We start from the raw sequence: 144,179 nt of genomic DNA, 5'->3' as shown, positions 1-144,179 counted from the left end.
GCTGGTGCTGGCAGTGTGTGGGAGCAGCAGTGGCAGCAGGAGTGGAGCTGCCTGCAGACAGGGGACCCGGGGCTACGGCAGGAGGAGCCAGGCAGGGGTGTGGAGGATGGGCCAAGATCCACCCCTGTGCCTACTGCAGCCTCACGGCCCACAGTTCCTTTCAAGGTGCACAAATTCATGCACTGGGCCCTTGGTCAATAGATATAAAAGCTGTCGAACATTTATACAATGGAATACTATGCAAGGGTGAAAAGGTAGGGGCCTTTTGTGACAGCATGGATGGACCTGGAGATTATAATGCTAAATGAGATAAGTCAGTCAGAGAAAGACAAATACCATATGATCTCACTTACATATGGAATCTAATGAACAAAATAGACTGATGAACAAAATAGAACCAGAGACATGAATACATGGAACAGATTGACTGATGTGAGAAGGGGCTGATAGGATGAAAGAAGGTGTAGGAATTAGCCCAAGAACATGTATGCATAGCCTACGGACACAGACAATAATGTAGTGAGGGCCAGAGGGAAGGGAGGATAGGATCTGGGTGAAGGGAGATAAAGGGAGACAATGAGGGAGATATGTAATAATGTCAAAAAATACAAATAAAAAAGAAATCATATTATAGATTATCCAAAAACTAGAAGTTCTATGTGGCAAAATAAAATAAAGTCATGAAAACTCAAGTGAAAGATGGATAAACATTGCAATGTTTTTAGTAAAGCAAAGATTAATACCCAGACTACTGCTCCTATTTTCTCTCTGATTAAAAAAAAAGGACCAACAACCCAATAGAAAAAGAATAGAGAATCTAAGTAAATCACAAGAAAGGAAGTAAAATGGCTAATAATCTTATGAAAGGACATTTAACCTCAAATTGTTATCAACTAAATATAAATTTAGATAATGAGATTCCCCAATATATTGGTAAAAATGTATGAGACTAATAGACAGCTTTGATGAGGGGGTTAGAAATAACTGTTTTCAAAGTGGCTGGGGGTAATGTAAATTGATATCACCTCTTTGAACCAGTTCTCATTTGAATCTCATGAGAAAACTAAGTGTTGTTATTAATAGCAACATTTTGGAAATAACATAATGGCCATTAATAGATGGTTAAATAAACTATGAAAGTCCAAATTAAAAAATATGCTATGAAGTTTTAAAAAGAATGAAGAAGAATCTACTTCTTAATTTTAAAGGACCTCTAAGAAATGTTGTTAACTAATAAAAGGAAGTTGCAAAATAATACTGTAAATATATACAGACATGTATTAATATGCATACTAGAGGCCCAACCTGCACTCTCTCCAATCTGGGAACCCTTGAGGGATGTCCGACTGCCAGTTTAGGCCAAATTCCTGCGGACATCTCTCTTACAATCTAGTATTGCAGGTTCCTAACCACTCACCTGCTGGGCTGCCTGATTAACCCTAACCACTATGCATGCCAGCCTGATAGCTCCCTAACTTCTCCCCTGCCAGCCCGATCACCCCCAACTGCCCTCCCCTGACAGCCTGATCACCCCCCAACTGCCCTCCCCTGCTGGCCATCTTGTGATGACGTGGGGGCTGCCATCTTGTGACAATGTGGGAGTGGCCATCTTTTGACCTGAGGATATTTGCATATTACCTCTTTATTATATAGGATCTACCTCTATTTATGCATATGTACATATTTAAAGGCACAGAAGAATACACACATCACTGATAATATTCATTAGTTTTGGGAGGAGAATAGGGGATCAGATGGGGGACTTAAACGTTGACTTTTGCTTTGAATTCATCATTCTTCAGTGTTGCTTGTTTTAATTAAATGTGTCACTGCATTGCTGATGTGATTTAAAACACTGCACTGTAGTAAGTCAACTTGGTTATTCTGTGATAGTCCTATAACAAGGTCCTTATGGACCAGCAGCATAACTCTAGTTGAAAAAACAAGTGGGCCCTAGCTGGTTTGGCTCAGTGGGTAGAACATTGGCTTGTAGACCGAAGGGTCCTGGTTTTGATTCTAGTTAAAGACATATACTTTGGTTGCATGTTTCTCCCTGGCCTGGGCTCTGGTCGAGGTTCCTGCAGAAGGCAACCAATGGATGTGTTTGTCTCACATCAATGTTTCTCTGTCTTTCCCTCTCTCTTCCACTCTTTCTAAAAATCAATGAAAAAATATCTTCGAGTGAGGATTTAAAAAAACAAGAAAAAAAAAGTGAAATTTTAGAACAACCACATGGGAGAAAAAAATAGGATTTTTCAAGAAATCCTTCCTTTTTGTACGGCACAAACTCTGGTTTTCCATGTTTAGTGCAGAACTTCTTAGTGAAAGATATAAAGAAATATGGACTAAATTCAAGAGCTCAAAAATGATATAGGAGTCAGGAATTAAGATATTAAGAGAAGACTACAGTAATTCCAGGGACTGAGGTGGCAGTGTGCATAGAGAGGAGATGACAGACGCTGGTGACCTGGGAAGGAAGGCATCACAAAACAGTTGCTAGGAGGAATACTCTCCAGGGGTTCTCCCAGTGTGGTCCCCAGGCCAGTGGCATTATCATCACCAGAGAGCCTGATAGGTATGCACATTAACCTACCTACTAAGTCAGAAACTCTGGAAGTGGGGGGCCCTCAATGTCTTAACAAGTTCCCCTGAGAATTCTGATATGGGCTAACGTTTGACAACCACTGCTTTAGACCAGAGCTTCTCAAACTTTAAAATATATACGCATCATCTGGACAGCTTGCTAAGCAGCCCATTCAGACTCAGTAGGAATAAAGTGGGCCTGAGACTCTGTATTTCTCAAAAGCTGCCAGATGAGGCAGATGCTGCTGTTTCTCAGACAACACAGAGTGACTAGAGGGAAGAGTAAGTATTCATTGGTAGGCGGGCTTCATCAGGAAACACTCAGGGAGAACACAACTTCTGCCAGCTTCGCTTTACTCCCGTTGGCATTGTCAAGGCTAGTGGCAAGAAGAACTGCGCTCTCTTTGCCCTGCTGGTTGCCTGGGGCACTACGGATGCTCTCACGCACAGGGCTGTATTTGCACACCTACAGCATGCTGCCCGGAAGCTCTACACATTCACTGCTTTCCTGATATTTTGTTAACAGTTCCTCTTTCCAGATGGAGAAGCTGAGGCTGGCCCACAGAGCTGTTTTTGTTCCAAGGTCACAGAGACCTGGGCAGACGGGGCTGGCTGGCTGGGCTCTTCCACAGGCGCCTTGAGCCTCTCCTGCTAGCCAGTGGGAAGTGGTGGGGGCTCAGGGGATTAGCACCACAGCAGCTCCGCGGTGAAACCCAGGCCAGCCCACTCTCCAGGCTCTCTGGTGAATAACAGGATCTTTATCATCCTTTCCGTCAGAAAGCATTTATTTAAAACCCCTTGGCTAACTCACAGGGTGAGCTGGCCTGTCACACACCATCACATGGCATGGAAACTGGCAATTAAATTTAGCAACCCACCTCAGCAAATCCAGACTGAGATGTTTACAGACAGCCAGAGAGGAGCCTGGTATTTTCTCTCCTAAATCAAGAGGTTTGCAGAGAAAGTGAACTAAGCCTCGGGTGGGTTGTGCTGAATTCTGAGCACCTGTGCCCATCAATAACTTGGGGTCCTCAAAATGGGACAGCAGAACTCAGAGGACCACGTGGGTACCCACTGCGTGCAGCCTGATGGAGGGCTAGTGGCCTCATCACTGATCTGTGACTCAGAATGGAGAGATGCTGAGAGGAAGATGTTTGCTGTAAGAACCACTCATTTGTTTAGCGACTCTGGGGGTGGAGAGAAACATGTTAACTGAAGAATAAATGTCCCTGCACACTCCAGACAGAGCGCAGCAATTGCAGGGCTGAGCACGTTAAGTGAATTTCCACCGCGGCAAACACCCAGGTGGGCACAAGGAGCAGTGAACGTCACTGGTGCTCAAGGTACAATCAGAGTTACCGTCGGGAGTGCTTGCTGCAGCCCTGCCTATGGCCCAGGAAGCTGCTCTGTAATAAAGCTCTGCTTTCTAGAAAACCCCTTGGATTGAAAATGAGCAAGAGTGAAATTTGTGTGTGGAAACCCTCACACAAATTCCACTTTCTGGATCTGGTGGTACGTGTTGAGATGTCTAAACCAGAAGAGAAGATAATTCTCATTTTTGCAAAGGACTCAGCCAGAATCCCATGCTTTCGTGGGGCTGGGAGCGTGACTGTCAGAGTCGGTGAGAATGTAAGGCCTTGTACAAACTAGACTCTGCAGTCGCATTTTCCCCAACATCTGCCCAACTTCTGGTAGGGCCTGTCTTGGCGAGAGAGCCCAGATCTGCTGTGGACGGGAAGAAGCGGACCCTTGCAACCCTACAGAAAGGTGACACACCACGAGAAAGCTTTCCCTGCTCAGGTGCAGGTAAGCACGCCTGAGCAGCAGCACACCCACTGAGTATCGGTCCTCCTACTACACACAGGAGCACCTTTGCAGAAAAGGGAACAAGACTTCAGGGGTTGGAAACTGAGCCCCAGGGGAGGAAAACAGCTGCTGATAATGGGAGCTGCCTTAGTTGGAAATAAGGGGAGTGGCTCTTTATCACCCCAGTGAGTTTCCAGTGAGGCGAGGGATGATGGGAGGTAGCCTTTTAAGGCTGGTCAAATCCCTTGCAAAGCTGGCTTCTCTCACAGAAGAAGGGCAGCGGTGTGACAATCTCTAAGCACTGTGTTCCTGTCTATCGTGCCCAGCACTGGGCCTTTCTCTCTCTCCTCTTGTTCCTTTGCTCCCTTGCCTTTTCATTTCCCCCTTCTCCCCTTTCTTGACTGAGTGGGTAAAGAGCGTCACCCTACAGATGTTTCTTAACTGTACTTGGGTGTAGGAGGTGACTGATCCTCCTTGGTTTATTAGGAGCAGGTCAGGACTGACACTCATGTGGCTCTGAATCCAATGCCATTGTACTGGGCATTGTGTATTTTCAGTGCCTGGGTTTCTCTCTCTGGAAGATGGGGGTAAAAGTCGCTTCCCTCCCTTTCCAAGGAGGGTTTCCACAACAGATGGGGTCATAGAAAAGCACACACCCAGAAGGAGGAAATGCTGTGAGTGCTGGGCAAGGCATCGCTGTGCAGCCACCTTTCAGAGTCCCACGCTGACACCCTTGCTCATGTCTCCCGTCTTGTAAAGAAGGTTGTACCCTAAGAAGGTGTTTGGCTCAAGTTCACACAAGGTTGGGTGCCTCAGCTAAACTAAATTAAGAGCAATTGAGTGCCTGCTCTATGCTCAGCCCTCTGGACCGCAGTGACCTCTGCTCTGACCCTGGAAGGGCAGCCCTGGCAGAGAAAATAATGTGGTTGCTTCTCCCAGGAGGTGTGGAAACCTGTTACACTGCTTCCTCTTCCCCGAGTGTGGCTTGAATCCAGTCACATGTCACACCTGCTGGCACAGCCTGCTCCTTTCATGGGACCAAGGTATCAGTCAGGGGGATGCTCAGTCTGGCCAGAGGGGCACTAGAGGACACGCACTCTCTTTGGGGGTTTAGAAGTGATGGGTTGGCCTGGCAAGTGTAAGCATCCCAGCCAAATTAAAATGTTTCCATTCTGTCTAACTTTTAATTCAGTTCCTTTGTATATTGGGCATCTAAAACAGAGATGCCAGGCCCTCGCTGCTTTGGCTCAGTGGATAGAGTGTCAGTCTGCAGACGGAAGGGTCCTGGGTTCAATCCTGGTCAAGGGTACATACCTCAGTTGTAGGTTTGATCCTCGACCCTGATCTGAGGACATGGGGTGGAAACCAATCTATGTGTCTCTCTCAAATTGATGTTTCTCTCTCTGTGTCTCTCCCCCTCCCTTAAATCAATGGAAAATGACATGACTATTGGGAGAGGATAAACAAAAAAATGAACTAACCGCCTCCCAAGCAAACAGATAATGCCAAACAACCTTCCCCCACCCCCAAACAAACAGATAGATAATGTCAGGACAAAACACAAAAGGGGAAAACCCCCGTGGAGGTTGGGACAATGGCAGCACCATGGCTGGACCTGCTGGGTATTTGCCTGGAGTGCCCTGACCTCTTTGGAATGCAGCAGTGTGTCTCCTGCAAACTACCTCTCCAGGCCCCTGGCCGCCTGGCTTCTCACTGGCTTCAGCCCAGGAGTCAATGAGGACAAACTGGAGGGCCGGGTGAAGGGGAACACCAGGCTGTCCCATACCATCTGGCTCTGAGGGGGCAGGGTCTCTAACAGCGATCATGTGGAGGTGTGAGAATGCTGGACAGCCCCTCCACAGCCCCAGCTCCAGCAGACCACCCAGGGTTCAGGTGCTGGTAGCATCCCCTTCCCAAATCTGGGGTGCAATAAGATCCTGCTGCTACTTCTGTCTGGGATTGGCATCTGGGCTCTCCCAGCACCATTGTAACCAGCTCCCACATCGCAGTCCCTGCTGGGGACTGCTCTCCTAACTAGTAAGGACAGGAAACCTGGAGGGCACCTGGTCCACTTCGCAGACCTGAAACTCAGGGACTCATGGGAGCTGCCTGTAGGAAGAGGGTCAGAGGAGACTGGAGCCCACGGTGCTCAGTGTCAGGAGAGACGCCTGTGGTTGAGCCTCCTCATACAGGGGGCACATAAGATCTGAGGCTCAGAGTGGCCACATCTGGGTAAGGAGGAACCCAGAAATAAAGCTGAGATTGCTAATGGATGTGCAGAAATTGCCCAAATACTCTTAGTCAGAAAGGCCCTTCAACTTAAAAAAGGGAAAAAAAGACAAAAGATAAAAAGAGCAACTTGGGTGTCAAGGTATTAAGGAAAGAGGCAGACTGTCTTATTCTCCTATCTACCTCTAGATTTTGCGGAGGAGCTGGGCTGGGAAACGGACTTCTTCCAAAGGGAAACTGGGTCCCTCATCCCTTCTCTGGGAGGACTGAGGCTGCTGGGGGTCCATGGCTTCATCCAGAGCTTCTTGCAATGACTTCTTGGGGTGTATTGAGAAGCCTGACCCTTGTCACAGCCAAGCCCCAGATCCTGGCCTACATATAGGCCTTGGTGCCACCAGCCCTGTCCATGTCAGACTCCAGCCCAGCGCTAGCCCTCCCAAACCACCCCCAAAGGGCACTCCATGGTCAGCAGGCCCGCAGGACCCGGGAGGGGCCCATCCTGGCCACCACCCTTTGACGTGGATATTATTCAGAAGTCCCTGAGCCAGGCTGCCTGCCGCTTGCACAGTTCATGGAAAGGTTTGGCACAGGCATATCCAAAGGGATATATGATATGAGAAACTTAACACTTTATTTTTAACTGTAAAATACGCAACATAAAATTTACGATCTTAACCACTTTTAAGCATACAGCCAGTGGCATTAGTATAGTCTCATTGTTGTGTAACCATCACTACCATTCGCCCACGGAATTTTTTCATCTTCCCAAATTGACATAAAACATTAACCCCATTCCCTCCCCCAAATTTGACTGCTGTAAGAACTTTATGTATGTGGAATCATGCATTTTTGTGACTGGCCTATTTCATTTAGCATAATGTCTTTGAGGTTCATCCATGTGTCAGAGTTTCTTTTATTTTTAAGGCTGAATAATGTTCTATTGTAGCTATATACCACATTTTGTTAATGCATTCATCTGCCTTTTAGCTATTGTGAACAATGCTGCTATGAACATGGAGAAACAAATATCTGTTTGAGTCCCTGCTTTCAATTCTTTTGGATATACCCAGATGGGTCATATGATATTTCTACTTTTAATTTTTTGAGGAACTGCCATATGGTTTCCCATAGCTGCACCATTTTACATTCCCACCAGCTGTGCACAAGGTTCCCTTTTCTCCAAACCCTTGCCGACACTTAAAAAAAAAAATAAAAAATAGCTATCTTAATGGTATGAAGTGTTTTTCTTTCTTTTTTTTTTTTTTTTTACTTTTTAGTTTAATATTTAAAAATGTATTGTAAATGTGGAATAAAAATTTCAACATGAGTAAGTATGTCTGCAATGAAACATACGTTTTTCTCTCCCCTGACCCTAGCTTCCCTATTTCTAGAGGCAAACATTGTTTCCACCCTCAGGATGCTTCTGCACATGGTCTGTGCATAGATAACCTTGTGTATGCACCTTTTAAAAACAAATAGAAGCATATAATACACTTTATTTTACATGTTGCTTAAAAAAACCTAAACATGCCATTTTCACTTAATATAACATTATAAGGCTAGAGGCCTCATGCACAAAATTCGTGTATGGGTGTGTGTGTGTGTGTGTGTGTGTGTCCCTGTGCTCTCTCTAATCTGGGACCCCTCACGGGATGTCTGACTACCCATTTAGGTCTGATCCCACTGCACAGTCAGGCATCCCTCTCACAATCCAGGACTGCTGGCTCCCAACTACTCACTTGTCTGCTACCCTGATCACATCCTAACCACTCCCCTGTCAGCCTGATCAACACCTAACTGCTCCCTTCTGGCCCAATTGCCCCTAACTGCCCTCCCCTGCCAGCCTTGTCACTCCTAACTTCCCTCCCTTGCAAGCCTGGTCCCCACCAACTGCCCTTCCCTGCAGGCCTGGTACCCTGCAACTGCTCTCCCTTGCAGGCCTATGTCCCTCCCAATGGTCTGCCCCTGCAGGCCTGATCTCCCCCCCAACTGCCCTCCCCTACAGGCCTGGTCTTCTCCAGCTGCCCTCCCCTGCTGGCCTGGTTCCCCCAAATGCCCTCCCCTGTAGGCCTGTTCCCCCCAAACTATCCTCCCCTGCAGGTCTTGTTCCCCCCACTGCCCTTCTCTCCCAGCCTGATCACCCCTAACTTCCCTCCCTTGCCAGCCTGGTCATCCTTAACTGCCCTCCCCTGCAAGTCTGGCTCCCCCCAACTTCCCTCCTCTTCTGGCCCAGTCACCCCTGACTGCCCTCTCCTGCAGGTCTGATTGCCCACAACTCCCCTCCCCTGATGGCCATCTTGTTGCGGCTATCTTGTGTTTACATGGAGGTGGCCATCTTTGACCACATTGGGGCAACCATCTTGTGTGTTGGAGTGATGGCCAATTGCATATTACTCTTTTATTATATAGGATTATATAGTATTCCATAACTGTATCCAAAACTGAAAATAGCTTAAATCTGCATAGGACATTGAATCTATAATTTAGAGTCCTCATTCTTCCAACCTATACAAAAAGTTTGGACTTTAGGGAGGGACTACATTTGCAGCAGGGACCGAAGCAGACCTTGTCATCAAACACATTATTATTTCTGCACAGAAACCTAAAAATAAGTTACACTAAGTGGGATAAACATTCTAAATAGCTACTCATTGGTTGCAATCAGGTTTTGCCACCAAATGAGTTTAGAAATATTTTCATTTTTAGAGTTTTTTAGATTTCAGAATTACAGAAAAAGCAATTACAGGCTTATAATATTTAGGGAGTGCCAGGTCATAGACGGGAGCTTTTCACATTTATTTGATACTCACAATAACCTCATGAGGTAGAATTTTATAAGTTCACTGACAGAAAGTAATTTGCTCAAGGAAGTGCCCAAACTAGACCTTGAACCAAGGTCTTCCTGATTCCCAAGTCTGGGCTCTTTCCCTGTCTCACATGTCACTACATGCCACTGTCTCCTGCAACTATCAACAGTGCCCCCTCACTCTAAAAACTGGGTTTTGGAATGTATATTTTATGTCATGTCAACCATATCATGATATATCTTGGTGGTTGGCCTAGCCCTTGACTTCCATAGATATCATTAGAGTTTGAGACAGTCTTTACACTTTGCTGGCCTTGGTGCTCCATTTAGCCTGCACTTCACAACTTATTGTGTGGACAGCCACACAAGCTTTACTTCTCCCATGCAGCCTTCCCTGAATTCTGCAACCACACAGGATCTCATTTATTTTTTTAAACCTGTGGTAAAAGACACATAATATAATGTTGACAATGTTAGCCATTTTGAAGTATACAGTTCAGTATGTTAAGTACATTTACATGGTTGTGCAACCATCAACATGATCCATTTCCAGATTTTTTCCATCTTCCCAAAGTGAAACTCTGTTCCCATTAAACACTAATTCCTCAAGGAAGAAGTAAAACTCATTATTTGAAAGATATGGAGAAGCCTAAAGATTCCACCAGAAAACTACCAGAACTGATAAATAAATTCAGCAAAGTAGCAGGATACAAAATAAATATCCAGAAATTAGTGGCATTTTTATACACCAATAATGAACTATCAGAAAGGGAAACTAAGAAAACATCTCAGTTACAATTTCATAAAAAATATCCAAGAATAAGTTTAAACAAGAATGTACTAATAAAAGACCTACACTTAGAAAATTATAAGACACTGAAGAAAGAAATTGAAGAAGATACAAATAAGAAGAAGCATATGCCATGTTTACAGATAGGAAGAATTAACATCATTAAAAGGTCCATACTAACCCAAAAGGTCCATACTAACCCAAAGCTATCTATCAAGATATCAAAGACATATTTCACAGAACTAAAACAAATATTCCAAAAATTTATATGGAACCACATAAGACCTCGAGTAGCCATAGCAATCTTGAGAAAGAAGAACAAAGTTGGAGGAATCATGCTACCTGAATGAAACTATACTATAAGGCCATAATAATCAAAACAGTGTGATACTGGCATAAAATCAGACATATAGATCAATGGAACAGAATAGAGAGGCCAGGAATAAATTCACACCTTTATGGTCAATTACTATCTGAAAAAGGAGGCAAGAACATACAATGGGGTAAAGACAGTTTATTCAATAATGGTATTGGGAAAATTAGACAGTGTAAAAAAATGAAACTAGACCACCTTTTTACACCATCCACAAAAATAAACTCAAAATAGATGAAAGACTTAAATGTAAGACTCAAAACCATAAAAATCCTTGAAGAAAACATATACAATAAGGTCTCAGACATTTCTCGTAGCAATATTTTTTTCTGACATATCTTCTTGGACAAATGAAACAGAAGAAAAAATAAATGGAGCAACATCAAACTAAAAAGTTTTCACACAGTAAAGAAAACCATCAATAAAATGAAAAGACAACTTATTGAATGGGACAACATATTCACCAATGATATATCTGGTAAGAGATTAATATTCAAACTTTATAAAGAGCTTATACAACTCAACATAAAAACAAAAACAAAAAAAACAATCCCATTAAAAAATGGGCCAAGGACTTAAATAGACATTTCTCCCAAAAGACTATTCAGATGGCTAACACACAGATGAAAAGATGCTCAAGTCATTAATCATCAGAGAAATGTAAATTAAAACCACAATGAGATACCACTTCACACCTGTAAGAATGGCTATCATCAATAAGTCAACAGTTCCCACCCACTGGATGGCTCAGTTGGTTGGAGTGTTGTCTTTATACCAAAAATGTTTGGGGTTTGATTCCCTGTCTGCACACCTGCCTTGGTTGTAGGTTCCATCCCCAGTCAGGGCACTTATGGGAGACAGCCGATTAATGTTTCTCTTTCACATAGATGTTTCTCTTCTCTAAAATCAATAAACATACTCTCAGATGGGCATTAAAACTAACTAACTAACTAACTAACTAACTAACAACAAATGCTGGTGAGGGTGTGGAGAAAGGAAAACCCTTGGGTACTGTGGGCGGGAATGCAGATTGGTGCAGCCACTGTGGAAAGCAATACAGAGTCTCCTCAAAAAATTAAAAATGGAAGTGCCTTATGACCCAGCTATTACACTTCTGGGGATATATCCAAAGAAACCTGAAATACATATTTGAAAGAATATGCACCCCCATGTTCATTGCAGCAGTATTTACAATAACCAAGATTTGGAAGAAGCTGAAAGTGCCAATCAGCAGATGAGTGAATGAAAAAAGAAAGCTGTGGTGCATTTACACAATGGAATACTAAATGGTTGTAAAAAAGAAGGAAATCTTACCCTTTGTGACAGCATGGATGGACCCGGAGAGCATTATGCTAAGTGAAATAAGCAGTCAGAGAAAGATAAATACCATATGATTTTACTTATATGTGGAATCTAATGAACAAAATAAACTAACAAAAAATAAACACAGAGTCATAAAAACAGACTGATAGCCATCCTAGGAAAGGGGTGTTTGGAGGCTGGGTGAAAAAAGGGCAGTGATTAAGCAAAAAACAACAACCCACAAAAATCATAGACATAGAAAACAATATGGTGATGCAGAGGGAAAGGGGATGGGGCGGTGAAAGAGAGCAAAGGGGGGATAAATGATGTGGGAGGAGACTTGCTTTGGGTGATGAACATACAATATAATATACAAGATGGTACATTATAGAATTGTATACCTAAAACATATTTAATTTTTATTAACCAATGTCTCCCCAATAAATTTGATAAAACTTAAAAAAAGATTTCTTGTACACCTGAAACTAATATTATGTTACATGTCAATTACACATAAATTTAAAATAAATAAATAATGACGTTAAAAACAAACAAAGAAAAACCCCCATTAATTCCCCAGTCCCTCATCCCTCAGCCACTGACACTCACCTTTTTAAGCCCTAACTCAGCCATAGTGGTTCTAAATGGAAAAGGAGAAAAAGCTTTGAGTTTCTTTCCCTCACTTTTTTTGTGTGAAGGTGAGTCCTCTTCCAAGGAGGACAGGAAGGAGGGTGCTGGATCTGGGTGTGTGAGGTCTTCGTTCCTTTAGGCCAAAGGAGTCCTCATCTCCAGGACTGATGCTGACCAGTGTCTCTCGTGTGGCAGCCACTGTCCTATGTGCCTGCAGCAAACATCCAGGTGAGGGCTCGCCTCATCCTCTTGACTGTTCTAGAAATGAGGAGAGAGGTCAATGATGTGCACGTGGTCACACAACTGATTCAATAGAGTGGTCTGGCTTTGTGGATGAGGCTTGTTGAGGACCCCACGTAGGATTACAGTTCGACTACGAAGCCTCGGAGGTATCAAGGTCTGTTTGGCTCAAATTGCATCTGGACACGAGTGACTAGCTGTGAAGCATCTGCCCCATTGGAAGCCAAGGGAAGCCCAGGTCTGACATTTTGCCCTGCACATCTTCAGACAGCGCCTGGTCTGGCTGCACCCACTTTGCCCTCCTACCCTATTCAGCTCAGTGGCAGGTAAGTGCCTGCAGGAGGCTGCAGGTGGGCCTGCCTGGTCTAGATCTGTAGGGTCTCAGCCTGGCAGGGCTGGGGACTGACATGCCGGAGAGTGCTCAGAGGTGGCCCTGGAGTTCCACTGCGACTGGTGACCCTGAAACTGTCACCTAGTGCAGGTCCCAACATTCAGATGCTGCTGCAGCCTCTCAGAGGCCACAGCTATGGTCAACACCAGAATACTTGCCCGTACCTTGCCTGCAGGAATGGGATCAATATCATGGGGTGGAGGAGGGGAAGGTGGTGTCAGCCACCAGGTTCAGCATCCAGGCACAGTTCCCTTCCTGTTACTTGAGCTCTTGTGAGTTACTGACAACCAATGGGTAGCACGAAGAGTTTGAACAAGCAAAACAAACAAAACCCCAGGCTAGGGCACTGCCACCTCCAAGTCACTGCGTGCTAAGCCGTGCATGGCACCTGGGAGTTGCGTGGCACAGCAGGACTACAGAAAGGGTTCCCGGGGGAAATGCATCTGGGCTTGGACCAACCACTCCTAACGCAGTCAGAGGGCCTGAGGTTAGAACTAGAAGAGAGAGAGAGAGAGAGAGAGAGAGAGAGTGTGTGTGTGTGTTCAGGGCAGGAAGTGTAAGTTCTAACATTTCCTGAGATGTTGGGAAGGAGACCAGCCTGCCTAGATCTGCTCCCACTCACAGATCCTGAGGGTAGGACAGGGCGGAGGAAACAGGCGGCCTCTGGCTGTCAGGACTGGAGTTTCTGTGCCCATAAAGGAGCCCTGTGCCTGCCGCCCGGGCAGCCCTGAGATGGAGGAGGAAGCCTGGGGACTGGTGGGAGGGTGGGCAGAGGCCTCAGAGGATGAGAGGGCCCGGGGGGTGGGGTTGTCCTGAGGATGGGGCTCAGGCAAATGGTCTGTTCGAGTCACAAAAATGGCCTGTTCAGTCAGAATCTGGGCTCCTTTTGAACCCTGCACAGCACAAAATGGATCCCGGACAAGCAGAGAGTCTGTCTTACCCTCCGATAGTGTGTTCTAGTAAAATCTGTGGGGCACATTTATGTTCAAACACTGGTGCAGGAAGCTGTGGTTCTCCCCATGCTTCGCCAGCGGTGGAAGGTCAGCTGGGGCCGGGCTCGTTCACGCAATCGCAGGCTGAGTGTGGGCAGAAGTCAGGAGCCTGTGGCACACTGTCCTGTCCCTGCTTCCAGAAGTTCCCAGGTGGTGGCTGTGCGGGCGCTCTCTCTCAGAGCACCTGAGGCTGCCTCTGCTCAGGCTCCCACCTGAGGGCGGGCGGGGAGCCCAGCCAGGTGGGCTGACAGCCGAGCTTGGCCAGGGGTGGAAGGCCACGTGGAGGCTGCTCGGCCTGTGGGGACTGTGGGTCTCCAGAGTCGCTTGCACAATGCTTCCTGCGAGCGTTTTCACCACAGTTCCAGCAACTGTCATGTCAGCATCTGACCTTTAAAACTGTTGAAAAGGAGCCACTGCTGGGAATGTGCTCGCGGAGCAGACCCTCCTGCCCCATCCGCCTGCCTGGGCAGGGAGCCCACGCTGTGGAGTGAGCCAGCCACGGAGCCCACTGGCTCGCTCACTTGGCGTGTCGTCTTACTGTACTTGATTACTTTTCACCCCTTTGTCGTATGCACAGCTGTTAGAGAATGTGGCATCTCTTCATCTCCCGAAAGACCTAATCTGTACCCTATTTCTCCCTCTTACACAGTGCACCTCCAGGGTCAGTCTGTTCTCTGGCAACTACTCCCTCCGCCCCGGAAATGCAGGTACCCTGTTATTTTCTGATCCTCCGTGAGGCTCGCTGAGCCACCTTCTCCCAGCATCATCTGTCTTCCAGAGGATTCAGGGGAAAGGGTAGACTGGGAATCGCTGGGGGATCCTGGCAAAGGAGGTGGGGGAGGAGCCTGCGTGGGGATGGGGAGGATGGGAGGGAGAGAAAGTTCGAAGAGTGCCACTCAGTTTCTCTAGGACATCTATGGGAGGACTCCCTACACTCAAGCAGGCCCAGATCCATCCAGGGAGACCCTTCCTATCTCACAGTATCAGCTGCTCTTCCCTGGACCAGTGCACAGCTTTGCACCGATTCCTGGGATGTTTCAAACATTTTCTCCCAGGTCAGCCTCCATCCACACTGGGGTGTAGGCGCTGGCTGCTCCTGGTCTCCAGGTGCCCTAGTGCCCACTGGGGTCCTCTTCCCCTCTCTTCCTTTGTCAAAGCAGATTCCTCACCTGTTATGTGGGCTCTGCCTCTTAAGCATTTTCTCAGCACATTCAAGGGAGAATAGCCCTGCTCCTTCATTTGCATACTCCCTCAGACTGCTTTCTGCCTGCAGTGGCAGAGTTAAATGCACCCTGATATTTACTATCTGGCCCTTTACAGGAAACATGTGCTAGTCCTGCCCTTGTCCTCTTTCAATGGTTATTGAACCGCTTTACCAACCGTAACCTCATTTGGACTCCCCTCCATGCACACACCCTGGCTTTTCTAAAGTAAAAGTCTGACTGTGGTGCTCCCCTGACTCCCCGTGCTCTCTGGGTGGAATTCTAAACAACTTATGGTTTGCTGGGCTCTTCCTCTGACTCCAGTCCTTTGGCCACTGTGCCACATTCAGCCACATGGAAGGACCTTCTCTTGTCTCCTTACGTGGCCTGCTGTGACTCAGTCTCCAGTTCTCAGGAGAGCCTCCTCACTTCCAAGGCTGGGTGAGGAGCCTTTTCTATGTGCTTGCATAGCATCCCAGAATTCTCACTTGACAGGATGTATCATGTTATATTGAAATTGTTCTATTCATTCATCCATTCTATGTGTCAGCCACTAATCTAAGAGCTCTTGGTAAAAACAGAAAAATCCAAAGCTCCTGGCTGCTCTCTTACATGCTAGTGGGGAAAACAGAAAATAAGCAAGGTTACAAAGTAGGATAGAGAATATTAGAGAGCAGGATGTGCTAAAGAGGAAACATAAATCAGGGAGGAGGATATGAAATATACTGGAATGGTTGACATTTTAGAAAGGGAGGCCTCACTGAGAAGGTGATTTTTTAGTAAAGGCTTGAAAAAGGAGAGACAGGGAGCCATGTCAATATCGGGGGGAGAGCTTTTAGACAGCAATGGGATAGCAGGAACACACCCATCTGGTGAGTTTGAAAATGAGGCCAGGGTGGCTGGAGGGGAGAGGATGAAGATGGGAGGAGGATATTAGGTGGGAAATGTGGGGAGGGTAGACCGTGTGGGGCCGTGGGGGATGTGGGAAGGACCCAGGCCTTAACTCTGAGGGGCATGGGAGCCACTGCGGAGTATTGAACAGAGGAGTGGTGTGACCTGACTTGCATTTTAATAGGGTCAAACTGGTTGTGACATTACTCCCCGTGAGACAAACTGCTTGAGAGCAGGCAGTGTGTCTTGTTGACCTTTATTCACAGGACATGGCATTCTGGCTCGTGGAAAGCCTCAAACCATGTTTTACCCATGAACACTGAGTGAGTGAATGTGAGAACGAAGGTTATCTCCCACAGCCAGGTCCTGGCTCCTGAGGGTTTGGGAAGTCTTCTCACTGTTGAAGGAAAGCTCTGGCAACAGATGCTGCCAACAGCCCAGTCCCTGGGGCTCTTAGCTGCCTGATTTGACGTCGCTATGGCAGCAACACACATCTAAACCAGTTTTCCTTGTTGCCACAGAAAGGGCTGCTTAATGGATCAATGTCACCTGGAGGGAGGATTTCAGGAGTGTAGCACACTGCATTGGCCTTGGCCTTGCTCTGTGCAATGATCTGTTCAGTGGCATAAATGAAGGTACAGAGAGAGTTGTTGCCAAAATTGCCGATGGAGGTAGGAGGGATAGATGATTTGTTGATTGATAGACTTAGGGTTTTTGTAAGTTCAAGCCAAGAGGCCCTACACATAGGAAAAGGTAAAATAGAAAGCTTTTTATGGCTCTATGTCAAAGCCAGAAAATCAACTGAGGAAAAAATGAATTGGAGATATATAGCTTTAGTAGATGGAAAAGACTATCTGAGTTAAAAGTGTGGAGCAATTGTTAAAAATCCTAAAGCAATCTGAGAAGCCCTTCTAGAAGTATGTAAGTGGACACCTATTATCTGAGAGTTGTAATCCTCTCCTGGCTGTGCAAGGCCACATCCAGGACTTCATGTCCAATGCTGGGTAAGACACCTGAAGAGTGCTGTGAGCACACTGAAAGGATGAAAGAAGAGGTATATTTGCTAGCACAGAGGGTGATTGGAAACAGTCTGGGGGTGGGGATTCAAATATCTGAATTATTAGGGCAGAAAGGCTTAGATTTGAGAATTATTCTGAACGGCTTTAATGGGTTAAAATTGGTGCAAATGAATGTTAGTTTAACTGATAGAAACATTGACTAAACATGAGGTGGGGTTGCTTCAGGCCTCTTTTATGAAGAGGGAGAGGGACATAAATGCTTAAGCATTAGATCAGCACTTTACTAGAAAAAATTAAAATTCCTTTTCACCTTGGTATGCAATGCATATATACTTCTCTATTACTGAGTGTCGTAGGATCTGCTAGTTATTCCTTAGTATCCATTTTTCACTTCTTCCTTGGGGGGGAGGGGAGAGAAAAACAACTCAATAATTTTAGCATGCTTTTATAGAACAAGGTCTATTTTCCCCAACCTTCTTTGGAACTAGGTGTGGCTAGGGAGTAAAATTGTGACCAATGAACAAAAAGTACAAGTATCATGTTCAACTTTTGCAAAATAGTAGTAACGATAGGGGATATACCCCTACTTCTCTTTCCTCCTTGCTCTAGGCAGGAATGTGGATGTGGTGGCTGGAGCTCAGTAGCCATTTTGGGCTATGAGGTAGAAGCTCTATGTTGATAAGAAGTCTGGGCTCCTGATGATTGTTGTGGACATTAATATAAGAATAGATTGCTTACCATTATTCTTCATTTATGTTAGAGAAATATAAACTTGTATTTGTAACAACTCATAGTTATTTTATTTATTTTTTAATATATTTTATTGATTTTTTACAGAGAGGAAGAGAGTTAGAAACATCAACAAGAGAGAAACATCGATCAGCTGCCTCCTGCACACTCCTTACTGGGGATGTGCCTGCAACCAAGGTACATGCCCTTGACCGGAATTGAACCTGGGACCTTTCAGTCCGCAAGCTGACGCTCTATCCACTGAGCCAAATCAGTTTAGGCAAGCCATAGTTATTTGAGGTTTTCTGAAATAAAGATGAGCACATTCATAACTAATATGCCATGAAAAATACACACATGCATGCACACATGAAAGAACAGCACTGAAATGAAGGACATGGAGTCTCCAGTTATATTGTTTTGCTTCAAATTCCAGTTCTACTAATTGCTGGCTATGTGCCCTTGGACAAATTTCTTAACCCCTCTGCGCCTCAGTTTCCAAACTTATAATAATAGTAACAACTGGCTCCACCATTGAGATGAGTGCATTTGCTGCTCCTTCACCATGACGTACCACAGACTTTCAGGATCAAGAGGTTCCTGGCCAAAAAACCAAAGTAGAATCGGCCCATTCCCCAATGGATTTGGATGAAAACTGGTAATGAAATCAGGTACAACTTGAAGAGCAGACATTGGAGAACCAAACTGGGTCTATGAGGAATCACACATGAGATTTATGCTGTATCTAGGTTGCCTGCACCTTTAAATGATTGAAAAGATCAACTGTCTGAACAGTTGGGGCATTTTAATTGGAAAATTATTGGACTAATGATTTTGCTCTGTTGATTTTTTTTCTCCTGCAGTAGTAGGTTGGTTCAGTAATAAGTGTGAAGGACCTTTAAAAAAGTAAATAAAAAATTGTAGCAACTGGGCAACTTTCCTTTGTTTTTGGATTAAAGGAGAGAATAAACTTAAGAACATGGAACAGTGCTTAGTTCACATGTTTGCTTGCTTGTGCTTTGACTCTCCATACACTGAGGCAGCTATAGAGTTGTACTACTGGGTCCTCCTTTACTTGTTCATTTGATGACTTCTATTAATGCCCTAAATAGAAATGAAATCAGCATCAGAATAATCAAAATGTAGTTTATACACACCTACTCAAGACTTTTCTTAATCTGCTTTGAGGAATGAGATTATAGAGTGAGTTGCATATAAAAGTGGGTCGTTGGGATTTGCTGTGTGTTCTCAATCCCTTCATTGTTCTGGTTATTAATTTTTAAATTGTATACAAATGTAGGGTTCATCATGACTAACAGTAATTGGTGCCTGGAGAAAGAGCTCACTTCTTTGTGAGGGGTTGTCTCCTTGAGTTTCTTAAGAAACCTAAGTTTGAACACCATTTATTCTCTTGTTTATTTATTCTTGGGAATACAGGGTCAAATAAGGAGGGATCCACAACCTTCAGATGCCCCCAGATCCAAGAGAAGGCAGCCATCTTCCTGTGGCTCTTCCATGCCTCTTCTTATGCCTGGCCCTATAAGCCGTGGGTGTCAGAAGGTGAGTAAGAGTTTTCCAGGAAGAAAAGGCGGGGCAGCATTTCTGGGAATTTCACCCCCAGAGGCGCTTGCACATGTATGCGAAGATATACATATAGTTATTCATGGCAGCATCTCTTGTGGTGACAGAGGTTTGGAACCCACGTGTCTATCTATAGAGGGCTGGATAATCCAGGGACGTGCCAAAGTGGAATGCTATACAGCTGGAAAGAGAAAGGGGATGAAGTCTGCTAACTGATAGGACAAGCTTTTCGGAATGTATTGTTAAACAAACAAACAAACAAACAAACAAAAAACAAGGAGCAGTGAGTATATATAGTTGGCTGTGTTATGTGTAAGAAGATGGGTCAGGGAGATAGTGTATATATATCCATATTTACTTGCATTTGCAGCAAAGATAAACAGAAACTATGAAAATGATCATCTTCAGTAGGCTGTGGAGTGAGGAGTGGGCAAGGAAAAGATCCATCAGGGCAGGAGCAGACATCTCCTCTTTCCTCAGTTTCCTGAACCAGGCATCATTCCATCTCTCTTCAAGAAAGCAAAAAGGTATGACTGGCTGACCAAAGAGAAATTATACGTTTAACTTAAAATACATAGCTCTGGATAAAATTACACACCAATGTAAATCTACATGCATCCATACATAAGAATGTATATAAGATTATACTTATACATCACACAGAGACCTACACAAATACACCATAGATATGTCATATTTCACCTATTAAATAAGGTCTATGTGAGTGGGTTTTCTAGAATAGTAGTTTTCAAAAATTTTAGCTTGTATATCTCCTAAAGGAATTTTGAACCCCCCCAACATTTATAATTCAACATACAACATTTTTTTTTCCATAAATTTAAATAGTTGTCAAGTATGTAAATTTTGGCATATTGTAAAATGTTGACATTTAAAAATATGACTTTAAAATATGGGCCCAATGAAATGTAAATGCTCTAATTATTTGACACTTATTTGAAATAACATGAACAGTTCTTGGCATTCAGACATTTTCATCTTCTCTTTTTTTTTTTTCTTGAATTCCTATTTCTATTCCATTTCTCCACAAATTTTTGCCTTATATATTTTTATTGATATTTTTAGAGACAGAGGAGGGGGAGAGAGAGAGAGAGAGAGAAAGAGAGAGAGAGAGAGAGAGAGAGAGAGAGAGAGAGAGAGAGAGGTGAGAGAGAGAAATGTGAGAGAGAAATATCGATTAGTTGCCTCTTGCATGCACCCTGACCAGGGAACAAATCTACAACTAAGCATGTGTCCTGACTGGGAATCAAACCAACAATATTTTGGTGCAGGGTATAATGCTCAACCAATTGAGCCACATTGGCCAGAGACTAATGTAATTTATATTTATGCTTGAAAGTTTTGATTGGTTTCATAATTATCTCTATCAAATCTGTGTGTATAAATTGCAATGTTATTTTTATTTTATTTCCTGTGACAAGTTGTTAAATGTTTAAAAAATTTTTTTTTCCTCTCCCCATTCTGGTTTGATTGAGTCTGCAGTTGTCTGAGTGGTTCTTTAATTCTAGAAGGACTCAGCTGATTAGGGTAGGCTGGCTCACCTGTCTGTAGCCAGCCATTTGGTTAGCCAGGATGCATTGTGTCTGCTGCACGGGGTTTCTCACTCTGCAGTGGGCTAGCCAGGGCTTCTTCATGGGCAGGGTCCCATAAGAGTGAGTGTGACCAAGCAAAGTCTTTTGTGCACAGAGTTTCAAGACTAACTCATTGTCACTTCTGTCACGTACCATTGGCCATAGCGAGCTATAAGGCTAGCCCAGACGCAGGGTTTAGGGAAATAGATTCATCTCTTGATGTAAGTAAGGAGCTTCAAAGCTAGGGAACTATTTTGTTAGATTTATACAAATATTTCAGTTTTTGGGTTGCTAATATTAATGTTAGCGACATTTGTGTTGTTTTAATTTCAAATCCCACTTGTTCATTGATGTCATATAGGACTTTTGTATATTTACATTGTATCCTGCAACCTTGCTATTGAATATAATTACTTATTTGTGAGGAGATTTTTGCTTGTTTTGTTGGTGCTTTTTGTTAATTCTTATGGATTTTTAGACATATTTTATTTATTCCTTCCTAATCTGGACACTTTTTATTTCATTTTCTTGCCTTGTTGAATTAGTGAAGACTTCTAGTATGATGTTGAAAAGGAGTGGAGAGGGGACATCCTTCCTCTGTACCTGATCTTAGAGGAAAAGCTTCAGGTTTCACACCATTAAGTATGATGTTACCTGTAGAGTTTTTTGTAGATATTGTTTATCAAGTTAAAGAAATTCTCTATTCCTAGTTTACTGAGAGTTTTTATCATGATCGGATGTTGACTTTTGTCAAATGTGTATTCTGTATCTATTGATATGACCTTGTGATTTTTCTTTTTTACTCTGTTGATGATTACATGAATTTATTTTCAAATGTTGAACCAGTCTTGCATACCTGGAAGTATAATTTTTTTGTACATCACTGGATTTGATTTGCTAATATTTTGTTGAGGATTTTTGCATCTATGTTCATGAGAGATATTGGTCTCCAGTTTTCTTATAATGTCCTTTTTTTTTGTATTAGGTTAATGCTGCCCTTAATCATAATAAAATTGATTAAAAAATACATTATAAACTATTTTATTAAGTGACACACCAAACCTGAAAGTAACTACATGAAACTTTAATCTCAGGTCTTTACCTATTGTATCTTGAAATATTTAGAAATTGTTTAAAGCATTTCAGTTACAGTTAAAATTATCAGCGTGATCAAAACTATAAAACTCCAATAGCTATATGGCTTTAGCTATTTGAATATACTTTTCTTCTCAACTAATGACACCTTCTGTTGATGAACTTTAAAAATAACTGCAAAGAATTTCTTATATTTAAATATGTAAGGAAAATTATTTTTTACATTAAATAACTTTTACAGACATTCTCTGATTTGCTGTCATTGGACTAACCTCAAGCACAGTGATTTTTCTCTTTCTCCCCACACCTTCCCTGTTATTCTCTCTCTTTCTTTGATAGAGGTGAAAAAAAAGGATAAGGTGATTTTTTTTTTTTAATGAAGCTATATTTATTCCCATTTCCTCAATGTACCATTTAACTGAATTCAGATATGCTGACACCGACCAAATATCCAGTGTGAGTAAAGGGCTTTCCTATAACAAGCAAATGTAGAAACCAGGGGAATCCCGAAAGCCCTGTGAGTTGACAGGACCTTGTATTACTCATCATAGGAAGCTTCCCTTTTCTTGGCTGGCCTGGAGTTTTCCCACCACAGTACAATGAGCCATGGTGAGATGTAGGAGGGGTATGCCTTTCTTTTCTAAAGTGGGAGGAAGGCTACTGCAGCCACCTTCAGCATCCCCTCTGTCCAACCTCTTTAGGAAAGAGCGTACATGGAGAATAAAAATCTAGAAGTTGCCGGCACTGGTTTGGTTCATGGATAGAGCGTCGGCCTGAGGACTGAAAGGTCCCAGGTTCGATTACGGGCAAGGGCATGTACCTTGGTTGCGGGCACATCCCCAGTGGGGGGTGTGCAAGAGGCAGCTGATCGATGATTCTCTCTCATCAATGTTTCTAACTCTCTATCCCTCTCTCTTCCTCTCTGTGAAAAATAAATAGAAAATATTTTTTTAAAAATCTAGAAGTTGATTCTCTTAAGGCTATCCAAGCTGTACCCCCTGAAAGTCTTTGTGTACACCAAAGCTAGAGGGTGGTCAGTAAGTTAGGAGCCCTTCCAGGTTATCAGAGGAAAGTAGGACTGTGCAGAGGGCAGAGAGAGAACATCATTCATCCTGTCCTGGGAATGCATGTGGAGAACTCGGGACAGCTCCTCCCAGCCACTCTGAGAAAGTTCCTTCGAATTGTATACTGAGGGGCCAGAGAAACTGCTTTCCTAAGGAGATTGTAAGCATTCTGAGTGCAGTTGTATATTCTTTTTTAATATTCCCAGAGAGCTATGATTGTGCTGTACATATGGTAGACCTGCACAAACACACAGTAAGCGTCATGAAAGACACGAAGAGACCTTTAGAATTCTTCAGTTCATTCCCTCATGCATCTGGTGAAATGAATTTCAAAGTTTCAAAGACAGTGGAGAATTCATCTGAATTTTAAAAAGTAAGAGGATGATTCCCATAATATCACTATTGACCCATTTCAGGGTCTAATGGCCTAGAGAGCACAAGAAATGTTTCCTTAGATGTAACTTAATTACCTATATTTGCTTTCCATCATGGACTGAGGATAGCTGGTCTCATCCCACGACATTAATCTTTATACTTCAATTACATCTTCATCCCACCTTCTCTTCCTTGGGCTGGGAAATCTGAGTTCCTTTTATGTCTCAGAGGTGTAGCAAGCATATTTTGGAAGATGTGCTCATTTGCTTCTCTTATGTTGAGCTAGAGAGAATTTAAGTCTAAAAGGACAAAGAATGTTATAGTTACTTTCCTAACTCATGAAAATCTGTGATGTTCATGGGAAGCGCTCTGCATTTGCTCTTTCTTAATTTCCTTTCCCTCTCAGAGTGCTTGCTGTTCACTCTGACACCAGTTCCCCCTCAGTTACCGATGCTCCTGTTGGTGGCTGGCCTCTGGGCCGCCCAAGCTGGCCACTGGGCTGCCCAAATAAAGACCACACTCCCCAACCTCCCTTGCAGCTAGCTGATTGTGGCAAAAAGACATAAACAGCAGTGTTGCCTGGAAGCTATGTAAAGTTCCAGCAAAGAATGCTGCAAGTGATTTTTGACTGCTCTTTGCCTCTCCCACTTACTGTTCTTTCAGTTTTCTATTGCTGTGGACCAGTACTCTCCAATTGGTGGCTAAAATTACTATGATTTATTATTTTTTGTGATTCTATGGGTTGGCAACCTGGTGGTTTCTTCTGCTGGTCTCACCGACGTCCATCTAGGCCAAAGGATCTAAGATGACCTTGTTGCCATGTCTTGCATCTGGGCTCCTAAGTTCTCTATGAGGTGTCTCATTCTCCCATAGGCAATTGGGTTTTATCATAAGGTGATCTCAGGGTTTCAATAGGGACAGAGAGGAAGCTTCAAGACCCCGTAAGGCCTAACCTCTGAGATTCATGCCATATAACTTCTGCCTAATGGTATTGGTCAATTTGGATTCAAGGATGAAGAAATGGACTCCATGTCTTGATAGGAGGAGAGGCAGTGTCCTTGATATGCAGAGATGTGTAGACACAGGAAATGTGATTCACTGGGGACCATGTTAGAAATAACTTATCTCATTTGGCTGGAATGTGGATGTGATGTCTATAACTCAGCCATCTTGGTCAAGGTATGCAGACCACGTGCTGAGATTGGAGCCTTAAGATGGGAAGATCCTGAGTCCCTGCCAATTTTGTGAAGACTCTCTATAAGCCATCGACTATCTACCCCACAGTGGTTTTATGGGAGAGATGGATAAACTACATTGTTTGAGCCACTGTCATTTTGGATTTTCTGTCACTTGTAGCCAAATCTTTAAATACTCTCTAATGTAAAACCTCTCTTAAATCTCTAGCTCTACTTACCAGCCTAGGTTACCACTACTTGGAGTTTTCTGTAGTTTCAGGGTTGGAAAGGAAGGGAAAACTTAACACTTTGGAGATGCCACCATGATATTTTGATGTAATTTCTGGTCCCACTTGACAAGCTTGGAGAAAATAAACAAGAGAGGCAGGCAGGAGGAATGCTACCAGGAAATATTAGGAATTGTCAGGAGCCTAAAACATTGCCGGATTCTCAGTTGATTAACGTCATTTCAATGACTAGCCCAGGGAGATCCCAGGCACCACAGTGGCAGGTCCAGGAACATTCCAGGCGAGCTGCGAAAGCCAGCCCTGACCATGCATTGACTTGTGGATCAGAGGTTCATTTGAATGTGGTCAGAAGTGGGTCTGCTCCTTGATATAATGATAAGCTACGTATCTCAGATCCCATCTGGAAACCATTCTTAGGTTTACATTATGAAGAGATGATTTTGAGTTGGGTCTCTTTTAGCTCATCTGTTTTGCATGTGTGCAAGGGTGGGTTTTAGAGATGAACAACAGCTTTTCTCCTCCCCATTTTTTTCCCTGAGTTTTATGGTTTGGTTTGGGCTTTATTTATAACATGTCACATGTAGAAATATAGCAGGCGCTATCCAGGGGCCACGTAGCATCATATCAGTTTACATATTCCCCACTCATAATTAGTTTAGGCTGTTTTAAGTTTTCATTTCCCCCCCTATAATGATATAGTAGACACAAAGTGTTAACTAGAAACAGAAATATTCCCCTCTACCTTTGACCCACCCTTCAACCACCCCCCTTTACGCCACCTCCCTTTACCCCTCCCTCCCATCAATCCAAGGTTCATTCACCACCAGTGAAAAACAGATTGATCTGGAGCTCCAGCCACTCTTAAAGACCAAAGGACCTTGGACCCTTATCTCTATCTCTCTCCTCCTAACAGAGTGACACAAAAACAAGCCTGGACAGACAGAAGGCATCTTCCGACTTCTAAAAAAGTTTCATGGACCCAGCTGATTCTGTGATCTTGCTTTATTATTCATTGCTGAGTTTAAAGACCTCACTATTAGGGACCAAGAATTTCTGAGACCTCCAACAGTTCATGGTCTTTTGGTCACTCATACTCTGTCATGGACTTCAGATGCAGCATCTTGCAGATATTTTAATTGCCTTTAGCTCTCTATGAAGGACACACTGGCAAGGCCACATATGGGAAAACTGTGACATATGACAGAATTGTAGTCTACTTTAAAAAGGAAATATGCCCTGATTCCTGTTTTTCAGTGGTTAGAGCATCAGCCCACATACTGAAGGGTCAAGGTTCAATTCCCGGTCAAGGACATGTAGCTGGGTTGTGCTCTCTCTTCTTCTGCCACCCCCATGATACAAATGTTGGTAGCTTAAAGTTGTCCCAGAAGTTCCCTTCACTATCCTCATTTTTTGGATTCTTTATTCTTTTTGCTATTCTGATTTGGTGTTTTTTTCTTCCTTATATTTCAAATTGTTGATTTGATTCTCAGTGTCATTTACTTTGCTATTGATTCCCTGTGAATTACTCTTCATTCCAGTAATTCTTCCTGATTCTTTTTAGTGGTTTACATGCCCCTTTTGATGCTATTGAAGTTTTCATTCTTCTCCTAAATTCATTGAGCAACTTTTATGACCAGTGTTTTGAACTCTGCATCTAGTCTTCATTTTAAGATCCTTTTCTGGAGTTTGTTATGTTCTTTCATTTGGGACATGTTTCTTTGTCTCCTCATTTTGGCAGCTTCCCTGTGTTTATTTCTATGTATTAGATAGAACTGCTACATCGCCTGGGCTTGGTAGAGTGGCCTAATGTAGTAGGTGTCTTGTAGGGTTGTAACACAGCCTCCCTGTTAAACTGAGCTGGGTACTCCAGGTAATCCTGCCCCTCCCACCCCAGAATGTTGTATACACCCTCCTATTGTAGTTGACTAAAAATGTTAGGAATTGTTATTCTTGACTGTTGTTGGCATGTCAATGGGAGGGATTTACCCCAAGGCCAATTGGCTGCAAGAACTGGTTGTAACCACCATATGAAACCAGCTTTGCAGAGGCCCACCCCACAGAGTAGGACTTATTTCAGCGAGACTCTTGTGTCCACTGAGTCCACACCTTGAATGTCTCACTTGTGAAGGTGGTCGGGTGGTGCTTTGATGTGGTCTGTCTAAAGCTGTCCACCAGGTACTCTGGCTCTGGGGCCTCCCAGCTGGTGCAGGTCAAGGTCAGCCGTTGCCTGTGTTTTGCCCAGAGCTACTTGACATGAGTTATGAAGCGATCTGCAGACGGCTGCTATCTGTGTTGGGCAAGTGAGGCCAAACTTTGAATCAAGGTTGACTTCTGCTAGTGTTGGGCCTGGGGCCACTTAGCTAGAGGTATAGGATTCTCTGAGGCTAGATGCTGCTTATTTGAGAGATTTTAGCAAAGTCTAAAGCATAGGCCATTTGTGGAAAAACCACTGAAACCAGCTTGGGTGGACCTTAAATTGGTGGGGTAGGGTCTCAGGGAATTACCAGGGCAGGGCAAAGAGTGGGAGCCAGGTTGATCGAGTCTCAGATATGGCAGGCTCTGTGGAGAGAGGGCTCATTAAAGGAACAATGGCTTCTGCCAGCATTGCTATCTGAGAGAAAGCTGCCTTACAGCTCTTACACTGATGCTGGATAATTTAGTTCCTATCCATTTGTCCCTGGTGCCTTTTGAGCTGCTACACCAGCACTGGAGCTCTGAGGAAGTGAGTCTAAATAAGTCCATGTACAGGCCTTTAAGCTGAACAGTCTAGGACTCCAGCAGTCCTCAGTCTCAGCCACAATCCCTGCTGGTTTTTATAGCCAGAAGTTATGGGAACTTACCTTCCTGGCACTAGAATCCTGAGTTTAGTTGTATTTTTTGGTGTAAGTGCAACATCTGGAAGCCAAGACATTCTGACTTTGCCTTCAGATGCTAAAATATTAAGGTACTCATTTAAGATCAGCCTATCAACTAATTTTTCCTTTTCAAAGATGAAAGTCACTAACTTGGCAGTAGATATGCACATATTTAGAATTTACTGCCGTACCATAATTAATTATATTTAAACAATATATGCTGCATATTGATTAGCCATAAACATATTTTCCATAAATAGAGTTAATTAGTATAACTTTTCTATAGTCAAATCTTATCTTTAGTTATTATTTTCTAACTTTTTTACTTGGAGGTATAACATTGTCAACTTCTGAGTTCTTTGATACCCTTTCTGTTAAACCATCACAACACCATTTCACTTCAACCGGTAGATAGTCCTATATTTTAGAGGATAGGTAAGTGCACTTCCCTGGGAGAGCAGAAACTTGGATATAAACAAACATATGTTTAAGTTCTGGTTCATCTGGGCTTAGAGTTGTATAATCTCAAAGAAGTTATTTAATTCCTGTACCCACTGACATTGCTGAATAACAAACTATCCCAAAGCTTACTGGTTTGAAACAAATAAACATGCATTATACTCATGATTCTGATTGTGTTTTTTTTTTTTTTTTTTTTTTAATTTCTTTTTCTTTTTCTTTTGCTCTGTCTTTGTTTTCTGGTCTTGCCTTGGCTTACTTAAGTTATTTCATTCAAAAACCAAACTACAGTCTTGTTTTTTCTCCATGTAATCTTGCTATGAAGGCAGCTTGGACTTCTTCACAGAATGGTAGCCTTAGGGTTCCAAGAGGGAGAAAGCAGAAGCTGCGCAGATTCAAAGGGGGAGAAATTGACCCCCATCTCTTGATGGGAGAAGCTGCAGGCACATCAGGGATGAGAGGCATTTTTGGAGCCATATTTTCAGGCAACCTACCATACCCACCCTGAATCTTAATTTCTCCATTTGTAAAAAAGGGAAAATGCCCATGATGCTAGGTTATTGTGAAAACTCAATGAAATAATATATATGAAACTGCTAAATGAGCCAGAAAGATGAAATAGCTGCTCGATAAATGGCATTCATTCTTCTTCCCCTTTCCTTGGCTCTGCAAAAATATGCCTACCTACCAAGCACCTATCATGTGTAATCTCTACTCTGCTCCCTATGAACTTACATCTTTGAAACTTTGTTGAGATCTCAAGTGTTTAATGATTGGGATGGATAACAAAAGATTTGAGTATCAAATCTAGAGATTAAGGACATGCTTTGGAATGTCGGAAAATGGGGCAGATATTGGGATGGTATAGAGGAAGAGATCAAGAATAGGGTTTAGGCCAGGACCGGTTTGGCTCAATGGATAGAGCATCAGCTTGGGGACTGAAGGGTCCTGGGTTCGATTCCGGTCAAGGGCATGTACCTTGGTTGCGGGCATATCCTCAGTAGGAGGTGTGCAAGAGGCAGCTGATCGATGATTCTCTCTCATCGATGTCTCTAACTATCTCTCTCCCTTCCTCTCTGTACAAAATCAATAAAATATATATATATATATAAAGAATAGGGTTTAGGAACAGGGTGTGGAGAAGTGTATGACAGAAAGGGCAAGCAGAATGGTGCCCAAGCTCTCTATCCCACAAGTCACACAGAGCTCCTCCCTCAGTGGGAGCTCCTGTGTGTCCCTGGGAGCATAACTCCACCACTCTCTTCGAATATTGGGAATGAGGTGGAGCTTACATTTCTTCTGGTCACTTTTTTTGGGTCAGATTTATTGAGATATAATTCACATAATACAAAATTCAGTGATTTAAAGTATACAATTCAATCATTTTAACATATTTTCACAGTTGTACAGCCATCACAATTCACTTTAGAATATTTTTATCATGTCCCTCCCCTCAAACCCCATGTGCATTAGCAGTCCCTACCTTCCCCTTAATTACTTCCTCAACCATTAATTACTTTCTGTCTCTAGATTTGCCTGTTCTGGACATTTCATATAAATGAAATCATACAATCATACAAGATGTACTCTAATTCTTATCATACAATATGTGACTGGTTCTTTCCATTTAACAATGTTTTCAAGGTTCATCCATGTTGTAGTATGTATTATAAGCACTTCATTCCTTTTTTTTGCCAAATAGTCCATTATATGAATATAGTACACTTTATTTTTCTGTTCATCAGTGGATAGACATTGAATTTTTCCACTTTTTGGCCATTATGAATAAAATTGCTACGGACATTTGTATATGTTTTTATGCGGAGGCAAGTTTTCATTTATTTTGGACAGACCTAGGAGTTGAATTGTTGAATCCTATATGTTTAAAGGAATAGCCAGACTGATTTCTAAAGCAACTGCACCATTTCATATTCCTACCAGCAACATATGAGGGTTGTGATTTTTCCACATCTCCTCCAACACTGGGCATTATGTCTTTTTGATAGTAGTCATGTTAGTACTTCTGGTTAGTTCTTGCTCCATTAAAAAAAAAAAACTCTGCTCAGCTCTTCACCTTACATGTTACCTCCTGTGTCCCTTCAGTCTTTTCTCTTTCCATCAACCTCACAGGGTCCTTTTTCTTGCTTCAAAAAAATTTAATGTAGTGGAGTTTGACAGGTGATATGGGGCTGACAGTGGGGGTGGGTTGGGAGAGGCATCACTGCACAGCACACGAAACAACTATGAGCAACTGTTAGTTTCTTTAGAGCTCCTCAGCCTTTGGAGGTGTGAGGACTTTCCCACCAGCCCAGTGTCTTCTTTAGGAGCCATGGCCTCCTGCCCTGTGCTGGTTCCCTCTTCCTCTCCATTGCCATTCATTTCTGGGCTATCACCCACACTCTAGGGTTTAAAATTGTTCTCATCTATCACAATTTAAGTCCAACAATTTAACTTCCAAATCTCCCCCCCCCCCCCTCACCTACACCAGCCTTGCCCTGGAACAATCTGACCACAACTAATACCCCATACGTTGCTAAACTGGATAGTTTCTCTGAGAGAGATTTGCCTCTGGATTTTTTCCCCTTAAAAAAAAAAATCCTACACAATTGCAAAAACAAAAATAAAAAAATCCCACAAAACAAAAGCAAAACAAAAACAAACAAAAGCCCCACAACTGACTCAAATCCCACCATTAACAATGTTATAGGATGAAGAAAAAAAGTTTCTCTCACCTCACCCCAGTCTATCCCCTAACAGCAGCCATGCATAATCATCTGTGGGCATTTTCTAGAATATACATGTGCACAGCATAAGTCATGCTAGACATGATCTGCAACTGGGACCCTGAAAGAGGTATCCAGGAATCAAGGGTGTGGCAGTAAGTATGGCCTTGCCATTCCTCTGGTGACTCACTAGGGGATTTGTGCTTCCTTTCCCTGCAATTGTAGGCTCCCTACAGTGTTGGAGGGCCCAGTGATGCTAAGGAAACTTTAAGTTGTGGCTGCACCAGGACATCTTGGACAGTGAATGACAAGAGCCATCACCCTGGCAGGGGTTAGTGACCTTGAGCAGTGCAGGAAGAAGGGCTCCTTTTACACATTTGAGTGAAATGCAGGGGATCCCCTTGGGCACCTCTTGTTACCTTCTGCCCCACAGGAACCATGAATAGGCTCCCCAGCAACCCTAGACTGAGAGTAGATCAGTGCCCTCCAGGAGTGAGGTTTGGGTATCATGCCCAGGTAAGCCATCAAGTTCTACTGAGATGAGAGATATAAGTAAAGGGAAATCAGATTGGATAGTGGAGGAGGGAGGGGATGGATCTGAATTTGGCCTGAGTTCAACTGTATCTATGGGGACTTGGTCCCACTAACTTCCTTCTGGAGTTTCCTCTGAAGAAGAAAGAGGCCTGGGGGCCATGAAATGTCTGCTACCTGAAACTGTGGGGAGAAGCAAATATGTGGCATGTTATGATTGAATTGTGTTTCACCCAAAACTCATATACTGAGTTTCAACCCCAGTACCTTAGAATGTGACTGTATTTGGAGATAGGGCCTTTACAGAGGTAATTAAGATGAGGTAATTGGGGGGGGGGGGGGCTTAATTCAATAGGACTGGTGTCCTAGTCCTAATAAGAAATGAGATTAGGACAGGACACACAGGGAGGAAGGCCATGTCAGGGCACAGGGAGAGGCTGGCCATCTACAAGCCAAGGAGAGCAGCCTCAGAGGAACCAACTCTGCCAGCATTTTGATCTCTGACTTCCAGCCTCCAGACCTGTGAGACAATATATTTCTGTTGTTTAAACCATTCGGTGGTATTTGATGCATCAACCTGAGCAAATGAATACTTGGCAGAAATGGTGGCCCATGGATCCCCCCCAAAATGCCTGCCACATCACCGACCCCAGAGGGTGTGACTGCCCTTCCCTTGCTCTGTAGCTCTGTGACCTACCCCGGAGCTCTGGGAGGCCTGTTTCCCACAGACAGGAGGGCGGCTTTGGCTTGAGGGTTCTCTGTCAGCTTGGCTGAAAGTGCACTGCAGTGTCCCAAGTGCCCTCCCCAAGCTTCGTTCCAGACAGTGTCAGGCCTGCCTTGTGGTCTGCCTGCTGATTCCCAGCCTCCTCTGGTTCCCATTCCATTTTATTTCTTCCAAATGTTTACCCTAGAAACTGCTCTTGTTCACACAATCCTTACTTAGTGTCTGCTTATTAGAATATATGTGCTATTAAGTTTGAGCTCCCTCTGTCTCCACCCATTTCACAAGTGAAGAGATTGAGGCCCACATTCAAGAACTCTATCTGAGCCACATCTTTTGGCCTATTTGCACCTGCCATGTGTCAGCACTTTTGTAGGTAGGTTTTGTTTATTCAAACTGTATTTCATAATTCATATTGTGATAAAGGTATCTTTTAACTTTTCTTTGAGAATTTCCTTTTAGATAACACCTTCATATCCCCCTTCCCGGGTTCATTATCTCCTGCTCACTCATTGCTATCTAACTTCCTATAATATTTTGCTTATTTTTCTTTCTTATTATTGCCTGACACACAACTACTGTATGAATAAGTAAATCACCTCAAACTTTACTATCCCCATTGCTTCCAAAGTTGGACAGCAGAAGTCTGTTAACATTTTTGCCAACTTGGCATCTATCTTGCTGCATCTTTGTGCTTTGAACTTGTCTGTAATCTTTTCTTCATTGAAAGTCCCATGAGGGCAGCTTAGAAGCAGGGAATGAGTGAGTGAGTGAGTGAGCTGTACTCCTCCGTCCATCCTGCTGTTTGGGTGGGTGGGTGGGACTAGGAAAGTCTTGTGCTCCTAATAGCTCATCTGGGAGAGATGGTAACAGCTGTTCAGATGGGAAGAGTTTGGATTGCTTTTAGTGATTGAGGCAGCAGGTAATCAAGGCTGAGTTCAAAGTACAATGTAATGAGTGTAAGTCAGAACCAGGTAGGGCACATGGCTGCAGTGGGGCACTCTTGTAGCTCAGCCACCAGGACAGGATCAGAATATAGTGAAAGAAAGAAAGACAAAGGGAGAGAGGGAGAGAGGGGTCCCAGAAGGCCTCACCAGCACAGCCCCGCCCAGGGGAACAGCACATGAAGCCTAGTTGGTGACTTAAACAGCACGGCCTTGTGCTGACGGAGCAGACCTGGAGGTTGGGAGCTGGGAGTGAGGCAAAGCTGGAAGCGGGGAGGCCAGTTCACGCTCAGGGAGCTCTCAGGCTTCTCAAGGAGCCCTGCTCAGACTTGTGGCCTCAGGTGCCTCAGTAAGAAGGGGAGCCCTAGCTGAAGATGACATTGGTGAGGCAGCTGGGGCAGAGGCCAGCACTGACCAGGACTGGACCCTGTCAGCTTGCCACAGGCAGGTGCCATAGATGAGACCAAGCACCCTTGAATTGTGGGTGTGAGTGAGCCCAGGCTGGGGGAATCCCTTCCCAAACATGTCCCCCTCCTCTCAGATAAAGGAGTAGGCTGGTTTAGCGCCTGATGGAGTTCAGGCCTCTGTTCTGAGCATTACTGAGTAACTTGGTTCTGGCTGGATGTGGGTGTTTGGTGACACATTTACTTTTGAAGTAAAAGTGTGACAAGTGTGAAGTACTGCTTTCAGTGAGCTCACACAGAACCAAGGCTATGTGGACATTCCTGCCAAATTAAACCCATATACCTTCTCCAATGCTTAAAAAAAAGGCTTACTTTCAGCCGAAACTGGTTTGGCTCAGTGGATAGAGTATCAGTCTGCAGACTGAAAGGTCCCAGGTTCGATTCCCATCAAGGGCATGTACATTGGTTATGGGCACATCCCCAGTAGGGGGTGTGCGGGAGGCAGCTGGTTGATGTTTCTAGCTCTCCATCCCTCTCCCTTCTTCTCTGTAAAAAATCAATAAAATATATATTTTTAAAAAGGCTTACTTTCAGACTTCAAAAAATTTCATGTTAGTGTTTAAATTATATTTTCAAATAGGATGCTTTACATAGCATAAAAGTAAATTAGAAATACCTCTCTCCCTCCTTCCTTCCCTCCCTCCCTCTCTTCCTCCCTCCCTTTCTTCCCTTCTTCCTTCATTGTATTGAGTACCTGCTAGGTAGGGTGTCCAGAGAGATGTAAAGCTAGTGGTCTGCCTTCAAAGAAGAAACTATTAAAAGAGCAGCCAAATGAAAGAACTTGTCAAATATTCTTAGAGCTGTCAAGTGCTTGGTTAGATCTACCAAGCACAATCCCACAGGGTCTCAGCGCTTGAACTGGGGTGTGCTGTGATGGTAACACACACACTGGATTCTGATGCTTTGTCATAGAGAGCATAATATCTCATTAATAGCCGAAACCGGTTTGGCTCAGTGGTAGAGCGTCGGTCTGCGGACTGAAGGGTCCCAGGTTCGATTCCGGTCAAGGGCATGTACATTGGTTGCGGGCACATCCCCAATAGGGGGTGTGCAGGAGGCAGCTGGTTGATGTTTCTCTCTCATCGACATTTCTAGCTCTCTATCCCTCTCTCCTCCCAGGAGGCAGCTGGTTGATGTTTCTCTCTCATCGACATTTCTAGCTCTCTATCCCTCTCTCCTCCTCTCTGTAAAAAAATCAATAAAATATATTTAAAAAATCTCATTAATAATCTTAAATATGATTATATTCTCACATGATAATATTTTTGTTATACTGGGCTAAATTAATTATATTACTAAATGAATTTCATTTGTTTGTTTCTACTTTATTTTAATGTGACTACTAGAAACTTTAGAATCACTTAGATAAGTTATATTATACTTTTATTGGGTGGGTTAGCCCCTCAGAGCTCTTTTTCTTCTCTTACTTTCTGTGGAAACATGAAGATATAAACTCTTTGTATATTTAATATAGGTATAATATATATTTTACATAGCTATACAAAGGGAGCCTTGTATAGCTATGTAAAGCTGGGATCCCCCATCCTAAGGGTAAAACTTTAGGTAACAATAGGATATATACACTGAGTGGCCAGATTATTATGATCTCTGAATGTATAATAATCTGGCCACTCAGAGAGAGAGAGAGAGAGAGAGAGAGAGAGAGAGAGAGAGAGAGAGAGAGAGAGAGAGAGAGAGAGAGGCCTGGTGCATGAATTCATTCATGGGTGGGGTCCAGCCAGCCTGGCCAGGGGGAGAGGACATGGGTGGTTGGCTGGCCTGCCTTCTGGTCGAACTCCTGGTTGAGGGGACAATTTCATATTAGCCTTTTATTATATAGGACATACACTGAGTGGCCAGATTATTATGCTTTCAGAGATCATAATAATCTGGCCACTCAGTGCATATAAGGAACTGAGGTCATGAGGGGAGGATAGAGGGGGGGAGGGGAGAAAGGGGGAGGGACAGTGGGTGTGTGGAGAAAGGCCTTGCACTACACCAGGAAATATGAGTTTTAGTGTTCCTTCTGCCACTTAGAGGAAGAGCTGAGAAAGAGCACCTCTTGTTAAAAATGCAGTGTCTACAACATGAAGGCTTGGGGACTGAATGAGCTCCAAGCCCTGGAAGTGCAGGGTAGATGAGAGCATTTTCATTCTACTTTTATAAGAAAAACTAGAGGCCTGGTGCATGAAAATTTGTGCACTCAGGGGTATCCCTCAACCTGGCCTGCACCCTCTCACAATCTGGGACCCCTTGGGTAGGGTCTCTAGGCTTGGCCTGAGATCAGGGCCTATTGGGGCTTTCCTTCCCAGGCTGCAGGCAGCTGGCCCCGCCCCAGCTGCTGCCACTGCTTGCCATCTGTGCAGCGCTGCCACCCCTCCCCTGCCACTAGTGGCCTCCCTCTGTAGGTGACAGGCTGGGGTGCAATGGCTTGGCTGGCCTGGGCCTCCCTCTTTCTTTGCTGGGAGGCAGGGCCAGCCCTGGGAGGGGCTGTCTGCCTACCTGATCTCCCCAAACTGCTGGTTTGCCTTCCTGATCACTCCTAACCACTCTTCCTGCCTGCCTGATTGCCCCTAACTGCTTGCTTGGGGTCAGAGCCAGCCTGGCAAGGGGCTGTGATGGTCTGATCTCTGGTCATTTTGGTCATGACACTTCTGGCCTTTTATTATATAGGATAGAATTCCCTGAATACAGTGTTCCTAAACTCCTTGGGACAAGTAGCTCACCAGGTTTAGGACAGGTATTAAAAAGTAAAACTAAGACAAACCCACTAGAGCTTGTTGTTGTAGCCAAGAACCCCACAAGGCTGACCAGGAACAGGCATCACTGCCAATCAGTCCTGGCGTCTCCCCCAGGAGCCTGGGGTGAAATAGACCTGCGGGGTGCTTAAGCAACATGATTAGCAGGAGCACACAGGATTATGTTTATGTGTGTCTGGAGGATTCCTAAACTGAGTGTTAGGACAACCTAGGGAAAAAATAGGTTCTCTCTTACTTAAGTCTCATTTTGGAGACATTATCCACAGTATTATTTAACTGCATTAGATGGTCATTTGGGTCTGATTTGAGATCTACAGAAATGAGAAAGGAAACACTAGGGATGTGAATGTAAGCTACTGCTTTCATTCTGAATATCATTCAAGGGTTTTTCTCTCCAGAAGAGTTTGCGTTAGTATCTTCCCCAGTGCTGGTGTGTGTGTGTGTGTGTGTGTGTGTGTGTGTGTGTGTGTGTAGAATTTAAGCCAGATTGTTGCTTTTTCTTGAGTGGCACTGGCTATAAATACTTAAAGTATTTTCATTTTCAATTCATTTCATGCAGTAATTTCATTTTCACCGTGCATACCATCCAGCAAGGAGGATTTTGGTCACCGTGTCTTCCTGCCCAGCACTGAAAGGCCGCTCACACTGAACCATTCCAGGTCTCCCTGTTTCTGTTCCCACATATCTCCTGTTTTGCTTGTGCGGCAGTATAGTCATTTCAGTTAATTCATGATAGGTGCTTGTCTATTACACTTCATAAGTAAAAAGCAGATAAAGGGTTTAGACATTGTTTACTGTATATTTTGAGAACACTACTCAGGGCCCTGGATGCAGTGAGGTGGGTCAACACCAGAAATGAAAGAGACTTAAAATTAAAAAAAAAAAAAAAATGATTTCAGAGAGAAAGGGAGAGGGAACCAGAGACAGAAACATCAATGATGAGAGAGATACATTGATTGGTTGCCTCCTGCACTCCTCACACTGGGGATGGAGCCCGCAATCCAGGCATGTGTCCTGACTGGGAATTGAACTGTGACCTCCTGGCTCGTAGGTCCATGCTCAACCACTGAGCCACCCAGGCTGGGAGAGAGACATTTTTTAATCTGGGGGAATTCTAACCTTAAATGGAGACATTTTAGGTAAACACAAAGCAGAGAGGGACCCGTGGGCACTTTCTGTCTTCTTTTGCCACAGCTACTTTTAATCCGCATTCGTCAAGAAACCAAGGCACTCCTGAGACCCCCGAAGCCAGGAGCAGCTGCATGTCCGCCCTTCCTATTGTGGTGAATATTTGGAGGTTTGGGGTATTTATTTCTTGACATTTGCTCTAGTTACCAACTCATAATAGGTCCTAGTCATCCCATGGACATTTCCTCCCTGGCATTTCTCTTAGTCCATGCTCTGGAGCCGGTGGCCGGGTGCAAGTCTCACTGGTGAGCTATGAGAGCTGGTCAAGTTCTCCCCTCTTTCTCAGCCTCATCTGTTAGATAAGCAAAATAAAGGCACCAGCTCACAGGGCAAGGGGAGGATTAGAGAGATTAGTCACATAATGCCCTCAGCCCTGAGTCTGGCACTCAGTAACTCGTGGCTATATTTATTCTGTCTCCCCTGCCAACCTAGTCCTGGCTGCACGTAGAGCAGGGCACCCTCCAAGACTGCTCGGCGAGTCTCAGCAGCCCCTGGAGCCTGGGAGAAAGACACACTTTCAACCACGCAGTCCGGACAGAGCTGGCCATCCTTGCGGACTGGCTTCCTGGGGGCCTTGCCTGTGCAGCCAATCTGAGAGGCACCTCTCTGGAGAGCCAGGGGTGTGATTCTGCACCCTGCCACCTTGCCCTCCCGCCCTGCCCCACCTCACTCGCTGCAGGTGTGGGAAGAAGCTGAGGTGGGTTCTGGGAAAGGGCTGTTGACTCAGTACTTCCGGATGGATAGGCAAAGGGTGTGGAGGGTGTTGGCCCATCCCTGCCTCAAGACCAGCCAGCAGAGAGGGGGACGGAAGGACACCTCTGAGTATGCTCTTCAGGAAGCTGGGACAATTAGGCAGGCCTGCTGGGGGAGGCAGCTCAGCTCCCGAGGCAGATTTGCCAGCCAGGTGCCCCTGGAGGCTCTGTCCAGCTGGGTCAGCATCTTTCCCCCTTCTCCCTCCTTCCCATCCGCCCTGGGGGAGAGTGCTCAGCAGAGTCCAGTTGCTGTGCCTGGGTCCCCTCAAGCCTCTCTGGATGGTATTCCTGCACCCCAACCCCCCACCCCAGCCAACCTCAGCCCTTGGCAGCACCCATTTGTGTTTTAGTTTTATTTGCATATTTGTCCCATCTGGGAAGTTGTAAGGTCCCTCCAGCCAGATTTTATTCATCCCTCAATCACCATATACCAGGCTTTTTCTGGGGGTGGGAGGTACAGCTGAGAACAAAAAGCACAGCCAGCCAGCACCCCCAGTCCAGGCGATATCATCCAACAAGATCCCCAGGGTTTCCTTGCTCTGTCCATTCCTCACACATCTTGCACTTAAAAGCACAAATCACTTCACCTCCCTGCTTAAATCCTCTAATGGCTTCTGTCACGTTTCAAAAAGAGTCTGTGCTCCTTTCCAGGCCTCTGAGGCTCATCCGAAGAGCCTTAGGCAGCTCTCTGCTCTCACCTTCTCCCCACTCTTCCCACCACCTCCAAACCTGTTCCTGCTGCAAACTTTCCCCCTTCCTCTTCCTGGAATGTTCTTCCCCAGGCTCACAGGGCTTACTCCTTCCTTCTCATCATCTGAGCACTCCTTGTATGTGAACCCACTCACCTCATAGTGCATCTTTCCCATTCTGGTTTCATTTTCTTCATAGCGTTTATCATTGCCTATTCTATTACTATTTAGTACATGGGCATATTTTACTTGTTTCTCTCACTTTCCTCTAGAAATCCCCTGGAGTTAGAAATTTAACTGGCCCATTCATTATTCTGTCCCTGTGTAGTGCCTAGCCTCTGGCTGGCACCTAAGAAGTACTCAATAAATATTTTTAAGTGAATGAATCAATGGACAAATGATTGGATTTGGAGTTTATAGAATCATTAGATTCTGAGTTTGGTGTCAATCTTTTCCCCCTTCCTCCCTCGGAAGACAGAGAGGCTTTGGAAGTGTCCAGCAGGCTGCACATGTGGTTCCCAATCCTGAAGGTTCATTAGGTTGTCCTCCGGTGAACCCCGATGATGCTTGCTGGCCCCCACAGAAGTCTTTCAGGATGTCAGTTACAAATAGCTTTAAGGGAAATTTGCTATTGACTATTATTAGCTTGAGGATAATAAACATTCACTGGTGTTTTTCTTATGGTACAGATGCTACTTTAAGGGGTTTTGAAATATTCTTTAGAATCCAGACAGAAACACATCATGGGTTTGTCTCAGGTTATTTGTCAGAACGTACCAAGTCTGGGCAGGTGAGTTTTCCAGAATAACAAACCACGAACCACTTAATCCTAAAATGAAAATGCAATTACGAAAATCTTTGATAGAAGGCTTTCTCGTGGAGCAAAACCTTTATCTGCACCTACATTGCATGTTAACTCTCCTAGGGTATGGCCTATAGAGAGAGGAAGGGTCTCTGTCTAAAGTTAGAACCAGGAAAATAGTTCCCAAGACTTATGTCTTAGGTCTTTCTCTTTCCCTTTTCCTCTTTCTTTCTTCCTTCTTTCCTTACTTGTAATATGGAAATTTAAAAAGTTCATTCTCAGCTTGTTGCTTTAGGGTCTCCAAGGAAAAGTAAAGAAAATTCACTCCTACTAGCAGAGTCTGTGTCTGATGGATGTTCACTTGAACCATCAGATATATGCAGACCTGCAGGACATCCCCTTGGGAGGGGCCAACAAGGAACTGACTTCCCTGCTCCCAACCCAGCACCGTTCTTCCTGATTTTTAAAGAACTTTTTATGCATGAGCAATATAAACCAGATTTTTACAGCATATCATTTTAACACGTTGTCAAATAACAACACACCCAAGGAAGCAAGGAGATAGAATTGGTAGATCATTAGGCGGAGACTGGTTTGGCTCAATGGATAGAGTGTCAGCTTGGGGACTGAGGGGTCACGGGTTCGATTCTGGTCAAGGGCATGTACCTTGGTTGCAGGCATATCCCCGGTAGGGGGTGTGCAAGAGGCAGCTGATCGATGACTCTCTCTCATCGATGTTTCTAACTCTCTATCTCTCTCCCTTCCTCTCTGTACAATATATCTATATCTATATCTATATCTATATCTATATCTATATCTATATCTATATCTATATCTATATCTATATCTATATCTATCTATATAAAGAATTGGTAGATCATTGGAAGAGTGTTTCATTGGCCTAGCAAAGAAACAACTTCCTTTGCCATTTGAGAAGTTTACAAAAGAATTCTCCATATTTACTCAAGTTGCCAGTGGCCTGCATGCCTCATGAGGACATCTTCAGAAAACTATCAGCGATAATTCTTTCAGTTGCAAGTGACAAGAAACTTGATCTGAACAGGATTAAGCAACAAACAGAACATGCTGGCCAGTGTACCCAAGCAGTACAGGGAAGATGTGGAGGCGGGCCGGGGTGGCCTCAGGTAAGCCTATATTCAAGCCTCAAATCATACAACCCAGGCCCAGCTGTCTCTTTTTCTCAAGTCTGCCTTCTACACAGTAAGCTTCCCCTTTGCAAGATGGTTGCCAACAGGTCTCAAGGTAAGGAGCTTCTGGGTTCAAATACAGAAGGAAAAAGAGATCTTTGGCTTGGAACTCCCAGGCAAAGTCTCACTGCATCTCATAGTCTCTGATTGGACCAAGAGCTTGCCCCTGAACCAATCATATGGCCAGTGTTGTATGATATGCTAATTGGCTTAGACCCAAATCATGTAATCTACTCAGGAGCCAGTTAATTCTACACAAAGCCAATGGGCCGAGAATGGGGGACTGGATAATTTGGGGAGTACCTGGAAACAGTTACCAGGAAAAAAGGAGGAGCAGCTGGACAGTCAAAGCAGCATATCTTTGCTACCCTCTAGTTGCATTTTCATAGATAAGAGGCACAAAGAGGAGGTGGTGAAACATATATAATTTCTATGGAATCTTACAAATATGACTATTCTTTGGGAGCAGGTTTAGCCAGAAGTAAAAGTTTCCCAATTGGCATATCATTTGATTCACTGGGCATTTGGATTCAATAAGTTTTGGGTGGGACCCTTTGAGTATGATAAATCTGACAAATCTGATTGTTTTAAAGATAACCCTCAGTGATTTGGAAGATCAAATGGAGCTATACAACCCCTCTCCCCACACCCCTGTTCTTAGTGCCAGCTAAGGGTAAAGTAGGACAGTTTGTGTCTGAATGTGTCCCTGTTGTCTCAGGGCCAAGTCCAGACCTCCCAGCCTCCTAAGTCTGGACTCATGCCACCTTGCCATTTCAGTTCTTACCCGTATTTTCCGGCGTGTAAGACGACCTTTGAAACGAAAAAAAGTCAACCGAAAATCAGGGGCAAAAGACCAAAATTGCACAAAAATTACCTGCAGATCTTGACCACAAAGTAAGTCTTTTCTTTGAAGTGGGGGGTAGTCTTATACAGTGAATATAGGCCTAAACCTATGTTTTAACTGTAAAATTAGGGGGTCATCTTATACGCCGTAAAATACGGTAATGTTTTTCCGCATGTACTTCTTGTTTTTCAGATGGGAAAGTTGATTACACCTAAATAGTCTATTCTATTCCCACTTTCCTATACTTGCATGTAAAATTTTCTTCTGAAAGTCCCCACCTGCTACCTATTAAAATCCTAACATTGAAAATTCTCTCTCTTTAACATCTTCCCTGGTCACGCATTCAGATTGAACTTCCTTCTCTACCCTTGGTCCAGACCTTGCATATTCTGCCTTATACTGCAGTGTTTCTCTGAGCTTCACTTCCCCTTTCAGAACCTGGGGGTCAGGGATCATGCTGCCCTTTGAGTCTTGAATCTTCACACCCTACTATCATATCTGATGCACAGGGGACTCTCAATGGATTTCTTTTGTTCTGCTCAAAGTCTGTTTTCTTCCTCCTTCTCTTTGAGGCATCTTATCTTTCCCAAGAGCCTGTTCTTGGGAAGCTCTAATGAGCTCCAGCTTGATTTGCTGACAAGGCCTTGAGGTGACAAGGCCTGCAGAGGTAATATGGCAGGGTTGCCTACATTTTAAGAGGAGGTTGTTGGGAAACAAGAAATTATAAAGCAAACTGTGAACAGAAGCAGAAGAAAAGACCTGGGGTACAGAATTCAAGGTGTGTCTCCTTTCTGAGAGTTACTGTGTTTCCTGAATTAGTTCTACTACAAAGGGAGAAGAGAAGTACACAACAATAAAAATAGTAGGAAAGCCCTGGCCCGTGTCACTCTGTTGGTTGACTGTCTCAGGCACTGAAAAGTTGTGGTGTGCATATGTGAGACAATCGATCAATGTTTCTCTCTTAGATTAATGCTTCTCTCTCTTCCTCTCCCCTCTCCTCTCTCTCTCTCTCTCTCTCTCTCTCTCTCTCTCTCTCTCTCTCTCAAAAAATAAATAAATAAATAAAATAAAAAATAAAAACATATATATTTTTTAAAAATAGTAGTAGGATAAAGTTTAGGACAGGTAGAGATTCCTTCTTAAATAAGATAGGAAATCCAGAAATCATTCAAAGAACAAAGGATGTATAGATTTGTCTTGATCATTAATAATAATAATGTATCAATATTAGTTCATTCATTGTAACAAATGTTCCATACTAATGTGAGATGTTAATAATAGGGGAAACTGGGTGTCAGGTATATGGGAACTCTCTGTATCATCCTCTCCAATTTTCTGTAAATCTGAAAGTGTTATAAAAATTAAAGTCTATCAGTCTTCTATAAAATTGCAATCATGATTTAAAAAAATTTTTAAAAAAAAAATATATTTCACCGATTTTTCACAGAGAGGAGGAGAGAGGGACAGAGAGCCAGAAACGTCGATGAGAGAAACACTGACCAGCTGCCTCCCTCACACCCCCCACTGGGGATGTGCCTGCAACCAAGGCACATGCCCCCGACCAGAATCGAACCCAGGACTCCCCAGTCCGCAGACTGAAGCTCCACCACTGAGCCACACCGGTCTTGGCCAATCATGATTTTTAAACCCGATTTTGTTCACAGAAAATGTAGCTATGAGTTTTATACACATGTACCACAGAGAGACAGCTTTAGTATTTGGAAAGAGGTGTCTGGGGCTGGCTCTTCCTACGCCCTCAGGCAGTGGGTCAGGCTGGGCTTCCTGAGCTGCAGAACAAGATGGGCTTTCAGGGCACAAGGGACCTCAAAACAACCCCTGGGAGCCTTCCTCAGACCCGCCACCTTCCTTAACGGGCTCCTTTGCTTTCAAGACGTTGAGAATTTTCTGACAAGGAAAGGTGCACCCAGGCCTTCTGGAATGGATATTTACTAGTCGGGCACAGACTGCCCCATATTTGGGTAGAGACAGTTACCTGGGAACGTGTAAAGTTCCATCCCAAGTTTGTTATTTTAGAGCTGGCCGTTGAACATTAAAAAATTCCATTGACTTCGGGTAAAATTATTTTCTATCTCCCAGGAAAAACTGTCAATGATTTACATTGTGCAGCTTTGGGTTATCTAGTAACTCTGGATTTTCTGCTCTGAGGAAGGAGAGTAGGAAAGTGACGTGGGGGTGGCAGAGGTGGCTCTGCCTGGGCTGGGGGGGGGGGGGGGGGCGGGCACCGTCCTGAGGACTAGGTAGAAAGCGGGAGGAGGGGTGTGTGGGAGAGCTGGCCTGCAGAGCCGAGATGCGGAGTCCTCCCTCCTGCGAGGGGATTACTGCCTCACAGATGACCAGGTAAAGTGAGGCTAGACACCCTGACAGCCATGGGGCAGGACTCTCCACCCACACTGGCAGGCTTGTTGTTTTTTGTTTTGTTTTGCTTTAAGATTGTGCTTGTTTGCCTTTAAAAAGGAAAGGAAATGCTTGGAGCATTGTGGGTAATTCATACCAGCCTGGTATATTTGTAAATATCTTCCCTTGAAGAGATTTAAACAGGAAGCCTGGAAAGTCTGTTTCCCCAATACATTGCACTCATGTTTGAATTCTGCTTCTGAGGAAAAGCAAAAGATACGCTGATTTTCAATCTTCCTGAGGTGCTCCCCCAAACCATGCAAGCTGCCCAGGAAGGAGGCGCCAAGCGAGGCCCTACTCACCCTGCCCTGTGGAATGACAGGAGCAGAGTTCTCGCCCTTGGGAGGGAGACCACCTCCTCTGGGTGCCCCCCCTCCTTAACCTTAACATCTGCTCTCAGACCATCCCATAATGCTCGGACCACTTTGAAACCCGGGGCTGCTTCGGGCAGCTTTGTCACTGCCTTAGTGAAAAGTGCCGGGGAACAAAGCCACAACTGAATGCCCCCAAAGGAGCTACGGAGCCTTGTTCTAGTTTCTCATTTTTCATTTAAGACTTGCCTTGTTAGCCTGCTTTGTGTATACTGTACATGTGATATTCGTATCGTACTTCTCCCTCTTCCTGATTCCTTAATACATAAACCTCTGAATTCAAGCAGGTGGTAGGTGAGTCAGACCTGCCATTTGTGGAGCTGACTGGAGGGGTGGGGAGGCGGTGGGCTGGGTCTGGGAGGACTGGTGTGTAGACTCCTCAGGGTTAGTGGGGACAGGGGATGGCAGGGTGGGTGGGAAGGCAGACCCGGGCAGACAACCAGTAAGGGATGAACTGGTCGCAAAGGCTTCTCTTTCTCACCTGCCTTTTCCCAAGTGCGAACGTGTTTCATAGGATGCTGAGCACTGGGCAAAGTGGTGGTTTCTCCTCATGGCTTGTGTGATTTCCAGACATGACGGTCCTTCTGGCAGGCTGAGCTATTTTCCCTCGTTGATTCTTGGACTGAATCAATTTCTATGTTTAAAAAGAATTTTAACAGAAAGAGGAAAAAAAGAAACTTGTGAAAAAAATCTGCATGTGGAGATGATGCTCATCTGGGGGAATGCTTTGTTTCCATATGAAGTTTAATCGAAGAATCTGAGGGCAAGCAAGGACAGGACAGCTTCCCTCTTCTTTCCCCTCCTCTTCCCTCCCCTCCCCTCCCCTCCCCTCTTCTCCCCTCCTCTCCTCTCCCCTCCTCTTCTCTTCATTTGAAAGAACTGGATAATTGCCCATCCAGACAAAGCTGGCTTAGGGAAGAAAAGCTCAGGGAGGAAGCAGTGTGAGGAGACTGGAAATAGCAAGAATCTGACACACTTTGGTTTCCAGCCCTTAATTTGGGAGAGGAAGAAACCGTTTTCCTGCTCCTGGCTCAGAGCTGGGTGGAAGGGAGTGCCGTTCGCCCCTCTGGCTCTTGGGTGGCCTGGACAGGAGTCCGTGAGCTGTCTTGCCATATGGCAGCTGGCACGGCCTGCGCCCCTCTGCAGGAACAGAGGCCCATACAGTTAAGGATTAGGTGGAACACATGCATGTAAGATGCTTCTGACTTTTTCCAGACACAGGGCCACTTTCCAGCCTGAGGAGCCGCTCAGAGGAACCGGAGGAACTGGGGTAATTAGATAGAGCATCGTGCTGGGAGGGACAGAGAGCTAAATGCCCAGCTGAGCCTGAATGCTTTAATCGCCTTCCCTTCTGCTGCCTTCCCTCTTCTCACCCTTTTTTCTCCCTCTCCTTCCTATTCACCGTTTTCTTTCTTTATTTGTTCTCATCTTCTTTTCCTTGTTCCCCATTTCCTTTTGTTCTACTCTTTGCTCTCCTCTCGTCCCTTTTTTTTCTCCCTACTTTCTTTTACTTGCATCATGACCCTCTTCATGCTTCTTCATGTTTATCACAATTTCTTTTTCTTGACTCACTTGCCAGCTGCAATGAATTTCGATTCTCATGGAGACAAAATGCGAGCTGTATCACTGAAAACCAGGCATGCCTTCATATGGCTGCAAAGAGGCGGGGTGTGAGGACACAGTGGTACTGAGTGCCTCCCTTGAGAACTGCTCTGAATTTTTCTAACAGTCGAGCCGAGCAGCGTGAGGGCTTCTGCTTTCCAGATGGGAGACGGGCCTGGACAGCCCTCTTGCACAGCATGCTGGAGTGCAGGGTTCAACTCAATTCTGCCTAATTCTGAGTGTCCCTTGCTTTATACAGTCTTTAGGACAGTGCATAAAGTGGCCACAAACTTTGGATGGCAGACGTGTTTGTGGTTCAATTCAAACGCTGAAAGCAACATTCTCCAACTTTGCATGTGCCAGGGTCACCTGCTGTTTTCAATTCAAATGGGGGCAGGGCCTGAGAACCTTACTCCAAGAATCACTAGGCTAAAAGGCAGAACTCAATCTCAGGTGACAGGAAACACTTTCTAGACCCTGATGTGAGTGCGGGGGACCTGTCTCATTGCACAAAGGATTTGAGTTTGCCTTGTGAAAGTTCTTAGAATATAAAAATGATATATAAAAAAAAGAGTTAAAGTCAAGTGAAAGATAGGAGGTTAGTACTGAGGAGACGGAGGAAAGCCAGATAGGCAGGGACTGGGACCATGAGTGTAGGGAGGTGGGGAGGAGAGGAGGAAGTGAAACTGGGAACCCAGCTAGGAGGACTTACTAAGGCACCCCAACTGGGCAAGGAAAGAAGTGCATGCACAAAAGACATGAGCTTTAAAAAATGTGTGAATGTTGCTAAGACAGGCAGATAAACAATCACAAGGTATATAAACAAATCCCAAGAATGTTAGTAAGGAAAATTCTTTGAAGGAACCAACCAGGAACTAACAAGCATATAAACAGAACGTGCGAGGTTCCCTTTTCTCTCCTGTGCACCAGATTTCTGGGCTAATGGTAGGAGATGTGCTTCCCTGTGCCCATGGGGCTTGTGGCCTCATGGGCCTCCACACATGGACGATTAGACTTTAACTGGCTTGGGGACTGAACTGCTCCCGACTGCGCCAAGGAAAGGAGCTCCGGACCCTGGCCTGCTCCTGGGACCCCAGCTGCACCTTTCCCTGAACTGGCTTCCCTCAGTGAACTCGCTTCTGTTAACCATTTTTTGTCCACAACTTCATTCTTCAATTTCTTGAGACAACAAACAAGTTTCAGTATCAATAGTTAGGATCCAGTAAGAATCATTTCCTCTTTGTTGAAAGAGTTATATGGCCTTCTCTTCATTTTCTTGGTTGATTGTGTCCTGTTTTCATTTGAGAAGAGGACCCTTCAATTTTACCCATTGAATAAAAGTCTCCTTTTCCTAAACTGCCTTGCAGAGAATGTCTCCTTACTCAGACAAGTTAGAAGGCATGAGCTGATTGATTGTTATATTTTTATAACCTGTAAAAATGGGCAAAATGGCTATTGTGTAAGATGTATTAATTGAGCAACTGCATTTATTGAATATCTCTGGCTTGTCAGAGAAATGAAACCTAAGAAATATAACAGATACAAACAGGAAAGCTGAAGTAGGATTCTTATCCAAGCCACTTACAAATCAGTTTGGGGAAACAAAGATGTAACTATAAAACACTGAGGAAATAATTATGTCCTTTAACAGAATTCAAAGATTCTAAATACAGTAGTTCATAGAAAGGAAAGGTCAGAGTAAGTTAATATAAGCACAAAAAATAGATTTAAATTTGACAGTTAAAGAGGAGAGAAAGAGTTGAGAACATTTTGAAGAGTTTTTCCATAATTTAGATGTAGAAGTTATTAGACCTTTGTATAAACAAAACACCCCAACAGCTATTTGAACCATAAACATCTGTGCATGATGGAAAGAGAACCATGTTTGCCATCAGAAATGCATGGTTATAGATTTGCCACTTATTATTGTGTGACCTTGAGCCAGTTATTGGACCTCTTATTTTTAAATATATATTCTAGAGGCCCAGTGCACAAAATTCACGCATAGGGGGTGTGTCCCTCATCCCAGCCTGCACCTTCTCCAATATGGGACCCTTCAAGAGATGTCCGACTGCCTGATACTGGTAGGATTGAGTCTAAATGGGCAGTTGTCATCCCTCTCACAATCCAGGATTGCTGGCTCTCAACTGCTCATCTGTCTGCCTTCCTGATTGTCCCTAACTGCTTCTGCCTGCCAGCCTAATCACCCCTTAACCACTCCCCTGCCAGCCTGTTTTCCCTCCCCTGCAGGCCTGGTCACCCCTAACTGCCCTTCCCTGCAGGCCTGGTTCCCCCGCAATTGCCCCCCTCTGCAGGCTTGATTGCCCCTAACTGCCCTCCCTTGCTGGCCATCTTGTGGCAGCCATCTTTGACCACATGGGGGAAACCATCTTGTGTGTTAGAGTGATGGTCAATTTGCATATTACTCTTTTATTAGAGAGGATATTTTTATTTATTTCAGAGAGGAAGGGAGAGAGATATAAACATCAATGATGAGGGAGAATCATTGATTGGCTGCCTCCTGTACACCTCCTACTGGGGATCTAGCCCACAACCCAGGCATGTGACCTGACCAGAATGGAACCCGGGACCCTTCAGTCTGCAGGCCAGTGTTCTATCCAGTGAGCCAATCCAGATAGGGCTCATTTGACCCCTTTAAGTCTTGGTTTCTGCAAAAATAAAATGGAGATTTTCAGTATCTATCTGTATCAACTGAGCTTCAGTCAGGAAAACGGAAACCAATATCTGAAGCAAAAAGAAGGTATTTAAGCTGGGAATTAGTTGCTTAAAAACTAGGAAAGACTGGGAGAACAAAGATTTCTGATTGCTGGAGCATCTGTGAGAGCGAGGAAGCTGCTGCTTCTACCCAGAAGCAGGGCTGGCTGGCAGGGCCATCCGGGTCCTCTGGCTTTAGCAAGCATGCACATTTATCAGAGCCCGCGTGTGGCTGCTGCTATCACGGGAGGAAGAGCACTTTCCGTCTCCCTCTGCCTCCAGATCTAACAAACGCATCATATTGTAGAAATGAAACTGGGCCCCTGGAGGCAAGGTAGTTGAGGAAATGCAGTTCCCAGGCTTCTAGCCCTGAGAATTCAGGAAAGGCCTAGAAGGGGGAAGAAATGAGAATAAATGCCAACTGAGCATATTCAGCCCACTGACTGGAGGGTAATTGAAAGCTGTGGTTTGCAAACCACTAGTGAGTTGTAAAGCAATTTAGAAGGTTGTGACCAGCATTAAAAACAATCAAATGGATGAAATAGTAAACAACGCAACGCATTGTACAGAGTGGTATTTGAGCATGTGTGGGCATGCCTGTGATACCCATACTGGGCTATGATGTATAAAGGTCAAAAAGGTTTGGAAACCACAGAATAAAGAATCGATGCAATGAGACGGTTTGCACACTTTGTAAATTGTGAAGTTCAAAGCAAACTTTATGAAAATCGCATTTGCCATTCCTGAGGCCCAACCTCAGAGGGTCACCTGCAGTGTTGGCACCAGCTGACTGCCCAGGCACATACATTCAGAGTTCCCCCACATTCGTGGGTACCCCAAAAATTACACCAACGGGGACAGAAAAATGCGGATTAGTAAGTCAAAGGGAGGAACAAAAGAAGACAAACTGGCCTGGATGTTGATTTCTTTAAGGCCAGCCTCACTTTCCTGGCATGCTTAGTCAGCAGAAAGGCCTGCTGGTGTTCAGCTGGGGGGAAAGAAGCTGAATGATATGTGAAATAGCTTTGAAAGGACACGATGATCGCCTTACTCACAATAACAGAGTCTATTTCCAGGTTGAATGAAGTCCTCACTCAAACAATAGGACCCTCCAGTACCCTCATTGCCAACCTGGGGAGCTAAGCACACTGCAGGTTTGGACATTTTTTTTTTTTTTTAAGTGAAAGCCATCCTGGCCTCTTTCCTCACAGACTACATTATTTCAAGGATTTTAGTATCTTTGGGAATGGGTTGAATTTCATTTGTTGAGGGTAAATGAAAGTTTAAACGGGGTACAAATTTAATCTTTTTGTTGTTGTTGTTTAGAAATACCTCCTTATCTCTCCTTCCCTGTACTGCCCCCTTATTTAATTGCTAGTAAGAGGCAGTCCATGATAGAACAACTGGTTTTCCTGGAATAGCAAATACATAATAAAAAGAGCAGCATTCACTCCTAACAACTTACTGGTTGTTCTCTGAGTCCCCTGGGAGGTGGCTGAATGCGGTGACGCTTCTCTTTATAGTAGAGGATGGATGATAGGATCCAGGTCAACGCCAAGAGGGAATTCAAAACCTAGCCGCGTTTACTCTGCAGAGAACAGTACTTTCTGCCTCCCTGGGACCCCGCTTCAGGGGAACAGAGAGCCGCTATCAAGCCGGCTGTGCTTATCAACATGCACCTGTGCTGTGCTATGCCGTTTGTCCCAGGGCAGCGGGGCAGCAGGAAATGAGACCTCTCTCTGCCACCCAGGAGAACGGAAGGTTATAAGGGAAGGTGTGGAGGGGGAGTGCTGGGTGATAGCAGGGGGACTATTTGGAGATAGTAAGGGGTATTGAGATGTGTACAAATAGTTGGGAGCACTGAGAAAAAATGCATTCAGGAAGCATGAAGACTAACTAACGAAGTCAGAAAACTTCTCCAGAATATTTGTGTGCGATTAGATTATGGGCCAGGAAAGGGAGATTCTGATCAAAATAGGTTTGATCAGAATGTCTTGTGCCCTGAGTGATTTCAGGGGTTATCTGAGGAAGGATTTAAAATTTCTGGGGACTAGAGGAAAATGACTCTAAGTTTAGAGTGCCCCAAAGAGCTGTCTTTTGAAATGCTAGTAAAAGGAAATAAAGGAAGAAAGTTGCCACTGTTGACAACATTTTAGAGACTATTCTAGATGTTTAGTCCTTCCTTCCTTCCTTCCTTCCTTCCTTCCTTCCTTCCTTCCTTCCTTCCTTCCTTCCTCCCTCCCTCCCTCCCTCCCTCCCTCCCTCCCTTCCTCCCTCCTTCCCTCCCTCGCTCCCTCCCTCCCTTCCTCTCTCCCTCTTTCCCTCTCTTCCTTCTTTCCTTCTTTCTTCACTCCATTTCTTAAAAAAAAAACCCTCACTATTAAATGGTGATGGAAAAATTAAAATAAAAAAAATCTCACTTTACTTCTCCCAACAATGTTACCATTGTTTCTACTTTAGAAATGAAATTTGAGGGTTCCAAGAAATTAAGTAGCTTGCCCACGTTTATATAACTAAATGAATAAGGAAGATTCAAATTGAGCTTCCCCTAACTCCCAAACCTATGTTCTTTCCAAAACATTACACCACTTTTCTTCCAGAAAATGGAATGGAAACTGTCTGTGGAAACCCAATTACTGTTCCAAGTTCTATCACATAGTGTCACTGCTTATAGTTATCTTCATGCATGCAGTCTGTGCCCAACATTTCCATAACATTTATGTGGCTGATTATATGTTCCTGGGAGAGGACTTTGTGGAGCTGCAGCCTTGCAGGAGAGGTGAGAAGGGAAGGCTGTGTGACCTGAAATTCCTTGGCCACAATCTTTGCTAATGCCAACAAGTCCTATGGTTCAATGACGGTATTTTAGTTTCTTTTGCGTTTTGTGTAGATGTATGCCGTGTGATTTAGGCTGGAGCTAACTGGGACCAGTTATATAATTTGCAGAGCCCAGTGCAAAATAAAAATGAGGGGCTCCTTTCTAAGAAGTATTAAGGGTTACAAGAGGGTAAAGGAACAGTATTAAGAACAAATGCAGAGACCACTGAGAGTGTGGGGACTGTGTGGTTGCACAGGGCGTGTGCCCATGAAGCTGACTCTGAAGGTAACTGCTAGGGATTGGTCCAACAAAGATATCCAGTGAAGGCCCACTGTCCTTTGTGCTTTAGGCCAAGGTTACCAACAGAAAAACATTTGATGACCTGGAGAAGAGATTTTGTTAAAAAGCAAGTTGAAACAGCAGCTGTCATATTCTCACCAATTTGTTCATTCATTCCCGATATCATTAATTTAAAAAGTATTTATTGACCCCTTTCTGTATGCAAGGCCCTGTGCTAGATGCTGGGGACATGACCGCTCCACACATAAACATGACCTGAATGTTCTTGCTGCTTCCAGAGGAGCTGTGGCCCTGGAGACAGCGGGCTGGGACACTGGGCATGAGCACGAATGGTTGCACAATGCTTTGGCCCAGAAGTCTGTTCACAGAGAGGGATCTCTACATTCCCCAGGGGGGATAAATATTAATTTGGGGGGCGGGAAGATATTTATTGCAAAGATATGGGGAGCTCATTGAATTGAAGAAAATGAGGGGGGCCAGGAGAGCAAGTCTGAGGAGGGACAGAAACTCAGATTTAGGCAATCTCAGTTCAAGGAAGTAAAAGTCCCATTTGAATGCTGCCAAAACAAAACAAAACACAAAACTACCTCAGATAGATGCAGATATTAGAGTTAAGCTTTTCTTAGTTCATGGCACCTGCCTCCATGGAGAGGTGAGGGACTTCTTTTGTTTTATTTTATTCTAGAGACTCAGTGCACTAAATTCATGCATGGAGGAGGAGTCCCCTAAGTCAAGCCTGCACCCTCTCCAATCTGGGATCCCTCAGGACATGTCCTACTGCCGGTTTAGCGGGATCGGGCCTAAACCAGCAGTCGGAAATCCCTCTCACAATCCTGGACCACTGGCTCCTGATCGCTCACCTGCCTGCCTTCCTGCTCGCCCCCAACTGCCCCCTTCCTGCCAGCCTGGTCACTCCTAACTGTCTCCCCCCATCCCCGGCAGCCTGATTGCCCCTAATTGCTCCCTCACCAGCCTAGTCACCCCTTACCGCCCCCCTGCTGGTCTGGTCTCCCCAAACAGTCTGCTTGTTCAGTTGTTTGGTTTTCCCTCACTAACGCCCCTGCTGGCCTGGTAGTAGGCAGCCATCTTGTGAAGGTGTGATGGTCAATTTGCATATTACCTCTTTATTATACAAGATATTTTTCTTTTTTTTTTTTTCATTAGTACATCATGTTTTATTTTCAGCACACTTGATACAGTAGCAATGAATATGCATGAGAACATTCGTAATTAAACAGCTGAGTTATTGGAAAGTGACAAGTTTTAAACATTTTTAAAACATTTAATATAAGTGTTATTAACTTAAATTTTAAATTTAAATTAGTTTTTTTTAAATCAATCTTTATTATTCATATTATTACAAAGGTTCCTCATTTCTTCCCCCTTCCACCAGGTTCCCACCCCATCCTCCGCCCCCTCCCCATCCCCCATTGTCCTCATCCATAGGTGCACAGTTTATGTTCAGTCTCTTCCTCCCTCCCTTTCCCTGAGAACAGTCAGTCCACTCCCCTCCCATATCACCGACTCTACTACAATGAACCGCTGTTATTGTTCATCAGGTTTTTCAATCTCCTTTTGTTGTTGTTGTTGTTGTTTTTTTTGTTTGTTTTGTTTTTAATTAATAAACTTTTACACTTCTAAGAATAAATTTTAAAATCTAATCATTTTGCCGGGACCGGTTTGGCTCAGTGGATAGAGCGTCGGCCTGCGGACTGAAAGGTCCCGGGTTCGATTCCGGGCAAGGGCATGTACTTTGGTTGTGGGCACATCCCCAGTAGGGGGTGTGCAAGAGGCAGCTGATCGATGATTCTCTCTCATCGATGTTTCTAACTCTCTATCCCTCTCTCTTCCTCTCTGTGAAAAATCAATAAAATATATTAAAAAAAAAAATAAAATCTAATCATTTTAAACCTTGTTTTTTTTTTCTGCCCTGGGAATTGAGAGCAAACTTGTTTACATGTAAACTTGCCCTTAGACTATCAAAAGGTATAGCCATTCAAGTGGAAATGGACACATTGTTTAAACATAACTGCTGGTTGGAATTGGATTACCTGTTCTGGGTGGGAAGGGCTTGTCATTCCCTTTCTCCATTAAAATTAAGGTGTTAGCTTTAAAACCTCTTTTTGGCAAGAGACCTTAAACTTTCAGAACTTTAAATTTTTCAGATAGTAAATCAGTTACTTAGCATTTTCTCAAATCAATAATACCTCCACATGCCCAGGGATACACTTCACACAAAAGACATTTCCAAATAGATCAACCAACCTCATCCAGGCCCCACACAAGGCACTCACAGATCAACACCCCAGCGCTATATTAACTCAACACATCCAGATCTAAGCCTTCCTCATTTGATTCAGCAGACCCTCAAGTTCCCCCAAAAGTTTTCAGCCATATCTGAGAGGCAGCCTTGGGGCGGAGGCAGGCGAGGAGCGAGCTGTTCCGGGCCTGGCTGCTCTGGGCCTGGCCTCTGTTGCTCTGGTCCATTCCTCAACCAGCTGCTCCGGGTCTGGTCACTGCTGCTCCTGACCTGGCTGCTCCGGGTGTGGCAGCTGCTGCTCCGGGCCTGGCCGCACCCAACCCGGCTGCTCTGGGCCCAGCCGCTCCGGGCCTGGATGCTCCCGACCTGGCTGCTCCAAGCATGGTTGCTGCTGCTCTGTGCCTGGCTTCTCCCAACCCGGCTGCTCTGGGCCCGGCTGCCCCGGGCCTGGCCGCTCCGAGCCTGGAAGCTCCCGGCCTGGATGCTTCGGGCTTGGCTGCTGATGTTCTGGGTCTGGCTGCTCCCGACCCGGCTGCTCTGGGCCCGGCTTCTCCGGGCCTGGGTGTTCCTGGACTGGCCACCCTGGGCTTGGCCGCCTCCGCCTCAGGCCTGGCTGCCACTGCCCCAGGTCTGGCTGCTCCAGGCCTGGCTGTTGCTGCTCTGGTTCTGACTGCTGCTGCTCTGGGGTCTGGCTGTTGCTGCTCCGGGCCCGGCTGCCACTGCCTTGTGCCTGGCCACTCTAGGCCTGGCTGCCACAGTTCCAACATTCTGTCCTTTCTTCTTCTTCTTCTTTTTTTTTTTTTAAACGCATTTATGTTGCAATGTTGGCTGCTAAGTTGAGTTCTGACTTAGTCTTCGATTTTTTAAGATCTTCTTTGTATTCTTTCTTAAGTAATTTTACTATCTTTTGCTCTCACTTGATTTCTTCACATTGAAAACTTCTTCAGTTTCTTCCTCCTTGGCCTGAAAGCTCCGCAGGTTGGCCTGTGGCACCCCTTTGTTCTCCGCGGGCTCCTGCGAGGCTTCAGCCTGTTGCCGGGGTCAGTGCCGCCCAGTAAGCAGCCCCCGGCCTCGGCTCCGTGGCCCGCGCTCAGTGGTCGAAGGCTCGGGGGCACCCCGCCCCCCCCCCCCCCCCGGAGGCCCCATAGCCCGGCTCCTTGCTGGCACCTGGCTGACCAGTGTTCGGCAGGGGCTCCTGCTCCTGGTTGCGTTCCTCCAATCTGGAGCTTTTTTTCTCCTTCCCGCTAGGGGCATCTAGCATCAGAATCAACAGACTGTCCTCTGTGCGCAATGTGCGGGACTCCAGGGGCTCCCTTTTCGCTGCTCCCCTGGGATTCCGCCTCACAGCCCGTCTCCCCCTGCCTCTGCCTGGGTCCACAGGGTCTGGCCTAGAACTGGGGTTCAGAGCAGTCTAAACTGGTGCCCAGCACGGCCTGAACTCCTGTTTCCTTCCCTCCAGGGCAATCCCGCATCAGAGTCAACATTCCTTTCCTTGAGCACAATGTGCGAGACTCCGGGGGCTCGGCCTTTCACTGCTCTCCCAGGACTCCACCTCATAGCCCTGTCTCCCTCTGCTTGAGCCTGGGTCCCCAGGGATTGGCCTAGAACTGGGGTTCAGAGCAGTCGGGAGTGGGGCTCAGCATCGCCGGAGGTTTTGTTTCTTCCCTCCAGGGCAATCCAGCATCAGAGTCAACATTCCCTCCTCTGTGCGCAATGTGCGCGACTCCGACTCCAGGGGCTCTGCTTTTCACCGCTCCCCTGGGATTTCGCCTCACAGCCCCGTCTCCCCCTGCCCGAGCCTGGGTCCCCAGGGTCTGGCCCATAACTGGGGATCAGCGCTGCCGGTTCTGGGGTTCAGCCCAGGCCGGGGTTTTTATTTTCTTCCTGCTAGAGAATGCCAGGAAGGCACCCAGCCTTCTCCTCCTCTCCGGCTGTGTCCTCTCCGTGCATGTGCGCGTGTGTGCGTGCAGCATGTCTCCGTACCTTAGGATTTTTCAGCTCCTCTGATTTTCCTTCTGGTTTTCTCTTTCCTTCTTGTAGAATTTTCAGTCAGTCGACTACCTGTAGCTCTGGGCAATGTCCACTCTACATTTTAGTTGTATTCCATTGAAATTGTTGTGTGCTGCTGCGGTTAGGTGTCTACCTGAGCAGCCATCTTGGATCCTCTTTTCTATACAAGATATTTTTCTTATTTGATCCATGATTCCCCTCTCTGCATTAACAACAACCACTACTTTAAATATGCTGTCTTTCCATGCTTGATCTCTAGGTATATACATGCATATAAAATGTAAGTGTCTTTAGTATTGTGTGCGTGTTTAAAATGTACATAATAGGTTTTGTACTGTAAATTTTGTTCTGATGCTTTCCTTTTTTGCTCAATAAAAATGCACACTTAGTTCAGGGGTTCCACGTTGCATGTTATTTCATAGAATTATCTTCCATATTTATCAATCCATTTCCCTGGTGGTGGTCACCTTGCTTAGTCTCCTGTTTCCCATTGCACAGCTCACTGTGATAAGCTGTCTCAGGTATGTCCCCTGTTGCCCCAGGGTGAGAATTTTTCAAGGACAGAAGTCTTGCCTGGTTATAGGAATCACTTTGTAGGGAGAGAGGGAGGGGTATTACTTATTAACATGCCGACTCTCAGGCCCCTTTGCTGGAGATTCTGACTCAGCAGATCTGAAGGGGGCCCTGGATGCTTAGGTTTCACAGGTGCCCCAGGTGAACTTATTGCCAGGTGCATTGGGGAAAACTGGGTACAACAAGCCTGGGATGGTATTGCTGGCCAAAGACGCTCCTTCATTTCACTCTTCTCCAGAGAGACTGGTCCATTCGTCTCCTTGCCTCATCTACTGACTGTGTTTTTAAGACCCAGTATCTCCAATTAGTTCTCAGTTGTGACTGCTTGCTTTACATTACCAAGTACTTGAAGTAGAGCACGATGCTTTTTTGTACGATCTTCTCCCTGGGTCACGACTGTGCATTCATGTGGCATCTATTTTCTTTGACCACAATCACACTTTTCTGTGGTTATTTTTCTCTTTCAGGCATTATCTTCCCAGAATATTGGGTTCCTTGGCTGGTGGTGTGAGGTCTTTAGCTCAGGCCCTAGATTGTGTCACTCTTTGTCAGGTTTAGGGAGAGAAAATGTGTGTACTTATGACTTGAGAGAGTGGTGGTAGGTGTGGGGTTAGAAAGAGAGAGAAAGAGAACACTTGGATGCTAATTTAGGTTTATCCTTATTATACTTCTTCTACCTCTCTATACTCCTGCCTGGGAGGCCTGGTTTCTAAGCACTATCACTGTCTCTCTTGGTGGTAACTATCTAATGCTTGAAATGTGATAGGAGGAGTGGAAAGAAGCATGCACAAGGACCTAGGATCTGTTTGTCCCTATTGATTTTCTGATGTGATTTCTGGAATCCTCAGAGGGTCCCAGCTCTGCCCTGACGCCTCTCTGTTGTCTGCAGCCAGTCCTGGGTTAGCTGCGCTTTTCTCTCCAGGAATGGTGGGATGGCAGGTGAGGGGTGGAAGGAAGCACAGATAAATGTTTCCCTTCTGTGCACCCAGCCATCTTCTGCCTACTCAGCTCTTTCCTGGTTTAAGACCCAACCAAGGGTATCTCACAGGTTTCACATCAGCTTCTCAGAGCTTTCATGTTCCCTGTGGCTTCTCTGGGGCAGAGCTCCAAAGAGGAAGGTAGCAGCCATATTAGGGGAACTTTTTTGAAAGAGTAGACTATAGTCTATTCTGAATAATTGATGCTTGACATCAATCCAGTGCCAAAAGCCCTGAGTCCCTTAGAAGCTGTGTTTTGTGGTGATTTTGCTTTGCCTGGCCTTGCTTACATTTATGAAAAGCTTATCTCCAAAGGCACTGTCGCACAAGTCTGAACAACAGTGTCTCAGTGTGGCAGTTAAAAGAAGGGAGCTCACAGTTAAGTATCTCTGTTGTCTGGAGTTGTATAGTGATTTGAGAAGACCCCAGTTAAATGTTTCCAATTTTGAAATGTCAAGTGTTCTAAGCATGGTATCTAACAAAGATGAAGCCGACACAAATCTTCAACAAGTGTGACAATTGCAAGCAGTGCAGTGCTGTAGTTAAGGCCACACACTTTAGGGTCAGGCGTTCTGGGTGTGCAAGTCAAGGTTCCATCAGCATATATTGTTTGTGTTACCCTGGACAAGTCACTTAGCCTCTCGGTACTCAGTAAATCTATATTAAATCACACATTTAGGGTACTGAGGCATTACATGCATGCAGAGTATTTAATTTTTGCTAACTTGCTAATATTTGATACACCCATTATACAACTAAAAATAAAAAGAAACTTGAAGTTGTTTTTTCTGCTGTCATTATCTTTAAAATGTCAATACCGTTTTATTGTTTTGTTTTGACCACTTGAGAAAAGTTGTATAATCCTAATGCACTTATTCCAGGAAAATAAAAAGAGCCTGAGCCTTGAACTTCCCTGGGACTACCTGAGTTCTCCTTCTTGCTCCCCTCTCCCCTTAAAAATGGCAGTTACAGCTAGCCCACTCCATCATCTGTTCCAGGGGAAAGTTTACACGATGTGCAAAAATGTAAAATGGGCAACAGCAATGCATGAAAGATGCAGAATGTTGGAACCTAATTTGAAAACCTTTATAGCATAAGGCAACCAATTAAATAAAAAGTTGCATTCATTATAAGATACACACACATTCATACATAGATACATATGTATTACATGAACCTCATAAAGTACTATGGTGCATGTCGATGTTTGTCTTAGTGAATTATTGTAGTTCAATAGAGTTAGCCTAGAGAACCCTCTTTCCTTTGTTTAATAACTTCAGGCAGTTGCTTGAAGGCCTTTTCAATTCCTTTTCTGACTTGAAAGCACCTCTTGCTCCTCACATGATGTAGCCCTGGGATCCCATCTGGTGGCTTCTCAGAGGCTCCGCTTTCATTATTCTGGGTTATAGAGACACAGGAGTTGGGAACAAGCACAGTGGATGTGATGGAAGGTGGATTTAGTCCCCATGATGTCTCTGTCTCATTCAATAACAGTTTTAGCAGAAGCAGAAACTGTTGTGGTCCAGTCTTTGGACCTCAGCTATTTTCCAATGCTCCAGGCTGCCCAGCTTCACTATCGACCCCGGTCTGAGGCTTTTTCTGGAATCGGAGAATCCCACTCTGCTCCCATGCTTGAGGCAGGTTGGGAATGCCTTAGAATTAACACCACTGAGGAACAGCCTTCAGCCAAGAATCCTTGGTAGTTGACTTGAACCTGAGCTTCCTTACGCCTCACGTGGAGTAACTTAAAAGTGTAGTTTGCCTTGTTTCCCAGAATTCCCTTCCAGAGCCATCCACTGTGGTAGCTGTATTGATGAGTCATCCTTATTGGTGTCTTTCCTCTCCCAGCATCACTTTCCCATTTCCTGATTGGTGCTGCTTTCACCTTCCAAATTACTTAATTGCTCTGTAATCCTTATCTTGGGGCAACATCTAGGGGAATACAAGCAAGCAAGATGCCCTTCTTAGCTCCACCTCCCTTTCTACACCTCCTTCCATTCACCAGCCTTTGCAACTTTAAGATTGGGCTCTTGATAACCATGTCTGGGCAACAGGACTGGTCTTCCTGGCCACAGCTGATTGGACCAGGGAGAGAGAACAGCTGGACCAAAGTCCCTTCCCTAGGAGTTTGGAGATTGGTAGGGACGAGTGGGGGTTAGGGAATGGGGGAGAAGAGAGATAAAAGAGAGAGACAGAGAATAAAAGGCAAAGATTGATTGAGTGAATCTTTCCCCAGGTGGGGACCGGAGCACGTACATTTGGGAGCTAGGAACACATTCTGCATAATATCCTGGGGAGCTGAGCCAGCTCAGTGGTCTGCAGAGAGAAAAGCGCAGCAGGTGTGCCATGGAGAGCATAGGTGAGGGACACAAAAATACCGCTGTGGTTTTGGCAACATTCCAGTCCTGTTTTCAATCCTTTCAGAGTCCTGGCCCCATTTCTGCTTTGACAAGGTATTCTTTTCTTAAGAAAAAATACATTTTTTGTTTTGTTTTGTTTAAGCTATAATTAGTTGATTTCTTTTGCTTCAAGCCATAATATCAGCAAATGTACATTTTACATCATAAGTAATTATTCTTGTTTTAATCTTCACCCAAGGAGTGAGGATATTTTTTCATTGATTTTTAAAAAGACAGTGGAAGGGAGGAGATGGAGTGTTGGGGGCAGGGAGGAGGTGAAGAGAGAAAGAGAGAGAGAAAGGGGGAGAGAGAGAGAGAGAGAGAGAGAGAGAGAGAGAGAGAGAGAGAGAGAGAGAGAGGAGAGAGAAACATTGATTGGTTGTCTCCCACACATGCCTCAACTGGAGATGGGGATTGAACCTGCCACCCAAGTATGTGCCCTTGATCGGGGGATTGAACCCTTGACTCTCCACTACACAGGCAGACATTCTAACCACTGAGACATGACAGCCAGGGTATAAGTGATTCTTATTTAAAACTGGAGGCTCCTGCATTGAACACCTGCCCCCTGGTGGTCAGTGCGCATCATAGTGACTGGTCATTTTGCTGTTTGGTTGATTTGCATATTAACCTTTTATTATATAGAAAGTTGTGTTTTAAGGGCCGTTGCCATCTCAGCTCTGGAACGGAGATATTTAATTTTATATTTGTTCATCCCCTTCCGTAGGAGGCAGCAAAAGGAAGAAGTAATTTCCTCTTTCCCACAGGGAAAAACAAAAGGATCATTTTGTGGAGTTCTTGTGTTCTCTGCTGTCTTGGTACCTGAACACAATCTCCTCTCACACCCTAGAAATTGCAGGATCAAGAAGGTAGATTCCCACAAGAGGTGTGCGCTGTGTGGGAGAGGCCGGGGGATTGAGGGTCAGGGGGCTGTGGATACACCAGGGAAGAGGACTGCGGGATTCATAGCTCACTAGGCTAGGGCACTCCCGGACAGCACTTCTGGGGACCTAGGGTAAATGTGACTGTGAGGTTGGCCACCAGGCCCTGTGGCCTTGGGAACACTGGTAAAGGAGAGGAAAGCTCAGGATGGCAGGGCATGGCAGATGGGGAGAATCAGCCCCTAGGACTGGCATTAAGCAGCAAAGAAGAAGCAGTGACTGTTTATACAGAAGGAGAGGTTCTCCATTTCTCAGAAGCAGGAGAGTTACTGCGTGCGGCAGGGTAGAGGGGCATGAATGTTTAACATTGGCTATTCTAACCAACCTTGGCAAGGGCGTGTCTCAGTCAATTTGGGCTGTTAAAACAGAAATACCATATATTGATGCTCAAACAGCAGGCATTTATTTCTCACAGTTCTGGAGGCTGGAAGTCAAGATGAAGGCACCAGCAGAACTGGTGCTGCTTACAGCCTTGTCCTTGCTTGTAGACAGCTACCTTCTTGCTGTGTCCTCGCCTGTGGGGGTGGGGGAAGGGGGAGAGACAGGGACAGGTAGCACTTCTTATGAGAGCACTAATCCACCCTGAGGGCTCCACCCTCCTGACCTGATGACCCTCCCTTCCTCCCCCCAAGAGACCCCACTACCAAACGCCATCACATTGTGGGGTAGGGGTTTCAACATATACGTTTTCTGGGTGTGGCAAAAACATTCAGTCCATTGCATGGGGGCTGGACCTGGGATGTAATTTAATTAAAATTTTTGAATGAGACATTTTTCATAACATTGCAGGTGTGGTGGAAGAATTCATACCTGCTACATTTGTACATTGGATACTTGTTATGATAAAGGGCAATCATTCTTTATGGCTATACCCCTCCCCCCCCCAATAAAATTTCTTTTAGGTGGAAATATATAATCTCTTTCTTAATCTATTACAAAGGTTAGAAAGGAGTGCAAAGAAAATAGAGTTATTGAAAGAATGGCAGGTTGATGTGGGATCTGTCAGAGCGCTAGATTAACAAGGGAAACTGACTCTAGGAAAGGGATTCAGGGGAGTATGTCAGGAGGTGACTGAGCAGACAGACAGACGAGAGAACAAGGCTAAGAACGTAGCTGGCCACCAAAAGAAGATGGGCGACCAGAACCTAGCCATGATCCTGCCTCAGGTTCAGGAACTCGGCTGCCAGCCACGGCCACCTCCTGTCATCACAGGACACGATGGCATTGCCCGGGCTGGAATCTAGCCTTGCTGTCCTTGCTTTGGCACCACTGGTTATCGGCTCAGTGTCCTGTGGGGAGCCTCAGGTTGGCCAGGCACCTGCTGTTTGCTCAGTTTCAGCCACCAGGGCTCAGGGACAGGGAGCTGCTGCAGTCAAGGTGTGACTCCCACCAGGACGGGGCCGCTTCATCGCAAAGGGCAGCTGAATAACCTCCTACATGAAGTCACTGTGATATGTTTGTGTCCACAATGAAAAGCAGCCAACACGTAGGTCCCCATGGGGGGCTGGCAGCTGACTCTGCCTCCTCACGTGGCACAGTCTCCCTTCCTTACCTGTCCACGTCCATGGTGGCGGTCTCACCGCTATGCCCCCACATCTGAAATCATTAGCTTAGTTGCTATCTCTCACCTCTTGTCTGAGTTTCAGACTGATATATCCAAGTGACTACTCCTCATAGCATCTTAGATGTCCTCAAATGCAACTGAATTCCTTATCTTTCAGAAAGGCTATATGGGGAGAGGGTAAGGTTGTGGACCTGACCCTGGAGCCAGACAGCCTGAGGTCAAATCCTAACTCCCCCATATCCCAGCTATATAACCTTGAAAAAATTACAGATTTGTGGATTGCTTTTATCAATTATAAAATGAGACTAATAACCATCTCACAATTTATGATGATCAAAAAACTGGATACAAATAACGCTTAGTCTCTCCAAGCTCACTGCCAGTTCCTTGCTTTTGGCCACCATCACCCCCTGCTTGGATGATTGAAACATTCCTCTAACTGGCTTCTTAGCCTCCAGTTAATTCCAAATTAAAGAAGACATATAATTATCTCACATGATAGTAACAACTAACATTTCAGAGTCTGTACTGTTAACTGGGAAATAGTGAGTTCATTTAATTGCCCCAGCCACCTCCTGAGTAGGTACTCTTATTAAGTCCCTTTGCAGGTGGCACAGAGTACTTAGGAGACTTGTCCAGGGTCACCCAGGTGGGATTTGTATCAAAATATGACCTTTAAAGCACTTTGTTAGAAAATGCTAGACCAATATTTCAAAAAGAATGATTGTTCAATCATAATAGTATTACTGCTCAGTACTATTAATAGGACTGTATTTATAATTGTTATCTGCCATGTAGAATGTTTAAATTTGCAAAATGCTTATTCTTACTAGCTTTCTGGAATAGAAATTATTGTTCTAATGAAATGTTTGCTTCTTGCTCTTTATTTCTTTTCTCACTTTCATATCTGTATTTATATTATCTATACCTACATCTACATCTCTCTATTTCTGCGTGTATGTATGTATGTATGCATGAAGGTGTTTATATGGTCTTGTTTCTAATAGGCCAAATTTTTTCCCTTCAACTTTTCAATTCTTTTTCACTTTCTTTAAAATCTTTTTGTAAAAATTAGATTTATCTGCCTTTGCACTTTTCATTGTTCCCTAAGCCTGTGCCAATGGGTTCCTGTCTATGGCATGCCTCTTAGCCTGACTCCACCCCCCACTTTCCTATCTGGTCTCACTGGGGTGCTGGTTTCAGACTCCTTTTCTCCTCTGCTTCTATTCCTCCTCTTCCCCATTACTCCATACCTCCAGAAAACAATCAGTTCTCTAGGGGGTATCCTGGGGAATAGAGAGCCACAGAGCAGTAGGGGGCCCATTTGCTCTCACTTCCATGGTTAGAGCAGAGATAGACCCTGAGGGAAATGATGGGGCGCCCAGGCTCCCAGGATGACTTACAGGGCAGGACTGGGGGTGTAGAGAGTAGGGGCTCCCCCACAGGGGCATCTGGATCTGGCTGTTCTGAGCTCAGTGCACTCCCTGGTCCTCTGCTGGGAGCTCATAGATGTCTACAGGGAGTGTCATAGAAAAACTGAAATTGTTAGTTGTGTATGTGGGTCCAAAGCTGTCTTGGGCATTTGGTGGACACTTGGATTTTTCAATATAGGGCCTGCGCTTCACACATCTCAGTGGAGCTGATCTCCGAGTGGATGAAAATGGAGATGTGGAGGCACCAGTTACAATACTGTTTGTTACAGGGCAGAAATCAGTGTACCTTAGGCCAGCCCTGGCTCTGTGCCAAAGGATTTTATTTCCTGAATCACCCCAAACCTTTCTCCTTGAAGGCTGCCCCGTGGTCCCAACCTCAGCACAGAAGGGCTCCAAGGCCATTGCCCTTTTGGCCACACTTGCCAGCACAGCCCTGACGCAGTCAGGGCCTCCTAGGGGCCTCCTGCGCCTGCTGCAGGTCATTTCTAACTGCCCAGGGTCACCTTTCTCGGCACTGGCCTGAGGTGCCACATCAGCAAGTGTGCAGTGCCTGGACTGGCTGCCAGGGTGTTGTCTGCACACATGTGGTGCAAGGGCTCAGCCATCTAGAGTAGAAACTGTATTTTGGGGGACACTGTGAGAAGACAGGGTGCCCCAGAGCCACAGTAGGTGGTGTGTCCTTTGGGATTTGCCCCAAACAGTCTCAGGGGCACACACCATCTGATTCCTTGGCCTCTGCACCCTGGAGTTGGTAATTCGAGTCCCTGCAGGGCTGGTAGCTGCAGCCACTAAGCCAGGGCTGCTCTGCTTTTTCTCAGTGGTTAACATGTCCCAGCTCTTCTTCAATGTCAAAATGTTTTCCCATGAACCCGGCGGTGGTGGGGGGGGAGCATTTCCCCGCCTTATCAGCCCTAGCAACCAGAAGCCCGGTTTCCAGGAAAGCAGCCACTTGATCCAACCGGTGAGACCCACTCCCCGGCCAGCATTGGCCTGGCATTGCAGCCCCAGCACGGCACCCAGCACGCAGCAGCCCGTGTTTTTTTTAGCTGTGGCCACATGACATCATTTCCAATTGGCCAGCCTTCCTCCTCCTTCCTCGCCCAGCCTCCCCACCCCTGCCTTTCTCCTCTCTACAGCCCAGGGTGGTAGTTTGTGAAGTGGTGGGAATGCTTTGGGCTTTTGTGGGGGCTAATTCCCTTTGTTTCTCAAAATATCCCGGGTCTGGCTACTGGAATCCCTTCCCTGGGCAGAGACAGGCTAGCTCAGGCCCAAGACAGCTCAGCTGGCTCACTTGGGGTGGCTGGACGGATGGCCCGAGTAAGACCCTCCCCTTCAGCGGGGTCCCTCCCTCCCTCCCTCCCTCCTGTGAAGTAAAATGCATTTTCTCTGAACCCCACATCCTGTGAGGCGCTTGGGGAAAAATAACTGATGCCCACATGCGATCGTTTGTACTTCCCTTCCCGAGCCTGACCGCTGCCTTTGAGTGAGTTTGGTGGTGCTTGTTGAGCCACGAAAAAGCAGGTCTGTGTCTTGTGATATGGAGAAGTTCTTTTCCTAACCATATATGTCTTCCCAAGAGAACCAATAAATAATGTGGTCACTCTGGCCGGGTTGTCTTTCCCTAGCTGCCCCAGGAGCCCTCTGGCCGCGCAGCTGCTTCTCCTGTTTCAGTTTCCATGTCCTCTCCGCTTTGTAACTCAAGGAGCTCCCCGGCTTAGGGACAGCTGACGACCCAGCCAGGTCCCTGCAGAGGCACCTGGGAGAGGGGCAGTGGGCATGGCCTGGCAGGCGTGCTTTGGGGCACTGCGTCCTGGCGGCGGCCATGAATCGCTGGAATGGGAGCGAGGGTGTGAGCTCCAGTACCAAACCCAGAAGACCTGGTGAGGCCATGTGACAGAGAGATGTGAAGAGCATTCTCACAGGAGCTCACAGACAGCCCTCCCACCACCACCTCACCTTCCGCCTCTGTCCCCCAGAAAGGGGCCGACTGCTCACTTGGGAGCACACACTGCCGAATGGAGCTCAGAGGATCTTTGTGAACCCATCAGGCTCCAGCCCTGTGCTTTTCAGATGAAGAAACTAAAGCCCAGAGGTGACATAATGTCCCAAGTCAGGGTAGAATCCGGCTGGAACCCAGCCTCCTCTCAGAGCCCTTACTCCACACACCCTGCTCTGCCCAGCCAAGCCCAGCTCAGCCCAGCCCAGCCCTGGCCCAGCCCAGCCCTGGCCCAGCCCTGACCCGGGTGCTTTTATGCTGCACCCAGGGTGCTGAGCACACTCAGCCAGGAGGCAAGGGTCAGCTGGAAGGTGAAAGGCGATGGAAAACGTGGATTCCGTCCCTCCCGGCACTCCTGCACTCCTAGCTCTGCTGGCCCCTCCCGCTGCACCCCCTTGACCCCTTCCAAAGTGATGGCTTTTCCTTCTGGGTCAGGCCAAATCCTCAACCCCCTCTCCCTGGAGGAGGGACAGGCGGAGCTCCAGGTTAGGGTGACTGTTCCTTGTCTCCAGCTGTGCTTTTATTATTGAGGCCTGGAGGGAAGGAAGCCAGAGAGCCATGGGGGCAAAGCATGTCATGTGGGGAGTGGCTGGCCATGTGGGGCTGGTGGCTGAGCGTACAGAGGCAGCCAAGTCCTCAGGCTCTGCTCTGTCCTATCGCTAAGTGCTGGAGTGGAAACTTCTGAGAAGGCCCTGAAAGGTGACATCCCGGACAGAGCTGCGGGCCTGGGCTTTGTGGGGCTTCTTCCCTCAGAGCTCTGGAATGCCACGCATTTGTTTATCTCAGGCCGGGTTCGTGCCCGCCCACTCTGTCTACCTCTGCTTCCTCCAGGGCTCAGCATGCCATTGGCATCTAATAAATGTTAAAAAATAGCGACATCTGAGCCACTGACCTTCACAGAAATGCCTTGGAGACCGACGCCAGACAGCCAAGGCCTGGAAGAGAGAAGAGAAACACGCGGTCAGCACTGGGGCCATGGACGCTGGGGGTCCAGGAAGATGTGGAATTTGCCCCAAACTCAGCCAGGGCTCAGAGGTCAAAAGGAACGGAATGGGGCCAGATGCTTTAACAGTAATGCCTGAGCCACGTGGCCTTGGCGCACCAAGGGCCCTGGCTCTGCTCCACCTCCCACCCCAGTGGGTCAGGTGTGCTGGCTGCACGGGCTGACGCTGGGGCCCAGCTGACACCCTCTCCTCGCTGCCGGCCCCTCCCTAACCAGGTCCCTTTCACCATTGTTCGGCAGAGAGACTTCCTCGTCTGGCGTCTGGTGCTGAAGGACAGGAGGGACTGGGGTTTTCCATCCGTCTGAGTCTTAGGTTTCGATCTCTTCCTTAAAAAAAACACAGCCTTTTCTTTACCCCGGGCCTGGCCAGCGGAGGCTCAGCGCGGTCTCTTTTCAGCCAGCGCTCTGCCTTTCCGCTTTTCTTCTTCCCCACAGACTGGGGGAGGTGAGCACCGCAGAGGGGAGGAGACCTGTGTTTCCGGAGGGCCTACATCTGGAAGACAAGCTTTATGTTATTGTTTAACCTCGCCCCAGAACCCACTTGACAGGCTAGGGCGTTGAGGCTTGGAGACAGCGAGTGAGCAGCCAGGCCGGCAGCTGGCAGGTGGACAAGGAGCCTTCCCAGGGCTTGGTGTTGGCACCTGTGGGGGCTCACTGCAGGAGACAGGCACTGTTTGCAATGCCCATGCACTTAATCCCTTTTCTGCTCAACGACAGTTGTGTGAGAAGGTAACCATGGCTATCCCCATTTTAAAGATGAGCAAACTGAGGCCCAGAGAAGTTAAGGACTTTCCTAAAATTGGCACTGCGGGGCTGAGCCATTGTTATAGCGGCAACCAATATTTGCTGGTGTCCCAGGCATCGTGACTGAGTGGCTGTTGGGGTGACCAGCTGTCCCAGTCTGCCCAGCACCCTCTAGTCTCAGCCATGGAAGTGACGTGTCTTGGGAAAACTGGGTGGGTCAACAGCCCCATTGCTGCTCCTCCATCTTCTCTTCCTTTCCCACAGTGAGGCCGTTGATTTTGATCTTCACCACAGCACTCTGTTAACCTCAGTCATTTTCCTGGGAAAGACAGAGGGGGCTCTGGGGCTAGAGAGCAGGTCCCAAGTCTGGGTTGTTGTAGGTCACAGGGGAAAGGCTCCTAGCACAGTGCTGGGAAGGCATGAATGCTCACTCAAGGCCACTCTTGTGCTCAACCTACCCTGTGGTGGAGGACAGAAGAACGGAAAGGGGGGACCCTGAGGAGTGGGGCAGGACCCTCCACTTGCTGATTCCTGCTCAGGGCCAGGCATTGCCACGTGTCGCTTGTGGCTTGCAGACGGTGACTAGGTCTGGGAGGCAGGCTGTGGACATGTGTGAGGTGAGGAAATCCAGGCATAGGAAGGCCAGCTCATGGTCTCTTAGGGGAAAGGGATGATGGGGAAGCAGGTGATTGAGAGGGGCCCTGGAAGAATGCAGGGGGTCAGGACAGTGGAAGCAATCTCTGTGGGTGCTGTGCATGAGGAGGCCACCACCTGAGGGTGAAAGGCCGTCCCAGTGTGCTTGCCTCTGCACCAGGCGTTCTCTGTGCTCCTCCCAGCGACACCTGCAAGGCTTCCCAAGTCCCATGAAGCTGGTATCAACATCTGCATTTTTCAAATGAGGAGAGTGAGGCACAGAGAGATAAAAAACACTTGCCATGGCCACACAGCTAGTAGGCCATGTAGGTAGGATTCAAACTTGTCTGGCAGTGAAGGCCGAAAGGGGTTTTCTCTCTCCTCCTTTATGCAGCGTTTTCTTTGCTTGCAAGGCCAGGTCAGTGGAGTTTAGGCAAAATCTTCATTTGCAGTCTGCACACTCCCTTCCTCTTTCATTTTCTTCTCTAAGAGAAAAGAAAAGGTAAATATTTTAGCTCCTCTGCCATGCTGCCTCTATCCTGCCCCAGACCAGATCAGAAAGCAGGGCTGGTGATGGGGGAATCAGTGATTGGTAATCCCAGGTGTGTGTGTGTGAGCATGTGTGCACATGTGTTGGAGAGTGTGTGAGTGTCAGTGAGTGCCTTTGTTGGGACCCAAATTGCTCCAGGAGAACTTTTGGATCCTGGGGCTTGGAGGTCACTCCCACCCCACTCCCTCTTAATTAATCTCTAAACCTTTATCAGACCAGAAAGGCTTTTAGGAGCACAGGGAGAGCCAAACCCTGGGATCACGGGTGGCCTTATCCCACTCAGGGCTCAGGAAGCAGCCTTTGTGCATCCCTCACACCTGCGTGTGGTGGGAAATTGGGGGCAGGAGGAGCAGGTCAGGAAAGAACCTGTGCTGGGTGTGGTTTCCATGGCCCGGGCAAGCTCTGCCTTCGGATAAAGGGGAGCTCCCTGAGTCACTGGTTCAGGCACCGCCTCATCTGTCTGCCCTCCTTCCCGCACCACCCCTGCCACCGCCTCCTCATCCTTGCCCATTACTCACCCATTTCCCCTCACTGAGCCTGCATGGGACTCGTCCTCGGACCAGCCCTGCTGTGAACAGCAAAGTTATGAATGGGCCAATAGCAGCCACAGAGAAACACAGGATCACCTCTGCATCCTGGGGAGTCTTGTTTCAAGGAGCTGTCACACTGGGAGCTCCCTTTCTGCCAACAAGTTGGGCCATTAGATCTACACCAGAGCTGCAGAGAGAAGTCATTTCTAGGTAGGAAGCATTTTGCAGAAGAGCCAGGAGAGGAGCATGAAGTGCCTTAAACCACGGCCTGCACGGGTGCCTGCATGCATTATGGTCCACCAGGGTTGGAAAAACACTACATACAGCCATCTTTATAACTCATAGTAAGTACTTAACTGCAAGTTGTTGAATAAATGAATAAAAGAACTGCTTGTATATCTGAAGATTGAGCAAGTACAAAACTGAAGATTCTCTATAATCAAAACATCAATACTGATACACAAATAAGATTTTTAAAAAAATCTAGACCAGCTTGAAGGTGGAGCAGTTTGAAATACAGAAATAGATTCAAAACCAGAATGATGGGAATAAAGAATCAGGGACTGAGATACACCCTTTGCTGGAGCTGGCAAAAGGCAGGGTTGCTGTGTATCACTGCACAGGTTTATACTGCACAACTCTAGAAGGTGGTCTTCATAGCAACTACACTGCGTGAGTGTTTTGCAAAGTGAAGATTCTGGATAAGTGTTTTCCTAATCCTTTAGTGAGGAGCATGCAGAAAGTTCATATCAGAGCAAAATAGTGCAGATAATTAGGAATTTGTCTATACATTTATTTCTGCTTACCTTAACTGTTTAGCAAATTTCACATGTAATTCATTCACGTGGATCCAGTCACTTAAAATTACAAAATAAAAAAGTTACAGATTTACAGGAAGTTGCAAAACAATGCACAGGAGGCCCCCTGTACCCTTCATTAAGTTCCACTGCTGAGCTCTGTTCCCCAGGGGCTGCATGCCATTTTTCTGCCTCTGGCCCTTGGGTTGAGCTTGTTGCCACCTCCCAGCTTCTAGGGCCAAATGCCACCTGGGAGCTGGATGCCCGTGGCCTCACCGTTGGCATCACCTCCTGTAGCCACGTGGCTACCTCAGATTCGTACCTTGAAAAGGCAGAACTAGATAGTGAAACCAGGAAATGGCCATTGGCCCAATCCACAGAGCTTATTCAGCTGTCACCAGTCTTACACGCAGGCATTTGTGCCTGTGTACACTTCTGTGCAGCTTTATCACATTAAACTGGTGGTAGATTCCTGTAACCACCACCAAAATGAAGATGCAGAACTCTACCACCTGTTATACCTTCCTCCATCCCTAACCCCTGGTAACCACTAACCTGTTCTCTGGCTGTGTAATTTTGTTATTTTGGGAATGTGATATAAATGGGGGTGTATTTATTATTTATTTATTTTTTAATTCTCACCTGAGGATATGTTAGAGAGGCAGGGAGAGGGAGAGAGACAGAAACACTGATGTGAGTGAGAAACATCGACTGGCTGCCTCCCATACCTGGAGGGACTAGGGAATCAAATTTTCGACCCTTCAGTACATGGGACAATGCTCCAACCAACTAAGCCACACAGGCCAGCACTTAATGTTTCATTTTTAATTGCCAATCTTTACACTATTTCTTTCACTACAAAGTTCTGACTACAGGGTTTCTACTCAAGTATTTCTAAGGAGAAGTGCTTGAACTATGAGGACCCCACTCATAGGGAAGTCATGAATGTGGTGCGTGGAGGGGCGGGCCAGGAAGCTAGGAGAGCACTTCCATTCAGCAAGCACTCACTGTGTGGCAGGCACTGTTCTAGGGCTTTCCGAGAGCTGCCTACAGAGCGGAACCTCGAGAGAGGCTGACTTCTCTTCGGGCTCTGCCCCCACCTCCTCCGCTGCACACTCTTTATGGCCTTTGCACACACTTCCCACTCGGCCACCGTCCCCTTGAGAGCAGGAGGATCTCCCTACTCAGAGAGCCAGGCAGGAGCCACAGGGCCTCTGGCCACTGAATTGTTCAGCTTGGATTTCCTGTTCTCTTGGGTGCTGAGCGAGCTCTGACTCTGCTGAGCTCTGTTCTCAGTGGGCTGTATGCCATTCCTCTGCCCCTGGCCTTGGGTTGAGCTTGTTGCCACCTCCCAGCTTCTAGGGCCAAATGCCACCTGGGAGCTGGATGCCCGTGGCCTCACTGTTGGCATCACCTCCTGTAGCCACTTGGCTACCTCAGATTCGTACCTTGAAAAGGCAGAGAGAAACACACACGACTTTTATTGGCATTTTCAGGAATGAAAGATTCATGGAATGGAACCCATTGTCCTAAATCCCAGCTGGATATGAGATTTAGGAAATTCCCTTTGTGAGGTTATTAAGGCTCAGAGCCCGGTGAGGCTAAGCTTCCGGTTATATAATGAATCGGCCTATTATCTGGGAACTTTGGGCTGGGCTGGCATAAACAGATGGTTAGGGACTTTAGACCCAGGAATGGATTACCAGCACTGGCCAGTTCTTACGTTGGGAGATCTTTGGACACAGAGGTGGATATGATGGGTCTGAGCAGTTAGGTGCTGTCTTGCCTGAAGTAAAGGCATAAGCTCAATATTATTTGAAAGCCTTTACTGCCTTTGGATTTTGTAAAATCTTTACTTTTCTTTGTCAATGCACCTATGGCCTGAGGCTGAGAAGGCACAGTCTTTGAGTTTCAACATTGCCAGAACACTAAGGCATATACTTCAGCTATTCTATAGGGAGAACCCTCCGTATCCCATTCCAGTGTGCACTAGGCTGGACATGTACAACCATCAGGCAGCTGGAATGCCTGCCACTTGTTTGATTAGCATCATGGCCAAGTACTTTGTGCTGCATAACATAGACACTCATTGAGGCAAATACTAGCTGATTATGTTGTGAGGATTTTGTTTTAGCACTTAAGAAAATACATTGGAGGCCCCTTGAAGATTGTGACAGAAGATAGTCTGCATTTAGCCATTCTTTTTAAAAAAATATATATATATATATTATTGATTTTTTTTACAAAGAGGAAGGAAAAGGAATAGAGAGTTAGAAACATCGATGATAGAGAAACACTGGGGATGTGCCCGCAACCAAGGTACATGCCCTTGACTGGAATCAAACCTGAGACCCTTGAGCCCGCAGGCCTATGCTCCATCTACCAAGCCAAACCAGAAAGGGCATAGCCATTTTTTCTAAGTTAGAATCTGAGACCAAAAGCCAGGAGACATAGAGACTAATTTTTTAGTTCATAGAAGCTCGTATAAGAAGAGAAATGAGTCATTGTGTCACTGTCACCGGGCACATTAAAAATGATTGGATTGCTTCACCGAATGGTAGACACTTTGATCATTGTTAGAAATTTACTGGTAACACATTAAAACTTTGTTGTTCAACCCTTTCCCCATCTTTCTAGGCCTCCTCCTCTTCATAGATAAAATAGCTTAAAGTTCTTATAAGTCTTTCAAGGGCAGATAGATTCCCTTTAGAGTGGATTCCAATTCAAAGCAAACAACGTTAAAACAAGGTCCAAAGTGTGTTAATGAGAAATGAAACACTGAGGAGTATTTTGTTTACAAATAAGAAAGAGTACTGTGATGCACCAGAGATGTGATTTTTCCACAAAATCACGGACTTGCTGTCCACCCTTTTCTCTTTGTAGCAAGTATCCTTTTGGTGAGAAGCACATGAAAGACTCTCACTCCCTTATCTGCAATCCTAAAATCCAGAAAGCTATGCAAGCCCATTTTTTAAAAAATATCTGATGCCATTTGCCAGCAAAAATCTGAGCTGAACTGACTTGAAACTGTTTATAGGCTTTATTTATCTCACCTATCTTTATGTTTTATTTCAGAAATGTTAATGCTTGCTTATGGGGCAGTGCCCGGATCCTCTGTGAGTGGAGTTACACAATGTAAGGTATTGGCACTGCATGCCATTTCTTCCTAAAAATATGAATTCTGAATCCTTAACACAGCTGCCCAAGGGTTTAGGACAAGGAATTGTGGGCCCAGAGCATACTTTGCACATTTTTTGAAAGTCAATGGGTCCCAACCAGATGTCCCAGCTTGTCAGGGCCGTCACATTGTCCACATTAAACCCCAGACTCCAACACTTCCTCCACTCTGCCCGGGGTCTAAGCTGCAGCAGCAGGACTCATAGGCTGGCTGGGCACAGGGATGACTGCGGCACCATGGCCCGAATTTCCAGGAGCCCTTTTCTGATCCCTCATGCAGTCTCTCCTCATGGGAGACGGAGAGTGGGTGTTGAATTGGCTCATTGCTGCCAAGGGTTCCACTGGGGTGTGTAAGAACTTATAGTAAATCCACTGAGTCATTCACTCATTAATTTGTCAGTCCCTTCATTCACTTATCTAACACTTTTTGTGCACCTTTTATGATTTAGGTATATTTTATTGAGATCCTTGTACAACGTAAGAGAGAGAGGAAAGCTTGGACTTACTTAATCAGGATGTTCTCATACAATGTCTCAAATAATCCAAGAGATGTCAATGGATGTTAGAGGGGAAAAAATTTCCATGATGAAATAAGTCTAGAAAATGATGAATTAAACAGGTTTTTTCACTATAGCACTTTCCTGAGTCCTTAATAAAGTAATGTGAGTGGCAAACATCCAAAAGGGCTTTAGCATTGACCAAGGAATGCTTGCCTCTCTTAGATCAGATAATTTTTATAATCCATGGAGTCTGTAGGAGGAATTATGTGGAAGGTAACTGAGGGCTCAGTGTTTCTCTCTCTCCCTCTTCCTCTTCAGTGTATCCTAGGGAAAGGATTAAAAATAATAATAAAAAAATTAAAAAGTACAGGTAACTACCTGGGGCTAGGGTAGAAGAATAATGCTCTTCTAGATATAACTGACCTTAAGAAGTAATAGCCCCTTGAGAGCAATTTCCAACTGAATCTCTTTTAATTTTTTATTTCCTAAACAGCTTGCTTTAAAGGTATTGTACTATACACAGCAAAGAACATTATTGCCTTCTGACCTGTTAGCATTTCTTTTATGTTTAATTTATTTTGTATTACTTTCAGGTGTGGCTAATAATCATTTGCTTTACAAAGCATTCCCTCAATATTTTCATTATCCAACTGGCACCATGCATAGTTATTGCAATATTATTGACTCTATTAGCGGTCCGGTCACAAATTTGTGCATGGATGGGGTCCCCTGGCCTGGCTAGCAATCAGGGCTGATTGGGGTCATCTCGCTCAGTCCCCATCTATGCTGTTGGGAGGGAGAGGGAAGAAGGGAGGGACCACGGGAGGTTGGCTGGTGGATGGAGGTTGGCTGTGGGAACACACTGACCATCAGTGGGCAGCTCCTGTGTTGAGCATATGCCCCCCTGGTGGTCAGTGTGCATCATAGCTACCAGTCGTTCTGGTCCTCTGGTCATAACAGTTGCTTAGACTTTTATGTATATAGATTCCCTATACTGTACTTTACATCTGCATGACTATTTTGTAACTGCCAATCTTTATTTCTCAATCCCTTCATTTTCTTAATCCAGTTTTCCAATCCCCACCCCTCTCACAATCATCAGTTTGTTCTCTGTGTCTATGAGTCTGTTTCCATTGTGTTTGTTCATTTATTTTGTTCTTTAGATTCCACTTATAGTATTTGACTTCCCTGACTAACTTATTTCACTTAGCATAATACCCTCTAGGTCCATCCATGCTGTTGCAAATGGTAAGATTTCATTCTTTTTTATGGCAGAGTAATATTCCATGTTATATAAGCACCAGAAGTCTTTTCTTTTACCCACTTGTCTATTGATGGGCATTTGGATGCTTCCCTATCCTAGCTATTTTAAATAAAGTTGTAATGAACATAAGGGTGCATATATTCTTTTGAATTAGTGTTTTGGTTTTTTTTTTTGGATATGTACTCAGAGGTGGAATCTCTTGGTAATGAGGCAGTTCCATTTTTATTTTTTTTTAAGGACTCTCCATACTGTTTTCAATAGTGGCTGCATCAATCTGTATTCCCACCAACAGTGCACATGGATTTCCTTTTCTACACATCCTCACCAGCACTTGTTGTTTGTGGATTTATTGATGATATCCATTCTAACACATTCAAATTTAATTGTGGTTTTAATTTGCATTTCTCTGATATTCACTGATATTGAACATCTTCATATGTCTATTGGCCATATGTATGTCCTCTTTGGAGAAGTGTCTATTCAAGTACTCTGCCCATTTTTTATTTTAATTTTATTTATTTTTTGTTAATCTTCACCCAAGGATATTTTTCCCCATTGATATTTAGAAAGGGAGGGAGGAGAGAGAGCGAGAGCGAGAGCGAGAGCGAGAGCGAGAGCGAGAGAGAGAGAGAGAGAGAGAGAGAGAGAAACATTGATGTGAGAGAAACACATCGGTTGGCTGCCTCCCACATATGACCTGACTGGGGCCAGGGATCAAACCTGCAAGGCAGGTAAATGCCCTATACAAGGAATGGAACCCATGACCCTTCAGTATACAGGTTAACGCTCTAAGCACTGAACACACCAGTCAGGGTTCCTCTGCCTATTTTTTAATTGGAGTTGAGTTATATGAGTTCTTTCTAAATTATGGATATTGACAACTTAGGTGTATCATTGGCTAATATCTTCCATTCAGTAGGTTGTCTTTTAATTTTGTTGAGGATTTTCTTTGCTGTGCAAAACTTTTCAGTTTGACATAGTCCCATTTGTTTATTTTTTTGCTTTCCTTGCCCAAGGAGAGATATCAGGAAAAATATTGCTAAGAGAAATATCACTACCTATGTTTTCTTCTAGGAGTTTTTTTGAGTCTTACATTAACTTTTAAATAAATTTTGAGCTTATTCTTGTATATGGTGTAAGAAGGTGATTTAATTTAATTATGTTTTTGCATATACCTGTCCAATTTTCCCAACATTCATTGAATATACTTCTTTACCTCATTGTATGTTTTTGCCTCCTTTGTCAAATATTATTTGACCATATAGGTGTAGGTTTATTCCCAGTTTCTCTATTCTGTTCCATTGACCTGTCTGTTTTTATGCCAGTACTATGCTATTTTGATTACCATGCTTTGTAGTATAGTTTCTACCAGGTGGTGTGATACCTCCAACTTTGCTCTTTTTTCTAAAGATTGCTGTAGCTATTGACCTGTTAGAATTTTGAGAAACAAGATTTCTCATGATCCAAGAATATGTGGGGTACAGAAAGAGTCCTGTTTTCATGACTGGTCTTATAGTTGACTTCAGCTCTTTCTTAGGACCAACAAATATACTTCATTGTAGCCGAAACTGGTTTGGCTCAGTGGACAGAGCCACCTCTCAGTGGCTCTGCGGACTTAGAGGTCGGGGCTTTGATTCCGGTCAAGGGCATGTACCTTGGTTGCGGGCACATCCTCAGTAGGGGGTGTGTAAGAGGCAGCTGATAAATGATTCTCTCTCATGGATGTTTCTAACTCTCTCTTCCTCTCTGTAAAAAATCAATAAAATATATTTAAAAATATATATACTTCATTGTAGTATTTTGAAATACTTTCCCACAGTTAGAATGTTAGTTTTACCTATGGAGATTCAATGCAACTTTATGACTAATCCATGGGACAAAGTTTTGCTATAGACAAATACAGCATTAAGGTGGGATGGAATATATTGGACACATTAATGTTTCCTTTTTAAAATAATGACTTGAGTTCAATTTCTGAATTAAAATTGGCTTCTTTTTACCATGTCTGTGGTTATAGCTGTTACTATTTTTTTCCTGCCATTGACTTGCTCTCTGACAGGAATTATATTACTTTATTTCTGTTTGATTTTGTTGTACCTTGGTTTTTCCAGAGGAAAATGGGAATTTATGAGTATAAGAAATGCCTATGAAACTGGGAATACTTCTGGAGTGCATACTTGTAGGTATTATGAATTGAATTTATTTTCCCAGTGATCTCTACATAATGAGCACTAAACAAGAATGGTGATCCATGAAGGCAAGCCTCTTCTGTCTTCTTATCTACTGATACCCAGTGGACAGTGGAGGTGCTCAGTACTTGTTGAATGCATACATGCAAAGGAAGGAAGGAAGGAAGGAAGGAAGGAAAGAAGGAAAAGAAAGGAGACAGGAAGGGTGGGAAGAAGGAAGGAAGGGTGGGAAGAAGGTAGCAGAGTGCCACCTTTGTTCTTTTATTGTCATAAAACCCAGGAGAAATGTAGAACCTTTTTCTTCATAATATTTTCTAAGTCATAAAATATTTTTCAATATTCTAAATATCCTTAGATATTTCTTCCCCCGTCTTATGTGGCTGAGTAAATCACCTCATCTATCAGGACCTCTTGTGAACAAGAATGGTTTACTGCTTTTTAAGAGAGTGAGCATTTTTCATTTTTATTTTTCTATGCCTCAGGAAATCTGTGTTTTTTTCTATAGTGGGCAAGCTTACATTTAGCCTGTGTGCTAGTTAGCTAGAATTATAGGCTACTGATATTTAAATTGCTTGATCCTCTCAAAATCCTATCTAATAAAAGAATAAAATGCAAATTGACCGTACCTCTGCTACAGCCACAAGCCATGCCCACCAGCCAATTAGGAGCGAATATGCAAATTAATCCAAGATGGCTGCAGCCACAGAGTGAGCAGAAGGCTTGGGTTTCCCTGGCAATGGAGGAAGCCAAGCTTTTCACACACCCTCGCCGGCCTAGGCCTCCACTCAAGACTACAAAGTTTCAATTATAGAAGATAAATAAATCCCAGATACCAGGGCCTCTGCTTGGATCACTGGGGGTCATGGCCAGCTGCAAACCACCACAGGATCTTAACCCAGGCTGTCCCACACCCTGAGGGAACCCCTACCCTGATCTGGAATACCCTTCAGGGAAAAACCAGCTGGTCCCCACCCAAGGACCTGGCCTCTATCCTATCTAATAAAAGAGTAACATACAAATTGACCATCACTCCAACACACAAGATGGCTGCTCCCATGTGGTCAAAGATGGCTGCCTCCATGTGGACATAAGATGGCTATCAGGGGAGGGCAGTTGGGAGGGACCAGGGCAAGGGAAGGCAGTTAGGGTCGATCAAGCCTGCAGGGGAGGGCAGTTAGGGGTGATGAGGCCAGCTAGAAGGAAGTTGGGGGCGACCAGGTCTGCAGAGGAGGGCAGTTAGGGGCAAACAGGCTGGCAGAGAAGCAGTTAGGCATCAATCAGGCTGGCAGGGGAGTGGTTAGGGGGTGATCAGGCTGGCAGGCAGAAGAGGTTAGGCCCAATTAGAAGGCAGGCAGGTGAGCAGTTTGGAGCAAGCAGTCCTGGATTGTGGGAGGGATGTCCGACTACTGGGATCAGGCCTAAACGAGCAGTCAGACTTCCCTCAAGGGGTCCCAGATTGGAGAGGGTGCACCAGGCCTCTAGTAGTCTATAAAAATCCAAGTGACATTTTTCTTTTTTAATAGTGGAAGAGTTCACTTTGTCCCAGGCCTTCCTCCCCACACAACCCATGTTTCCTTCTTTATGAGAAACTATGGCAAACAGGTCGAGGAGGTGTCATCTAGGAGGAAGGAATTGAGTTTTGGAGCCAGGAGATCAGGGTTTGAGTCCCAACCTAGCTACCCATCCATCACTGGGCAAATCTCTCAGCTTTTCTCGCTATATTGTACTCTACAGGGCTGTCCTAGAATGCAAAGAGCTGTGTGGAATGCTCTGTTTTTCCCCTGGTAGAGCACTAAGGAAACCCAGGGCAGGGGACGTAGGGCTGGGCCTCCGTTATGACCACACAGTTCCATTTCCAGGGGTTCCCAATCTGCTGGGACCAAGGATGTGTTTGTGAGAATCCTGAGCTGGCCAGGGTTGCAACTCCTGCTCTAATTTTTTAAAAAAGTTAGTGCCACCTAGGAGTCTTTTGATTGATGCATAATAATAATATTAATAATTTAGTTTTTAAAATTCCATACTTACTGCACTATGAGCCAGGAGGTCTCGGTTCTGGACTGGACTCTTTACTAATTAGCCTCCAGTCTCTGAATTTGTTTCCTTATGTAAGCTCAGGAAGGTGGACTGCATATTTATGCACCTTTAATGGTGAGTTCTTTCAGTTTGCTAAGCACTGTTTTCAATACCGTATTTTCCGGCGTATAAGACGACGCCCTAATTTTACAGTTAAAAATTCGTTTAGCGGCATATCGAGACGTTTTTCGGGATATACTCGGTGTATAAGATGACCCCCGATTTTCGGTTGACTTTTTTTCATTTCAAAAGTCATCTTATACGCCGGAAAATACTGTAGTTATTGTGTAGTAATGTACTCAGGGGACAATAGCAATGCCCACTTTAGGGAATAAGAAACTGAGGCCCAGATTGGCTCACAGAAGCAGTAAGTAGCAGATCTAGGTTCCAGCCTGGCAGTCTGGCTCTGAGGACCTGTGTGTCCCCATTGCCTCCCTGACAAGTGACTTCTCAGAGCAGATGGACGTCCAGGGCAGGGATTCCTCAATCCGTCAGAGCTCTGCCTTCCAGATGCAAAACAAGGAACACCTTCTCAAGTAATTTCCAGTGTCCTTGTCCGGATTTACTTGGTGAAGCAGGTGCCTCATTAGGGGATGTTTCTGTTCCTACCTGGTCTATGTCAGTTAGCTACATAAGTCCCAAAATACAGATTGGTGTAAAAAGGCAACTGTCTTCTGTTAGTAGTGTTTTTTCTTTGACTTCTGAGCATAAGAATAAGTGTGTTTATAAACCACCAATTTAGGAACCATTCTATGATAGCTTTGTTGCTGCTGATAAAGAGCCCACCATTTGTCACAATAAGATGCAGGCATTTCCAGAGACATCCCAGACAACGCTTCAAAGCTGAACTGCTGTGAAGGGAGAAGCTGGTTCCTTTGAAGCCAGGGTGCACAATTTTGCTTTCCAAGGTATGTGCATGCCTCCTCTTAATGCCAGCTTTGTGTACACATCTGAGGGCGGATTTCTGGCTTGGAAGAAGAAATGACGCAGGTGATGAGGGTGTGCCTTGTGCAACCACAACTGAGCTATTGTCCTGTCCCCCACCCACACCCCACCCCTTCCTTCTCCGCTGGATCCCTGGGCTCCTCTAGCGATAAGGCTACACAGAGGCTTCCCCTGGAGGCTGGGAAGGCCGCCTCCTCCGCCAGCAGCAGCAGCTTGAGGCTGGGGCTGTCCCACTTTAGCCCCCAATCCCACCCTGGATACAGGGCCTTCTCCTATTTCAAAAGAAACCCCAGCTGGAACAAAGCTCTAAGAGGAAATGAGTTCAGAAGGAGAGACTCATTCCTAGGGCGGTGCCTTCTAAGAAAAGGCTTCAGAGTCAGACACTGGCCTCACCTGTGCCTCTACCTGTGAAAGTGTGAAAGGCCCATTGAAATCAAAAGCTTCCAAGACTCTGGCCAGGTCACCACCTCACCAGGAAGCCCCTTCGGTGTTCCTGCTGGTCCCAGACAAGTTGTGTCCAGAGTGCTTTTGCCTATTGATTCCAAACCAAAGCATTTTTTTCCCTGATGACATTCCCTCCCCCTTTCTGCAGCAGGGCAGGACTCAGGATGACGTGATGGACACTGGTTCCCAAGTCGTCAGCAGGGACGTCTGCTGGGAGGCCCCCAGTGTCCCTAGCCCAGGAGCACTGCCTCAGAACCACGGCAGCCTGTGCAAAAGCCTCTCACTCACAGAAATTGGGTGCCATAAAACGGGTCCTCAAATCCCATCCAGGGGCTTTCCTGTGATGTTCCCCTACATTTGGGTTCCGGCACTCCCACAGCCGCACCAGGTTGAGTTGGAAGAACTTATTCCAGTTTAGCTGCAGTTTGAATACTTAGCTTCCCAGGGAGGGGTGGGCCCAGAACCTGCAGGCAGAACCCAACAGGATGTCAGCTCTGGATTACAGTCCTGGCTTCCGGGCTCTCAGTTTTCTTACACGCACAGTGAGTTTATAACAGTAATAATATAATAATAAATAAAAAGATGACTGATGAGAATGAGCATTTATTGAGTTCTTATTATGTATCAGGCATTTAACCAAGTGGTTCACATTCATCTTCTCATTTAATCTTTACAACAACCTCATGAAATAAACATCTTTTTATGCCCATTTTACAGGTGAGGAAAGTGAGGTGCAGACATAATTTACCTGCCAATATCTCACAGCTAGGAACTGTCAAATTAAAATTTAAACCATGATTTTTTTTTGTACTCCTTGTGACAACCTCTCTATACTATCCTTGGAATCAACCAAGGCCTGTCTGCATCTATCATCTATCACGTATCCTCTCTCATCTATCTACCTGGCCTTTTTGGAGGGGGGTCTACTTCTTCCTTCCCTGAAGCCCTGAGATCACCTGGACTGAGGACAGAGAGGTCACTCCCAGTGCTGGCAGAGCAGGGGGGAGGTGGGCAAGGGCGTCCCTGACTTGAGTGCTGGGCAGCCTGGTCCCGGGTCCCATCCTTGCCAGAAATCCCCACATACCTCCCTGGTGGCTGATCTACTGGTTAAAACCTTGAGCTCTACCAGTAGGGCCACATCCACCCCCTGGGCTCTTATCTCTATTGCTCTAGGGCAGGGGTCCTCAAACTTTTTAAAGTGGGGGCCAGATCACGGTCCCTCAGAGAGCTGGAGGGCCGGACTATATGAACTACTAATTCCTACTGTAACACCTCGGCTGCACTCACTGCCCAAAAAACCTGGTGGGCAGGATCAGACTCCCCTGGGGGCTGCATGTGGCCCGCGGGCCGTAGTTTGAAGACCCCTGCTCTAGGGCCTCCTCCAGAACCCACCCTTTGCTCCAGCTCCTTTCCAGCTGCAGCACTCTCCTTCCTCCCCAGCTCCTCTCCAGCCTGACCCACCTCACCTGGGACCACATCTGGATGCCTCTCTTCTCATCTCTTCCATCAAGACAGATTTTGAGTTCTGGGATGGTCCTTCCGAGTGTGTGTGTGTGTGTGTGTGTGTGTGTGTGTGTGAGAGAGAGAGAGAGACAGAGAGAGAGAGAGAGAGAGAGAGAGAGCGCACACACTTTATGTGGGACCATCACTACAATCAATTTTAGAATATTTTTATCACTTCAAAAAGAAAACCCTTCAACTACCCCTTTAACTATCAGTCTCTATTCCCCCACCTCTATCCCCTAGTCAGAAACAACTGCTAATCTGCTTTCTGTCTCTGTGTTGTAATTTAACCAGTAGACAGGGGAGGAGTTCATTGAAAGCCTCTTCTTTGGCAGTGAAAATTATGACCATTTTAATGAGCTCATGAACTGTCCTTATAAGCATTGTTCCCCAAAGACTTGGCTCAGTAAGACAGGGAGAGTATAGTGTGTGAACACTGGGAGGTCCGAGGTCATGTGGCCACTCACCACAGAATGCTTTAGCTTTAGTTTACTCCTCCCTTCCTCTGCCCAGGACTAGAGGACTCCAGACACCTCTCCCCCCAAATTACCCACTCCATTAATAAAGTGAAGGGCTGTTTCAAAATGCCAATTACAGAGCAGATACAGGGGTCGGCAGGAGAATCAGAAGTTAACCTGTTCAACATCAAAGCTGGAAGGAACCTTAGTATCAATTTAGTGCTCATTTCAGCCCCATTTTGTGGAGCTGGGGACTGAGGCTCACAGAGGCGCAGCGGGACTGGCCTGAGGCCTCCATCAATCTGGCTTCCCATGCTTCCAGCAGAAGGACAAGCACTGCATTACAGCGCACCGTCAGCCAAAGGAGGCTAGAGGAGGTCAGGGGATTTGCACCGGAGGCAGGCTGAGCATGGAGAAATGGCCCCGTGTCCTGTGATCAGAAAACGAAGCATTGCCTGGGAGTATCTTCCCACAAAGCTCTCATCAGTTCCAAACAGAACGTGGTGAGCGACTTTATGGTAAAGAAATCTGGCCGGTCACCTAGACAGGTGACCAAGAGTAACAATTCCACTTCAGGCCCAGTGTGCCCTGGAGGTGGCGCTCCCAGACGAGCCCCACATCATCCCTGAGGTACCGGCAGGGCACGGAGCTCAGACTGGTCACGAGGAAAGAATGGGCTGACACAGCTGAGGATAAGTGCAGAATGAAAGGTGGTGCTCTTAGGATTTTCAAGGACACAAGAGGCAAAGAAAGGCTGTAACTTTCACATCGGAGGACACTAGGCACAAGGCGTGATCCTGGTTGGGTTTTGAACCAGAAAGGAAATGATGACATTGTTGGGGCTGCTGGACTGTTGGTGGAGTTGAATGGGCTCCTGGTTTGGAAGGCGGTGCTGGGTCGGAGGCTGGTGGCTGTATTGCGGTTGCAGAGGAAGCACCCACAGGAGCCCATAGGCATGATGGCACATCGGGCTTACAACCTGGTCTCAAATAGCTCAGAAAGTACTAAGTGATGGAGGGGAGAGAAAGACGGAGGAAGGGACAGAGTAAAATTGGGGAATCTGAGTGAAGGGGTATGGCAGATCTTTGTACTAGTCTTGCAACTTTTCTGAAAATGTGGAATTATTTAAAAAGATAAAAAGGAAACCAGATAGTCACCTCCCAACACCCCAGTCCAAACCAAACCAAGAAAGCAAAATATATTCTCCGGAGGTCATCTAGACCCTCAGCATTGCTGCCGGGAGGATTTCCAAGAGGGATCTTTTAATATTTCTTATTCTCATAGCGTATTTCTTATTCATTTTACTGAGCAGTTCCTATTATTTAAAAATTTCTCTTATTTAAAATGTTCAGGAGGAATTTCTCTTGAACATTCTCAGGATCAAAAGAGTATTGGGAATTTTATTGCCTTGAATATACCATCATTAGATTATTTTTAATAGGAAAACCCCCATGGGTACTGGCAGTGACAAATTGCTCATTCAACGTGAGCACACAGAACCCTGGCCCATGCTCTGCCGTGAACTCCTGGAAGGAGCAGGTGCCCACGGGACCTGGGTTAATGAGCAGTGATCGCGAGGCTGAGGCAGCGCGTCTCCCCAAGGTGAGGATGCTCTTATTTAGCCTAACGACATAACTGAAGCAGTGTTTTGGGACGTGTCAAGACTGAACCGGGGTCTTTTTAATGTAATAATAATTACTTCCTCTTAGTCATGGGGGGGTGTATGTGTGCTTACCTTTACCTATAACTGCACACGCACATGCATGCACACATGTGTGGGCACACACACACACACACACCTGTTACTTAGAACAAAGACACCTCCACACTGTGGGTTGCCCAGTGCTGTCCGCATCTCTCCACTCCACCCTTTCGTGCTCTTTGCCGTGGTCAAGGAGCTGGAAGTTTGCAGGCTGCATTGTCCAGATTCCCTTGCCATTTCATTTCTTATTGGTGTTTGCCAATGGCAGGCACTGTCAGGTGGTTGGAAGGAGACAGGAGCATAATAGACTTTTCCTGGAAGTGCCTCTGGAAGCAGCAGTGGCAGCAACACTGGCTAAGTTTGGGCCTTTTGGTCCTTGCTCAGATGGTGTGGTTTCAACAATTGTGGCAGCCACAGGCCTTCAGCATCCTGGGAGGAGACTGTAGGGTCCTGGCTCCAACAGTGCCTCCCGGGCTCCCAGTTCCCGTGGCATCCACAGAGTGTGGGGTCCTGTCCTGCAGGGGGACGGTGACAGCGGTCCTGAGCGCAGCAGTGAGGCCACTATTCCAGCAGCCTAAGGGAAACCTCGTGGGTTCTAGATAATCCCAGTGTTCTCTTTGATTTCCAGCCTTATGAGTGGTAGCAGATTCCTAACACTAATTCTGAATAATTTTACCATTTTTCTCAGTCCTCCTGATATTTTGTAATCTATTCCCTGCATTAAATTCCCTCTGAAACACCTGAAGTAGTTCTGATTTTTCAGGTTTTGAAAAATATATGGCAGATCCAAGCGGGCTTCTTGTCGTGGCAACTTGATGACCAGCAAATGGTTTGTAGCTATTGGGGGGGGGGGGGGAGAGTTTGGGAGGGGAATGTTTGTGCTTATTTCCAACAGTAAACACTTAGTAGGGATTTAGAGAAGGTCCACAGCATTTGTCTCCAATTTTTTCTTGCCCTTAAGATATTTGATGTAATTAAATACTTTTTATTTTCATTGTCACCTTAGGTTCCTATTTCTTTCCAGTCTCCCAGCAGTGTTTCTTACCCTTCACAATATTAACAGGGTCTCTATCAAACTTTCAAGCCTTTCCTTTGGTTTATGATTTGGGTTTCAGTTCTTCATCTCTCCTTAACTGCTGTGACCTTCGCAACAGGTTTCAGGATTTGAAGGAGGGGCCGATGTACAAATGAGAATGCTATACAAGATATATGAATTTAGAAGGCATTGGGGGCCACAGGAAGCCTCTTTCTTGAAGAGACACATCAACTTCTGGCCTTGTCCACTATTTATTTACTTGAATACACATTTTCTCTTTAGTAATACAGGCATATCAAAGGTAAAGTTTGGTAAACAGAAAAAAGGATTATCAGGTTAGGGAATTGCCTTGAGCCACCACTATCTCAACACTAGGTGCTTAACATCAGCCCTACTAATAGCCAAGGTTCATCAGCCTTCCATATCTCTCGGTGCACTGACAGTATTGGCTTTCTGCACTTAACTTTGTTCTTTTATTGATTTATTCATCCTCTCCTATTTAACCATCTGATTCAACCCCTCACAGTTTTCCTCCTCTATGTAGATGTTGCTCTGAGCATCTTCTATACTTGGCCTTGCGCTAGATTGTAGAGATACAGGGAGCCATGGAGTTGTAATTGCTGCCCTCGTGCACCGCCGCTTAGTGAGGCTGATGGACCAATATCTAGGCAATTTCCATGTGGTGTGGGGGGTGCTACACAGCAGGTCCCACTGGACCCTCATCTACCTTTTCCTTAAAAGGCATATCTTTGCTATCTCCCGGAATGCATATGGGCTTCCAGGATTCCTTGTACCTCACACACAAGTAATCTTTGACCTGGCCTGACATAGAGCATAAGTCAGCAACTGATGAACATGAAAATGAAAATAAATAAAATAGGGACACAATCATTTTCAAACGGGGTATGGGACTCTGGGACTAACAGGCAGCCCAAGAGCAGAAGAATTCTTGGTGGCTTCCCAGCACCCACAGAGTTAGCCAAAGTAAGAAAAAAGCACAGGAGAAAGTCATTCCAGACTGAAGGCTTTTTGCAAGACTATAGGCGAGAGGGCTCAGGGCCTTTGCCAAAGTACTGTGAGTCTTGTCCCTGCGGAGAGAAGGGGGAGAGGTGAGGTTGGAGGAAGCAAGTAGGATCTTACAAGATATGCTAAGGAATTTGACAGCTTGGAAACATTTTAAGAAGGGACTTTGCCCAACTATCAATAGGTTTGTATTTTAGAGAGAAGACACCGAGTGTCCAGCCATCCCACGTAGAGAGCAGGGGAGTCACCTTGCAGGGCAGGAGAAAAATCTCTCACGGTAGTTCAGATGAGAGATCATAGGTGATGATAGTGGCTCAGCATACAAGTAGTAGAGCTGTGTGTGTAGGATTTTCTCTCAGAAATTTTCTAAATTTTGGTCAGTTTTGATGTTTTGGGGCTTGGAAAATTCTTTTAATTTTCCTTGGACACTCAGATGAGCTTGCAAAACATTTTCAGTGTAAAAAAAATCAGACACATGTGTCCTTCTCCCCCCAACTCTGCCAAAAAACAAAGTAAAATAAACAGGTTTAGATTTTTAGAGAACTGGTGCTCAGCAATGGTGCTCACCTCATATCTGCGAAGAGTCAGTTCTTGGCGCTTTGACCCTCAAAATACATTCTAAAAAATTTAAGAATAGAAAACAGTGGTGAAAACAGTGGTGGCTCCATGTGAAATGAAGCCAGCAGAGCATTCATTGAATGACTATCCTGCCCCCAGCAAAATCCTTGTTGGGAAGATGGGATGAAAAGAAGAGAAAATGAAGCTCGGTTGCTGCATTGTGTGGTTTGTAATGAAGCTGGAAAGTGGAATGGCACACATGGGACTATCCATTATGTAATTACTGTTAGGATGCTGGCTTGAAATAAAGTAATATTTTATTGCCAGGTGCTAAGTGGCTCAAAGCTGCATTGAGTAGGCAGCCTTGGAGTGGCTCTGAAGGGTGCAAAGATAGAGAAGATGGGTGGAGGCATGGCAGTGGCTTGAAGGTGGTGCACAGGGACCAGCCGGGCTCAGCACAGGCAAGGGTTATTTCCAAGTGGAGCTGCAGTGCACAAGGACTGCAAACTCCAAAGAGCTGGAAGTCCCTTTTTTAAGCAAAGAGCTGGCTATCTTGAGCAATGATTTTGTGTCCTTCTTGAAGAGCTTAATGCTCCTGGGCCAAGGGCTTGGACATGAAACACAGTCCTGAAAATGGCAATGTCCACAAAGCAAAGGCAGGCTGTGCTGGGGTAACGGGCCCTCCCCACCCTCCCAACTGTCTCTTCCTACACTGAACCAGATCCATGGGCCCATTGTGACTGCAAAAGGAATGGGAGCATCTTTTTCTCAGGAGCTGCACTGCTTGCAGACAGGCTGAGGGATTTAAGGAGGAATATATTCGTCTCCCCTTGAACAGCTCTCTCCATCCAGGGGAAACACCCTGGGGCTGGTGGGATTCAGCCGAGTGGAGTTTCCTCAGGGAGATGGAGGACAGCTCCTAAATGTATTTATTGCCTTTGTTGGTTCACTTGTCCCTTCCTAAGTATAAAACTATACACTCCTCGCATGCTAAAAACCACTTTTAAACCTATCTTGGTTGGTCAGGGTGCCTACCCTTTCAGGGCTGGGGAAAGCTCCATTTGACGCTCTCCACGTGCAGGCCTGGGAGCACAGAAAGGGGAGCATGACTTTGCCTTTAACCCCCAAGCTCTCAGAGCTCTCCTGTGACCATCCAACCAGCACAGATACACTCTTCCCAGGATTTCAGGCTCTGAGAATTGGAGAGGATCTTTGATATTTTAATAAAATTAGTTTCGAGTTGTCCTCTTTAAAAGCAAGTCTGCCCATTTATATGCCCTAATATCTGCAGATATTAGTCAGGTTGGGGCACACTGTGGTAAACACCCCCCTAAAATCTCAGTGGCTTAAAATCCCAAAGGTTCACTTCTCTTTTTTATGCACCTGTGGGTGGGCAGGGGCCTCAGTGGTCAGAGAAGCCCTGCCCCCAGGGCTGCTGGCTCCCAGGCTTCAGGGAGAGCAGTGCCTGGAGAATCACCACTGCTTCCTAGAGCTTCTGTCTGGACTCCTGTGACCTCCAAGGGGTGGGGGTGGGGCGCCTGGAAGAAGAACTGGAAACTTGGCGACTCCCAATCCATGTGACCTCTGAGGGTGGGGATGGCGCAGTTGGGTTCAGTGGACTGGAGCCAGGAGGCCAGTGATTCCTCTCCTCAGCTCTTGCCCTTAGGCAAATCATGTGACCTCTAAGGCATGTTTCCTTATCCTTTAAGTAAGGCATTGGGTAGGAAGAGGCAGTGAATGGAAGGGGATAATTATACCTGTTCAACCTGCCTCATAGGAATGTCATGTGGCTCAAAAAAGGGCAATGCCAATGAACTGGGGATAAAAGGAGGGAAGGAAAAGCGTTTTAATGATAGGCTGGTGGTTGCTCCAGAGAATTGCAACCCAAAGATGGTCCTCACATGCAGTTGCATTTATTAGAATAAACTTACAAGAAGCAGGGAAAAAAATAGTTGTAGCTTAAATACGGTAGACATTTGTTTCTCGCTCAGATAAAAAGCTGAGAGGTAATTCAGGGGGAGTATGCGGCTTCATAACTCCCAGGCTCAGTTCCTTCCACATTGCTTCTTTGCCATCCCCCACTTGTCTTCCTGTTTTAACCCAGGTTCCCTAAAAACCAGAGCTAGAGACAAAAGCCAAGGCACCAATACTTTACAGTAGAGTGCAACCCTGGGGAAGCAAGAGGGAGGGAGAAAGAGAGGTGAGCCTGAGAAGGAAGTAGAAAATGCTGTGTCACTAAGCTGGCTGCAGCTTTTAACAAATGAAGCCCATATGTTAGTCGTGTGAGATGTTCTGAGGCCTACTGGGGCCTGGAACAATAAGTGTGGGGAAACCAAGGGAGAAGAATTTTTCTGCCTGGCATGTCTCCATTGGCCAAAGTTGGCTTGGATGTGATGATGTTCTCGCTCTGACACTTGTCACGTCATCGGCTGCCAGGGTTGATCTGGCAGATCTGGCTGGTGAGGAGGACACTCCTTTCTCCCGCAGCACTGTGTGTTTCTCCTGATGCTGCATGCTTGTAGGGGAAGACAACCTTCTCTCGTAGAGGAGAACTGTCCTTTAGTCAAGGGTAGATGAGTAGCTAAGATCCCCTGTTAGAACCTTCAAACAAGCTCTCAAGGCCCACTTGTAGAAGGGAGTAGGGAAGTTAAACTTCTAAGGCTCCAGACACACCCGGAGGAAGCATTGCATATGGCAGTCTGCCTTTCCTTTAAAAAAGCCAGCTTCAGGTTCAATGGGACCCCACAGTGCAGGTGGCACTGGCTAGAATCTCCTGTGAGGGAAAGACAGGTCTCAAAATGGCAGCAGAAGTATCTGTAGTCTGAACCACAGCACATGGAGCTAACCCGTGAGTGAGCATGAGCCAGTGGTGCTCTCCGCCTGCCCATCTCAGTCTGGAGTCCATTGAACCTGACTTGGCCAGGGCCCTTCCTTGGGTGAGCAGGTCTCACGGTGTCTTGCTCTTCAGCCGAAACAGAGAAGGCCTGGGGGTGAGTGGGTGGAGGGAAGAGACATGTGATGTGAGGTGTGAAGAAATATGCTGTTGGGTTGTATCTGCAAGCAACGTAAAGAGCCAGGAATGTTGGCCACAGTGGGCCCAGCCCAGCCAAGCGGGCGAAATGCCATGGTACCATAACCTCTGCCACCAGATGGCATGGCACTCAATGAGCCTCCTTTAAAAAAATTAAAATTCTTTTTGAGCCTACAAAGAAACAGGGATTAGAGAATTCCCAAACCCCAGACTGGGGTTTTTTTGGTTTCCATGGAAACCACTCACTTTAATGGCAACAGATGAAGATGAGTGTGAGGGTGGGTTCTTCACAGCAGCAGCACTTATATCCAGCCAGGGCTGTAAAGACCTCCTGCTAACCTTGACCCACACTTCATCATCCTCTTACCCACTGTCCTAAAACCTGGCCAGGCAGACACCCCACCCTTATCTATCTTCATCTACCTTCTTCCCCTCCAACCCTCTTAGAGTAAGAAGCAGATGAATTCCTTCTGGGGCCGAGGGTGCAGATTTCCCCTGTCTATCTGACATCAACCTCTGGATCCTATGTGGTTCCCCCACACTCTGACATGGCCCTTTAAAAATTGGGATCCAGTCTGTCAGGCATTAAGGCTAAACCGAGGATGCTCCATGCTGGAGCACTTAGGGCTCCCACGGTTCAGACTCAGAGACAGTGTTGCACTGGGGTGGCTGGCTTTGGCCCCGTCCCTGTGCACCATGACCAAGGAGACTGAAGAGAAGCCCTCTCCCCGCTGAGAGGCGGGAGGCGCCAGAACTGAAACTAGCCTGGTGCTTCCCCAGACCTGTGTGAGCTGAAACCACCCTGTCTCCTGGGCAGCCCAGCCTCCTGCTGCTTCTTCCTCCCGCCCCAAGAAGGCGCTGGCTCCCTAGCGTGTCTCAGCATCTCAAGATGCAGGTTCCTGCGTTGGTCCTGATGTTCTCACAAGAGAAGCATCTCACCCCCAGACACGTCATAGGGCGAGTCTGGCACCAGGAGAGGATTCTGCACTGTTTCCCTAGCCTAGCCTGAGGCAGGTGGGGACTGGTAAGGGGCTTGCTCACCTGAGTAGGAAGTGGCTGTGGCCTGTCCTTCCTGGCACAGTTCCAGATGCTGACTTATAGCAGCCAGCCTGCTCAGCTCTCCAGCGGCACTGTGGGCAATGCAAAGGGAGGTGTTCCAATCTCCCCTCCTCCAGCTGCTGTGCAACCTCTGCCCATGACAGCCTCCCTGAGCCTGAGTTTCCGCATCTTTAAAATGAAGAGATGAGGCCTAGCTGGCTTGGCTCAGTGGATAGAGCATTGACCTGCAGACCAAAGAGTCCTGGGTTTCATTCCAGTCAAGAGCATGTACCTTGGTTGCAGGCTCCTCCCTGGCAGGGTCCTGGTTGGGGCTCGAACAGGAGGCAACCAATTGATGTGTTTCTCTCACATCAATGTTTCCATTTTTCCATCTTTCTTCCACTCTCTAAAAATCAATTGAAAAATATCCTCGGGTGAGCATTAATAAAATAAAATAAAAAGAAGAGATGACATAGACCTGACTGGGTCAGAGTGAAAGGCCCAATTCCCAGGGGCAGGCTGCCTGCTGTGCTGCCCTATAGCATAGCAGGGTCAGCACTTGGAGGCAGCCTACCTCAAATATTTAGCACCAACAACACACAGCACCCACTTCCTGTGCAAGCTGTGGGGTCTTTGAAATGCGGGGTGGGGCTTTGGGGCCTAGTTGGGCCTTGAAGCCACCAGTGCTCAGTGGGGGCCAGGGCTGTTTCTGGTTTCCTTTCTGTGTGTCGATGTTTGGCACAGGCCCTGGTGGCCAGGGGGCGGATGCTGTGTAGAAATGAGAAAGGCTGGGTCTGGATGAGAAAGGCTGCACACACTGTCTCCATCCCCACCTTCCAGACCAGCCATTTCTTGCTCTTCAGATCCTACAGGTGCCCCATGCTGGCGCCTCATGTCCAGGGCCACTCCACAGCCTTAAAGGTGTGACCTCTGAGCAGGCCCTCCCTGAACCACACCTTGGTTAAAACTCTCCCCATACATGTTTCCACGTTACCCCCCACCCCCCTTGACATTTCCTCAAATCCTTTAAAATTTTTTATTAAAGAACTAGAAGTCCAGTGCACAAATTTGTGCACCATTGGGGTCCCTTGGTGTAGCCTGCAGGGATCAGGCTGAAACTTGCCGCTCCTGCTCATCCTGCCTGCACTGCTCCTGTTCATTCTGCCTCCACTGCGCCTGCTGCCATGGCTTGGTAGACTTGCTGCTGCTCCACTACAGTCTCTGAGCTGCAGCGGCCATCCCTGAGCCCTACATCTGGTGCCTGTTGGTCAGCTGAGCAGCACTCCCGCTGTGGCTGTGGGAGTACACTAACCACTAGGGGGCAGCTCCTGCATTGAACGTTGCCCCCTGGTGATCAGTGCGTGTCATAGTGACCAGTTGACCAGTCATTTGGTCATTCAGTCATTTAGGCTTTTATATATAAATAATATCAACTCTCTCCCTCCTCTCCCCCCGCCCCCACCCCTGCCCCTTTACAACAAAAACAAGTTCACGGTGGTATTAAAAGGGCATCTTGAGTGTGAGTGTGCAGGTAATGACAGCTCTGTCACCATCTTGTCAGTGACCCTCATTTATTCCCAGAGATGGCAGAGCAGTGTGTTCTGAGGAGCCTGGTGCAGGTCGAAGGAGCCCAGCACCCTGCGATGAAGCCCTGGCTCTGAGTGGGGAAAGAGAAGGATGGTGGGCCAGTGACAGTGTCCCCGCTGTGTACACCTGGTGCCAGGTGCGCTGAGCCATGGGATTGGAGGAGCTGGTCTGTGCAGAGTGTTTATAGAAGGGAGCGATTTGGGGTAGAGAGAGAGTGTGAGGTCACCCCGGGCCAGGTGCGTTCTGGGAGAAGGTGCCAGGTGGGCGTAGGGTGATTAGGCTGCATGTGTCAGTCTGCCTCCCTGCAGAGCTGGAGTAGGTGGTGGGAAACTTTGAAATGCAGGGCGGGGCTTTGGGGCCTAGTTGGGCCTCGAAGCCACCAGTCACTGCGGTCTGGGATGGCTCTGCATCCCTCCCACCTCTGTGCTGGAGGACACGCCTCATTACCTTGTTTTCAGGTGGATGAGGAGGCAGGAGCCAGCGCAGGCCCTGCGAGGAGGGGAGGAAGCAGGGAGCGGTCACTCCCGGTTACTCATTCCTTCTCTCCAGGCACCGCTCCTGAGCCCGTGGTCATGGTTCACCACGGGGGCAGCTGAGGTGGGGCTCCTTCTAGTTCCTTCCTTGTCCTTCCTGTTTCCTCCGGGCGCTTGGTGCTCTGGGCTCCTCCTACCCGCTCCACGTCTTCCTGCCCCATGGAGCGCCCACACACCTTGCTTTGTCCAGTTTGTCTTTTCATTTTTCTCTGCTGCTCCTCCCAGCAGTGCGGACCAGGCAGGGAGCAGGGCCGTCCTGAGAGCCGGACTGGAGACAGAGATCAGGGAACCCCCACGGCCCGACCCAGCTGTCCAGGCCACAGGACTGGGGCAGCAGCCCCCCACTCCCAGCCAATCAGGAGCCTCCATGCCTCCCAGGCTCCTGGGTGAAGGAAGGAAAGCAGGGCCTCCACAGTCCGGTCTCTTTTCCCTGTTTCCTTAGTCGAATCTTGAGGCTTCAGGGCCCCATAACATTTTAAATGTTCATTCTGCTTTTAAAATGAAAAACCATTGCCCACTAAATGCCCAGTCAGAGAGCAGAGCACTTGGCAGAGCTAGGAGCTTGGACCCAAGTCCTGACCCGGCCACTAACAGGCTACGTGGCCATGGGCAGGTCCACCTCAGGGCCTTGGTTCCTGGCTTGTAAACTGATAGGATGGACGATACCTCGTGAAGGCTGCTCTGGTTTTCCACATGGTGATGCAGAGTCCAGAAACATTATTGTGAGCAAATAATACGGTCATAAAGCAAGTTACCATAATAATGATAATAGTAAATTACAATACCCCGCTTTTTAAACATGCAAGTGTTTTATTTTTTAAAAAATATTTTATTGATTTTGTACAGAGAGGAAGGGAGAGAGAGAGAGAGTTAGAAACATCAATGCGAGAGAGTCATCGATCAGCTGCCTCTTGCACACCCCCTACTGGGGATATGCCCGCAACCAAGGTACATGCCCTTGACCAGAATTGAACCCGGGACCTTTCAGTCCCCAAGCCAACGCTCTATCCATTGAGCCAAAACGGCCTCGGCGCAAGTGTTTTATTTTAAAGGTGACTTGGAATGTGTAGTTGTTTTCCCCCAACCCCAAAGGGGAAGAAGACTTTCCTGTGCCATAAAAGGGGTCAGGACTGGTGCGGCTTCAGCTCAGTATGCACATTTCAGACAGAACTGGAAACTCACTTCTCCCTTTAAGCAGGGGAGGGAACTAGTCCCACTTCCTTGTGGAAGTGGAAAGATTCTAGGAGTGTGCTACTTATAAGCTCTTTCAGAAAGTTCTGGGTACAAGCCCTGCTGTGTGTGAGAGTGACAGAGGCAGGGAGATGGAGAGACAAAAAACAGGGAGAGACAGAGGAGGATGGGGGGAGAGAAAGAAAGAGAAAGAGAAAGAGGGAAGAGGAAGAAAATGTGCAGATGGAATGATGGGAACAAAATGATTAAGATACAGTCATTGACCTCAATGCTTGGCTGTCTAATGGGAGGGCCTAACATGCTAACAAATATAACAATATTACAGTGTAGAACAAGGCCATAAACAATAGTCCTAGGGGGAATGATGAAAAGGTTGCTAATTTTAGCTGGAAGGAACCACAGAAGACTTCCTGGAGGAGGTGGCATATGAATTTTTTCTGTAAAATGAGCTGGATATCTGTGGGAAAAGAGACTGGGGAGGGCATTTGGGCATGGCTAGACTGCTGGCTGCTCTCTTTGTCTCCTTCTCTCCTCCCCTTGTCTTTCAGCCCCTGGCCCAAGTCTTTTTCATGCCCCCTTCTCCCAGGAAGGGCAAGAGGAGCATAGGGTAGTGCCCCTGGATCCCAGCTGGGGCTCCGCTTCCTCTCTGGAGGTGGCACAGGAAAATCTGTTGGCAGTCTACACCGCAGAACGAGAGGGTTTCACTTCGCTTAGCAACAGCTTTTCTTAGAACCACAGTTGGTTCTTGCATAATTTTCTGGTCACACAAAAGGCAAGAAGTCAGTTTTTTAAAAGCTTTATCTGGCAGAAAAGGAACGTGCTTTTGTCATTGATGAAACTCTTTCTACTCTATGTCCCCTTACAGGTATAATGAGAGGGGAGGGTGCAGACCCGGCCACGGGAAGTCGGAGAGAAAGGGACATCCTGGACTGGATAAACATTCTCACCAATGCTGACCTCCCTACCACCTGTCCATCCCTCATCCACTCATCCAGCTCCAGTATCTTCCCCGACCAGCTGCATTGTTAAGATTTTTGAAGGATGGCGTGGGGAGAAGGTTAAGATCCCAAGGATGAATAAAGTGAATTCTCTTCCTTTTAAAGTTGAAAAGGAATGATGATTACATAACAAGAAGTGGGAAGTCGCTGAGCCCTGGGGAGCTGAGGTGGTATCTTTGTGCCTGGTGTGGAGAGGAGTTTACCCAAAAAGACAGGCGAGAAGGATCTTCACAAAGTGAAGCAGCAGATGCCCGAGCCCACTATGTACCAGGCACCTCCCGGAACCTCCTCTCAGCAGTGGTGATTGTTCCTGACGAGCCGGGCAGTCTGTCCAGGTGAGGAGGAGTTCTGCAAGGGAAATCCCTCATCATCTCACAGAGCGCTGTGCCAGCTGTCCCTGGCGCAGGCCCTGGCGCACGTGGAAACCTAATCGCTGTTTATTGTCATGAAAGCCAAGCCCTTGCCTTCCTGTAATGAGGTCCGACAGCCCTGTTTTTCCAGGCAGAAGAGCACCTGCTGCTGCCTTGACTGTCCTAGAATGGAGCACTCCACATCCATTTCTACTGTGCATCTGAGTTTATTATTCTAACAAAAGAAGAGGTGCAAAATCATCTTAATTGTTATGTATCCCAGTGTGAATAAGCATTAAATATATATTAGAAATGAACACATTTTATTTTATTTTTATTTTTTTAAAATATATTTTATTGATTTTTTACAGAGAGGAAGGGAGAGAGATAGAGAGCTAGAAATGTCGACAAGAGAGAAACATTGACCAGCTGCCTCTTGCACACCCCCTACCGGGGATGTGCCCGCAACCAACGTACATGCCCTTGACCAGAATCGAACCTGGGACCTTTCAGTCCGCAGACCGACGCTCTACCACTGAGCCAAACCGGTTTTGGCATAGAAATGAACACATTTTAAGAATTAGGAATAGTGACTGTGATTTTAGTGACTGTTTATTGAGAGGGAGAAGGAATTTTGCATCTTATTTTTTCTAACTATTCTGTTACTTGGATTTTTCTTCTCAACCTCCCTCTGTGACCTCTGAAGGGTGTCTGGTGGGAGCAGGTGGATGTACATTGATATGAAGGGAGCATGGAAGAGCAATGTGGGCTTGAGAGAAGGAGGGGGGTTCCAGGTCTGTCACAGTGAGAAGGGAAGGAGGGAGGCTGAAATACGCAAAGAAGGTGAGGTTGGGAGGCAGTGAGCCTGGAGGCCTGGAGACTGAGCCGAAGGAATGAAAAAGAAAAACCATGGGCTCACCGAAACCGGTTTGGCTCAGTGGATAGAGCATCAGCCTGTGGACTGAAGGGTCCTGGGTTCGATTCTGGTCAAGGGCATGTACCTTGGTTGCGGGTACATCCCCAGTAGGGGGTGTGCAAGAGGCGGCTGCTCGATGATTCTCTCTCATCGATGTTTCTAGCTCTCTATCCCCCTCTCTTCCTCTCTGTAAAAAATCAATAAAATATATTAAAAAAACAAAACAAAACAAACAAACAAAAAAACATGGGCTCAAGGCATGCAAACAGCACCCTTTGCATTTCATGCTTAGTCTTTATTTCCCCCCCTCAGGAAGTCAGACCAAAACAGAAGATTGTAGATTTTTTTTCAGGTCGGATCAGCCCCCAAATGTTGGCACCCGGGGGGTCTTCTGTTACAAGGGAGACCCAATGGGGTAATGATGAAGCAGGTGGGCCCTAGAGCCTGCCTGCCTGTGAACAAACCCTGCCATTCCACTCCATCCAGCTGTTCCAGTCAATTTCTTAGTGCTTTACTAGTAGTTTCCATACCTGTAAAAGGCTCAGTAGAGTTGCTGTGAGAAGCATCTGGAGGAGACAAGAGATCTTAAGGGGATACTAAGCACATACAGAGTTTAGAATTGTGTCTGATGCAACACTATGGGCTCAGCACATAATAGTGAGCACCTCTGAGTTCTTCCCATTTCTGCTTAACCTCACGTTCCCCATGGACTTCTGAAGCATGTTCTGTGGCCTCAGCCTGATTTCTGGTTAAACGAACTAAGATTGCTTCTCGTGTTTGTGTCAGTATGTTTTTAGCTGCAAGTGATGAAAAGTGGCTTCTCTCATAAGAAGATTCATATTAAAGAAAGCTTAACGGTGGGTGGTTCATCAGATGTTTCTATATATCCCAATCTTTCTGCCTCATTTTGAGCCACTTAGGTAGTCATTAGCCAGTCTACCAAGGGTGAGCAGAGAACAGAGAGATGCCTAAAACCAAATGCACCCACATATGAAGTGTGACCACAATGAAGAAGAACTATATATATATATATATATATATATATATATATATATATATATATTTAAAGACACATGCCAGGACGTATGTTTCCACATGGACGTTGACCTCTGAGGTGGTCACCTTGAAAAGCAGGGCACTTCTTCCCCCGAGACCGGTTTGGCTCAATGGATAGAGCGTCGGCTTGGGGACTGAAGGGTCCCGGGTTCGATTCCAGTCAAGGGCATGTATACCTTGGTTGCGGGCATATCCCCAGTAGAGGGTGTGCAAGAGGCAGCTGATCAATGACTCTCTCTCATCGATGTTTCTAACTCTCTATCTCTCTCCCTTCCTCTCTGTACAAAATCAATAAAAATATATTAAAAAAAAAAAAAAGAAAGAAAAGCAGGGCATTTCTTCCAATGTGCTGTGTCCCTCAAATGTTTCAGACTCTTCTACTGGAATCTGTCCTGGAGGTAAATGAATCACATACCCCACAAGAAGGCTTCCCTTCTTTGTGGGGTACCTGCAAATAGTGCCTTTGTCAAGAAATGGTCCTCATTAATACCAGCTGAGGAAGGAGCACACCTCAGGATCTGTGTTAACACTCACAGTTCTTCCTGGACTAATCCACATGCTAGCACCTAAACTGGCTCCTGCTGAGGCTGGTCCAGCCAGTGGTCCATCAACCCTCTCTCTCTAGAACTGGAATGGAATGACAGAGACTGTATTTAGAACAAAGTACGTGAGGCGGTGAAACTATCATTGCAGAACATAAACAAAAATAGAAGAATGGGACAAATCAACAGAACAAAGTGCAGGCAAAAGACCAGCTCTTTCCCCTGCTCTTTAGAGCAGTAGTAGCCTTATCCCCAAGGCCTTCCCAGGTCTAACTTCGTTTCCCAGGAGGCCTGGGTGCATTTCCATTTTTGTGTCAGTGAGATGCCCTTGAGCCTTTCAATAATCGCCTCAGGTTGTTTGGTTATTTCTTTCTGGCAACCAAAGAGACTTGAATAAGATTGAAGTCAAGACAAAATCAAAGGCTGTGATATAAATGAAAGGGACAGACATAAAGAATCAAAAGGGATTGAATATGGAAGCAAGGAAGAATCTCAAAGATCACACCAACGTCTTGATCTAGAGAAAACAGGTGTACCAGAAAGAGGAACATGAGGGGGAACTGCTGGTAACAGGTGAGTTGAGTTTGGTGTGCTGAGTTTGAGATGCTTTTGGGGTAGATGCCTGGCACAGACACTTTAAAACTTTTTAAAAATTTGTATTGATGTCAGAGAGGGAGAGAGAGATAGAAACAATCAATGATGAGAGAGAATCATTGATCGGCTGCCTCCTGCATGCCCCTCACTGGGGATCGAGCCCGAAACCCAGGCATTTGCCTTGACTGGGAATCAAACAGTGACCTCCCAGTTCATAGTGAGGTGCTCAACCACTGAGCCATGCCAGCTTGGGTTTGACTTGGATAACTTATTAGGGATGGTAAGGGACTGTAGCTTGCTCCCAAAGACTGGCATTAAAATGGTGACGGTAAATGAAAGCAGTAGAACTAGAAGGGAGGCTGGGAGAATAGAAAGGACTGAGACACCATTGGTTTCCTAGCCCCTGGCAGATGTTCAGTAGATGTCTGCTGAGCTAAGTGTATCTGAGGAGGAGAGTGTGTACTTCATAGAGACTTTTGGAGGCACGCATTCTGATTTGTTAAAGCAATTCTCACCACTGGGGTCACGTCAGTACATTTTAGTGATTCTGGTATGAAACTTAGAGATGGAAGTGGTACAGGGGTATGAAGGAGGGCAGATAGGACGAGGGAGGTTGTAGGAGAGGGTTAATGGGTGGAATTACAACACAAAGAAAGGAGAAAGGGGATGAAGTTAAGATCGTTGCCAAAAAAATAAAACTTTTTGGATAATCTATGGATTTCAGCTACTTATAGCTATTTTTCAAAGGATCTGATGACCTTCTGCTGAATGATGTGTGGAGTTTATTTCTAAAGGAAATTCTTGGGCCCAGGCCCAGACATCCCGAATCAAAACTCTAAAGTGGGGGCCGAGAATCTGCACTTTAAACACGATTTCTAGGTGACTCTTGAGCTGCAAACATTTGAGAACTTGCCTCCTTTATCATTTCACATGATAGAGGGTTGACTGTATCATTTCACATTCTTTCTTCCTCTGAAAAACAGTGAGTACACTCAAGAGGAGTTCTTTTGTCCATCCACTATGAAGACAATAATTCCAAAGCATGCCACAATCTTAGAGCCTCCTAGGGTAATACCATTCTATAAAGAATGGAATCCAGGCAGTATCTCCTTCACAGACACAGGCCAAAGGTGGGGCCTGGGAGGTTTCTGCTTGCCCCCAAAAGAGATTCATTGGTAGTTTCCACCCCTACAGTGCCTGTTGGCATTGTGGCAGGTAGGAAGCCTGTTCCTTTTTTTCCCCCCCAGACATTGGAGAAAGCCTTTTTAGAAGTGTCATAAAAAGCAAAGTGACTCACAGTTGCCGAATTTACAGTGTGGCACCAGGTCTGTTGGTCCTGGGAGGAAGGTAAGCTGCAGCACCCCTGTGGTTTACCAAAAGGTTCAGTTCTGAGCTGTCAATGTGATATGAGGCATGACTGCCTTAGTTCTTTGGGAGGATAAAAATTGTTTGGTTCTACCCACTGACACCATGATTGTCATTGCAAAGATGTTCCAAGTACCAGTTTAGAGATGAGTCTTGAATAAAGGGCATCCAAGCCCTACCATACAATATGAGACAGACAAAAACAGACTTTCATCTCTCTAGTCATCACTATATCATTTAGGATTGGGTTGGTTGCAAGCAACAGAAAAATCCAACGACACTCAGGTTATAACAACAGGATGGGCCCAGGGTTGGTTCTGTGCCTTAGTGATATCACTGGGGCTCTGGCTCTTTCCATCTTGTCCCTCTATCATCATCATGTCAACAACATCACACATTCTAACCAAAGATGGCTCCCCAGCTCAAGGGTCAATTGCCTTGCACATGGCAGAATCCCTTGGCAAAAAGGCCTCCTCCTCCTTCACCACTTTCATCAAGAAAAGGGATCTTTTCCAGAGGCAGGCCCTAGTCACCTGCATACTCCTGGACCCATGACTGCACAGGGGAGATGGCCATTAACAAGGAGCAGTCACTACCATATATGACGACTCTCTTTGCAAGGAATGGGGATTAGTCACTAAAAAGCCATAAAAAAATGTGTTCCACATGGTGAATAACATAAATAACTACCGATTTCAGAGGACTTTGTTTTCTCCAACAAGAGCATTGCTCCTGGTGGAGGAGCATATACTGCCAGGAAGCAGCACAAGGTGAAATCAGAACCTCTTCTTGGAACCCTTCTAGAAGTGTGAGCAGGTGAAGTCAGGACTGCTTGAATTTATGACAGAGCCACAGAGGCCCTTCTCTTTGTCACCTGTGGTTCTTCAATCCTGCCATCACTGTGTCAGAAAAGCATTTAGACCAGATTACTTGAATCCTGGTCAGGGCTTCCATTTTCTGCTGTGAAGTTGCAGGTAGAGCATCATCAATGGGGCCTTTCTTAATGGGCCTTCTTGCATTCAAGATCTAGTCCTAGTTGGTACACAATAATCACAAAAGAGGCTCTGAAGGGATGAGCGCAGAGAACTTGACATTTAAGCTGGGGGAGACTTCAGGGATGGAGTATGGGTCCAAGAAGCTCCACAAAATAGGATTATGTTAGAGCCTAGTTGCTGGGAGGTAAGTGAAGGTTGCAGGGAGGTAGTTGGGGGCTTCAGACAGGTAGGCTGGAAAGATCAAGGGAGTGAGGCTGACTGCAAGGTCCAGGCCAAGATCACAAAGCCCTTGAATTTGTTCTATTCCATCACATCAGGGATAGAGGCAGAAAGCATGCTAGCAGTGTTGTGTTGGAACACTTCTACTCTTTCATCCAATAAATGTTCACAGAGCACTTGCCATTAGCCAGATTCAGTTAGAAGCTGAGGTTTCAAGAGAAGCTATGAAAAAGAGAACTTAATTATAGAGATATTTACTGACTTTTAATGACTTTAAGATTCTCTCTCCCCCTCTTTTTATCTTGGTGTATCCCTTTTTCATTAGCGGAGGACTCATTCTGTGCCAGATGCTTCATATATATCATCTCATTCAAGTCTTTTAACCACCCTGTGGGGTAGGGATTGTTTTTGCTTTACAGCTGAGAAAATTCAGGCCCAGGCACATGACAGACAGGAGTTTCCTGCGATCCCACAGCTAGGTTCAAATGACAAAGCTGGTACATTTTGCTCCCCCCTTATGCCTATTTAAATTTTTCCCCCAACATTTTACAATATTTTATTAATTTTTATTTCTAATCAAGTAATAAAAACAAGGATTTTAAAACTTTAATAGTCCTGAACTTGATGAAAAGCAGTGCATACATTCTCCAAATTCTTCCTGCTTTCCAGAGGCAATCACCTTCAAATGTTGGCTAGTTCAGCTCTAAATACTGGGCTACTGATGTTATTTTTGATGTGTTAATTTTAGACATTATTTTTTGTTTCAGTCATGAAGCCTTAGCTCTCTGTGTTGGACACTTTCTGTCTGCCTCTTCTTACCCTGGACCTTCCCCAGGGAGGCTGACCTTCGTGAATGGAGTGGGGTCTAGTTAATGGAGACATTGGCAGGAGATTGGATTGGGAGGGAGACCAGGGAGATGGAGTGTTTCTTCTCCTGGATAAGACCCTCCTCCTCTCCTGGCAGACAGCCCTATCTTTACAGCTGCTCTCTGAAGTTCTCCAAATCTCCTTCCCTTACCTTGAGCTTTCAGGCCTGGCGGTGGCAGTGACTCCCTACTAATGTTAGTGTCTGGTATCTCACTATCTTTGTTTTCCTAAATTCAGTCCACACTTCTGCAAATAATTCTTGTATTATAATTTGATACCATTTACCTCTTCCCCACCCCATATAATATTTTGTTTATATCAATAGGTAGTATAATGCCTATATCATTAAACCACATAAATGTTGCTATATAAAAATTCCAAAGTAGGTAGGGAATTATGAATTATGATTACATTTTCCTTACTGAACAAATTTTTGTTTTTATTGCATTTAACTGCCTACTTTAAAAATATGCCTTAGTTTTCTGTATATCTGCCTTTATTTTTCTTTTTCCTTTTTATTGAATTTATTGGGATGGCACTAGTTAACAAAATTATACAGGTTTCAGGCGCACAATTCCACAACACATCATCTGTACACTGTATTGTGTGTTCACCACCACAAGTCAAAACCCCTTTCCACCCCATATCATTCTTCAACTCTCCCTACCACCCTCCCCCTAGCAATCACCACACCGTTGTCTGTGTTCATCATTCCCCACCCCCCCTCTTTTTGCTCAATTCCTCCACATCTATCAGCCTGCTCTCTTTGAGTCTGTCTCTGTTTTGCTTGTTAGTACACTACTTGTCTTTCTCTGACAGGCTTATTTCACTTAGCATAATGCTCTCTAGGTCCATCCATGCTGTTTTAAAGGCTAAGAATTCTTTATTTTTTATGGCCAAGAAGTATTCCACTGTGTAAAAGTACCGCAGATTTTTTACCCACTCATCTACTGATGGACACTTGGGCTGCTTCCAAATCTTGGCTATTGTAAATAATACTGCAATTAACATAGTTTTGGACCTATTCTTTCGAATGAGTGTTTCTGGTTTCTTTAGATACATTTCAAGAAGTGGAATCTCTGGTTCATAAAGCAGTTCTATTTTTAATCTTTTGAGGAAACTCTATACTTTTTTTCCACAGTGGCTGCACCAGTCTGCATTCCCACTAGCACTGTACTGGGGTTCCCTTTTCTCCACATCCTCACCAGTAGTTGTTTGTTGATGGTACCATTCTGACAGGTATGAGATGATAGCTCATTATGGTTTTAATTTGCATTTCTGTGGTGATTAGTGATATTGAGCATCTTTTCATATGTCTATTGCCATCTACAAGTCATCTTCAAAGAAGTGTCTATTCATGTCCTTTGTCCATTTTTAAATTGGATTATTTGTTGTTTTCTGGTGTTGGGTTATACAAGTTCTCTATGAATTTTGGGTTTTATCAGATGTATCATTGGTGAATATATTGTCCTTTTTAGTGGATTGTCTTTTCATTTTGTTGATGATTACCTTTGCTGTGTGAAAGTTTTTTAGTTTGATGTAGTCTCATTTGTTTATTTTTTTCTGTTGTTTCCCCTGCCTAAGACCTTATAGCAGAAAAAATATTGCTACAAGAAATGTCTGAAATTTCACTGCCTATGTTTTCTTCTAAGATTTTTATGGTTTTAATATAACATTAGAAAATCTTTAATCCATTTTGAGTTTATTCTTGAGTTTGGTGTGAAAAAGTGTTCTAGGTTATTATTATTATTTTTTTGCATGCATCTGTCCAATTTTCCCAACATTATTTTTATTTATTTATTTACTGGAAGCCTGATGCATGAAATTCATGCAAGAGTAGGCCTTTGATGACACAGCAGCTACCTGAATCCCTCCCTCGCAGCTGTGGTGGTTGCTTCAATCTCGTGGCTGTAGCCCCAGTTTGTCTGGAAGGATGTCTGGATTATACTTTTATTATTACAGATTTATTTATTTATTTATTTAGTAAATCTTCACCTGAGGATATTTTCCCATTGACTTTTAGGGAGAGTAGAAGAAAGAGGGAAAGAATGAGAGAAACATTGATGTGAGAGAAACACATTGATTAGTTGTCTCCTGCCTGAACCCTAATCGGGGCCTGGGCTGGGGAGGAACCTGCAACCAAGGTACATACCTTTGACCAGAATCAAACCCAGGATCTTTTGGTCTGCAGGCCAACACTCTGCACTGAGCTAAATTGGCTAGGGCCCCAATACCAGTTATTGAATAGACTGTCTTTACCCCATTGTATATGTTTGCTTCCTTTGTCAAATATTAATTGACCAGAAAGGCGTGAGTTTGTTTCTGTGCTCTCTCTTCTTTTATTGCTCTTCTCTCTTTGTTTCTCTGCTTTCTGGCTTTGTTTTCTGGCATTTTAATAATCAAATTTATTGTTTTTTGACTATTTCATTTTTTTAAATAGGTTTTTTTTTTTTTTAAGAGAGAGAGAGAGCGGGAGAGAGAGACCATTTTTGATCAGCTGCCCTCTGCACACCACATACTAAGGATTGAGTCTGAAACCTGGGCATGAGCCCTGACCAGTAATTAAACCAGCAACCTTTTGGTGCACTGGATGACACCTAACCAACTGAACCACACTGGCCAGTGTGGATTGTTTCATTTTAAAAACATTTTTTTCTGGTTATATACATTCATCATCTCTTTTTCTAAGCAGAGTATCCATTTTTTTTAATTAAAAAATTAAAAGTTTTTGTTTTTCTTGTCCACCATCTTTATTTTTCTCAAGACACCTGGACCCAGTAAGTGAGTGATCATTGAATGACTCCCAGTCAGGTACCTCTGCAGTTTTGGGCCACAACCAGCACCCCTGGGCACTGTGCCAACCCTCCCACACCTCTTCTTCCTGTGCTTGGAGTAACAAGTCTGTGGATTTCTCCCTTGGGTTTCACAGCTTTTCATTCCACCTCTTCACCATCTGCCTCAACACTACCGTCTCTGCACAGCCCTACACCATTATATTCATGCTTGCTGCCTTCCTAACTCCCTCACTAGCACAGGACAGAGATGACCCTTTGTTTTATCAATGAGAAAGGGGGACATGGGCACACACAGGGGAAGGGGCTCTGAATCACTATGGGCACCCTGCTGGAATCTAGCAATGTCCGAATCCCAGGACTGACGTCTACCTGCAGATTTGTTGCTTCCAAAAAATTAAAATTTTTTATTTTAAATATTTTCTTCTGTCTTTGTTTTAGGTTCCTGTTTTGAGTGTGTCTATGCTACTCTCAAATCCAGGCTTACTTAAAATGCCTGGAGACTCTTAGCTGATTGGAAGCTCTATGTTTTCAAGTTTAAGCTTTTAACTGGTAGACATCTGAAGAGGGTGAGAGGTGAGCTGGACATTTTTATTAGGGACCCCCATATTTCAGTCTCTGAAGGCTTCTTTTTTTTCTAAGGCCATCTACTTTATTTAGAAAATGAATGTCCATATTGTTACCTAGTGGCAAAGTGTTTGCAGTGGTAGAATGATACAGGGAGTCTTGCATGTCGGTCTTTTTTTTTTGTGTACTTACACCAATCCCTCATTTTTATTGACCCCTACTTTCCGCTGTGTCTGATGTCCTCAGTCTGCAGGATCCCCGGTTAATCTTCTCCAGAGCATGGCCCTGATGGGGTATGGGTGAGATGCAGTGGTGTGAGTGGGGTTGGGGGAGTTGCTAGCAAAAAGAAGTAAAAAAGAGCACATGGAGATCCAACCAGCCTATATTTAGACTTTTAGTCTTCTCCCCTGTTTCAGGCTCCAGACTCATGCCTATCTTTCTGGGTGTCTGGTGCCTTAAAGGGTAAAAGCTGTGTGGGTTTTGGAAGAAGACTAACCACTTCTCATATTCTTTTACCACTTCACCCCCCACAGCAGGTACCCTAGCTTGCAGCTTACTGCTACACCTTTATTTGTTTTGATCTGCTTTCCATCTTCTGAAAAACTGTTAAAATCTTTCACTTATTGTCCAGGCATGTGTTACTCAGTGGTTAGAGCCTCGACTCAAGCACCAAAGAGTCCAGGGTTTGATTCCCAGTCATGGGCCTGTACGTGGGTTGCAGGTTTAATCTCTAGCCCCGACCAGGTGTGTGAGGGAAGCAACTGATCAATGTGTTTCTCTCACATAGATGTATCTCTCTCTCTCTCTCTCTCTCTCTCTCTCTCTCTCTCTCTCTCTCTCTCTCTCTCTCTCTCTCTCCCTCCCTCCCTCCTTCTCTCTCCCCCGCTCTCCTTTCCCTATTCCCTTCCACTCTTTCTAAAAATCAATGGAAAAATATCTTTAGGTAAGGATTAACAATAAATAAATAAAATAAAGTCTTTCACTTGCTTGTCTTCTCTTTTAACTCTTTCCCTGTTATTTTAAGTTTCTGGAGGCAGAGGTTTATTTAGATGTCCCATAGGCCATGCTTTGAAGCATTAGATAGTCCTATCTTCTGGGAGATAACATCAACCTCAGAATCTGCTTTGAAGTTTTTTCTTCCAATTGTAATAATAAAATTAACTCTATCTTCCAGTTGACCACAACAGTTGACAAGGACTCTCTCCTTGACCAAAGGTTAGTCAGGCTCTTCTGAGCTCTCTTCTCAAGGCAGCCTTGATCTCAGCCAGCCTAGCCTGGTCTTAACAGCAACCCCCCCACCCTAATATCTGGCCAGGTCCTCATCCCCCCTACTTGATGTATATGACCTTGGCCTGCCTCAAGCAAGAATCCTGTTAGGTCAGGTTAGCAAGAATCCCTACTCTTGGTGTTTCTTTAGTGACTTTCCAACCACTGACCTCCTTACCCTACTTCTTGGCTAAAAATCCCCCCCCCCCCCCATCCTTGTTGTTTTCAGAGTTGAGCTCCATTTTCTCACCTAATGCAATACCCCTATTGCAATAGCCTTGAATAAATTCTTACCATTTTTAATAAGTGACAGAATAATGTCTTTCTCTAACATTGGCAGAGACTGAAATGGGAATTGGAAAGTCAATCCTTACCTCATGAACATTTTGCTTGACTAATGTAGTATAAGAGGTGATTTTCTAGGGCATGTTTTTCTAAACTGTGAGCTGCAACCCATTAGTACAGTGATTATTTACTAAATCACAATCAACATTGGGGGAAAAAAAGAAATCAAGTACAGTTAGAAAATACCAATTATGCATTGCCTAATTTGAGTCAGTTTATGTGATTGTATACTGGGTCAAGGTGTAAATATATTTTTTATTTGGAAATTGGTAAAATCTCAAAGCCAGTGGTTTGGGCAGTGGGTTTGGACCTCCTGCTTAATTTTTCTAAGAATAGTTCTATTAGTAGCATTGACACTTTCATCTCTGTTTTAGAGGGAATGGATTTTGTTTGAGTAAGTTCTCAGCCGCTGGTTATATTGATTTCTCATTCTCTATTTTACTGTTACCTTTTTAGCATTCTCCTTTGGTTAAAGCATGTCCTTAACTTTGTTTTGATTAAGAAACCCAGAATACATAAGAAGAACTTCATTTTTGAAGTTGATGAGTAGGTCATGGGGAAGCATATGTGTCAGTATCAAGGACTAACAGGGATCCCTGAGATAGGACTTGATTGGCGAGAAAATGAGGGTCCATGATCAGCTTGGTGGTAGTTTATTTTGCTACTAAACAGGGGACCTTATTTTCTTGGGATTTGTTTTATCTTCATCCTTTTTTGTTTAGTGTTAATTAGTCACTTGGTGAAATTTATATAGGAACAAAATCAGATGTTGTCCTGGCTGGTGTGGCTTGGTTGACTGGGTGTCCTTCTTTGCACCGAGGAGTTGCCAGTTTCATTCCTGGTCAGGGCACATGCCTGGATTTCAGGCTGGATCCTTGGGGAGGAAGATGAGGGGGAAGAGTGCATGCAGGAGGCAGCTATGAATATTTTACTTTCATATTTGATGTTTCTCTCCCTCTCCTTTTCTCTCTATATAAAAATCAATATAAATATTTTTTTAAATGAGAATCAAATCTTGAAGCAGACTTGTTCATCTGTCACAAAAAAGCATGTTAAACTTGCAACAATAACCTAAAACATTTTACTTTAAAAAACACACTAAAAATACCTGAACAAGCAAACCAATAAAATAATCCATTACATACACAGACAAATTTGAGTAAGAATTGAACCAGTAGACTTATTTCTATTATAATAAAAGAATGCTTCCTGCTTTCTAACTAGCTATTAAATGCCCTTTCCTTCCCTTCAAATGACTTACATTTGGATTCTAAGGCAAACCATGTGATAACTTTATTTTGAATTCTTCTGCTTGGTTAAAATGATTGGAGTGTGACTTTAAAAAGCTAGTTGCCAAGGGAAACATCTATTGATTAGGAGAAGGCAGTCTTGCTCTGTGGTATAAATATCTACATTCTTCTTAAAATTGTTATTCGATTGTTTATTCTTTGGTATTTGTTTTGCAGCCAAACCGTCCTAGAGGAGGAAATTCCTTTCCTACAGAGCAATCCAGGAGAAGCAGAGGAAGACCTAACTGCTCCAAGATTAACGGGGATTGAACAGGAGACATGTGGAAATGGTCATAATAGCAATAATAACAACATAGTTATGATTTTCTCTCAGGCACAGTGCCAAACACTTTACCTGGATTGTTTGATTTAATCTACACACTATCCATGGAAGATAGGAGCTTTTTTTCTTTGTCTGTTTGTTTTTAATATATTTTTTATTGATTTTGGAGAGGAAGGGACAAGGAGAGAGAGAGAGAAACATCAATGTTGAGAGAGAATTATTAATCGGTTACACTCCTTACTGGGAATTGGTTCATGGGTCAAAGTTCAAACACTGAGACACACCAGCCGGGCAAGATAGGTGTTTTCATGATCCCATTTCACAGATGAAGAAACTGAAGTAGAGTGAGGTTAGTCCTCGAGGCTAGGTCAGCGCCGCATTGCCCCCTCCTGGGAGTTCTTACTGATCAAGGGAGTCTTTATGCCAAAGGTATAACAAAAGAAGGCACAGATAGTCTTTTTTTTTTTTTTTTTTTTTTTTTTTTTTTTTCTTTTGCCTTCAAAGTCGGCAGAAAAAGAAGAAAAAAATATTTAGATGAAACAGTACTTGTTCAATAGCTCAAAGGTATTAGATTGTGTGTTTTTGGTGTTTCTTTACCTAAATCTTTCCTTAAATGACTTGTAATTTCTGTCCTCTAATAGACTTTGAGCATTTCCATCATTTGCATTCACATTTATAATTCTTGTGGTTGTGTGGTGGACCTATTTGTCCTCTGTATTAGGAATATATTGTTAGGCTGACCTGCCTGACCTAACATTACCCACACTTCTAACAACAAGCATGGAGCTAGGGATAGAACTCACAGGAAGCCATCAGACCACGGCCACCATCCGTGTAAGGGGGGTGCCCTCCATCTGGCCCCTGCGTGGGCTGTTCTCTTCTGACTTATTTGTACCATGTCTTCAACAAGCAGCAGCTCTTTCCATGCTCCTGTGTTTGATGAGCTGAGACACTAAGGTAGCTGTCCTTTAGCCAGCGCCTGTTGTTTAGAGGCAAAGGAGAAGGGAGATGACCTTCTCTATGTAAGCGTCTTTCAAGGCCAGTGGGAAGGAAACACCTATACTGTGTGGTTACTGTCGTGGACCTTAAACTTCACCAGGACAAAGGGCACTGTTACTTAAGCAGTTGTTTCAGCAGCCAGGATCCAACATCCATGTCTCCTTGTCTTTTAGTCACATGTCGTGTAAGACAGGAAAGGGTGCAGGTTTATTTTTGTTTAGTAATAAAAGGGAAGAATAAAAGAGAAGATGGTTAAGGAACAAGAACAAAACCTTCAAATAGAATTTTCCAGCTCTAACCTGAGGAAAGTTTCTTGAGACCTAAACTTCTTAAAAGACAGAAAGATGCAACTTTCCTTCATTATCAGAAACAATATTATTAGTTATGTCTGTTAGAAAAAAGCCACGCAATTTTAACATGCATCGGAATCATCAAAGCTGACATATTCCCCCGATTTTTATTTTTAAGGTCAGAACTTGCTTCTAGCATGGAAAGTTCACTGCTGACACAGATAATGAGACTGTGTAATTGCCATAAATTTCTTACCAGACTAGTTTCTTGCTGGCTTCCTTTCGAATAGTTAGGATGTTTTGTTTAGTTGGGATTTTTAGCCGCTGTGAAGTCAAGTCTCCAGCAAATGTGCCGTCATTTCCGAAGGAGGAAAATGTAAGGTTGTGCTAGCTCAGCTTGCTGGTAATAAGTAGCACGCAAGGCATGACACAGAACATGGTAAGGACCCAGGAGACTCGAAGGCAGAGGTGGGGCAAAATCACTGACAAGAGAAACTCCAGTCTTTTATTACAAAGCATCTGAGGAATTTGTCTCTCCATCATTTCTCCAGCATCTGCTGTCTGGTGCAGCATTCCAAACTCCCAACCTAGGGCATGGCTCTGTTGCTGTTTGCTTGATAATATAATTCCTTTCTTTTCCTCTGCTTAAAAATCACGCATACATTAAAATAAAGTTAAAGTGAATTTAAATTTGCATAGTTTTAAAATACGTGTGTTTGTTTTTTTTTTTAAACTATAAAAAAAAAAATTCCCCTTGAAATAATTATAGTCCTCTCCAGGGAGTCATGAAACCGTAACTTGTCTAGAACAGCATACATTCAGACTTTCATAATTACCTGGTGAGTCAGCACTGGCTCACTTCCCAGGAGCTGGCTCCCACCGTGGGGAATAAGTTTCCATTCCTGGGGAGTCCCCCGGGAGACACTTCTCTGATTCCTCACGTCGAGAAGTGACCTGCACCGCCACCTCCCTCACGGCCCTCTGCCCACTTCCTGCAACAGCTGTGGGTTGGAGCATTTCTATTTGATGTACTTCTATTAGATTTAAGCTCATTGCCAAAGGGAAGGTCTATGCTTGCTCCTTATGTTTATTGAAGTAAATTTTAATTTCTATTTCTGGAGTTAGAGCTCTTGCTTGTCATAACTAGAATCACAATGAAGATTTAGAACAAAGTTTTCAATATTGGATATCTTTAAAAAAGTCATGTGAGATAAGCAAAGTTAATTTAATGAGTAGATGTGAAATGGTCTTTAATGCAGGCATTCACCAAAACTCTTCATAGAGACAGACTTAATATCCTAAAATATGAAAGTCAGCAGTTTACTTAAGACAATGCATATATTCCACAGGTTAGCACAGTGACTGCTTGTTTCTTTCAAAGAAACAAAGAAACCTGTTTTTGGACAGAGCAGGAAGTACTGTTTGAAAAGAAGTCTGGTTAGAAACTAGGAGTGGTAGATGAATGGCTATTGTTGAGTGAGTCCTGTAAGCCAGCCCTGCTCGAAGAGGTCCAGGGTGCCCTGAGCTGGCACTACCTATTCCTGGTGGTATGGGAATCCATGGTGCAAATACCAGATTTGTTAGCTCTTCCTCGGCTAAAGTTGGGGATAAAGTTCAGAACAGAATAGATGCCTTGACTCTATGAAATGCATTCACTTCTTACTAAAGTGACAGCATCTTGCTTAGGGTTCTCTTAGCTTATTGGTTCAGGCCAGTACGCCCTTAATAAAGAGCTTATAACTTTGGAAGCAGTTGAATGTAAATTGGGAAGGGCCTTGGCAAAGCTTTTGAAATTGTTTGCTACATTTCCAGCTTTCTCTGTTTACCTTGTTCTCGGTTTCTTCCTTCCACAGTCCTTTTCTTCTTTCCAGTCATACTCCAGGCATTTTATAATTAATGGGGTGGGCTGTTAATGTAAAAATTGTTTTCAGCAAGGATGATCAATAGATGCTAAACCGCCCTGCCTGTGTTTCCCAGTGGTTGGCGCTGTCCTATGAAACAGGAGGTCACGGCTTGATTCCTGCACATGCCCAGGTTGTGGGCTCAGTCCCAAGTGGGGGTGCAGGAGGCAGCTGATCAATTATTCTCCCTCATCGTTGATGTTTTATCTCCCTCTCCTTCTCCCTTCCTCTCTGAAATCAATAAAATATATATATATATATATATATATATATATATATATATATATATATATATATTTATATTTAAAAAGATGCTAAACCCTTAGATGGAAGGTTGTTGGATACAAGATATACACACATGCCAATTAATCACTCCACAATTACCTACTAATTGTATGGAGGGAAGGTACTTTTACAATGGAGAGATCTGATGGTCACCACTTTACTCAAGTGGTCAGACTTGACGGTGCGCTCATAGCAAGACCTCATTATAGTATGCAACATACTATAATGAGCCCCAGTGCCACCCCAGATGCGGCCAGTCGTTGGGTCCCTTGGTCTGGCTTGTGGGGATTGGATCAAACTTGGCAGTCTGGAATACAAAGGCCTCTATTGGGATACTTTGAAGGTAATCCCAGTTTACAAATTGCCAGAACTTGTTTCCTTAAGCTTTTCCTCAGAACAGGATATATATTTACCTATTGACAAGAATAATAAAGACATTTTCTGCATATTGTCACCTATGAAGTGTTCTTGCCAAAATGTCTAATCTGAATCTAACCAAGCCTTCACCAATAGGAAATAGAGGGGATAGACTAGGGACAAGTCAAATAGCAGTGTGACAAAGCAATCAGCCAAACCAGACTATGGGGAATTTCACAGAACTGTCCTGGACTCTTTAAAAAATCAATATCATGAACAAAATGTGAGGCGATTATTCTAGATTAACAAGTTAAAGAGTCTGAAGAGACATAATCAAATATGATGTGTTTACTTTGACCAGGTCATGTTTCAAAACAATTAAAAAAAATTGGAAACAGAAAACATCCTAGCTATACTGGGAGGCATTTTAGGAATAACTGGGAGAATTTGAATATGAATTGGGTATGAGATGACAGTAGGACATTAGTGTTAATTCTTTTAGATGCAATGTTTGCATTGTGGCTTTTGAAGAAGAATGCCTTCATTCTTAGGAGATGCACACCAAAGCATTTAGGGGTGTAAGGTCATGATGCCTGAACCCTACATTCAAATGGTTCCGAGAAAGCCTGCGGGTTTGGCAGAATATTAACAGTTGTTGAGTCCAGGTGGCTAATATGCTGAGCTATCCTTCTAACATTTATGATTACTTAAATTTTTTTTAAAGTTGGGGGAAAATAACAATAAAAGGATGGGCTGCTTGGAGGGGTATGGGAAGGACATGTTTTTATAATCTGTGTAAATTACAGCCAGGCCTGAAAAAAAATTTGGACTAATTACGTTTAGAATCTGATGTGAGGGGAGGGTAGAGGGATTTTTTCAGTGGTTACTTTCTGCGTCCTGAGTTAGTTGTTCTATTCCTAGTTGTTTACTGGCTCTTTCCATTCTCTTCTCCTCACTAAGCACAGTCTCCCTGAACCAGCTGCCAGGAATTCCAATGGCTTGACTTCCAGCATTCTTCTCTTCCTAGTTGGGTTAACTAGGTCCCTTTTTTTAACATCACATTCCCCCAGGATTCTCTTCATTCTTGTCTCAGCGCACAACCATTTTCTTCACCTGAATTGGGGAAACCACAATCTTCCATTCCTGTTCTCTGTCTTCTCCATCACTTCTTACTCAATCTGAAAGGACTTTCAGAGACATTTGCATTTCTATTAAACCTACCTGAGTGGATTTTCTGTCTACTGGAGAAGAGCCCCGAGTGGGCCATGAACAACTGTATTTGAAGCTGATGATGATGGTGACAAAGGGGGTCCATTTACCACATAGTGTACTTCTTTGTGTTTAAATTAAATGCTGGTGGAGGGCCTGAGTCTCTAGTCAATATTAAGTATTGACTGCTTCATCTTGCAGTTAGGGAGCATAGACCATCTTATCCATATCCACATTACTGGATGCCCAACACTACTCTAGCAGGGCTGTGATTTAAGCTTAGGACCTAGTAGGCCTGAACCCTGGGATCAAGATAATCTAGTCTGACTCAGTAGTCCACTGCATGTCTTTTAGGATTGCAGAATTATTGTTCAGTTCCAAGGATGAAATAACAAACACAAAACTGATAACTCCAATGTAGATGAGGCAGAACCCTGCCAACATACTTGATTGTCCACCCACACCAGTGAAGCTGACCTTCGGGCAGTTGGGCAAACCCTGAGGAATCTTGTGAAATGGGTCACGGGGCAGCCGGCCTTCTGTGAAGAGGGAGCATGCAGAAGCAGGGCAAAGTCAGCAGTCCAAAGCATTATGTCGTGAGATTTTGGTGTCCAGCTCATTTTATTTTTCATTCTTTGTTGTGAGTGACTCCAGCCTGTCTGCTCTTGTTCCAGTTAGCTTTGTTATGCTCAACACGTGCAGCTTCTAATTTTTTTTTTTTGGGGGGGGGGCGCTTAGAAATATATGATTGGAAATTTAGGATTAAGATGACAGAGTGAATCCATGCATTTCTAATACTTTCCCCACATTTATAAATAAAACTAAAACATTGACCCACTAGAAAGAATGAAAGAGAGAGAGAGAGAGAGAGAGAGAGAGTTAAAAATGATCACATAACAGAAACAATAGAAAGGTTTTCAATAGAATTATTGGAAAGTAGGGAACAATGAAGGGAGCCTTTAAATATCTAAAGGAAAACAAATTCCATCCCAGACTCTTTAAAAAAATACCACTATTTTAAATGTTTTTATGGATTTTTAGATAAAGAAGAAGAGAGAGGGAGAAATAAAAATCTCACCAATCAGCTGTATACTGCATAGCCTCTGGTGGGGATCGACCCCACAACCAGAGCATGTGCCCTGACTAGGAACTGAACCCGGACCTCTTGGTCCATGGGACAATGCTCAATCCATTGAGCACACCAGCCAGGCTATGATCAATCTGTTCATTAAACGTGTAGAAGAATAATAAAGACATTTTTCTAGACACTTGAGGCCCCAAATATTTGCCTCTTGTGCTACTCAAGAAGTTACTGGAGGATTAGTGTTTGCAAAATAAGGAAGCAAAACCAGAAAGAAGACACAGAACGCTGGGAAAGGGGAAATGAATGCATGGGAAAGGTAGACAAACCTTCCGTGGCAGTGGTGAGAGACTGTGAGAAGACAGCTGCACACTAGGCACAGAGGACGGCTAGTTTTGATTCATTGTCAAAGCCTCCAGAAGAGTTCAAGGTGATGAGGTTAATGTAATACCTGACAGTCTTAAAGCACTGAGGACTTTAGCTAGTTGGTCAAGAGTTTGAGACTGAATTAGAGGTAAATATTTACAAACATAAGAAAAAGAAAGAGAACCATTATTAACTTCAGAAAAACCATAATTGCATGGGAGAGGAAAGCCCATCTGGCCTCTACCCCACTCCTTCCCTTTGCGCTGCTATTTTGATTACCTTTTTGGCCCCTGTAGGCACTGCATCATGGGTATCATAATATTTCTTTTCCTCCTTCAACTTTTAAAAGCATGCTAAGTATTTTTTTTTCTCTCTCTTTTCCCCACCCCTCCATTAGTGTCTATTCCTTTTGAAGATGGATATTATGCAGTTTATTAGAGACAGTGTAGAGAGTTCTGTCACTGCGAAGAGAAAGAAGCAGTTATGTACTAAATCTTGCGACCTTGCGTAAGCTATTTAACTTCTCTGAGCCTCAGTTTCCTATTTTAGTACAGTGGGTTATATAATTGTTGTTACTAGGGTTAAACACGATAATTTACATGAAACTGAACTCCCATCACATTATTAAAAGTAATAACACGTAAAGCAAAGTAGATACAGATTTGATAGAATAATTGTAAGCAGATGTAGATAGTTGGAATTTTTTTCATCTTTATGAGGCAAAGCAAGATTCTAATCATCTGTCTTGGCATATTGCTGTTTAGTGCTGTGATTGGGAGTAGTCTAATGGTTTTAATTAAGTTTAAGTTTACTAAGGATAGAAGTGCATGGGCTCTTTAATTTCTACAAACATTTACTGAGAAGCCTTCTGTATTCCAGACATTTAAGCTCCAATAAGGCACAGTTGTTTTTTCCTTGTTGGTGTCCCTCGTTCGGGCCACCATAATTGTTGGGTGTCATAATGCCGGGGTTCTTTTCCCAACCTTACAAAGGGTTCAGCATTCTGGAGAAAGGGGCTGCGAGTAGATGATTAAAAAAGAGTCCAAAGACTACAGATAGTTTTGAAAGGCGTTGGGGGGTCAGAGGAGCTTCAGCTAGAGAGAATAAAGATCTCCCTTGATCAAGGGCCCGAGCTTTTATCAAACACAATTTGTCCCAAGGCAAGGTGGAAATATACACTTCGAAGGGTAAGGTATCAAAGAGTACAGAAGCATTGTCAGTTTGGGGAATAGCCTACAGCTGTTCAGGTGTTTGGCCAACAGGAGGCAATAAAATGCCCTGAGCTGTCTGGCAGTTATCAATACCATTCAGGTTTGGGGGAAGTGCCGTTTAGCCATTCCAACAGGTAAACTACATATGTGGCTCACTTTTGTTGAGCCCCCCAAGTCCCACTAACCTTTTGATGGAACTCCTCTAATTATTACATGCTGAAATTGGTTCTTGGCATCCCTGAAGAGGAACTTAGAGTTTAATAATAATAATAATAATAAACGATTCTTTATAAAGAGACACACAGACTAATGTTGTGGAAGGAGGAATTTTAAAAAAGAAGAAGACTTTAAGACTTTTTAAAAGGGCATTTCCATAAATTCTAGACTGTGCTCCTGGAAATTGCCAGAACTTGTTTCCTTAAGCTTTTCCTCAGAACAGGATATATATTTACCTATTGACAAACTATTAGAGGAACATTGCATGTGGTCCTGTACTTCCTTCACAGAATGTTAGAGTCAGGATATTTAAAGTTATAGCAGGGAAAGTGCCAGGCAAACAGCAGGTGCTCACAAATTCTTAGAATAAGTGAACAGGAAGGAGAGTTGCCCTTCATTTTATTTCCAAAGAAGGAGGAGAGGCCCCAAGAGACCAGGTGATAAGTTCAAGGTCATGGTAGGAGTGGACAGAAACCATTGGTATGTAATAGGACAAAGATTAAAAATCCTTCAAATTTAACTGGAAAGGAGAGGGAAAGAGACTTTCCATTCTTTTTCCTATAGGGGTAGCAGGTGGGGAGGCACACCTGAGTATAGTACTGAACCTTTTTTGGGGGGAGGGAGAGGGTAGTGTTACATTGGGAGAGTAGAGAAAAAGCCCAGTGGAGCCAGCACATTGCCTCACCATTGGTTCTTTGTGGTTTTGGTGCCCGTGTACACATGTGCACGGGGAGAAAAGCACAGGACTGGGCTAGATGGGCCAGACATGCCCTGGAGCCAAACTTACACAGTCCCTCCCCAGCTGGCCGCATCTGGGGTGGCACTGGGGCTCAAAGGGCATCTACAGAGTGAGCGGTGTCCCTCTGGCAGGTGTGGGTCCCTTGGTCTGGCTTGTGGAGATTGGATCAAACCCGGCAGTCTGACATCCCCCAAGAGGTCCCAGAATGTGAGAAGGCACTCTGCAAAGTTGCTGCCACTCAGCAGCTCCTGTGTTGAGTGTCTGCCCCTTTGTGGTCAGTGCCATCATAGCTATTGGTCAGACAGTTGCTTAGGCTTTTAAATATATTTAAATATATAATTTGATTCTGCAGCACACCAAAAAAAAATATACCAGAAAATTTTTGCTGATCTGACAAAAACAAAAAGGTATAATTTGGTTTCATTTACACCAGACAGCTATTGTTGTGTTGACTGTTGTCACATTTTTATTTGACAATCTAAGGGAAAAGATAGGTGTCCCTGATTAAATCGTCAGGTATTGTACATTTTAGAAATTCCTGTGGTATACTGGCTGAAGATTGCTGTTGTCTGCATGGTAGGAGGTGATGGGTGCACGGTAAAAAGATAATGTGGAGTAGGCATGGTGGGTGCTCTGCCCAGAACCTCTTCAGAGTCCAGGCACACCAGGCCCCAGCTGCTGGGATTATCAGCTGCTAACAGCTCAGAGGTGCTTCCTTCAACTGGAATTGCCCTTAGCCTCTGAGAGCCGCCTCTCCTAGGGTTTTGTCTCTCCCAGGGTGGAGCTAATGGCAACTGTGTGGCTGTCCTGGAATACAAAGGCCTCTATTGGGATACTTTGAAGGTAATCCCAGTTTACAAGCTCCCTGAAGGGCTGGCTGAGACCTTGGGGGCAGCCATGTGTGTGCCAACTTCTCTCCCTGCCCAATCCTGCCTTCCACTTCCTTACAGGTGTGTGTTCCATGAACACGTTCCAAGAACCTCCTGCATGGCACTCTCTGTCTCAGAGTCTTGCTGTAGGAAATACAGCCTACAGTTTCAGGGGAAGAAGAGCAGGAGTGCAATCTTAAATAGCATGGCCTTTGCAAACCCATGGGGAAGGTGCCACTGGAGCAAAGCTTTAAGTCATGAGAGGATTTTTCATCTAATAAAATAAAATAAGAATTCTGTGTCTTCCTCTGACAGCCATAAAGATAGGTCTTGAGGCCACCATGGAGAGAAGCTATAAGAGTGGAACCTGAGAGAGGTGGGGACCCAGGCAACCTATGAAGAGGCCTGGATCTAGTGATAGGAAGTTGGCAACGACTTGTAGGAAGAAGAGGTCTGAGAGCCAATATTGGGCTCCTTCCTGTAGTCTCACACATTGGAAACAAGAATCCTTCCCAGGATCCTAAACTTTAGGAGGGTGCTGGTCTCTGTGCAAGTCCATGACATGGTGTCTTTAGTATATTTATTTGATTATTAAAGAAAGAAAATATAAAAAAGGCGGTACAATCTAGACACATTTGGGCTATTTAAAAAGCATGTTATATATTTAGAGATCTTTCTAGACATCATAATGAGTAAAATAAAAATATTCTTAAGTAATGGCAATGACAACGAATAGGACTTTTAAGTGGAATTTTAAATTGCACATTGAGAAATACTGTAAAACCTGCCAACTTTTCGTTTCAACATTCAAACTCCTTCTGATGAAAGCCCTTACTTACTGAAAATGTAGTGCATGTGAGACGGATTTTACTCTATACATCTCAAACAAGACTCCTTTCATTACACCTGCCAGTTGGGCAATGCCCTCCATGGAGAAGAAGGAAGCTCCATCCTGAGTCCTGCCAAAGACATCAGCACCGCCCGGGGCAGAGATCTGATCACTCTGCACCCTCACTGAAGTGGAAAAAAGTTTGAGGAAGACGGCTATTGGGTTTAAGGAACAGAATGAGCTGGCCCTGTTAGGGTTCTAACTGAACCATGGTTTTGCTTGGCTGGTATTCTGTGCTCAGAGAAGAAAACAACAGGTGCTGTACCTTCCTCAAATGGTCTCTTCTTAAAGAGTTCCATTCTTCAATAGTAAATTTAAAAAAATTTCTTATCATAAAAGCATATATAGTCAGGAGGAAAGGGTTTTTGCAGGGCATACTCCTTAATGCTTCCACCCCTAGTCAGTTTTTAAAAATATTGTGTTAAAATGTAAAATACATAAAACTTTACTATTTAAACCATTTTAAGTGTGCAGTTCAGTGCCATTAAGTATATTCACATGCTGTCCAGCCATCACCACCTTCCACCGCCAGAACATTTTTATTTTCTGGATGAAAACTTTGTCCCCATTAAACACTAATTCCTGGGTCCCCCATCCCTACTCAGCCCCTGGCAGCCACTGCTCTACTCTCTGTCTATGAATGTGCCTGCTCTAAGTGCCTCACATTCGTGGAATCATACAGTGTTTGTGTCAGGATTTCCTTCATTTTTCAGGCTGAATGATATCCCATTATAGATAGACAGTTTATCCATTCCTATGTTGATAGACAGTTGGGTTACTTCCACCTTTGCACTGTTGTGAATAATGCTCTTAGGGGTGTGCAAATCTCTAGTGTGATTTTGCTATTACTTTCTCAGGGAAACTTAGAACTCAATATAGTTTGCACCAGGCTTCCTTCCTCCCTCCCTCCCTCCCTCCCTCCCTCCCTCCCTCCCTCCCTCCCTCCCTCCCTCCCTCCCTCCTTCCCTCCTTCTCTCCCTCCCTCCCTCCCTCCTTCTCTCCCTCCCTCCCTCCCTCCCTCCCTCCCTCCCTCCCTCCCTCCCTCCCTCCCTTCCTTCCTTCCTTCCTTCCTTCCTTCCTTCCTTCCTTCCTTCCTTCCTTTCTTTTTTTGTTTTTAATATATTTTTTATTGATTTTGTGCAGAGAGGAAGGGAGAGAGATAGAGAGTTAGAAACATCAATGAGAGAGAATCATTGATCAGCTGCCTCTTGCACACCCCTATTGAGGATGTGCCCACAACCAAGGTACATGCCCTTGACCAGAATTGAACCCGGGACCCTTCAGTCCCCAAGCCGAAGCTCTATCCACTGAGCCAAACCGGTCTCAGCCTTTCTTTCTTTAGAGATATTTGCATTTATATTAAATGACAACAACAAAGACAACCAGCCTTTTCTTTTACTCAGTATCATAGGAAGGAATTTTGTTTTTGGCACACGGTGCATTAATTCTCTAAGTAACTAATTTGCATGTTGTTAAGACTTTAATGGATGTGAAAAATGAATACAACACAAAGAGAACAAGTCATGAGGAAAGGATGGCATGACCACCATGATCCAGGTTTGGGCTGTTATAGACTGACACCCAAAAATCCAGTAAAGAATAAGTTACTATTCATCTGAGAATGTGCAAAAAATAGCCACATAAGGAGCAGCTTAGAAGTCAGGAAAGCCCCAATTCCAGCTGTGCTTTCTCGTGCACCTCGGGGCTCAGACTTTTTAACTCATGATGAAACAATACAAATGAGTTGGGACTCAGTATCTGAAGGGTCAACTCTAGCTTTGCTCCCCCATCTCCTTGTGTAACAATACACCTCAGATGGTTTGTGGCAAGGTTTCTTACGAGCCAGACGATGTTGAAGAGAACATTCCAACTCACAGTATAGAGTGCCCTGCTGACCCAACAGCTACAGCACAGGTTAATGTTAGTCTAAAGGAGAGGACATTCAGCAGGTGTAAATGCTGAGGGTCTCCAGAGCTCAGGAACAAATACCAGGATCTGGATCAACTTTAACCTTGGTCCAGCTATTCTTCCATCTGTCTCTTAGGAGCTACATGGCCCCTCATCTTTGTTTTTCCTTACACATCAGGTCTCAATTTCCTTCCAACTGCTGCTTTTATTTACTCGTTGTGAATATGGCTTGATAATGCCCCAATCTTGACTTTCCAGCCACAGTGTCCATCATCATCTGCCAATTGTGTTTGCATCTTTCAGTTCAGAATTTTGAGGCAGACGCTGATTAGCCAGCTTTTCAACTTGCTCAATCCAAGGGTGGTAGCTGGGTAAGGTAGGAGAGATGAGGAGGATGGTGGCAGGAATATCCTATTGTATAAAGGGCTGTTCTTTTTACAGACTGCAGTGGGAAATCAACAATCAAGCCTAGAGCACTGGTTGGAAACAGTTGGATGAAATAACAAAGAGGTTGAAAATGAAGTGAGAAAGAACAAATAGGTTGAACATGAAGTGAGAAACAGCTCTTAACCTTTGCCCTGCTCATCTTCCATTTCTCCTTGTGCAAATACATGGTCCTCTAGACACAACTGTAACACTTTTGCAGAAATAAAGCATTGTGATTTTGTTGTTCTTTTATGCAGAATCATTGGTTATATTGATTAAGTAGCCAGTTAATTGACTCATCACTTTCAAAATGTTTATTGAATGCTATCTATGTGCCAAGCACTGTCCCCTCAATGCACAGAGGGTATTAAAACCTGGACTACATTTAGCTTAGGGATAAGGCAACATTTAGTGAGAATATTCCAATCTTCCTGGCACTGGCTAGAAAGAAGCTTTTTATATGTTGTCTCATTTAATCTCTATGCAACTTTGAAGTGTTTGGTATTATAATTTCCCTGTTGTCAGAATTAAACCAAGGCATAGAAAGGTGAGTAGCTGGCCAAAATCACACAAATAAGTGGAGTGAGCAGTAAGGACATTCTATGGGCGTCGAGTTTGGCATGCTAATTCTAGATGGTCTTTGACAAATCTTGTGCTTTTAGAAATACTTCAAACTGCCTCATACAGAAGCATAAATTCTTCCTGCTCTTACTTCGTATGCCAGTCAGGATTCTACAGCCCTTAGCAAAGGATGAATATAGGTAGGTGGGCATGCAGGGGATACTTGATTGAAATAATTACATCCTGTAGATCTCTAATTCTCTGAAAGGAATATAGCTCAGATGCATTCATTTTAAGGTGAATTAAAAAATATTATACCATTCTAATAATTAAGACAACTTTGAAATATTTAATTTCACTTATAAGCCATAATTTCTAGAAAGAAAATAGAACATGGCTATACGCCTGAAAAATGCAATCAATATTTTATCTTAAAAAAAACATTAGAGTTTGCAATGGCTAGAAAAATCATATCACTTATTTTAAACATTCCTTTAAAATTCTTCAAACTGGTCATAGATGAACATTAAATTAATTTGATGGATGTTAAATCCACTTTTGTTTTATAATGAAACTTTATATTATTGTTATCAACTTTATTCTCAGAGGAAATTACATACTTTATGATTTGCTCTCTCAACTTATTTCTAGTTGTAGGATCCATCCATTTATTTAAATCTCTTTCCATAATTCTCCCTCATAGAGGACCTAGAAATGATGTGAGTACTTTAAAAAAATTTTTAATGTAGCTGAAACTGGTTTGGCTCAGTGGATAAAGTGTAGGCCTGCAGACCGAAGGGTCCCGGGTTTGATTCTGGTCAAGGGCATGTACCTTGGTTGTGGGTACATCCCCAGTGGGGGGGTGTGCAGGAGGCAGCTTGTCGGTGTTTCTCATCAATATTTCTAACTCTCTATCCCTCTTCATTCCTCTCTGTAAAAAATCAATAAAATATATTTAAAAATTTTAAAGGTAAATTAGACTATTCAAAAAAATTTTTTTTTTATCATTTCAGTGTTTTCAATCTATGTATATAAAAGCCTAAGCAATTATTATGACTGAATGACCAAAACAATTGGTTGACCAGTCCCTTTGATGCGTACTGACCACCAGGAGGCAGACACTCAACACAGGAGCTGGCCCCTGGTGGTCAGTGCCCTCCTACAGGGGAGCACCCCTTAGCCAGAAGCCAGGCTCATGGTTGGTGAGCACAGCTGTGGCAGCAAGAGCCTCTCCCAACTCTGCTACAGTGCTACAGAGAGCGGCAAGCAGCAGGTTCAGCAGGGCTGGGATGAACTGGAGAGGCTCAGTGCCTGCCTGGCTCAGGCTCCTCCCTGAATGCCTGCCGCTTCATGCACTGCTACATCTCTTAGGGGATGTCGGACTGCCGCTATTGGCCTGATCCCTACAGGCCTGGCAGGGCTTGGGCCAAAACTGGCAGTCTGACATCCCCCAAGGGGTCCCGGATTGCAAGAGGGTGCAGAACAGGCTGAGGGACCCCAATCAGTGCATGAATCCATGCACTGGGCCTCTGGTTTAATTAGTAATATATATATATATATATATACCCATAATGTTGTTTAATCCTAATTAGTTATAAAATAACTGTATTGAGCCCTAGCTGATTTGGCTCAGTGAATAGAGTGCCAGCCTGTGGACAGAAGGGTCCTGGGTTTGATTCTGGTCCAGGGCATATGCCTGGGTTGTGGGCTCGATCTCCAGTTGGGGGCATACAGGAGGCAGTCAATCAATGACTCTCCTCATTGGTGTTTCTATCTCTCTCTCCCTCTCCATTCCTCTCTGAAATCAATAAAAATATATTTTTTAAAAAAATAAGTGTGTTGAAATGACTATGTAATGACTGGAATGGACTTTACAACCTGAAGATATCTAATATTTAAAATTAGTCCCAAAACTGCCTTCCCTTAATCCATCAGCATAACTTCAGCCCTGCCCATTTCTCTGTTCCACTTCCAGGGACACTCAATAGTGTTGTCCATGGTCGCACTGTAACCCACTACCTGTCATCTCCATTCTTCCCATTCTTACCTCTCCACTGAACTTGATCTTGTAAAGGTCACCTTGCTGCCAAAACAAGGGAAACTTCACTTTACTAAGTCTCAAACTTTCAGTAACTTTGGAAACAGTTGGTAATTCCCTCTTTCTTAAAACAATTTATTTTTTCCTCTTTGGTTTTAGCACACCATATTTCTTCTCACTCACTGGTCATCTTTTTTTCTGGCTCCTCCTCTTGAGCCCAATTTCTAGCTTTTAGTCTTGAGATGTCTTTCCTTTCCATGTCATCTGTAGAGAGTACTCCATCCAGTCCCATGGCTTTGAACAACATTCAAATAATCCCAAATGAATACCTGTGACTCACTCTTCTGTGACAGCTACTTGACTATGTTCTTAACATCTTCATTGGGATATCTAATATGCACTTCCACCTAAAATGCAGCTCTCAATTTTCACCACACCCCTGCTCTTTCTTTGCCTCTAGTTGATTCAATTGTTGAAACAAAAAATCTAAGAGTCATATGAAATTCCTTTTTACTGTATTTAGTATCTCTGATCCCCACCCAATTTGGCTCATCAGCAGTTCATACCAGCTCTACCTTCAAAATATTGTCTAATTAGGATTAAACAACATTATGGGTATATATATGTTACTAATTAAACTAGAGGCCCAGTGCATGGATTCATGAATGAAAGGAGTAGAATCCATCTACTCCTTCCCACCTCTATGGTCACCCATTTCAGTCCATGTACCCATTTTTTCCACCTGGGGCCCTGCAATAAGTAACTACTAACTGGCCTCTCTTTTTCCACCTCAGTACCTTCCCTTCTGCACGACCTAGCTCCTGCCCATCTCTCCAAACCCACCTTCTGCCTGACTCTTCCTTGCTTACTAGCTGTGACCTATTAACTCTTCCTTGATCCTGCCAAGCCCACTCGAATCTTGGGATTTCCACTGAGGCTTATTGTTTATGTGTTTTCTGAGGTCTTCTCCTTTACAAGTTAAAGCAGACCCTCTGATCCCTCTGTCTTATAACTCTTTGTAAATTTTCTTAGGACATCGACCTACAAATATATCTTGTTTACTAATTTCTTTACTTGAATTTAATATTTTTCTTCCAGAATGCAAGCTTTGTGAAAACAGGAACTTATGGATTTTCAGCCTCTAGGATTGTCCTTGCTCTTAGTTCTCTAAATAGTGATTGGTTTTCTTTCTTTTCTTTTTTTTTTTTAAATATACATTTTATTGATTTTTTACAGAAAGGTAGAGAGAGGGATAGAGTTAGAAACATTGATGAGAGAGAATCATTGATCAGCTGCTTCTTGTACACCCCCTACTGGGGATGTGCCCGCAACCAAGGTACATGCCCTTGACCAGAATCGAACCTGGGACCTTTTAGTCCACAGGCTGATGCTCTATCCACTGAGCCAAACCGGTTTTGGCATAGTGATTGATTTTCATTTCAAGACCATCATGCATTCTCTATCCTTTTTCATGCAAAAATTTTCTCTATATTTGCAACCATACAGCAGTTTTGGGTTCTAGTTGTTTTCCCATTCAACATAGATATATTTTTACATGTTCTTTAACCATCTTTTAATGATTGTTAAATACTCCAGCCCATGGTTGTTTATTTTGGTTTATTTCACTATAAGTTGACATTTAGGTCATTTTGAATTTTTCATAGTTATAAGCAACATGTCCATTCATTCTTGTGTGTGGGAGTTAAGGGGGGCCTTGGTTCATCTGCATTTCTAGAAGTGAACAGAGGCCCTTGCTTTTAGTAGCACCCTTTCACAGTGCTGTGTACCTGGTAGGCATGAGTGGGCGAATAAGGCAGAATCTAGAGTGCAATTAGCATTTGAATTAGTGGCATGAGGATAAACAGGTGATTATCCCATTTAACAGCTGTTGAATGGTGCTTAAGAGACTGTCTGACAGCTTGAGCTTCAAATATAGGGTTTATTAACAAATGATTAAGAGAGAAAAAGAACTATTGTTTTTTTTTAAATAAATGAAAATAAGATTTCAAAAATTAAGTGCTTTACACAAAATTAACAAATTCCATCTTCTAAATGAAATTGCTTGTTTAAAAAGTGATTAGCACAAATAATCACATCTCCTATTTCCTATCTTTTGTCTGAATAGCTCAGAGTGATTTATAGATATTCTCATAATACCCCTTCAGTTATGCAAGGAGCACTTTATACTGATCCAGCATCTGCCTGTCATAGACTGCCCACAGAATTTCATGGAGTCTCTAGAAGTAAAAGAGACAAAATAGAATTCACACCTCCAAACTTGAAATATCAGCTTCTATAATAACAGCCATTTTTTGGGGGGAGAGGGTGAGGTCTTGGTGAAAACTGTGCTGAGATTTTTAGAGTTAGTAACAGGTGAGAACATTTTTATAATACATGATGTTTATCTTGACAGTTTTCCTTTAATTGCCTGTTTTGGATTAGAGCTGTGGGAACTCATACAGTCTGAGTTGTCAGGGACCTTACAGAACTTTATTATTGCAACTATTTGTTTTGTTTTCATATAAATTTATGCTTCTTGACTTATTTGCCTTCAGTTTAGGATACATGAATTTAGGGTCAAAATAGATGTAAAGTTGCCACAGCTTGCTGCATTACAACTAGTGGCCTGTTTCCTGTAAGTTCTACAGAATTCAGGAACACTTGCACTGAGCCAGCCTTCTCTTGCTGACAAAACAGCAAAAGGCATGCTGGAAGAGTGTTGCTTTGAAAGTGCCAGTGTACTTTTCTCCCCATGCACGTGTGTACACGGGCACCAAAACCATGAAGAACCAATGCTGGAGACAATACACCGGCTCCACTGAGCTTTTTCTCTACTCTCCCAATGTAACACTCACTCAAAAACAAATGCTATTTATTTCTCTTTAAAAAGTGTATTAAAATGGTTTTCCTGTTAAAGAAATAAAAATTACTATTTTTAAAGTTAATAGCTGTGCTTTTTCTTGTGTGTAAATTACATCTCTTAAAATATAAACTCTGGGTTCTTAAGGGAAATTTAATAGAAGAGATGCAGCAAATGGGGTTGAACTAAGGAAGAGTAATTTGCTGTGAGAAGACAATTTGCAATGGGCCAGATTAGCAAGTCTTTTTAAAAACTTTACTTTTAAAAGTTTACTTATTTATTGTTTACCTTTGACCTCCTTTACCCATTTTTTCCCCATCCTCCCATCCCTGCCTCGGCCAGTTACTTACCTGTTCTCTGTATCTATAAGCTTTTTAACATTTGTTGTCATCATTTGTCCTCTAACTTATTTCACTTAGCATCATGCCCTCAAGATTCATCATACTGTTGCAAATGGCAAGATTTTATTCTTTTTTATGGCTAAATTATATATATATATTTTACACAATTTGGAATTGCTGAGTCAGGTGGCAGCTCTATTTTTAATTTCTGGAGCACCTCCCTACTGGTTTGCATAATGGCTGCACGATTTATAATCCCACCAACAGTGAACAAGGGTTCCTTTTTCTCTATACCCTCCCTGACACTTGTTTCCTGTCTTTTTGATAAAGCTATTCTGACAGGTGTGAGATGATATTTCACTGTGGTTTTGATTTCATTTTCCTTATAACTAGGGATACTGAGAACTTTTTTAATGTACCTGTTGGCCACTTGTATGTCTTCTTTGGAAAATGTGTATTTAGATCTTCTGCTCATTTTTAAATTGGATTGTTTGGTGTGTTTTTTGCCATTGAGTTATATGAGTTCTTTATATATTTTGGATATTAGCCATCATTATTCTTTAGAAAGCTGACTTTTGCTCTTATTGAAAAAGTAGAAGTAGATACCTCATAAAACCCAGTACTGAATTCTTTTCTCTTTAACCCTCATGTCTCTTATGCTGGTGTTTGGATCTAAGATCAGGAAACTCACCAGCCTGTGGGTAAATTCACTTGCATCTGGTTTAATATTTGCATATGTAAAAAACACACACACAGCATCTTCATTTTCTTTTTCATGATCAGCAGGAGAATCCAAGGGTTAGATTATCCTAAACAGTAATCTGGCACTTTATTTGTTTTTGAGAGACAATTCACCTGTTGTACTTTTTTTGGAGGCAGTGGTAGTGAGGAGGTGGATTAGGGTTTGATTAAGTTAAACTTACCATATGTATGTCCCAAAGATGGTGTGGGATACACTTATACAAAAATCCATTCATTGTTTATCTGAAAATCAAATTTAATTTGGCTTCCTGTATTTTGTACTTGCTAATTCAGATTAGCTGTTCAGGTTAGAGCTGGGCATCTTTACTCCAGAGGCATCCTGGGGGTGTCCCAGAACCCTCCTTGAAGGCGTGGTGGCTTCGTTTTGCTTGGCTTGGACCTTGAGAAAAGCGTTTTCTTCCAAAGGCGTGCTACCTCCCTCCCCAGGAGGAAGATGGAAGTAGTAATAGTTCACAAAGATTTTTGTGATTCTTAGTTAATACATCGTATGTATGGCCTTATCACTTTAAATGAGCCCTAGTAGCTGCATATAATATCTTAACTACTAGCAACTGCCTACAGATTGTTAAGGCGAGGCAAAGGGGTGAGAGGATGGGAGAGAGGAAAATCTGAAAGATGCAACCTTAAGATTTTCTTCTCCTATGAGCGGTTCTAGAACAGCTCTTTCAGGAAGGAAAATATGTGGCATTGCTGCGTGAAGTTTTATGCTTTGAATGATGCTTCTGCTCATAGGAAACTTTTCAATGTGTTTCCTCCTTAGTGTCTGGGTCTTTTGTTTTCAGCTGTGCTTTGCACAGAAGCTGGGAAGCTAACTCCCCCAAAGTGAACTTCCTCTCCTTCTATAAACTGACCCCTGGTGGTTGCTATAGCAACTGCAAAGCCAGCATAATGAGCTGTGTAAACAAGCATGATTCCCACTGCTGGTGCAGGGCAAGCCCAGAGAAGAGAGAAGGGGAGGAATTTGATGAGCCTGGAAAGACGTTCTTGGGGATTGCTGAAACCGCTGCAAAATATCCTCGCCCCATCGGCCCTCTCCTGACCCCCTCCCACCCCTCCCTTCTCCTCTCCTTTCACCTCTGGACTCCGCACTGGCCCATGAGAGGAGACAAAGGATGCAGCAGGGGCCTCCTTTGGCGCTGGTGAATTGAACACCATGGGAATGAAAATAAAATCTAAACATTTATGCAGAGCCCTAGGCTAGAAATGGGCCAACCTGACCCTGAAAAACAAACTGCCTGTGTCGCCACCACACCTGCTTCGGGCCCAGGTGCCTTCAATGCTAGGAGAATGGCTTCTGCAGCCCTCAGTGCCTGGTTCAGTAACTAGGGCAGAGCTGGAGACAGAAGCCTACAGATTTCTGAGGAGACGCTGCTTGCATCCATGCTTTCCCCTTTTTTGGAAAGAAGGAAGGAAAGATGAAGAGAAACACACAGCGCCTTAGAGTTTTATGATTACGAGGCTAAAAACATACGTACATACACACCTTTTTCCTCTCCAGGAACCAGGCTGCTACTTACAGGACACTTTCTGCACATAATAGCAGCGGTTCCAGTATTATTTTCAGTTTTCTTTGGTGCACTCTCTCGTACCCTCATGCCACTTATTTTAAAGAAAAGGTTCTGTACGTTAAATATGAACTTTATGATGCATATTACATCACAGGTTCCCTGTAAGCTTCCTAAAAAGATGATCTCCATTGGCTGATTGGTGGGAAATCCTGTATTTTGTCTTCCACAGAGCCCATATACAGAGATTCTTTTCTTAATCTCCCACTTAGGAAGTCTTGTATAATGAACTATGTATTCTTTCATAATAATCATTTTTATGATTCTCAACTTTTAAAAGTGTTCACATCTGAATTATTTCATTAGATCCTTACAACCCCCAAAATGATATAGGAAAATTCTATCTCTATTTAATTCTTTAGATAAGGAAACTGACATAATAGAGATTAGAGGACTATACTAGAGGGATATTGGGGACTTTGGGCAGAAAAGGAAATGTCTACGTCTTTGTTGCCATTATTACCAAGTTATCAAATCTTTCTGTATTTATATAAATCTAGATAAGCGAAGATAATTTATGTAAGTTGCATTTAACGCATAAATTATAAAGCCCTGTGTTTACACAACATTTCCTCCAGCACATTAACATATTTTCTCTAGTATTATTCTTTACATAATACGTGACCTTTCATAATATGTGACCACGTCCTAATATTTTAACTTAATTCTAAATTCTTCCCTGGTCTCCATCTTGTTATCTGGCATTAATTGCCATTATTTTCTTTTAAAACCATATTAATAACTATTGTTTAAGGTAGACATGGTTTAAACTATTCCTTTTTGTTAGAAGAAATAACAGGCCCCACCATAGTTCTTGCTTCTTTCACAACATTTCTTCTTTTTTTCCCCTTTTAAATTAAGCCATAGGCCACAGCACTTGTAGGCTCAGCCCCTTCCTGTGGGTGGGCCATGCCTCTGTGAGGTTTTTAGGAAGATAAAGGGAAGGAAGTCTAGACTAGTAATACTGCGCCCTCCGGGAACACAGGGGGGTTTATGAAAAGTAGCCGTATTTTGGAGCCCACCCTTTTCTTATCACTGTTCAGTGGTGGGAAGAGAAGACCGTCTGCTACTAGATACGATTTAAGATCCCAGGGATATGTTGGTAGCAGTCTCTGCGGGTGGGGTGGCTGTAGAACCAAGGAATGCATGTATCCCAGTGGGACAAACTTGTAGTCTCCACCCCTAAGACTGAAGGACCAGATTCTGGTGGCACCAGTCCCTCCCTTGGAACAAGATTAGTGTCTGTTACAGGAAGCTATCGGTAGTGTTGATGTTTCCACAGAGAAGACATTTTTATCCCCAGCCCTAGGCATTCTTCTCTTAGATGGTGCAGAATTTTCTGACATGGATGCTTCCTACCCTCAGTTCAGGGCATCAGTGAGCTCTGGAAACCCCTCCCCGCAACACCTCGATCATGGGAACTGGCACTCTGCAGAGACAAGAGAACCCCCTACTCTCTGGATCTCCCAGGTTGTATGTAGGAGACACCTCACTGTAAGGGAGAATGGTCCTGGCACCCTCCTCTTTGACATCAAAGCTCTAGTTTAAGTTCTTAGGGCAGAGAGAGAAAGAGATCATCAAATGTGATCACTGAAAGAAACTTAGAGATCATTATTTGGAACAAGATTCTCTTCATTTCAAATATCAGGGTTCCTTTCATTGTCAAAACATTTCTGTGTGATAGTTGTGCCTTTCTTCATTCTAGACTAGAGCTGCCCAGTAGAAATGAAATGTGAACCACATATGTAGCTAAATTTTCTAGTAGCCACATTAAAAAGAAAAAAAAAAAAAACACTAAAAGAAAACATGAAAAAGAAAACATGATTCTCCACAGAAGATATAAAAATGGCCAATAATGAGATGCTTAACATCACTAATCATTATGGAAAATTAAAATTAAAATCTCAGTGAAATACTACCTCACAACCATTAGGATGGCAGCTATCAAGAAATAAAAAACCCAGCAACTATCAAGTGTTGGCAAGGATGTGAAAAAAATCAGAATCCTTGGGCATTGTAAAATAGTGCAGCTGCTATGGAAAATAGTATAGCAGTTCTTTGAAAAATTAAAAATAGCATCACCATATGACCCAGAAATTCCACTTCTGGAAATTTGGTAGCAGGGCCTTGAAGATATATTTGTATACTCATATTCATAGCAGCATTATACACAATAGTCAAAAGTTGGATGCAACCCAAATGTTCAACAACAGGTAAATGGATAAACAAAATATGGTATATACATATAAACGAATATGATTCAACCTTAAAAAGGAAGGAAATTCTGACACATGATGAACCTAGAGGACACTATGCTAAATAAAATCAGCCAGCCACAAAAGGACAAATATTGCAAGGCTTCACTTATATGAGTACCTTGAGTAGTCAAATTCATAGACAGAAAGTAGAGTTGGGATGGAGATGGGGCTAGTATTTAATGGGGACAGAATTTTAATTTGGGAAATCAAAAAAGTTCTGGAGATGCATGGTGGTGATGGTTGCACAAAAATATGGATGTAATTAACACTACTGAACTGTACACTTAGAAATGGTAAAGATGGCAAATTTTATGTTATTTGTACTTTACCACAAGGAAAAAAGAACAAGTGAGAATGATTTTAATAATATATCACATTTAACCCAATAGTACCAGAGTATTAACAGTTAACATATGATTGATACTAAAAACTTATTAATAAGATAGTTTACATTCTATTTTCATACAAAATCTTCAAGATCTGTTGTACATTTGATACTTCAGCATATCACAATGGCCTCATGTCAAGTGCTCAATAGCCACATGAGACTAATGGTTAGCAGATTGGATGGATTGTTTTAGAAGATGTTTGGTGGGAATTTGGCTTCCAGGACTCCTTACAGTTGCTCCAGGACCCCCAGTGCCCCTGAGGCCACGGGCTGGGAACTTGATGACTGTCACACACCAGGCACCTTTCTCCTCCACAGGCTTAGAGAAACAGGCTTCAGCCCAAGGTGGTGACAATCAGTTGCTCAGTGTGGACAGAGCTGGCTCTGAACCACTCACCCTCAGGTGTGGTTTAAGGACTAAGGTAAGATTAAGAATACACCTTGTAAGATTTACTGATGCCTGAGCAAATAAATAAATAAATAAATAAATAAATAAATAAATAAATAAAGATTTTAAGAACTGGCAAATGGAAGGCAAGGGATTTGATTTGGAGATGAGTAGGGCTTGGTGAGAAGGCAATCTGGTTGGCATCCTTATATGGTTTCTTAAAAGAAAGATCTTGATATGATCCTTCTTGGCTAGCTTAGTTATTAAGGAAACAGTTTCCTTTTTTCCTCCCCTCCTTCCCTCTTCCTCCCTTTTAAGTGGGTTTCTCAGGGAGATCTCTGTAAGGCTGCTGTCTGACTTAAAGTCCAATGAGGAACTCTGCCTCCAGCCCTTTCTCTCTCTGCTCCCTGTGCTGGGCCTGCAGAGACCCAGGGTCAGTCCTCCTGGTGATCGGAAGCAGAGTTCACAGTCCCGCTCCCCACGGTCGCCCTGCGGCCCTGGGGAAGCTGTCTGGCTCTGGGACCGTTCTTCCGGAGAATGCCAAGCTGTCTCCCGGACCTCCTGGGTCTGTCCTGCTGCCCAGTCCACTGCCGCCTGCTGCTGTGCTTCCAGAAGCTGCTCTCTCACCTGGCGGGGCCCGGAGGAGACAAAACGAGTGTTGCCCCGTGGCCAGGTAGGGAGACTCCTGTTACCCGTGGCTGTCTGCGCTTCAGATGGCAAGACTGGATTTGATTAAAAGCCGGTTTGCGCAAGCACCACCCTGCCCATCGGCCAGCCGCACCGCAAAGGGCAGCTTGTCTGCCAAACAACGCCATTCGCAGGGGGAAGCAGGACCTCGTCCAACCACCTCGAGCGGGTGAATCACGCTCTGGAGGGTGTGTGCCGCATGTGTGTGACTGTGCATACTTGTGACTGAACAGGGTGTGAGGGGGAAGTGGTCCAGTTTCAGTTCCTGTCACAGTGGTACCTCCTCAGAGTCCATTTCCTTCCAGGGAAAGTCAAGGGAGCAGCCAGGCACAGCCCTGTCGCCTGAGTGGTGGCTGGGAAAGGCTGCCCCACAAGCACAAGTGCACGGCTTGTGTTTCTCAAGCATAAGGAGGAACACATTTCTGGGGGTGGGGTGAGGAGGGGAAGGGGTGTGACTGCCTCCCATGGGTGTTCCCCTCCTGAAATATTGCCCCCAGCTTTGGGACCTCCTTGGAAATCCAACATGCATGGTGTTTGTTAAGCCTTCGGCTCTGGGATGCCCCTGCATACTCATCCCCTGCAGAGGGAGAAGTGCTGATTGTTCTTATTTTCATTTTCAGCAACATAGGCTTGTTCAGCTACAGGGCCCCAAAGAGAACCCTCAAGTGTTTGGACACAAGAACTGGGGGAAATCAGTGACCCAGCGCTTCAGGAAAGTAGAGGAAGGAGCCTCGTGGCTTCCGCTGTGCATAGCACAGTGTACCCTCCCCTCCCAGCTCTCGGGACCAGGCTTTTTGCACGATCCTGATGCTCCACGTGGCTGAGGTGTGGAATCAGACATTGCAGTGGCCAGGTCTTTCTCCTCCGCTGGTGGCCATGCATCTCAGGGAGATTATCTGACTCTTCTCTGTCCACGTACTCCTTGTCCCAGGCTCATCCAAGAAGGTTCTCAACTCCCAGGCTGCAGTGAGCGTTTACAGCAGACAATCCAAGCAAACAAGGCAATGGCCTCTACGCTGATTCGATCCCCCTCTGGATTAATGTCACATGAACAAATAGTCCACAAAGCCTATATTCATAGAAATGCTTAGGATGTGGAATTGGAGCCAAATGGTGCCTGTGGACAGCCTGAGACAGGGAACATGAAAGGGAGGGCAGGGCTCAGGAAGAGACAGAGGCAGCGGCTCAAGGATTTGGAAGTGGCTGCGTTCGCAAAGTGGCCAGCCAGCCTTGGAGGCCAGGATGTGAGATGGAGTAGGGAATTCATGTGACAGTGTCAGTTGCAACAGCTGAGCCTGATCTAGATTACCAACCAGTACAAGGGACTAAGAAAAATAAACAGCATGTAGAAACTGTGCTGTCCTGTTGGGACTGAGCTGGGCTCCTTTGTTATTACATTTGCTCAAGTACTTGTAGCCTTTAAGATGTGCTAGGTGGAGTGATTTGATGTATATACTAGAGGCCCAGTGTACGAATTTGTGCATGGGTGGGTCTGGCTGGCCTGGCCCCAATCAAGGCCTATCGGGGCTGGGCTGATTGAGGGGAGTGGCTGAGGGCGATTGGCCAGTGGGCCCTGCCTCCTATTGGGGTGGGAGGGATCAGGTGTCAGCGGCCAGGGGAGGGGATGTGGAAGGTTGGCCAGCCAGCCCCACCCCCAATTGGTGTGGAAGGGGCCAATCTGGGATGGGGCCAGGTGGAAGAGGGGCTTCAGGAGGCTGGCTGCTCAGCCCTGTCCCCTATTGGGGAGAGTGGGGGAGATATTAGGGGAAGGGCCAGCTGCGGGGAGGGGCTGCTGGGGGGTTGGCTGGTTTCTCTGCAGTTGATCAGCCCAATTGGGCTGGTTTGCTGGCTGCACTGGGTGTCACTCCCAGTTGTTCCAGTCATTACAGCATTCTGGTCACTGGCTATATATATCCTATATAATAAAGAAGTAATATGTAAATTAACCCTCACATCCTCACAAGATGGCTGGCTACGACCAGGCCAGCAGGGGGGTTAGTGAGGGATGACCAAACAACTGAACAAGCAGGCTGCGTGGGGTGATCACGCTGGTGGTGGTGGGGGGGTGCATGAGAAGTGACCAGGCTGCAAGGGGGGCCAATTGGGGGGACCAGGCCAGCAGGAGGGCAGTTAGGGGCAACCAGGGTGGCAGAGGGGGGCAGTTGGGTGTGATCAGGTCAGTTGGGGGGGATGGAGTTAGGAGCAACCAGGCCAGACGGAGGGGGCAGTTGGGGGTGATCTGGCCGGCAGGGGGCAGTTAGGGGCAATCAGGCCAGCAGGCAAAGACAGTGAGAGTTGATCAAGCTGGCGGTGGGGGGGGGGGGGGGGGGGGGAGGGGTGGTTTTCAGTTAGGGGTGACCAGTCAGGCAGGCAGGTGAGTGATTAGGAGTCAGCAGTCCAGGATTGTGAGAAGGATGTCCCTGATTGGAGAGGGTGCAGAGTCTGGGCTGAGGGGGACCCCCCCATGCACAAATTTTGTATACTGGGCCTCTAGTATGAATATGAATATGAATATGAATATGACTCTATATATAAATGGCTAAGTGACCAACCATCCATCTGTCCATCTGACCGACCAACCGGCTGGTACTGGTACATATGATGCACACTGGCAATTTAAAAATAAACGTTGACTTGCATAGGTGCAATACATATAAAGCTCTCACTGGCACCAATTGCACACGTGTGTTTTTTGTTTTGTTTTTTTTTTGTGTGTGTGTGTGTGTGTTTTACATTAAAAAAATATATATTTTATTGATTTTTTTTACAGAGAGGAAGGGAGAGAGATAGAGAGCCAGAAATGTTGATGAGAGAGAAACATCGACCAGCCGCCTCTTGCACACCCCCCACCAGGGATGTGCCCGCAACCAACGTACATGCCCTTGTCTGGAATCGAACCCGGGACCTTTCAGTCTGCAGACCGAAGCTCTACCACTGAGCCAAACCAGTTCCGGGAGCACACGTGTGTTTTGATCTGTCATTGTTGATTGTGAATTTGGTTGTTTTTGTTGACATTTCTATTATAGAGAAAGGGCAAATAGCAATACTAAAATATTCCTTCAAATTAATTTCCTTTAAATGTGCACTGGGCCACTAGTATAAATATAAATATAAATATAAATATAAATATAAATATAAATATAAATATAAATATAAATATAAATATAAATATAAATATAAATATAAGTATAAGTATAAGTATAAATATAAATATAAATATAAATATAAATATATCTAAATCTAAATATAAGCATAAGCATAAATATAAATATAAATATAAATATAAATATAAATGGAAATTTTTAAAGAAAAAGACTTAAAGCAAATATGACAAAATGTTAAAACTAATTAGTGTGTGCCTGGGCTTTGGCTATATTATTTCTGTACTTTTCAACATCGTTCAGTTATTTTGTAATTAAGAAAAAATATGTTTAAAATGAAAAACATACAAAACTGTCCTGGCCAGTGTGCCTTCGTTGGGTGGGGCATTGTCCCATGTACCAAGGTCGTCAGCTCAATTCCCAGTCAGGGCACATACCTAGGTTACGGGGTTTGATTCCCAGTCGGGGCACTGTGGAAGGCAATCAATCAATCAAAATCCTCTCTCACATCAATGTTTCTTTCTTCCTTCCCATCTCTCTAAATTTAATGGACATGTACTGGGTATTCTTTATTTTATGTCGTGGAAGCTGTTTTTGGATGTCTTGGACTCCCCTCTCACTTCTTTTGCTGAGATTCCAGGCAGAGCCAGCAATGCTGGATTCCTTGACAGCTGGGTTTTGTACTTCGCCCCCGCGCGCGTCGCGCCCCCCCCCCCCCCCCCCCCACACACACACACACATACCAGGAGATCCTGGTCCTGGTATTCCCCACATCCTACAGGGCTCACTGATTCCAGTGAGCTGTGGAAGCAGGCACCATGCAGCCTTGTGTGCTTGGCCCGCTGGCCAGGAGCATCCAGGATGAATCACTGGGAAGTCATAGTAATTTTCCCTTTCCAAAAGAGTTGGGAACAGCAGCACTGTAGGTTGACCTGCCTGAAGCTGAGGGAAGATAAATAACCAGGAGGCAAAACCTGAACTGAAAAGTCCATTTGAGATTTAGGGCCTGGGTTCTTCCCGCCAAGGGCCTGTGGGAGTGTAGGGAGCTCATGGAGCCTTGACCACTCAGGGGCTTCTCCTGTGGGTGAGGTGTACCTCTGACCAGGCCTGCAGAGGTGCCCTCCTGCACACACCCTTAGGATTCCCTGCGTGCCGCGGCTCTGGGGAAAGGGGCCCATGCTTAAGACACTCAGAGAAGGTGGCTGGCGGCTCAGGAACTGGTAAGACTGGTTTCCACTGCTGGCAGTCACTAGGAGATGCCAGGAAGACATTTGGGGTGGGCAGAAGGCAGAGGTTCTCCAACCAATTTATAGGCTGCTAGAAAAGCTTCTGGAGTCTCCCACTCTCGTTCTGGTTGTCTCCCGGACATATTACATCCAGAATAGGATTCTGGAATGTGGTGACCCTTTTGCTGAACTGTGGAAACAGTTGTGTCAGAAATAAAATCCAAGTGCCAGAGTCCCCTCAGAGAATTTTCCTGGGTCTGATTTCACTCTAAACCACTTGGAAAAAGTTAAGATCCTACAACATTTTCAAGCCAGTGAGTGTGGCTTGGATTGTTAAATTTAATTTAATTATCCTTACCCAAGGATATTTTTTCCATTGATTTTTTTAAGAGAAAGTGGAAGGGGGGGGCGGGGGGAGAGAGAGAAAGGGAGAGCGTAAGAAACATGGATGTGAGAGAGACACAGCTATTGCTTCCCACTCTCATCCCGACTGGGGGTGGGGATTGAAACTGAACCTGAAACCCTTCTGTCCACAGGCCTACACTCTAACCCAGTGTTTTTCAACCTTTTTTGGGCAAAAGCACACTTGTTTCATGAAAAAAATCACGAGGCACACCACCATTAGAAAATGTTAAAAAATTTAACTCTGTGCCTACATTGACTATATATAAAGTAATTCTCTTGAATAGGAATCAAATAAACACAAAGAAAGTATTTTATAATTACTTTATTATGAAATATTAAGTAAACAAAATAGTGAAAAATTATAAAATTCTTGTCTTGTCTGCACCTACGGCACACCAGGCAACATCTCGCGGCACACTAGTGTGCCGCGGAACAGAGGTTGAAAAACGCTGCTCTAACCACTAAGCCAAACTAGCCAGGGCTGGCTTGGATTTTTTTTTTAAATGTTCCTTTTATAGAGGAGTTTTGCTTTTGGATAAAAACTTGAAGTATAGTATGGAGTTTCCTCAAAAAAAAAAAAAAAAAAAAAAAAAAAAAGGAACTCCCATTTGACCCAGTGATCTCACTACTAGGAATATATCCCAAGAAACTAGAAAGGATATATGCACCCCTATGTTCATAGCAGCACAATTTACAATAGCTAAGATTTGGAAATAGCCTAAGTGCCCATCAACAGATGATTGGATCAAAAAACTGTGGTACATCTACACAATGGAATACTACGCTGCTATAAAAAGGAGGGAACTACTACCAATTGCAACAGCATGGATGGACCTGAAGACCATTATGCTAAGTGAAATAAGCCAGTTAAAGAAAGATAAATATCACATGATCTCACTCATTTGTGGGTTATAATGAACAACATAAATTGATGAACAAAAACAGATCCAGAGATAGAAAAGCATCTGTCAAACCTCAGAGGGAAGGTAGGGGAGGATGGGGGTCACGGGGAGAGATCAACTAAAGTACTTGTATGCTTGCATATAAGCATAGCCAATGGACACAGACACTAGGGGGGTGAGGGCATGAACAAGGAGGGGAGGGATAATGGGGGGGAGATAAGGACACATATGTAATACCTTAATCAATAAAGAAGAAGAAACTTGAAGTATAGTTACTGCAGCATCATACACAAAATGTCTTCTTTGGGTATAGCTGCCCCAGTCCCTTGGAGCCCAATGGCATCAATTAGGGTGCCACGACTTTAAGCCTTCGGGGCCTCGGTTTAAGCCAATGTCATAGCTTTGGAGGCATTGCTTCTATTTGGTGCTCCAGAGTAACAGGTCAACCATGTTTTTGAGGAGCTGCAAGGATTCATTAGCCTGGACTATTTGTCAGTGGTTTTGAAGACAAGGAAATGTTTATTTTATGAGAACATTTGTCCCACCTTAATTTTCAAGGGATAAAAAAAGTAGCCTCCCTGAAGCATGATAGAAAAGTATTTGGTTCTTGTGAAACACATGGATGTTGTCATAGAATTTCTTCTCCATAAAAACACCTTGGAGAGAATTTTTTAGTTGTCCTATCTCTCATGTTGCCTCCGGATCATGTTTTCTCAAAGCCCAGGGAGGGGAGAAGTTGCAGACGCGGGCCCGTGGGAGGATCCCACACTCCAAGGTCCCTTCCCTCTCAGAGTTCAGATGGTTCATGCGCCGTTCTCCCTCCCCACCCAGAGGAAAGTCCCTGTGGCCCACTTTCTGTTCAGTGCTTTTCCACTCTTTCATAATCTAGTATTGTGACCTTGAGATGCAGAGAGAAGGCTTTGGCAGGGCATGCTTCACGTGGAGCCAGCTCTGCTGGCATCTGTGCCCTGGTACCACATGCCCATGGCTGCAGCTGCCCGTGTTCCTGAGAGTACATGCCTTTGCCGTCATTCTGCGTCCTGACACCTGAGTCAGGGACTTCAGGACCCGGGAGGCAAAGGACTCCTGCCAGGCGCCATGAGAAGAGCTGTGTTCCTGGGAGGCTGGCTCAGCAGAGAAGTGTGCATGGGAGAACGGGTGCATGTGTGCGTGCATGTGTGTGTGAGTGTGTGTGTGTGAATGTGTGTGTGTGTGAGTGAATGGGTGTGAATGTGTGAGTGTGTGTGTGTGAATGTGTGTGTGTGAATGTGTGAGTGTGTGTGTGAATGTGTGTGTGTGTGTGAGTGTGTGTGTGAATGTGTGAGTGTCTGTGTGTGAGAGTGTGTGTGTGTGTGTGTGTGTGTGTGAATGTGTGAGTGTGTGTGTGTGTTTTAGAGAAAGACATGAGAGAGGGAGGGAGGGAGAAAGAACACAATAGAGAAAAGAGAGATAAAAGAGAATCTGCTTTGAAAATATATTTTAAGTTATATTTTGGACCATACCTGATTTGATTATTATAAATATTACTTATAGAAGTCTACACTCTATGCAAGACGGTTTATTCTTAAATGAAGACCTTGATGCTATGGAAGTGTGTGCTTTGATGCTGGGAAGCAGAAGAAAGACCCCATCAGGTCAGAGAGGAGGAGGGAGACAGCAGGCACGCAGGATTCAGGGCCAGGACCTCTGGGCTACTCTCTTTGGTCCTCAGCTCACCACCCTTTTCCCACGCTTGTCCTCTCCCTCTTCACCAGGGTTTGTGTTGGCAGATACTCCTGCCGAAGCTTACTTCATCACATGAAATGAAGGGGAAATCAGATTGGCCATTAATTGGAATTGCTGTAGACAATTAGGGTTAAGCTGACATGAGGGAACTATCAGACACTGGGATTTCCACATTTGGTTTTTTAAAAATTCATATACTTGAGAAGTTCTTCCAGAATTCAAGTGCTTATAAATCAGGATTCTAATTTTCAATATTAGTATTTTAAATCTCTTAATAAGAGGATACTGGAAATAGTCTGGAAATAGCCAGTGTACACACTGTCATGATATACAATGACATTATATATGTGTATATGGCATATATAAAGTATATACAGTATGTGTGTATGGTTTATATAGTATATGGTATATGTAGCACGTAATGTATATATAGTACATGCTGTGTATTATGTATGTGTACATATGTGTATATATGTGCATACACACAGGCTTCCAGAGTATTTAATAACAAGTGCACAGATATTTTCTAAATCACCGATTGTTTAATTCCTGGATGCAATCAGTGATCCACAGATGAAGAGGGCTAGCTCATTGTTCACAGGCATTGCCATTTACTCCTTGAAAGGAACCTTCTGTCAGCATTGGGCCCCACGTGTTTCAGCCCTCGCCTCTCAAGGCCTCTCAAGCCCTTGCAGTGAAACTCTGCCTCCACTTTTCAAATTGTAGCTCTAGTTCCCAAAGCAGATGCATCTCCTCCTGACCCATCCATTCAGCCGCTTAATTCTCCACTAAATGAATTAAATCACTGCTCAGCAAACATTGGTGACTGCCCACTTTCTGGAAAGCCCTGCATCAGGTGGTGTGTGTGTGTATCTGACATGCTAGGGCTTACTACTCACGAGGTGACACGCAGACACTGGCACACATTCTATTTAAGTGCTTATTTAATCTCTGCAGTTCTTGAGCCACATAAATAATTCCTCATGCCCTTTGCCCCCAGCTCTGAGTCAGCCACCAGCTTTCATTACAGCAACTGCCGTTTGTGAATTTGTGTATCTGTTTTTGGTGCCCAGTGACCCCAGGAGAGCTGCTGAGGAGAAGCAAATACAGGTCCTAGGGGAGAGGTCTCTCCCAGGGAGGTGGCACACAATGAGCAGAATGGTGCCGTGGGACTGAGAAGCTGCTCAGGACACAACATCTCCCTCTCCCTTCCTGACAAATGTAGTCTCCTCTGCTCCCTGTGATTCCTTCTGGATACTTCCATCGGAATGCACATCTTTGATGGCAAACCACTGTCTGCATGAGCCTGCTCCAGGAGCGGCTGTGGTGCGGCTTGCTGTTCTGCACGCTCAGTCAGGGTTGTGTCTGAGGAGGCCCCCGTCACCACTCCAGCCATTTGTGGACCCTCCTGGAGCGGGTGTGCAGTGACCAGGGAATCCTGGGAAACGTGTGGCATAGAGCAGCAGCCAGGAGTCAGAGTCCTGAGTCCACCCAGGATCCAGTCGCTTCAGTTTCTTCCTCTGACACAAGGGGTTTGAACTAGAGCAGCTCTGATCCTAAGGTTAAATGGAGCATAGTTGTGTTCCTTGTACTCGGGGAAGATGAGGCCCCTGCAGGCCCTGGGCAAACACAGTGCAGGTCCTGGGTGGTCCAACCTGGACAAAGGGCTGTCTGCCCAGGTGTCTATGCAGGCATGTCCCTGGCTCTAAGAGCAGTGTAACTGCCAGGGAGGATTGTAATGAAGAAGTGCCCTCCACTGAAAAACCAGAAATACACCTCGAGCCCCTGCTAGGTGCAGGACACACACTGTGTGAGGGGGACACAGAGAAACCTGGGGCAGGGCCTTTCCTCCAGGGGTCTGCAGCCTAACAGAGCAGCTCCTCATCTCCCTCCTTCCCTTGCTCCACCCTCAGGGAGCAGACCTGCCAGTGTTCATCCATGCATGTGTCGTTGGGACCAGGGAAAGCAGACAGGGGCACAGGCAAGGGGCGCTTTCCAGCCCTTTGCCTCTTGTGATAGACTTCCTGTACTCTGTGCTGACCTGGCCCCCTTTCTTCCCTTCCTCATGGCTCTTTAGCTCATGTCTTCAAGGCTCATCATCAAAGTGGTCACACTTGGTCTTTTTGTTTTCAACTTGCATTACAGCTCTGCCCACACCTTTCCCTTTAACAAGACCTAACATTTTGCTGCCTGCCTTCCATCTGTGGTCATTCATCCACCACACCTAGGTTTATGGGTGTTGAGCAATATAGCCACTCATTTTTATCAGAATATATATGTGATTAATGCCCCCTTATCCACAGTTTCAGTTACCTGTGGTCAACTGTAGTCTGAAAATATTAAATGGGAAATTCCAGAAATAAGCAATCTATGTTTTAAATCCTGCACCATTCTGAGTAGCATGACGACATCTTGAACCGTTCAACTCCATCCCACATAGGATGTGAATCATGCCTTCATCCACCGTCTTCATCTTAGTAACCATCTTGGTTATCTGATCAATTGTTGAGGTATTGCAGTGCTGGTGTTCAAGTTGCCCTTATTTTACTTATTAATGTCCCCAAAGTGCAATAGTAGTGATGCTGGCTTTTTGGATGTGCCAAAGAGAAGATGTAAACTTTATTATGGGTATGGATGTATAGGAAAAAATTTAGTGCTATATGTGATTTCAGACTTCCACTGGGAGTCTTAGACATATACCCCACGGATAAGGGGAGACTATAATAAAGAGGTAATATGCAAATTGACCCTTACACCCTTGCAAGATGGCTGCCTACTATCAGGCCAGCAAGGGGGTTAGTGAGGGATGACCAAATGACTGAACAAGCAGGCTGTGTGAGGCAAACAGGC

General features: G+C 44.7%; 1 long non-coding RNA gene across 1 annotated transcript; it reads left to right on the top strand.

The window, feature by feature from the left end:
* Positions 1-44,215: 44,215 nt before the first annotated feature.
* On the top strand, positions 44,216-96,600 carry LOC311617710. The gene is made up of 3 exons (XR_014794160.1): positions 44,216-44,407; positions 73,756-73,815; positions 95,798-96,600. It is a non-coding gene; the product is annotated as an uncharacterized lncRNA (long non-coding RNA).
* Positions 96,601-144,179: the final 47,579 nt, after the last annotated feature.

Source organism: Pipistrellus hanaki, assembly GCF_964339955.1.
Source record: "Pipistrellus hanaki genome assembly, chromosome: 2".
Taxonomy (NCBI): domain Eukaryota; kingdom Metazoa; phylum Chordata; class Mammalia; order Chiroptera; family Vespertilionidae; genus Pipistrellus; species Pipistrellus hanaki.
Note: the sequence above shows the minus strand (reverse complement) of the source record. Positions and strands in the feature narration are given on the sequence as shown.